The 144179-nt window shown below is 37.9% G+C and overlaps 3 protein-coding genes and 1 long non-coding RNA gene across 5 annotated transcripts in view; all 4 read left to right on the top strand.

Annotated features, from left to right (window-relative positions):
- LOC101673814 overlaps positions 1–17988 on the top strand; it is an 18450-nt gene extending 462 nt beyond the window's left edge. Inside the window, exons 2-3 of the long non-coding RNA XR_198902.3 lie at positions 8589–8698; positions 17848–17988. This is a non-coding gene — a long non-coding RNA (uncharacterized LOC101673814). The remainder of the gene's footprint in view (positions 1–8588; positions 8699–17847) is intronic.
- Positions 17989–29186: 11198 nt separating this feature from the next.
- Positions 29187–108641, top strand: SPINK5 (serine peptidase inhibitor Kazal type 5). Of its 2 annotated transcripts, XM_004744661.3 has the most exons (33): positions 29187–29308; positions 31033–31058; positions 34225–34352; positions 36042–36114; positions 54487–54614; positions 56400–56463; positions 57376–57503; positions 59192–59258; positions 62902–63029; positions 64557–64644; positions 66690–66817; positions 68070–68151; positions 69539–69666; positions 71922–72003; positions 72330–72457; positions 74545–74593; positions 76952–77079; positions 79068–79161; positions 81716–81843; positions 82448–82514; positions 83546–83673; positions 85332–85431; positions 87141–87268; positions 90196–90268; positions 91287–91414; positions 91571–91649; positions 95267–95394; positions 96153–96225; positions 97285–97412; positions 98278–98374; positions 101898–102028; positions 104658–104748; positions 108345–108641. In XM_004744661.3, exons 1-33 carry the CDS (start codon positions 29254–29256, stop codon positions 108351–108353), a joined length of 3192 nt encoding a protein of 1063 aa, XP_004744718.2. In that variant the 5' UTR covers positions 29187–29253; the 3' UTR covers positions 108354–108641. The 2 variants fall into 2 exon arrangements, with proteins under 2 accessions (XP_004744718.2, XP_044931261.1); XM_045075326.1 differs by lacking the exons at positions 66690–66817; positions 68070–68151.
- Positions 108642–123078: 14437 nt separating this feature from the next.
- On the top strand, positions 123079–128362 carry LOC101672856 (double-headed protease inhibitor, submandibular gland). Its single transcript, XM_004744659.3, has 6 exons — positions 123079–123224; positions 124015–124040; positions 124784–124905; positions 126375–126417; positions 127621–127730; positions 128191–128362. Exons 1-6 carry the CDS (start codon positions 123095–123097, stop codon positions 128243–128245), a joined length of 486 nt encoding a protein of 161 aa, XP_004744716.3. The 5' UTR covers positions 123079–123094; the 3' UTR covers positions 128246–128362.
- Positions 128363–141684: 13322 nt separating this feature from the next.
- The window catches only part of SPINK14 (serine peptidase inhibitor Kazal type 14 (putative)), a 4244-nt gene continuing 1749 nt past the window's right edge, over positions 141685–144179 (top strand). Inside the window, exons 1-2 of the mRNA XM_045075653.1 lie at positions 141685–141754; positions 142804–142840. Coding sequence (XP_044931588.1) covers positions 141685–141754; positions 142804–142840 — 107 coding nt within the window. The remainder of the gene's footprint in view (positions 141755–142803; positions 142841–144179) is intronic.

Here is a 144179-nt window from a genome sequence, read left to right as displayed (position 1 = left end):
GGAAAACTTAACCATACTGAGTAAGTAATTGTGCAAGGTATTGGCTTAGTGATACCATGTTCTTTAAAATTATTTCTACTACTTGTGTACTCGCTTAATGTTCTGGCCCCATTGTTTAACTGATTTTTCTGTCATATATGGCCAAGTAGGCTATATGTCTGTCAAGTATAGTGCCAGTAAATGCAAGGAGTCCTCAGAATCCTGAGAAATGTCTCTATTCTTTGGTACTTCAACTGAGCTGCCCTTCCACCATGTTGGGTAAGCTCTTCCCTTCTTCAGAGAACTACTTGGGAAATTCCCACTTGCATTCCACCTGAAGGTTCTAGCTGCTTCCCACCCACTCAGTATTTTTAATAGCTCCCAAAATAGCTTCTGTCATCTATTTTTTCTGTCTTCCTCCTGATACAATTCCTCAAGTAATAAAAGCAATAATAAATACATATGGTACAGTTTTCAAAATGCTTCCATAGGCACATCTTTGTCTTCACTCCCAAGAATGAGAGAAAGCTCGAATTATTTTCACTTTACTGACTGTTGAGAGATGTCAAATGATTGCCCAAGGTTGTTTCCTCCAGTAAATAAAGATGACCAGTGTGAAAACCTAAGTCTTCTGAAGTCACCTCTCATCCCGAGAGCTTCATTCCTTTAAAGAAATATGAAGTTTAGAGTTTGAAGGAAAAGGTTTTAGAAACCATCACTTGGAACCTTCCACTTACTGCTGATATCCCATCCTCAGTATCCTTGCAGGGGAGCTTTTGGCTCTTCTAGGCCCTTTACATTTTCATATGTAATATAAATTCAGCTACTCGCTTTCTACAAATTGTCTTACTATAACTTTGAATGCTGTTGAGTTGACTTTGTACATTAAATTTTGGAACATTTGAAATTTTTATAATTTTGAGTCTTTGTATCATGAATATGTTGTATTTATCCATTTATTTCAGTGTTCTTTTCTTTTCAAGTATTGTTTCATAGTTTTCATAGAGCTTTTGCACATCTTTCATTATGTTTATTCCTAAAATTTTTGTTTCTGATGCTATTGTAAAAGACATTTTCATTTTTTATTTAAAAAAATTCTTTCTAAACAATTTTTAGATTTATGTTTTAAGTAAAGAATAGTTGCTGTATATTAGTTTCAGGTGTACAGCAGAGAGATCTGACAATTCTATGCATTACCTAAAGCTCACCTAGGGTAATCACCATCTGTCACCATACAAAGTTATTACATTATTGACTATATTCTCTATGCTATACATTTCACCCATGTGACATCTTTATTTTATAACTGGAAGCTTGTACCTCTTAATTCCTTTCAGTTATTTCTCCTATCCCTGTATCTCTCTTCCTTGTGACAACCACTAGCTTGTTCTCTGTATCTATGAGTCCATTTCTTTGTTGTTTGTTTGTTCATTATTTTAGATTCATATAGGTGAAATCATATGGTATTTATCTTTCTCTGACTTGTTTCACATAGCACAATATCTTCTAGGTCCAACATATGTTGTGGCAAAGGGCAAAATTTCATTCCTTTATTATGGCTGAGTAATATTCCTGTGTGTGTGTGTGTGTGTGTTTCTTTTTTATCTATTCATCCATTTATGGACACTTACATTGCTTCCATATCTTGACTATTGCAAATAATGCTGCAATAAACATAGGAGTGTATATGTCTTCTCAAATAAGTGTTTCTGTTTTATTAATAATTGAGAATTGATATTGATTAGATTTGGATCTACCATCTTACTGTATATTTTACAAGTTTTCCCTCCTGGGATTTGTTCCCTTTTTCTCATTTTCCTGCTGTTTTTGCATTGAGTATTTTTTTTTAAAAAGATTTTATTTATTTATTTATTTCACAGACAGTGATTACAAGTAGGCAGAGAGGCAGGCAGAGAGAGGAGGAAACAGGCTCCCTGCTGAGCAGACAGCCCAGGACCCTGGGATCATGGGCCTGAGCCGAAGGCAGAGGCTTTAACCCACTGAGCCACCCAGGCGCCCCAGCATTGAATATTTTTTATGATTTCACTTTTGCTCCACTGTTATACCTTTTTTAAAAATTTTAAATATACATTTTGTTTTTGCAGTCTATGACTAAATATTATGCCAACGATTCATCATGTAATAATCTTATAATAATATGTTTTCATTTCCTCTCTCCAGTTATTCATGCCATTGTGGTGATGTTTAATTTCTTCATATATAATAAACCCACAAATATATTTAACTTTAGGGTATCACATCATTTATTTATTTTTATTTTTGTAGAGATTTAAAAAATTTTTTTTGAGGATTTTATTTATTTGAAAGAGAGAGAGTGCAGGAGCAGAGGGGAGGGACAAAGGGAGAGGGAGAAGCAGACTCCCTACTAGCAGGGAGCCCTCTCAGGACTTGATCCCAGGATGCTGGGACTATGACCTGAGCTGAAGGTAGATGCCCAACAGACTGAGCCACCCGGGTGCCCCAGGGCATCATATCTTTTATTAAAGTTACTAATTTTTAAAAATGTTCAAATTTGGGTTTGGGAGTTAGTAGAAGTGAAATCTCATCTCATTTATTTTTGTTCCAGATATCATGGACTAAGTTTGACATTTTTCCTCATGCTTTAAAAAGATAGGACTTTTCCCTTCTATAATACATTTTTGTTTTGTGAGATGTTAATATTCTAATCTAATGATAATTTAGTGGTTAAATGATTTTAGAAAATGCTATATATCTAGTTTTTCTCTAGGCATTCCACATGTACATTAGCACTTGAAAGATATCCTGCAGCTAAGCACAGCTATTTAATTTGTTTAAATCAAGATTGTCAAACCACATTTGACTCTAAAAAGCTTTTATCTACTTGGTCTTGTATGGAATATACTTTGAAGATCAATGCTTTAGAATATATAAAAGATTTTTAATTTTATTGTTCCTAAATCCAGAGGTTAAATTATTGATCATATTTCATTCAATCATCCTTTCTCACTCCCCCCTTACAAATAAACTGAGTGTCTACCATGTATAATTTATACAAATAAGGGTGAAGTTGATCTTTAAATACAAATTATCTGCCTTCAAACTCAATACCCTTTCTTTTTTGTTGTTGTTGTTTTTTAAATTTAATTTTTTTCAGTGATCCATAATTAATTGTTTAGGCACCACATCCAGTGCTCCATGCAATATGTGCCCTCCTTAATACCCACCACCAGGTTCACCAAACCCTCCACCCCCTCCCTCCCAAAGCTCTCTGAAAAACAAAAGTTTGCTTCTCAGAGTCCACAGTCTCTCACGGTTTGTCTCCCCCTCCAGTTTTCTCCAACTCACTTCTCCTCTCCATCTCCCAGTGTCCCCCATGTTATTCCTTATGCTCCACAAGTAAGTGAAATCATATGATAATTGACTCTCTCTGCTTAACTTATTTCACTCAGCATAATCTCTTCCAGTCCTGTCCATGTTGATACAAAAGTTGGGTATTCATCCCAATGTGGCATAACATTGTGGCATAACACTCCATTGTAGATATGGACCATATCTCAACAGGACAGTACACAACAAGTGTTGGAGAGGATGTGGAGAAAGGGGAACCCTCTTACACTGTTGGTGGGAATGAAGTAAATGAAGTTGGTGCAGCCACCAACTGGAAAACAGTTGGAAACTGTTTGGAAAACAGTTCCACCACTTTGGAAAACAGTGGAGATTCCTTAAGAAATTAAAAATAGAGCTTCCCTATGACCCTGCAATTGCACTACTGGGTATTTACCCCAAAGATACAGATGTAGTGAAAAGAAGGGCCATCTCTACCCCAGTGTTCATAGGAGCAGTGGTCATAGTTGCCAAACTGTGGAAAGAAACAAGATGCCCTCCAATGAACGAATGGATCAAGAAAATATGGTCAACACCTTTCTACTGCGCTTTCCCATAGTATGACAAGGGCCTCCATCAAAACTTCTCTACAATTCCAGGTATTTCCAAGCCATGATGGCATGAAAAGTAAAATCCAAAACTAGCTTTTTCATTATTCCATGATCTTGGGTAAGTTTCTTTCTTGTTCGACAGAGCGATTTTCCACATTTTCGATCCTAAATGTACTTCACAACATACAACAAAATGGTCTCTGAATATTATTCAGTAAAAGATGAGATTCCCACAGGCCTCTTAGTATATAAACAGTTATTTTCTTTTTTCATTTTCTTTTTAGATAGTTTTATACACTAAAATTTGTAAGTCTTAAGTATACAGTTTGATGCATTTTTATGGATGCATAGATCAGTATAGAAATTGCCTTAAAGGTTTCTTTGTGCCTCTTTATGGCCAATGCCCCCTCTCCCCATTCCTGCCCTCCCAACCACAGAGGTTTGAACTTCGGTCATCACAGAACGGTTTCATTTGTCTGGAACTTTATGTAAAAGGAATTACATACTACATAGTCTTTTTTCTTTTTTTCTAAACAGGCTTAACCCACTCTACTCTTCTTGTATAAAAACATTACATGGTAACTATGTGGTCTTTTGTATCTGGCTTCTTTCACTCCACATGTCTTTGAGATTCATCCAAGTTGTTACCTTGTGTTTTAATGTCAATAGGGCTTCAGTCTCTTAATGCAATGAAAGAGGTTGGGCTAGATGGACTCTAAGGGCTCCTTGAGTTCTGACAGTAAGTGAGACACTCTTTCCACTGTTAGGCAAGAATTAAAATGCAGGAATTCTGACCTGAATCAGTTGCCGTGACACTGTAACAACATTAGGAATGACACCTTTGAATGTGTAATCCAATGAGAGTTTTCATGTTGCATGTCTGGGCTGGAAACATTTTATGCACCTGTGTTATGTAAGGACAGAAACCATAGTCTATCTCAGGATGCCCTCACTGACTTCTGGGTCCTCCCCTATTCAGCTTTTTTTATGTGTGACTTACTAAGTTGAATTGCCCATATTACACTTTTAAAATTGTTGATAAACAGTGAATTGCCCATATTACACTTTTAAAATTGTTGATAAACAGGCTTAGAATAAAACTCTAGTGAAAAGCTCCCTCCTAATTTCACTTAGAAATCTGTATGTGTAGTGTTGAAGAATTTAAGGGGTGCCTGGGTGTCTCAGTTGGTTTAGCATCCAACTCTTGGTTTCAGCTCAGGTCACAATCATCTCAGGATCCTGAGGTCAAGTCCCACATGGGACTCGGTGCTACAAGCCTGCTTGAGATTCTCTCCCTCTTCCTTTCTTGCTGGACCTCCCTCCTCTCTGCCCCTCCCCTTGCTCGCTCACATGCTCTCTCGCTCGCTCGCTCACTCTCTCTCAAATAAATAAATACAGTCTTTTTTTAAAAAAGTGTTTAAGAGTCATCCATGGTGTTAGGATAATTCATATTCAAATTCTGAAACTTTATTTCTACCTGTGTGACCTTGGGCAAGTCTTAAACTCTCTGAGTCTGTGTTTCCTTACCTGGAAACAGAGATGAGGCTAGCTCCCTTACAGGGTTGTTGTGAAGAGCCAAATAAGAGAACATAGGCAGAGTGTTCATGGTGCCTGGCACACAGGCAGAGCTGCGTCTGGGATGCCTGTTAGCCTTGACGGACTGCAGGGTCACCTGCATCCACACTGTTTCACTGAACTTCCTTTGTACACCACTCCCATTTGTTCACGTTTGCTGGGACAAAGGTGGGCATAAGTAGTGGGTAAGGAACAACCACAGAATTGTTCACCAATCCTATGAAGGGGAAAATGTCCAATAGAGAATGGATTGGGACAGGTAAATGAGAAGATCAAGCACTGGTCTACGGGATGAGAAACAGGTTCTAACAACTTGTCTGGTCATAAAACATTTCAGTCTTGACTGAAGCATTGAATATCGTTGGGGGTAGCAAAATAGTTGAATGGTTTAGTCTGTGTTTTTTTCATTCAAACCCTGTTCTGCCACTTATTCTCAAATTGCACAAACTCTTCAAAAGGAAATTTTTGTCATATGTGAAAGCGATATAATATAGAAGTTGAAAAATGAGGCTGGACTCAGACAAATTGGCTTTGAGTCCCAATGTTGTCATTAACAATAGCTGTACAGAATCATACCAGTTAGTTAATTTCTCTTCTCCTTGGCTTCCTGACCTATAAAATGTTAGTTGTCATGAAGATTGATTAACATAAGAAGAACACTTTTAACAGTGCCTGGTATGGAATGATCAGTCAACAAATGTTAGCTGTTGTTCCTGAAATGGGCCTGATGATACCCAGCCCTTCAGGTTATTGAGGGCATTTAAATGAGACACCAGAGATGAGATGACTGACACAGATACAAATGATACTTTGAGTCCTATTGCTATGAAAAAAGTACAATGCATAAAAAGAGATCTGGTAATGTGATCAAGGATGAGAAGATTTAAGGAAAAATAAACATCATCAGTACCAAATTAATGGGTTTACTATTTTTTTAAAAATGGGAGCATAAGAAAAAATGAATGAAAGAAATTGTGGTTTGTGTGATCTATGTAATGAAATGCTCTTACTTTTGCTCTGAAATAGGGAAACCAAGTGGAAATTCTCAAGTCACACAATAAATAATAATAATAATGACAGTGATAATACCATTAACAATAATCATGAAATACATCCTCAAGGAGTAAAATCTGAGAAAGAGTTTTTTCTCAGGGAATGTTCTATCTTTATGGAGCCTATATTCTAGTGGAAAAGACAAATAGTAAAGAAGTAAACATTAATAATAAGAGGATTCCAGTTAGTGATTATTCTACAAAGAAAATAAACTGTCATGAAAATGACCCATATTGAGAATGCAGTAGATGGAGGGTCTGTTTAAATTTGGTTACAAAGAAAGGTCTGTCGGAAAAAATATATATTTAAGTTGACTCTCATGTGGTAGTCAACCTCTCACAATTTAGGGGATGAGCTTTCCAGGCAGAAGGTTAAGCTCATATGAGATTCTAAGGTAGCAGTAAGCTTGCATGTTGGAGAAACAGGAAAAGGGCTGATGGTAATAGATTCTAATAAGTGAGAAGAAACAATAGTACAAGTTGACATTGGAAAGATTCATTTAGAATTTTTTAGGTCAAAGTCTGGATCTAATTCCAGTGTGAGGTCTTATAGAAAACAGAAGCTCTGAGAAGGTGGTTTAATTGATCTGATTTGTATTTTTAAAAAAGATATCTCAGACTACTGTGTGGAAAATTGACTAGCATGGGGGCCAAAATGGAAGCAAGGAAACTGATGAGGACGCTGGGAGCATCAGTCTTCATGAGAGATGGTTCGGGTCAGGCCACAATATAGAGACAGGTATGCTATAGAAGAAAACTTGACTGGATTTAACTGGAAGATTAGGCTGAAAGGAGTCAGATAAGAATCATAGGTTTTCGGCTTAAGAAATATATTTACTGAGATAGGCTCAGGATAGGTAGGATAGGTAACAGAGTACAGTTATGGTTGAAAGGTCGATGAACTCAAGCCTTAGCAGCTGAACTCTGTGGCTTATTTCACCATTTTCCGTTTGGTGTACATTTAAGTTGTTATTTGCTTGTATTTAGAGATACACAACTATCAGACTTATATGTTTAGGTTAGTGAATTTGATCTGTTGTGTCACTGGCATAAAGAAGTTAGAATACAGATTAAGATATGCATTTAAAATCCTTGTGCGTTCTCTATATTGCTTTGCAGAATGGCTGTATGGGTTTCCACAAACTCCTCCCCTGTTGTCAGTGTCTTTCTTTTTAAGCCTTGTGAATTGAAATTACATCCTTTTTCAAGTCATTAAATATTCAGGACCCTCTCTGTGGCCAGCTAATGCTAAATATTTGGGGAGGTTGCTGGTGAGAAGGTTATCAGAGAGAGCAAAGAATGAAATAATAACAACAAATACTGAGAACTTATGATTGCCAGGAATCATTCTAAGTACTTTATACATGTGCTAACTTATTTAATTTTAGTTATTTACTTAAGAGATAGCTGTTATTATTATCCAGAATTTCCATATGAGCAAAGGGAGGCAAGGAGAGATAAAGTAACTTGTCCAAGCTTACACAGTTAGTGGCCGATGTAAATCCAGGCAATTTACTTCCGGAATCCATCCTTCTAATCATTACATTCTGTTGGCATCTGTAAGACACCTGATTGGTGAATGTTTTATATATATAAAGACAACAACGTGAGACAGAATCTGTGGCTCAAATGTCAGTCTGTATAGTAGTTAGGGAAAAATACGTGTGGGTTGAATAAGTCAATATTGATTTAGTTAAAACTCAAAGTATTGAAAGAGAAAAATTTTTTTCTACTCTCTGCATCTCAGCTCAGTGGCCAGAAAATCATCTTCCTCATTTATCACCATAACTGCCAACTACTGAGTGCCTACCATGTACTAGGCCCCGAGTTATAAACCATATCCTTGCATTACCATCACCTTTTCATAGATGGAGCTAGATTAAGTGAAATCCATAAGATCCTAGAGGTATGAAGGGGTAGAGCCTGTATTCAATCTCAGTTAACTGTAACTACCTTTAGAATCTTTAATCTTTCTACAGTGACAAACGGAGGGACAAAAAGATGTATTCAAAAGCTAGGTTGTCAAGGTCGAAGAATTCACACAGATTCCCATGTATTCCAACAGGTAAATGACACACAAATTATTTGGTCTTTAAAAAGCAAAGATGAATAGGAAGATCTTGATTCTGAGGCTGGGAGGAGTCCCTGGAAGGTTTTTGTGGATGAAATCATAAGGTAAGATTTAAAAGTTAAGACTTTATATTAAATTTTTTTTAATTTTTAATTTTTTTTTAAGATTTTGTTTATTTATTTGACAGACAGAGATCATAATTAGGCAGAGAGGCAGGCAGAGAGAGAGAGGAAGGGAAGCAGGCTCCCTGATGAGCAGAGAGCCCGATGCGGGGCTCGATCTCAGGACCCTAAGATCATGACCTGAGCCGAAGGCAGAGGCTTTAACCCACTGAGCCACCCAGGTGCCCTAAGACTTTATTTTTTAGAGCAGTTTTAGGTTCACAGCGAAGTTAAGGGAAAGGTACAGAGATTTCTCATATATCCCCTGCCAACCTGCCTACACAGAGCTCCCCACCAGAGTGGAACATTTGTTACAGTTGATGAGCCCAAGATATCATCACTGAAAATCTATAGTTTACATTAGGGTTCACTCTTTATATTGTTCATCCTATGAGTTTTCAGAAATGTGTGATGACATGTGTCCATCATTATGGGGTCATGCAAAGTATATTCACTGTCCTAAAAATCTTCTGTGTACTAATTATTCATCCCCAAACCCACTCCTAACCCCAGGGAACCACCGATTTTTTTTACTGTATCCATACTTTTACCTTTTCCACAATTTCATACAGTTGTAATCTGACAGTACCTACCCTTTTCAGACTGACTGCTTTCATTTAATAATATGTATTTAAAGTTCCTCAGTATCTATTCATAGCTTTTTCTTTTTAAAAGCTAATTTCTTTCTTGCCTGAATAATATTCTGTTTTCTGGGTATACCAATTTATTTATCCATTCACCTGAAGGGTATCTTGATGGCTTTCAAATTTTAGCAATTACGAATGAAGCTGCTATAAATATGCATGTGCATGTTTTTGTGTAAATGTAAGTTTTCAGCTCTGTTGGGTAAACACGAACGCACGGTATTGCTGGATTGTATGGTAAGAGTGTGTTTAGTTTTGTATGAAACTGCTAAACCATCTTCCAAAGTGGCTGTGACATTTTGCACTCCCATCAGCAATGAATGAGAGTTTTAATTGCTTATATCCTAGCCAGCATTTGGTGTTGTGTTAGTATTCTAGATTTTAGCCATACTAATCGTTACATTTTAGTATCTTTCATGTTTTAATTTACATTTCTGTGATGAAATATGATATGGAGCATCTTTTCATATGTTTTTTATCTATAGGTGTCTGTCTTTGGCCCATTTTAAAATCAGATTGTTTCTTTTTTCAAATATTTTATTTATTTACTTATTTGAGAGAGAGGAAGTGTGCTTGTGGGGAAGAGAGGCAGAGGGAGAGAGAGAATCCCAAGCAGACTCTGCATTGAGCATAGAGCCTGATATGGGGCTTGATCTCGAGACCCTGAGATCATGACCTGTGCTGAAATCAAGAGGCAGATACCCAGCTGACTGAGCCACCCATGTGCCCCTCCAGCACCATTTATTTGAAAGATTATATTTGCTTCCTTGTATGGCTATTGCCCCTTTGTCAAAGATCCATTCCCATATTTATATCAGTCTATTTCTGGGCTCTCTGTTCTGTTCCATAGATCTATTTGTCTGTTCTTTCACCAATACTACATTGTCTTGATTATTGTAGCTTGATAGTAAGTGTTGAAGTCAGGTAGCATCACTCCTCCAACTTGTTTTTTTCACTTTGCTTTACTCCTTCAACACTGAATTGGCAATTCTGCATCTTCTGCTTCTTCATATAAACTTTGAATCAGTTTGTTAATATTCACAAATAACTTACTAGAATTTTTATTTTGAAAATATGCATTGAATTTTTATTTTGAAAATATGCATTGAATCTATAGATCAGGTTGGAAAGAACTGACATCTTGATAATACTGAGTCTTTCTATTCATGAACATGAGCTATCTCTTTATTTAGTTCTTTGCTTTCATTCACCATATTTTGTAATTTTCCTCATATAGGTCTCTAACATATTTTGTTATATTTAGACCTAAGTATTTCATTTCTCTGTGTGTTAATGTAAATCATGTTGTTTTTAATTTTAAATTCTATTTATTCATAGCTAATATAGAAAAGTGATTGACTTGTGGATATTAAGCTTGTATCCTACAACTCTGTCATAATCACTTATTAGTTCCAAGAGGTTTTTTTTGTTTATTTGTTTGGATTTTCTACATAGACAGTCATATCTGTGAAAAGACAATTATATGTTTTTCTTCCTAATCTATATAAATTAATATTTTGAGGAATGAATAGTAGTTACCATTTACTGAGTACCTGCTAAAGCCTAGAAATTTTTAGATATTATCAAATCAGTCATCATGATAACTATAGAATAGTTTAATCTCAGCAAGACTCAGAAATTTCAATAATTTTTTTTTGCTTTCATGGCTGGTAATTATAGATTCAGGACCAAGAAACTGATTTAATTTCAAAGCCCTTGTTTTCACTTGCCATTCTTCTCCGTCTTTAATTGATATAGGAACATAGATCAGTAGTAGAATGTATAACATTGTGCAAGATTTGAGACTGTAGGAGGCATCAAACTTAATAATTAAAGTGAAAAGGTTTTACAATGTCTGGGACCAATGTTAATGACGGAAATTATTTTGCGTGAACCAGAAAACATGTAATTGTCGACACATTCAAGGTATTTAAAATTTTAAATCTGAGAGAACACAAAAAAAGTTTCCCTTACCAGCATGTTTAGATACTCTATCAGATATTGTGGTTATGAACCTGTGTAAGGCTCTGTTTACTATGTGTCTTCTCTGTTAACTACACCTATGAAAACAAAAACCAACTCATAATTTAATCACTAAAATTGTGTGTCAAATGGGTGATCAAATCAATAGGCTAGAGGAGGTCAGTGGAGGGAGTGTTCCCAGGTGGAGAGGAAGTCTTGTTGTAGCAACTGGAACTACCTCTATTTTAAGGTAGCTGCTGGACTCCCTGATTGATCTTCTGCTCCCATGATAATATTGCATCATAAACGTTGAGAGAAAAATGAAAAATCAACTAATCCTACTCCCTCAGTTCACCGAAGTGGAAACTGAGACTCAGAGAGGGCAATTTTAATGAAATCTAGCTTTTTGGATGATGAAATTATCCTCAATTCTGAATTATTCTGCTTTCAGATTAGCATGTCTTTCCTTTTCTACAGGGTGTTTTTAAGTTGGGAGACCACTGAAAGGATGAGTTTTCTCATGTTTATGTCACTGTTTATATCCTGGCAATTTGATTTAAGTTGAGTTGTCTGCCTTAAATGCTTTGTAGAACAAGGTGGGATGGAAATAAATAAGCAAGTGAGCAGAAATAGACATGAAAGTCCTGGATAAAAATGACACCTTTAAATCTAAGGAAGTCCTATATGATGAATCATACTTCATACATTTCACATGATAATTTTACCTCGGAGAGTTTGATAGATATTAAACACAGTGTGATTTGATTCTTAAAAAGACAATGGGTGGGGGGCGCCTGGGTGGCTCAGTGGGTTAAAGCTTCTGCCTTCAGATTGGGTCATGATCCCAGTGTCCTGGGATAGAGCCCCACGTCGGGCTGTTTGCTCCGCGGAGAGCCTGCTTCCTCCTCTCTCTCCCTGCCTCTCTGCCTACTTGTGATCTCTGTCTGTCAAATAAATAAGTAAAATAAACAAAATCTTAAAAAAAAAAAAAGACAATGGGTGGGAGCAGGAATGGAAAAAAGAAGAGAAAAATAGTCTATTGGACATCTTTTATTTGCCAGTTATAGAGCTAGATTTCATGTAATGTTAATCCTAACATTATTCTATGAGATCAATGTCATTGTTGATATAGAATTCCCTATTACGTTTGAAGGCAGTCTATGCCACTGTCTAATTGTGTAGTTTGGGATAAGATTCTGAGCCTCAGTTTCTAATTTTAAAATGGAGATAATAATACCTCATAGGTTTTTGAAGAACATTAAGTCAGATAACAGGTGGAAAAAATTGTATTAGTTAATTCTCTAAGTTCCAAGGAGAAGAGGTTTTACCCAAGCTACTTAGTAACATGAATGTATTGTGAGGATAACATATGACAATATGAAAGAAGGATCCCAGAGGGAGAATGTGGCATATACATGCAATGGAATTATTTCATCAAGAAGGAAATCCTGGGGCGCCTGGGTGGCTCAGTGGGTTAAGCCGCTGCCTTCGGCTCAGGTCATGATCTCAGGGCCCTGGGATCAAGTCCTGCATCGGGCTCTCCGCTCAGCAGGGAGCCTGCTTCCTTCTCTCTCTCTCTGCCTGCCTCTCTGCCTACTTGTGATTTTTCTCTGTCAAATAAATAAATAAAATCTTTAAAAAAAAATAAGAAGGAAATCCTGTCACATTCTACAACATAAGTGAAACTTGGAAGACATTATGCTAAGTGAAACAAGCCAGTCACAGAAAGATAAAATACTGCATCATTCCACTTACAGGAGGCATATAAGGTAGTCAAACTCACAGAAACAGGAAGTAGAATGATGGGTGCCAGGGTCTGATGGGTAGGGGAAACGGGGATTTAGTTGTTCAGTGGATATAAAGTTTTAGTCATGCAAGATGAAAAAGTCCTAGAGATCTGCTATACAACATTGTGCTTATAGTGAACAATATTGACATACAATACAAGACATTTAAAATGTCTTAAAAGGGTAAAACCTCATGTTATATAGTTTCTAGCAAATAAGAAAAGGAAAGAAAAAGAAAGAAGGACCCTGGAAGGGCTTTGGTTCACAACCAAAATCAGTTCAAATAAAGGATCCTCTCCACCTTTGTCCACTTCTCTCCACTTTAGTAGTCATGCCTCTCCATTCTGAAGAACATCCTAGAATTTCTTTTTCTTCAAAGAAATTGGATGGGGCAATTTTTCGTAGACAGGTCTGACATCATGGAAGACAAAATTACTATTATTGTCATTATTTGAAACTAGAAGATTTTGGTCTATTCTCAGTATGGCATAAATGGATAATCTCTTTTCCAAGAGGAAAATACAGTTTGTCCAAGGCCAAATGACATAATTAATAGCCACGATTGTAGTTTTGGTCTCTAGATTTCCACTTCAATGTTTCTCCTATACAAGATATTATCATTGTGGTATCAGCAGTGGTTTATTTTTAAATTTTTTATTTCTTTTCAGTGTTCCAGAATTCATTGTTTATGCACCACACCCAGTGCTCCATGCAGTACGTGCCCTCCATAATTCCCACCACTAGGCTCACCCAACCCACCACCCTCCTCCCCTCCGAAAACCTCAGTTTGTTTCTCAGAGTCCACAGTCTCTTATGGTTTGTGTCCCCTTCTGGTTTCCCCCAACTCACTTCTCCTCTCCATCTTGCATTGTCCTCCATGTTATTCCTTATGCTCCACAAGTAAGTGAAACCATATGATAATTGACTCTCTCTGCTTGACTTATTTCACTTAGCATAATCTCTTCCAGTCCTGTCCATGTTGATACAAAAGTTGGATATTCATCCTTTCTGATGGAGGCATAATACACCACAGTATATATGGACCATATCTTCTTTATCCATTCGTCCATTGAAGGGCATCTTGGTTCTTTCCACAGTTTGGTGACTGTGGCCATTGCTGCTATGAACATTGGGGTACAGATGGCCCTTCTTTTCACTACATCTGTATCTTTGGGGTAAATACCCAGTAGTGCAATTGCAGGGTCATAGGGAAGCTCTACTTTTAATTTCTTAAGGAGTCTCCACACTGTTTTCCAAAGTGGCTACACCAACTTGCATTCCCACCAACAGTGTAAGAGGGTTCCCCTTTCTCCACATCCTCTCCAACACTTGTTGCTTACTGTCTTGTTAATTTTGGCCATTCTAACTGGTGAAAGGTGGTATCTCAATGTGGTTTTGATTTGAATCTCCCTGATGGCTAATGATGATGTGTCTGTTAGGCATTTGTATGTCTTCTTGTGTCTGTTCATGTCTTCTGCTCATTTTTTGATGTGCTTATCTGTTTTGTGTGTTGAGTTTGAGTTCTTTATAGATCTTGGATATCAGCCCTTTGTCTGTAATATCATTTGCGAATATCTTCTCCCATTCCGTCAGTTGCCTCTTTGTTTTTTGACTATTTCCTTTGCTGTGCAGAAGCTTTTGATCTTGATGAAGTCCTGAAAGTTCATTTTTGCTTTTGTTTCCTATGCCTTTGGAGACTTATCTTGAAAGATGTTGCTGTGGCTGATGTAGAAGAGGTTACTGCCTGTGTTCTCCTCTAGGATTTTGATAGATTCCTGCCTCATGTTGAGGTCTTTAATCCATTTCAAGTTTATCTTTGTGTGTGGTGTAAGAGAATGGTCGAGTTTCATTCTTCTATACATAGCTGTCCAGTTTTCCCAGCAGCATTTATTGAAGAGACTGTCTTTTTTCCATTGTATATTTTTCCTGCTAAGGAAGTGTTGAAAAAGAAAAACAAAACTGGGGCATCATGTTGCTTGATTTTAAGCTTTACTACAAAGCTGTGATCACCAAGACAGCATGGTACTGGCACAAAAACAGACACATAGACCAGTGGAACAGAGTAGAGAGCCCAAATATGGACCCTCAACTTTATAGTTAAATAATCTTCAACCAAGCAGGAAAAAATACACAATGAGAAAAAGTCAGCATTGTTTTTTTTTAAAATACTTTATTTACTTATTTGAATAAGAGAGGAGGAGGGGAGGTAGGGGAGCAGAGGGAGAAGCAGACTACTCTCTCTGCTGAGCAGGGAGCCTGACACAGGGATCCAGATAGAGCTTGATCCCCGGACCCTGAAATCATGACCTGAGCTGAAGGCAGATGCTTGACTGACTGACACCCAGGCACCCCTGATATCAGCACTGTTAAAGAAAACTAGCACATGGCAACTTTTTCTTAGCAGTACAAATCTGTTATTGTATTCGTCATAGTAGATGTTATCACCACTGAATGTCTGGATAGATAGTGACAGGTACCACTCGATACAGATATATAAATATGTGGGTACATTTAAAACCACAAACTTAAAGTGTTCTTTTTAAATAACTGATAATTTTTCATTTTACTTTTTTCAAAATATTATTCATAAAGCTTGCCTCATTTTCAGTAAAATCGTTTAGCCAGTTTCATTTGTAAATGTCATTTGTGTTAACTTTGGCCAAGTTTTTTTTTTTTTTAGATTTTATTTATTTATTTGAGAAGTAGCACTCACAGGGGGTATTGGGAGGGGCAGGGGGAAAGGGTGAAGCAGATTCCCTTCTGAACAGGGAGGCCATTGTGGGGTTCAGTCCCCAGGTCCTGGGATCATGACCCCAGCCAAAGACAGATGCTTAACCAACTGAGCCATTCAGGCACCCCATCTTTGGCCAAGTTTTTAATATTTCCTTCCTGATTATATGTACATGATAACCATTCCCACTGATTATATTCTCTGACTAATAGAGCTATATTAAATTGCTGTTCAGTTTGCATGTCAATGTTGGTGTATACTCTGCAAATATTCAGAGCAGAATTGTTAATCAAGATGTTTATTTTAATAGAAGATTAATCCAGCCACAGAGTTCCTATAAAGAAAATATTTTCTATTTAAAAATACCAGGTAGAGGGGCACCAGGTGGCTCAGTGGGTTAAGCCTCTGCCTTAGGGTTGTGTTATGATCTCAGGGACCTGGAATCGAGCCCCGCATTGGACTCCCTGCTCAGCAGGGAGCCTGCTTACCCCTCTGTCTCTGCCTGCCTCTCTGCCTACTTGTGATTTCTCTCTGTCAAATAAATAAATAAAATCTTAAAAAAAAATACCAGGTACAAAAAGCCATGAGAAATAAAGCAGAACGAACTCAAGATTTGGGTATTGTGCCTTTTATTTATTTTTTTTTAAAAGATTTTATTTATTTATTTGTCAGAGAGAGAGGGAGAGAGAGCGAGTACAGGCGGACAGAATGGCAGGCAGAGGCAGAGGGAGAAGCAGGCTCCCTGCCAAGCAAGGAGCCCGATGCAGGACTTGATCCCAGGACGCTGGGATCATGACCTGAGCCGAAGGCAGCTGCTTAACCAACTGAGCCACCCAGGCGTCCCTGTGCCTTTTATAATCTGGTTCCAATATCCTATTCTAATTGTATCATTATTTTCATTCAGCTTTTATTACATCCTAATTAAAATCTACAATATCACTTTTCCTCCACATATACTTCTGCACTCGGGGAAAGATAAAATTTTTAAAAATCAGAAATGAGAAACTGGTTAATATAGTAAGTCACGAATAAATAAATATTACTTGGCTTTTCTGACGGTACCCTTATACCCTCTGTGTGTCACAGCAGAATCCCTTGTTCCAGAACCAACTGTCTAATCACTAAGATACTTAATAAAACTTTGAAACTAATACTGGTTAAGAAGTATAGAGCAGGGTTTCTGAACATCTCTATGGCGTTTTGGACTGGATAATTCTTTGCTGGGAGTGGGAGGTGCTGTCCTGTGCATTGCAGTATATTTAACAGCATCCCTGGCCACTATCCATTAGTGCCTTAGAATATCCTTAATTGTAACAACTAAAAATGTCTCCAGACATTGCTGAATGTCCCCTGGTTCGGAGACAAGGGGAGACAAAATTGCCTCCAGTTAAGATAGAGTAAACCTAATAAAAATGTAACCTGGAGTTCAAATCCATTACACAAAATTGCATATGAGATGAGTCTCAGCTTATTCCCAAAATACAGGGTGATGAAGAGTCAATCCCCAAATAAAGCACGAGAAGGTGATTGAAAAAGTGGTGTGGGAGAAAGCACATGAGGCTGGAGGTCAGGACATGTGGAATGAGTTTTAACTCCGCCACTCTCTGTCTGTCCTTGAATCTAGCTTCGCCCATCGGCCTTAATGATAAAATGAAGATATTTGAATATACTGGAATACACTAAGACCCATTCCCAATCAAAGACTATGATTAGTTTGTGACCATTCATAAATATTCACCTGATTCTTTAGATACTGAATTCTCTCAAGGACTGTACATTCAAGAGGGCTGAGTATTTTCTTGTCAAGCCAAACCTAACAGGTTTCCCCTCTTTCTTTTTTTCTTTTCTAACAATGCTCATTGCTATAGCTACCTTCACTATTTAATTGTATAAGAAATGGAAGGGAGAAGTGTGTTCTGCCAAAGGCATCTGTTTTGCCTTACAATATTCATTTTATTTTCATCCTAGAGAGGAGGCCTAGGGCTAAGCACTTTTGGTTATACAAGCAAGTGGGCAAAGAATCAAGAGTGAACTTCCATGGGAATTATGGCGCCCAGTTCTCTCCATTTGCCTCTCTTCCCAGAAAACAAACGTTGGAGGATATTCTGCATTTCCGCCGTAAGTAGGCTGCCATTTTCCATTGCATCACAACTTTAAGATGAGAGATTACTGTGACTCCGAAGAGTTGTTTTCAGAACACACCAGTTAATTAGGTGACGGACAGCTGGGTGGAGTGATACTTTATTATTCTAGATGTCTCCACACCCACAGTGGATTTGGCCTGGTGCCACTGCCAGGCACCCTCAGAGCAGTGGCATCTTACTATACAACCACACCCAGATGACAACAAATTATATTTTTTAAGAACTAGCTTTAGTTAAAATTGCATATATTAATTAATCTAAGGGCAAAAAAAAAAAAAAAGCTCTTCCTTTCCTTATTCCCTACTCCCCCTTTTTAAAAGATTTTAGATGTAATGAGTTAGCCTTGTAAATGAATATGATCGAGACAAGGGTTGAGGCAGCTTGAGGTGCACAATACCAGTATGGATCATGAAGAGCAGCGAGCTGCTTAGCTCTTCAGAGTTTATGGACTACTTCCACTCTTATTAATTTTATCTTCATGACAAAACTAATCTGTAAATAGCAATATTATTTGTATGGTTTTATTTTTAAGATTTTATTTATTTATTTGATAGATAGAGGTCACATATAGGCAGAGAGAGAGAGAGAGAGGAGGAAGCAGGCTCCCCGCTGAGTGGAAAGCCCGACACGGGGCTCGATCCCAGGACCCTGGGATCACGACCCGAGCGGAAGGCAGAGGCTTTAACCTGCTGAGCCACCCAGGCGCCCCTATTTGTATGTTTTAAATGAGAAAATGGGCTCAGTGATAGAAATAAACTTGTTTAAAATCACACAGATAAGTTATGGGACCTAGTTTTTTTATTCCAAATCTTGTGCTTTTTTCACGGTGGTTCTCTAAGTCACTTAATGATAGAATTTTTTTTTTTAAAGATTGTATTTATTTATTTGACAGAGAGAGACACAGCAAGAGAGGGAACACAGCAGGAGGAGTGGGAGAGGGAGAAGCAGGCTTCCCGCCGAGCAGGAAGCCCAATGTGGGGCTCGATCCCAGGACCCCAGGATCATGACCTGAGCCGAAGGCAGACACTTAACGACTGAGCCACCCAGGTGCCCCAATGATAGAATGTTTTAATCAAAAGGGTCATCAGTTACTTCACTATCTACTGAATGCTGTTAACATTCCAGGTTATGCTGACTTTGAAGACAATATTTTTAAAAAATTTTTATTTATTAGACTTTATTTTTTAGAGATGTTTTAGATTCAGAGCAAAACTAATGGAAGTACAAAGGTTTCCATATTCCTCCTGTCCTCACACATGCATGGCCTCCCCTGTTACGAACATCCTCACCAGAGTGATGCATTCATTACAATTGATGAACCTGTCCTGACATATCATTATTACCCAGAGTCCATAGTTTATTTTAAGGTTCACCATTTTTATTAAAGATTTATTTATTTATTTGGAGAGAGAGCATGGGTAGGGGGAGAAGCAGGGAGAAGAGGGAGAGAGAATCCCAAGCAGGCTTCCCAATGAACACAGAACCTGAAGAAGGGCTCAATGCCAGGGCCCTGAAATCATGAACTGAGCCAAAATCAAAAGTCAGATGCTTAACTGACTGAGCCACCCAGGTGCCCCACTTTAGGGTTCACTCTTGGTGGTGTAGATTGTGTGGTTTTGGACTAAAATGTAATAACATGTATCCACTCTTACAGTATCTTTACAGAGTAGTTTCACAATCTTAAAAATGCTCTGTGTGAAGGCAGTATTTTTATTACATTTGTTGATTCACTTGATTAGTAAAAATTAACTGGTCTACCCTCTTTTTGCCCCCATTGTCTATTTTCCATTGTGCTTCACACCTCATCAGTAATTTAGGAAATTAATCCATGTTCACAGTCTTTCTTCAGCTAAAGTGAGGACTGGAATTAAAATGCAAACTTCCTAATTCTTCATTAGATACTATTTGACTATATTCATGAACTTGCTAATGAGTTAGAGGTCTAAGAGGGACTCCCAACAGTAGGAAAAGGCAGTTCCCCAACCCCCATTTTCAGGTAGGTGAAGAGACATTTCCTCTCTTTTAAAGGGGGGAAAATATTTGAAAATTGAAGAGGTTAGAATGAGCCATTTGGTTTTCTGACCTATTTGAAAAGGAGTCACTTTTTCATGTCTCAAATAACCTGTCAATCCATCTAGCCACGTATGGCTATTGTTCATAGAGGATGACCCAGTTCCTTCCAAAGGCCTCACCACCTGGAGTGCAATCAGCTGTCCAAAGGAAGGGGTGCTGATAAGGAAATGACTCTTCTACCCTGGACATTGTTAATTTGTGCCCCTAAAATTAGACACTGGTTTTTGACACTTCCAATACAACATTCAATACTTTGAAAGACCCAGAATTGGATTTCACCACTGTGATCCCTAATTCAATATTGTCAAAAGGCTAATAATAAGACATTTCTAATAACATCTAACACTGCACTCTCCATATATGAGGTATCATTTTAAGTCTTTACTATGAATTACTTCCTGTAATCCTCATGGCAGTTACTGTTAAAATTCTCAGTTTAGTGGTAAAGAAATTGAGACAGAGTTGAGGTAAATTGTCACTGGTCACACATCCAAAAAGCCAATTTTTGAACCCAAGTAGTATCACTGCAAAGCTGAACACTTAACTTCAAATTTTATGTCCTTCGGGCTCTCAGGTAGTCTTCACAATATGATTTGCACTGTTCCCAGTATAATAGTTGCTTTAGGTTTTTCACATAATCGTCTCAGTCTGCTCAACAATGCTGTCAAATGGATGATACTCTTATCATTGTTTGCTGAGGCCTAAATGCCCTAAGTCTCATATTTCAAAAAAAAATCACTAGTCTATGGTACATTTTGGAGAACTGATCTTCTCTATCCAGACATTGGCTCCACCTGTAGATGGCTTGGGAAAATCCTGAAACATTTTACTTCATTTTGTCTGGAATCCTTTGTACTCTGGGTGTTTTTTCCCTTCTTTTCTTTTTTTTTTTTTAATTTTTTAAAATTTTTAAAAATAATCTCTGTGCTCAACGTGCAGCTCGAACTCATGACCCCAAGATTAAGAATCACATGCTCTACTGACAGAGCCAGTCAGGCACCCCTCTCCTTCTTTTCTAACCCTTGAGTAACAAACAATAGAGAGGCATATATTCAGAAAGAAGTAAAGGGAACAGAAGGACACCAAATGCATGGAAAGAGAGAAATAAATATCATTTAAAAACAAAATAAGATTTATGCTTCTGGTTACAACAGAGTAACAAGGAAAAGATATTTCCTCCTACCTGAAACAATGAAAAAAACACAGAGAAATGACATAGTTTTCTGACATGGGACATCAAATAGTGCAGGTCAGTGATCCCTGGGAGAGGGAAAAAATAACAAGTAAGCTACACATAGGGAGAAAACACAGGTGGAGACTACCAGTCTCCCTGAGATGCAGATACATAGCTTAGAGTTGGGGAGACCAAGGGAGCTAAAGAAACATAAGTAGCATTTTCTATGTGTGAGGAAAAAAATAACCCCTACCTTATACTGTAGACTAAAGCTAGTTATTGCATTTTCCAAGGTTGCTTATGTGGTTGACAAGTAAAGTCCACAGTAAAATTACTTGAAATAGTAAAATTACTTTTTATTTTATGTTTTAAAAGATTGTATTTATTTATTTGACAGACAGAGATCACAAGTAGGCAGAGAGGCAGGCAGAAAGAGGGGGGGCAGATGCCCCGATTAGCAGAGAGCCCGATGCGGGGCTCAATCCCAGGACCCCGAGATCATGACCTGAGCCAAAGGCAGAGGTTTTAACCCACTGAGCCACCCAGGTGCCCTAAGTAGTAAAATTACTCTTAAGGGAAAATATTTTCTTAACTAAATCAGTTTTTTAGTAAGGATTTGGAATGTATTCATGTCATGTTGGAGATATCACTCAAAATAAAACAAAAACCCACCAAATTCAAAATCATTCCCATATTCAATTTTAATTTCAACTCCTGCCTCTGTGTGAGATAACTAACCAGAGATATAGTTAAAACTGAAAATGTCAGAAGAAATTACTAGATCAAAACTTTGATTCTCATAATTATTAAAGGAATGATTCATTCTGATTAACTGAATTTTTCAGATAGGTGAGCTTATATATCTTTTTAATCCCAGTTCATTTTTTTAAATTGAGCCTGATTTCATCAGGAAATCCCCCTCCAGAGTTTAAAACCTGTGTTATATGTTAGCTTTACTCCATGGATAGCTTTTTAAAAAATACTTTCACACTGGGGCATCTGGGTGGCTCAGTCAGTTGAGCTGACTTGTTTCAGCTCAGGTCATGATCTCGTGGTCATGAGATTGGGCTCTGCATCAGGTTCCACACTCAGCACAGAGTCTGCGTTAGATTCTCTCTCCCTCTCTCTTTCCCTTCCCCTCTGCTTTCCCCCTACTCATCCTTTCTCTCTCTCTAAAATAAATAAAATCTTTAATAAATACAAAATAAAAACAATTTCACAGATCTGACTGAACAATGATTTGTATGATCATTTTCCACCTCTTCCACTAGATTGTAATCTCTTAAACATTCATGTCTTTTTTTATATGTATATATAATATATATATTTTTATAATCTCTTAAAGATTCATCATGTCTTTTTTATTCACAAATTTAGCATGAGGCTCTCAAACAGTGCCAGCAAATGTAGGCATTTAGTCAGTATTCATTGTATTCATGTGGGGAGTATTATGGAATCTGTTGGAATACCGTAACACCTCACTTTGGACTTACATTTTCAACTTTTTAAGTCACATTTTAGGAATTTGGCCCCATACTTGAGAACTATATGGTTTCTATTCATTCCTTTCTTGCCTTTTCCTGTCTAATGAATCAAGATTGTGGCACGATACAATCATTATGTTACATGATTAAATGAAATTTAAATCTTAAGACCTAGGTAGGAATCTCAGCTTAACCACCTACAAGCCAGGTGGTTTGGTGTAAGTCACTGTGCAGACACCTCACTGGTATTTCTCTGTGTGTTCAAATTTCTTCTTCTTATAAGGACACCAGTCAGTTTGGGGCAGGGCCCAACCCTAATGGCCTTATTTTAATGTAATCACCCCTTTAAAGGACCTATCTCCAAATCACCTCTTTAAAGGACCTATTCTGAGGTACTGGGTGTTAAGACTTCAAAATATGAATTTTGGAAGGACACAATTGAGACCATAACAGTGGAGTGTCTGAGCTGAGTTAATTACAGATGTAGGTAATGTGGTCTCTGCAGTGTGTGGTATTTAAGGGCATGGGCTTTGGAGTTTGCCTTTATTTGTATGATGGTTATCAGTTGCAAAGACTATTACTTACAGGCTGTATGACCTTGGAAAAGTTAAAGTATTTCACAAAACCTCAACTTCTTTGCCTGTAAAACAGAATGAAATAGTTACCCTTTAGTTTTATTGTTATACCTATCAATAAGTGCATAATAAATGCCAGCAAATTTTTTATTTCTTTGCAAATGGTTTTATAAAGATATATAACTCAAAAGCACATAAATTATCTTTTCCATATTTTGCTTATAAATATAACAATTTTATTCTTGCTTACTGTATACACAAACATATAAATATTTCACACATAAAATATGCAGTATTCTTTCATCAAAATTGCTCATACTAACTACTTCAAAGTTAATTCACTGTGATTTTTTTTCAAGGACTGTAGCTCCACAAACTTCTGTTTTCTGTACTCAGAGTGAATCCTAGGAGACTTTGGAATATACTGAATTTCCAGGTGATGGGCAGTGTGAAGTCACAGAACAGAGTTCCTGTAGCATAACATGTAAGGATATTGTATTTAAGAACCAAATATAAACCAAAACATAAAACTTAATGCAATTTAAAATTAGGTATTGGAACTTTTTTGTTTTTTTTAATCCTAATCTAATAAAAGCAACAATTATATCTATAAATAGCAGGGTCTGTGATCCAACAGTGCCCATCCCATTTTGTTCTTCGATAAAAAGAGATGCTTATCTCTGTAGTTTCTTAGCTTTTGCAGACAAACAAAAAGGAATTCTCAGAGAGGGAATAAAGTTGGCTGTTAACAGAACAGTGCAAAATAGGAAGGTGTGTAAAGGCTGTTTTCCAGTTAGTGTCTTTCAAAAAAAGAAAAAAAGAATACAGACACGCTAAATTATTGGGGGAGCATAAAGAATTATAGGAAAGGAAATTAAGAGTTAAGAAAATAAATTATTTTATCTTCTAAGATCTGTTAGGACATACACTTTTCAGTCACGATCACAACACATTTCTTTTTGCCTTAGTCATTATGGGTATATGGGTGTGTGTGTGTGTGTGTGTGTGCGTGCATTTGTATGAACATGAGACAGAAGGAATTAGGAGAACAAACTACATTAGCAGTAGCATGCTCTCCCTAATTTATAGCACCATAATGTCTGGATTCTCTCTGAACCCCCTGAAAGGCTCTGGGTTAGCCACATTGGGTGTACAAGGTGAGAGAGTGACAAGGGTGGGATTACTTTCTACACTAGTACCTGCTCTGTATCTCATTTGTGGTACCATTTGGGGCAGGTAAGAAAAGGATAATACCTACTTTGCTACCTCACATTATTGCATAGGCAGATAAGAGAGCTAATAATGGCAGATTGTTTTGAAAGATGCAGAAGGTGATCTTAAACTTTAAGTTTAAACTTCTTTGATCATGAAGGATATCTCTACATAGAAAAAGAGAAGATTTGAACAATAGTCTGGTAACTTCGGATTTTGGGAATAACCTTTGTGTTCAGTAATGCTACTGGTCTACAAAACCTTGTTTACTTTTATAGTTTCTCATCTCTTCCCTCGGTGTCAGTATGCTTGATATGAGTTCAGATTCTGGGTCACTTGATACATGTTCTGAATCATAAAGTTTGTACTTCTTATAATCTAACTCCATTTGTGGTAAAGCAAGAAGAGCAGAGCAAGTCCAAAAATGAGGGAAAATCACTATGTGAGAACAAGCCAAAATCCCAGGCAAAGCCTGGAAGCCAGCAGTGGGCTGCAGAGAAGCACCTGGCTGGAGATTACATGCTGAGGAACACAAAAAGAAAAAAGGACAGGGGTACCCCTTGATTTCTCCAAGGACTGCAGGACGACTTATAGGAAAGGCACTTGGGATACAAAAGTACTGATTGGAGGGGACACAGCAGCATTACCAACAATAGCCAAATAATGGAAACAGCCTAATTGTTAATCACCTGATGAATGGATAAAGAAGATGTGGAATGGGGTGCCTAGTTGGCTCAGTTGGCTAAGCCACTGCCTTTAGTGCAGATCATGATTCCAGGGTCCTGGGACAGAGCCCCTCTATGCTCAGTGAGGAACCTGCTTCTTTATCTCTCTCTGCCTACTGCTCCCCATGCTTGTGCATGTGCTCTCTCTCTCTGTCTCTCTCTCGCTCTCTCTCTGTGTCAAATAAATAAATATAATCGTAAAAAAAAAAAAGATATGGTGTACATAATGGAATATTACTCAGCCATCAAAAAGAATGAACTCTTGCCATTTGCAATGACATGGATGGAACTAGTGTGTATTATGCTAAGTGAAATAAGGCACTCAGAGAAAGAAAACTACCATATAATTGCACTCATACATTGGATTTAAGATACAAAACAGATGAACATAGGGGAGAGGGGAAAAGTAAGCGGGACGCAAACAATAAGAGACTCTTAACTTCTTAACTATAGAGAATAAACTCAGGGTTACAAGAGGGGAGGTTAGCAGGGGTGGGCTAAATGGGTGATGGGCATTAAGGAGGGCACTTGTTGGGATGAGCACTGGGTGTTGTATGTAAATGATAAATCACTGAATCTTACTCCTGACACTGATATTACACTATATGTTAACTAACTAGAATTCAAATAAAATCTTCAAACAGAAAAAAAAGGAAGGGCACTTGTGCAGTGAGGAGATGAAAGAATGTGGAGATATGTCAAAAGCTCACAAAGAGCTAAGGAAAAAAACAGAAAATGGGTAGTTTACATTGGATATAATAAAATGTACAAGATCCATTCTCCTTTCAAGGTGCAACAGCTGTCAGGGGAGGCAGGAGTGGAGGCAGGTGCCAAAGGGGCTTACATGATATCCCATATCTTTAATGCCTTTGACATTCAACTCTGATTTCTCTGATGAGAATATTGCTGACCCTGCTTTCCCTGACAGGCTTTTGCCAGGCTATGCGCTTTAACCTTAGGTGTCATTCTTATTACCAGCAACCTTTTGACCCAACCACAGTGTTCTCAATCAGTAGAATTGTTTTCGGTCATGTACATGGAAGAGAAAGTCATGCAATATTGTAAAATAACAATAAAGAAGAAACATTTTTCAGAACCACACACAAAAAGCACTCTGATGACCCAAACCCCAATTTTCTAAAATCTCAATCCCATTCACTTGAGTTGCATTTTGTGGTTTTCAGAAACATGGAGTGATTAACAGAGTATGCAATGAATCACCTCTGGATTTAAAACATTCCTGAAATGAAATGGAGAAAGAGTCATGATGCCAATGGGTAGCTGAGTATCCTTCTACTATTGTGGGTGCTCCTTGAATCTTCTTTTGGCTCCCTCTCCTCATAGAAGAGGCTCTCAGTTCCAAACCTCTTATTCATCATTTCAGGATGTCCTGGGTGGCAGTGAGGAGCACTTTTCCAGTAAGAAGGAAACCAACTCCTCAGCCTTTCCTCATAGCAGAGATTCTTCAGAGCTACAGTAATCTCTAGGTTCTTTTGTTCTACCCTCATACCACTTCCACTCCTGGGAATTATATCCATTTGGGCTAGATTTGAGGTTCATCAGAGCACGTTACATAGTCACCAGTCTACTGTGAGGTGCTAAATTTTCTTACGATCAGTGATAGAGTGTATTGTCGGGACTCATTTCATATGATCTGACAGATCAGATAAAAAATAAAAAATTAATACTAGTAAGTCAATATTTAGAAGATACTTTTTACAGAAAAAGCTGAGAAATCAATGCTGGCTGAAATCTTGCAATGACTTTGACAGGTTTTAAAAAGCAAATGCTTTGTCTACAGCCATACCACCCTGAACGCACTCAATCTCGTCTGACCTCGGAAAAAGCAAATGCTTTGATTTGTTTTAGGTATTGCGGTTTAGAACATAAAAAAATTAGAAAGAAGACTTATGTCTTGACTTTTTAATTTCACTTCATAATGTGTTGGGGGTCTCATTATATCCTGAGTAAGCTTAAAATCTTTTGATAAGGACAATGTCCTTTTGACAATATCAAAAGTATCCAAAGATACTTTTCTTGTATCTTTGAAATTATCTAATAATACAACTACATCATTGTAATAACATAAGAATTCAGGACCAGCTGTCATTAACTATAAAACTTATCACTAAACTCAAAATTGTCCTAAGCCTCACACACACACACACACACACACACACACACATGAATTACCTCTAACTCTTACAACAATTGTACAGTGTAATTTTATTACCCCTGTTTTGCATATTAGGAAGCCAAGGCAGAGAGAAAATAAATGACTTGCCCAAGGCAACATAGCTAGTAACTGGTAAGTCAAGATTTGAACCCACGTCTACATTATGTCAAAGCCATGTTCATTTCCATTACACTGTGTAGTTGCAAGGACAGGAATAGAAACAAATTTCCTGACTCCCTGTTCCATTCTCTTTCTATTAAGCTATGATGGATTCAATTTTCTAATCTGTAACAATAATGTAGTTTGAGCTTGCTTTCCATAGACACTCATTTTACTAAACTATTGAAAAGAAACGAAGTACAGACTTTGAAACCAATGATTACACTTTAAGAGGAAATAAGTTATTTCGTTTAAAAAAAGGGAAAGGAAATACTCTGGCTTTGATGGTATTCAGAATATTGACATCATCCTCAAATTGGCTAGCCTTAGATCAGTTTTCTGGAAGAATCTTTAAAAGGGCTTTGATCTCATAGAGTCCCAAACTTCCACTGTGAATGTGGAGACCCTTTGGAGTACTAGAATCAAACTGTTTGTCTCTGTCTTAAGTCATTTTTGTGTAATTTTTCAGGTGCTTTCTTGAACTATTAGACTAGAATAAGCTGGTAGACAAAAGGCATTACTTGTAAAGTGGAAGAAGGAACCAAGGAAAAGATACTTTCTCTGGAAAAATGTTACAATGATATATTTTTGAGTATTTAATTCTTTCTTTTCTTCCTGGGAGAGTAAATAAAGAGTTGATATTGTAGTAAACTTAATTTGGGGGGAAATTGATTTAGCCACATTTTTTCAAACAGTAATTTGGGGAGTGATGGGCTATGGGAAGTTAAAGTTTGAGCTTCTAATGTTTATGAATACAACATTTGGTTAGACAAAAAGATAAGGCTTTAGAATAGAAAATGTCCTTCAGATTGAGAATTTCTGGAAGTAATTATGTGCAAGCCATGATTTCACATAGTTTCTGCCTTTATCAGTGTGTGATAGAAGCATTGTATGGAGTTTTAAAAAAAAGTGTTGAATTTGCATGGTCTTCCTCAAGTACCACCTCTGCCTCTTCCATCTAAACTATATGCTCTTGTGAAAGTCATTGTCCCTTTCCTGAATTTTGCCTTCACCATGTACTCAGTGTTAAAATCTTGCAGGGTTATCTCTTTGGGTTGTTCACTCTAACTTGTACATGAGCCCATGGCACTGAATTGAGACCCTTCAAAACACCTGCAGATGGAAACAACAGAAATTCTAGCTTCTCTTAGTCTCAGCAACTTTCTCCAGATGTGGGACTCTGTAAGTCTCTACCTGACTAGTAGGATAACCCATCTGTCGTCTTTCCTTCCCTCCCACTTATGAAGGGAGCCCAGTTAAAGATATGTTTATCTGCAGAGTTGTATGTCTGGTCTTGGTGAAGAATTCAGTTCTTACATAGGAGAATGGAGCATTTAACTTTAATAGGGTTCTTGGACTGAGTCTATTGCCTTTTGGGGGAGGTATCATGAAAACATATTAGAATTGTGGAAATAGACATTATCTGTTCAGATCTGCCACCTTGACAGGATGCTAAAGGATGGAAACTAAATTGATGTGGTATAGTAAGTCTAGCATGACCTAGAACAACTGGTTTTGTAATGTTGGTTGTTAATTGTGGGTGTTCACCGAGCATATAAATGTGAGCTGCATCTCCATGGGTTCAGTCTTAGAGCACCAGCTGGTGAGCAATGCTCGAAGCTGACTTGTAATCAACTTACATCATCTTCAATATGAAGATAGCCAAAGTGCCACTGCTTCTGACCCTGGCCCTTTGCCTCATACAAGGTGAGCAATTTGCATGTAATCTAAGCCTCTTGCCACACATGGCAAAGCCCTAGGCAGGGACTTGTCTCCCTCCCCCTGCTCCTCAAATGTATATATGTATGTATGTATGTTTGTGTGATTATATGTATTTGTGTATGTTTACTCTTGAAATATCTTGCCAGACACAGAGTTTTGAAAAATTATATATGTGGCCTAATAACTATTTTGTTAACTTTAGAAATGGCAAATAGTTTGACATAGTCTGAATTTTCATCCTTGAGAAATCCTTCTGTTAATTCTATAATAGTTCTAAAAAGCTAATAGATACTTCCTCATCTTCCTCTCGCCAAGCATATTAATTCATACTGTTAGGAATTATATATATTGTGCGTATATATGATACTAAGCATACCAATTCATACTGATAGGAATTATGTATATAATATTTAAAACTTAGATGTATATTTTATAAATAATAATGCTATATTTATAAACTATTAAAATTTAATCATCTATTCTTATTTTAAAGTAGTAGTGCCTTCTAGCACATTTTATTTCTGTGTTCTGCAATCCTAAGTTGATTAAAAGCATTTCCCCTGGGTACCTGGGTGGCTCAGTGGGTTAAAGCCTTTGCCTTCGGCTCAGGTCATGATCTCAGGGTCCTGGGATCAAGTCCCGCATTGGGCTCTCTGCTCAGGAGGGAGCCTGCTTCCTCCTCTCTCTGCCTGCCTCTCTGCCTACTTGTGATCTGTCTCTGTCAAAGAAATAAATAAAATTTTAAAAATTTTTTAAAAAAAGCATTTTCCCTAAAAGGTAAGATACTTTTGTGGGAAGTAGAAGGTAACTTTTTGTATTTGTTATTTGAATTTGAAGGGAACATTAATTTCCTAGACTCAGTCTTGCTCTGAAGCATTTGTATTTTTTTAGAAGATTTTTCAAATTTATTTAACAGAGAGAGGGACAGTGAGAGAAGGAACACAAGCAGGGAGACTGGGAGAAGGAGAAGCAGGCCCCCCACCAAGCAGGGAGCCTGATGTGGGAGTTGATCCCGGGACTCTGAGATCATGACCTGAGCTGAAGGCAGATGGCTAACCAACTGAGCCACCCAGGCTCCCTGAAGCATTTGTATTTTTAAAAGAAAATCTCAGAGATGGAGTGTCATGAGATCATTATACATAAATGATGCCCACTTTCCTAAAATAAGTATATAAGTACAAAAGGGAGTCTGTTAATGAGAGAGTATAATAGCCTATGATTTTAATTATTCTTAATGTTTGTCAGATCTCTAAGTTTTGTAGCTGTAATGAGGAGAGAGGGTTGTAAGAATTCAGAAACTTTCATTTTATGTACATATCTGATATAAACTTTATGCTACATTATACTTTTAAATTATAATTGACATGATACATTTATTGTATTATAATTTTAAAAGAGTTCTACCATACTTTGCTGTGAAAGGATCTCTTTGAAATTAGATATTTTGAAGAGGGTAAGAAAGTACCTGACTACTATTTTCCAAAGTAATTAGACTTTTATGAGTGACTAGACCTCTGTGAGTACATGTACTGATTTCCTGGTGAAGTGCCCTCATTTTATTTCCATGGTAAATTTTAACATGTTCAAAAGCAATTTGTGGTTTTATAACATGTAGTCATTAAAATAAGCAAGGCACATCACTGAGTGAATCGTTTATTTGTTGAATAGTTTACATTCCCTTAACTTTGGTTTCTGTATTTTTGTCCCAGATGCCGCCAGTGAGGATGAAAATCAGGTTAGTCCTGCTTTTTCTGTTCATTGAAACCATTCCAAAATCTCTAAAGAAAAACGGCCTGTGGCCAACACCTTCACATTAATAATACAGACATATTATACTGATAGGCACTAGTAGCTTTTGTTAAAAACACAGAAACAGGTCTTTATGAAGGAAGACATGAATCACACACAGACACACAAACACACATATACATCAATGTATTAATGATGATGGATGTCTGCAAGATGCAATCTACCATGTTAAAGGAGTGCTTTCAAATTCCATAAACAAACCAGTGAATTAGTATTGTTTGACTTAATAGCTGAAAAAGTCATGACAGACATAGAAAGCAAAAATAAATGTCCTTGTGGTCGTTGTGTATAAAGGGGTTGTCTGTACCTTGTATATAGTCAGTGTATATATATCATTCAGTAAACATTTACTAAGCATCTATCATTTGTCAGACCCTGTGTGAGTTGTCAAGGATATTGGAAAATAAAGATAAATAGGCAAGAATTCTCCCCTTGTGGAGCTTACATATTAGTGAAGGGAAACAGATAAGTTAGTAAGTAAATTAGTAAAATATATAGAACATTAAATGATGATTAATGTTAGGAGGAAAATGAACCAGAATGGAAGATAGGAATTTCTGGGGATGGAGGTGGTATCAATACTTTAGAATACTCAAGTACGTTTTCTCTGAAAAGATAGTATTAGACCAAGGATCTGAAGGTAAAAAGTCCTGCAGATTTTTGCAGGTGACAGCAGATCAGGGAGAAGAATTTGTAATGGCCGAGGCCTTGAGTCAGGAGGGTGTGTAGCCAACTATTAGAGGTCTTTTGTTTGAACAATAAAAGTATCATTTTCTTATAGAAGTTAATTTTTTTTTTTACCTATTTGGGAAAAAAAAAATAGACAGTGGGTTACATCCCAACCAGTATAGGAAAGAGTTTGGCCTTGGAGGGCTTTAGTTTTTCTGAAACCTGTGGAGAAAGCACAAACAGCAATAATAACAAAACAAAACAAAATGAAAACAAGCCAAAAGCTGGAAGGTGGAGTGCAAGTAAATACTTGCTGAAAAGCAATCTCCCCACCTCAGGATGCCTTTTTGGTGTATATCTGTTCTTGTTTCCTCAACCCTCTTTCATTTTTGGGTAATTGAGAGGACATTCCTTCTTTCTCAGGGAAAACCCTCCTCCTTTCAATTTGTATGGTCTTTTCCTGTTTTCCAAGAGAGTATGTTGGATTATTTCATAACTCAGAAAGCAGCATTGAGTTCTACCTTAACTAATTAAACTAATCTTGACCTTCTCTCTGGGTCTTGGTTGTCCATCTGTTAAAAAAAAAAAAAACAGGTCTTGGGGCGCCTGGGTGGCTCAGTGGGTTAAGCCGCTGCCTTCGGCTCAGGTCATGATCTCGGAGTCCTGGGATCGAGTCCCACATCGGGCTCTCTGCTCAGCAGGGAGCCTGCTTCCTCCTCTCTGCCTGCCTCTCTGCCTGCTTGTGATCTCTCTCTGTCAAATAAATAAATAAAATCTTTAAAAAAAAAAAAAAAACAGGTCTTTCTAGGAATTAGCCATTCATCTCATTGTGATACTGGAGAAGTCTGTCCAGTTCAGGAGTTATCCTGATTGGTAATGTTCTTTTTCAACGGACCACTAAAAACTATTAAAACCTTCATTCTAGTGTTCAGTGAATCTTTGTTTTCAATACTTTCTGAAGACCTGCCTCACAAGGGATATAATTCTATCATAAAAAACACCAGGTTCTTCTCTGATTGTATGACAAATTTTTATCTAGACTATATAGAATCAGTTACATCTGGCAAGCTAAGCAGTAACTTGCAATGTGGCATTAGATACTGTAGAGTCAAGAGACTAGACAGATCTCAAGAGGCCCAGTCGTCAGTCTGTTGCCAGAAATTATTGCTGTGCTACTCAGATAAGATCACTGGGTGGTGATAATAATTTTAGAGATATTTTAGTAGGTCGCCATTGGCAAAATTTCCCAGGGCTGGTCTCTGATATTATTTATTTGGTCTCTGATATTATTTATTTATTCTTCTTCACCATTAATCATTCTGCAAGTGCTACCAACTGCCTCCCATGTTTAAGGGGCTAGGTGAAGTACATCGTTACCCATTTGACGGTAAGCACGGTTTAGGTGAGGATGCTTCTGCCTTATTGCTGTATCCATGAACCTAGGCATATCCGTGTCACCTAGCAAAGTAAATTAATATCATAATGAGTTTTTGTTGACAGACTTAATGATTGTTATAAAGATACAGGGGGCTGGATAGAATACTTTTCTTTTTAAAATTCAATTAATTAACATACAATGTGTTATTACTTTCAGAGGTAAAGTTCAGTGATTCATCAATTGTATATAACACCCAGGACTCATTACATGACAAGTCCTCCTTAATGCCCTTCATGCTGTTACTTTTTTGTTTGTTTGTTTGTTTTGGCAAAATTGAAAAAAAAAAAAAAGGCTTGCTCTAAAGGCCCACTGGATTTTCTAATAGGGAGTATAACTTATTAAATCAGTACTTAGTGAGATACTGCAAATGCTCCATTTATTTTAAGAGTGACATATAGCAAGTCTTCCGTAAAATATATTGAATTAACTTGTTCAGCAATCTTTTTGTGTTCCTTTTGACAGTAATTACTGTTGACCTACTGTGTAATAGGTATTTTATATGTGTCATATTCCAGTAATAATAATCACAACAATAATAAAAAAAAAGAGGAAGAAGAGGGGAAGAGGATAATATAATTATTATCTACCATGTGTTGGGCACTTTGAAAGTTTTACATACTTATAATATTTAATCCTCACAACACATATGGAACATATGAAATAATATCCTCAGTTTTTATAGATAGGATAAATAAGCCATCAAGAAGTTAATTTGCTAAGACTATTGGGCTTGTAAATATCTACCCTGGAATATAAGGTCAGGTCTTTCCATTTCACTGTTTTAGAAGAAATCTTATTAAGTAGATTCGCAATCTCCAACGGACAGTCATTGTTTTTATTTGTGTTCTTCCTGTTGATGGAGTGAATGGCTTCTGTACAAAGCAGGTATTGGTATTTAAATAGTAGTGCTGAAGGAAGTTCTTAGAGGGTAAAGTCTTGCTTTGATGAGATTTTAGTAAACACACTTTTTTCATCTTTTCCTTAGGAAACATGTGATGAGTATCGGACACTGATGAAAAATGGAAAATTATTTTGTTCCCAAGATAAAGAACTTTTTCAAAGCCCTGATGGAAGAGCCTTCATCAGCAGATGTGCCATGTGCAAAATAATACTGTGAGTAAACTTCCTCTGTAAGTGTTTGGGTTACCTGCTATTCTCTGGACTAGTGAGTGTATTTTTGTGTTCTGTCAAATACATTTTTCTAACTTGCAAAGTTTAAATAAAAATGCTTAGCAGATCACTCTGACCCCTCTTCAGGTGGAGCTGGATAAGTGCCACCTACCTGATAAGATTTTAACAATCACACAAATGGTATTCCAAAGCATTCAAGAGCATCCAGGGCTAATACCTTATGTGGTACTTAATAGTCTTTTGAAGAAGCAGTCCCAATTTGAGTTTTCTGGCTCTGCGACAAAAAAGAATTCTTGGGTGGTGTGTTAAGCCCTGACTCTGTTGTATGCTTGGGACTGAGGAAAGACCCCTGGGAGTGATGCCGAATTCTCCTTATGGCAGCCAGCCAGTAGAAAAACAAGCGGGACAAACCCTAATCCTGTGAGTTGCCAGTGTTTTTAAACATTTCGGATTATGCTAGAAAAACATAGTCTAAAGAACTGATTTTAGATTCCACCTCCCAGGAGCTCAGGAAGGGTCAGTTTCCTGGGGGTTTACTGACATCTATGCAATGCTCCTTAGCTTGATTTCCTTCTCTTTAATGACACCTAAAGGTGGAAGAAGGCTTGTTATCCATTGAAAAATCCTCAAATCAAAGTGTTCTCATTGGTTTTCGAAAGGAGGTCCTCTTTAATGTCTGACCACCATCAAAACTTCAGCACTGATATCAAGCCTATACTAAGCTTATCCACATTATAATAATTAGCATTTTAAATGCCAGGCGGTATGTCTCAGGGGATTTAATTTGACATAGTCAGTAATATTGGGATAATGAAGCTGTGATCACATATGCTGCTCCTAGTGAAGAAATTGTGGAAGATAGAGAAAGAAAGGAAAGATTTAAAGGGTGGGGTTGGGGGGAGACCCAGGGCAAGCTGGTCTCTTGGAAGCTGAATGTAAACCAGCAGATGTATTATTTACTATAAAGCTTCCTTCTTGTTATAGGATGTCTTCCTAGGAGACTGAAACTATGAAATATAGTACATTTTGAAAAATAATTTGAAACAAAAATAAAATACCTTGAGATATACAAGGCAGGCTATTTATCTCTTTGAAGTCACTCACTCAGTTATTGTTTCTGTCACCTATTTAAATTATGTTGGAATAAACTTGGTTTCTTAAACTGAAAAGGAGATATACAAGGCATAAAAGCTCTTAAATTTCTGAATTTGCCCTGTGGGACCTTACAGTTTAGAACGAAAAGAAGCAGATAGATTTTGGTTCAGTGCGAATATGGTATTTCAAAGAGACTATTCCAATGATGGCAGAGATGGCTTTTAGAGTTGGTGAACACCTGGATGTTGTAAGCATGAAAGGGGTCGGGGAGCATAGTCTGTTGGTTGTGCTGTTAAAGGTAGAGATTCTTGCCTCCTGTAGAACCATGTCTGAGATATTTTTCAGCACTGAAGTAGAATCAGTAGAATCATTTTCAGCACTGAAGTAGTCTGAGATATTTTTCAACACTGAGGAGAGATTTATGGTCCCTTAGCTAATTTCTGCACATACCTATCTCCACATCTGATATACTAGATTGAACTGAGAAGAAGAATCAAAATTAAGGTTGGCATATATGCCATTATCTCCCAAGTTGGGAAAGCATTCTAAGCTATGCTACTCCCTGCTCTCTTCCAGGGAAAAAGAAGCAAAATCCCAGAAAAGGGCCAGCTATTTAACAAGAGCCTCTCAGACCACTGCCCCAGAAAAGGTGAGATTATTTGAAGTCAACTTGTCATTATTGCTTTCAAGATTGTGTTCGATTCTATTTAGAGCTACTTGTGTATTTCCTAATTACTAGGTCATACCTGTTGTGAGGCCAACTCCTTAGGAAGCTGTTGATGAAGCTGGGGGTTATCACTAGGAATTCTGACAAGTATTCGTATCACTCCAGGTCTCCTGGATAGTTTCTTCTCCAGTATCTTCTTGCTGTTCCTTCTTTCTGTCCCTCACACATAATTAAAACAATCAGTCAAGGGAGATGCACCCAAATTACTGTAACACCCCTGGTCTAACCAAGCTAAAATTTTCCCCATCAATGTTACTTAGGAATGTCTGAGATCCTTAGCCTTCACAGTAAATCTACTTAACCACAATCTTTGCTTGAACCTAACTGGTCTCACTTTTAAAACAATAACACAGTCACCCCTCAAGTGGTCAATCACCGCAAATCCTTTATCTGAGCAAAAGTGAGCAGCTTCTGTGCTCTAAAAACATCCCTGGAGATCAGAAAAGTTTCCTGGAAAGTTCCAGTTCTGCCTTTAGTTGTCACATTTAGAGAGAGGCTCATTCAGTATGATCTATTCTCCTTCTTCACCCTCTCCTCCCATCTTTTTCCTTCATGAGAAACTATTCAGTGATGTTTTAAGATAGAAAACACAGCAAATGACAAACAAACAAACAAAAAAAGAAATACACATACATACCAATTCTAACAAAACTATTTTGAAATATTTCTAATCGTACATTTACTGAATTTTAATCAAATAAGATTTTTAAGAAATAAAATTTTGGAATTCTAAGACAAGATCCTTTTCTATTATCATTTTATGCCTGAGTTATAATTTTTAACCTCTTAAGTCCTTATGATTACTTGCCTTGCTACCTAGGAACATACTTAACTTACAAATTAAGGTAGTCCATATTTGACTGCAGGCCCTTGAGGTAAAATTACCTGTTTAGATTTTTACTTGTTTGTTTTTGAATGGTTTCATGTAATTACACTGGTTTTGCTGTTACTTTCCCCCATAAGAGAGAAAAATCTACCTATTTTCTCTGCTTAGATTCCTCACATGAAAAATCAACCTGATGTTCACTTTCAGAATAAGGTGCTCTACCTATTCAAGAATTTTCCTCCTACATGGGGCTCCTGGGTGGCTCAGTGGGTTAAAGCCTCTGCCTTCAGCTCAGGTCATGATCCCAGGGTCCTGAAATCGAGCCTCACATCACGCTCTCTGCTCAGTGGGGAGCATGCTTCCTCCTCTTTCTCTGCCTGCCTCTCTGCCTACTTGTGATCTCTCTCTGTCAAATAAATAAATAAAATCTTGGGGGGGAAAATTTTTTTTTCTCCTACAGACAGCCTTTCTCACTTGCAACATCAATTTCTTCTTCACTAGTATGTCATCTTTTCACTTTCTGGCACTAATATCCAATCCATCTACAACTCTCATTGGTATTGTCTCCAAAGTCTATCCCAAATATGACCTCTTTTCACCATTTTCATTTCTATCATCTGTAGTCCAATTTCTCATAATCTTTAATGTGTTTGGTCCATTTAAAGACTTTTACTTTTTTTTTTAACAGCTCTTTTCCTCTCTTTTTTAAAATTTTTTTTAAATTTATTTTTTATTTTCAGCATAACAGTATTCATTATTTTTGCACCACACCCAGTGCTCTATGCAATCTGTGCCCTCTATAATACCCACCACCTGGTACCCCGACCTCCCACCCCCTGCCCCTTCAAAACCCTCAGATTGTTTTTCAGAGCCCATAGTCTCTCATGGTTCACCTCCCCTTCCAATTTCCCCCAACTCCCTTCTCCTCTCTATCTCCCCATGTCCTCTGTGTTATTCCTTATGTTCCACAAATAAGTGAAACCATATGATAATTGGCTCTCTTTGCTTGACTTATTTCACTCAGCATAATCTCTTCCAGTCCCGTCCATGTTGCTACAAAAGTTGGGTATTCATACTTTCTGATGGAGGCATAATACTCCATAGTGTATATGGACCACATCTTCCTTATCCATTCATCCATTGAAGGGCATCTTGGTTCTTTCCACAGTTTGGTGACTGTGTCCATTGCTGCTATGAACATTGGGGTACAGATGGCCCTTCTTTTCACTACATCTGTATCTTTGGGGTAAATACCCAGTAGTGCAATTGAAGGGTCATAGGAAGCTCTATTTTTAATTTCTTGAGGAATCTCCACACTGTTCTCCAAAGAGGCTGCACAAACTTGCATTCCCACCAACAGTGTAAGAGGGTTCCCCTTTCTCCACATCACCTCCAAAACATATTGTTTCCTGTCTTGCTAATTTTGGCCATTCTAACTGGTGTAAGGTGATATCTCAATGTGGTTTTAATTTAAATATCCCTGATGGCTAGTGATGATGAACATTTTTTCATGTGTCTGATAGCCATTTGTATGTCTTCATTGGAGAAGTGTCTGTTCATATCTTCTGCCCATTTTTTGATATGATTGTCTGTTTTGTGTATGTTGAGTTTGAGGAGTTCATTATAGATCCTGGATATCAACCTTTTGTCTGTACTGTCATTTGTCAATATCTTCTCCCATTCTGTGGGTTGCCTCTTTGTTTTGTTGACTGTTTCCTTTGCTGTGCAGAAGCTTTTGATTTTGATGAAGTCCCAAAAGTTCATTTTCGCTTTTGTTTCCTTTGCCTTTGGACATAACTTGAAAGAAGTTGCTGTGGCTGTTATCGAAGAGATTACTGCCTATGTTCTCCTCTAGGATTCTGATGGATTCCTGTCTCACGTTGAGGTCTTTTATCCATTTTGAGTTTATCTTTGTGTACAGTGTAAGAGAATGGTCGAGTTTCATTCTTCTACATATAGCTGCCCAGTTTTCCTGGCACCATTTATTGAAGAGACTGTTTTTTTTCCACTGTATATTTTTTCCTGTTTTGTTGAAGATTATTTGACCATAGAGTTGAGGGTCCATCTCTGGGCTTTCTACTCTGTTCCACTGGTCTATGTGTCTGATTTTATGCCAGTACCATGCTGTCTTGGTGTTCACAGCTTTGTAGTAAAGCTTGAAATCAGGTAATGTGATGCCCCCCGTTTTATTTTTGTTTTTCAACATTTCCTTAGCGATTCGGGGTCTCTTCTGATTCCATATAAATTTTAGGATTATTTGCTCCAGCTCTTTGAAGAATACTGGTGGAATTTTGATCGGAATAGCATTAAAAGTATAGATTGCTCTAGGCAGTATAGACTGCTCTAGGCAGTATAGACATTTTAACAATGTTTATTCTTCCGATCCAAGAGCATGGAATGGTCTTCCATCTTTTTGTGTCTTTTACTTTTTAAACTGATTGATTCACTCATCAATGTTTCTCATTGATGTAGATTGCCAACTATGTAGGATATCAAGTCCATATGCGTGTATCTGTGTGTTTCTGAGTTCCCTATTCTGTTCAGATGAGCTCGTTGCTTCAGTAACTAATAAGGCAGGTCCCTTTTCTTAATTCATCTTTTTCCAAGTTCACTTACTTTATGCATAGACACACTTTTTTCCATATACTAGAAATAAAAAGTTTATTGAGTTTATGTAAAATCCAACATGAGTTTGGGAACAAAGTGATCAGGGATACCAAGAATTTAATAATTTGAGTTAAATTGACTTTTTGTAATATGAGCCTATCCAACTCAAGAGGACAGAATACCTTATCATTAATTCATAATCATTTCTGTCTGCTTTATGAAATCTATTAAGTATTCTCAACAGATTTTTATAATTTTTGCTAATACCTAGGTAATTTGTCATTTTACTGATATTTTGTTTGGTATTTTATTGTTTATGGTATTTCTATCTGGTTATTGTTCTGTTGATTTCTACAGGTTAATCTTATATCGAACAGCTTTATGATATCTTGTGTTAATTCTGATAGTTTTTTGAGTCTGTCATTTTTTTCTTGGTAGTTGATCACATTATCTGCATAATAGGAGATAATAGGTGTTTTATAACTCCCTTTTCCATTTGATCATTCCTTTATTTCTTTTTCTTTTCTTATATGATTGTCTAGGATCTAGAATTCCTTAAACAGTAGTGATGATAATGAACATCAGCTTGCCCTGTCATCATATATTAAAAGGAATATATCTAGAGTTTCTCCATAACTATACTTACTGTAGGTGTTTTATAAATAAACTTTAGCAAGCTTAGAAAATTCCTTTCTGTTCTTAATCTCCTGAATCTGTTTTGATCATTACCAAATGTCTTTTCTACAACTGTTGAAATAATTTTCTGATTTTTCTCTTTCAGTCTATTAATATAATAAATTTCTTGATAAATTTGCTTATGTTAAACTATTAATGTTTTCTTAAGGTAAATCATACTTAACCATACACATTTTTAATACACTGTTGAATTTGGATAGTATTTCATTTAGGAAATTTGAAACTTTTCGTAAGTAAAATGAAAACACTTCATTTTTCATTTTACTGGAGATCTCATTTCATTTAGGTTTACTCACTTCATTTAAGGAGGTTAGCAAATCCTCTATCCAAAAAACAAAAAAACAGCTCTTTCTGCTTACAGGTCCTGTTCCTGTACTTTAATAAAACCACCTTTTTTGCACCAGAAAAAAAAAAGAGAGAAAGAAAAAGAAAACACAGTGAAAAAAATCCCAGTGGAAACCAAATGCTGGGGTAGATGTAACTATATCCTGAAATTTGAATGCCCTCCCCGGTACATACAGGCCTATCTGCAAACAGTGGAAGCCTTATTAGCCTGAGGTGTTTGAGCCCAAACTGTGTCTGATCATTGGCCAACCACTAAGTTATAGAGATAAATAAAGAAAAACCTAGAGAGACAGTCTTAAAAAAATAAAAACCATAAACATTTCCATGGGAGACACATCAACAGCTGTACACTATAGAACAGCAAGAAATCAGAGAGTTAGCCCAGCCAAAGATGCAAATAAGCAATAAGACAGCAAAAAGAATCTTTACAGTGAAATCATTATTCAAAATGTCCGATCTTCAACAAAAATTGTGAAATATGCAAAGTAACTGGAATGTATGACCCATACTCAGGGAAAGAAAAGCCAATGGAAACTATCTGAGTGTCCCTGAATGTTAGATTTCACAAAGACTTGAAGCAGCTATTTTAAAAATGTTCAAATACTAAAGAAAACTATAGGTGGATTATTAAAGGAAAGTATAATGACAATGAATAAACAAATAGAAATTTTCAGGAGATAGAGATGGAGATAGACAATGGTATATATCTCAAATAGAAATTCTGGAGTTGACAAGCATAAGTCAAAAAATTGAGTAGAGAGGTTCAAAAGCAGCATTGAGGTTGCATAAGAAAGAATTACTAAACTTGTAGAAAGATCAATAAAAGTTAACAATAGAAATAGAGAAAAATATTGATGAAAAATGGAGCAACAGAGTCTCTGAGGTAGCAGGCATGCCAAAACATGTGCAATAGAAATATCAAAAATAAAAAAGAGATAAAATAGAACAATTATTTCAAGAAATAATGGCCTGGGGCGCCTGGGTGGCTCAGTGGGTTAAAGCCTCTGCCTTCAGCTCAGGTCACGATCCTGGGTCCTGGGATCGAGCCCCACATCGGGCTCTCTCTGTTCAGTGGGGAGCCTGCTTCCCCCTCTCTCTCTGCCTGACTCTCTGCCTACTTGTGATCTCTCTCTCTGTCAAATACATAAATAAAATCTTAAAAAAAGAAAGAAAGAAATAATGGCCTAAAGTGTATCACACTATATTTTTTAAAAATTACTCATTACATTCAAGAATTTCAACAAGTCCCAAATAGGATAAATATAAAGCGATTGGAACTTAGGCCATCATGATCAAAATGTTGAAATCAAGAGAAAATGTTTGAAGTGGCAACAGAAAAATGACACATTCTTTATACTGGTTACAATTGATGACTCATCTAAAATAATGAAGGCCTAAAGACAATGGAATGGCGTGCTCAAAGTTCTTAAAAAAAAAAAAGTTTATCAATATTCTATATCCAGAGAGTTAATCTATAAAAATTAAATCAAATAAAGAAATTTCCGAATCAGTGAAATCTGGGAAAATTTGTTGCCTTCAGACCTGTCTTACAAGTAATAATAAAAGTAGTGCATTAGCTGAAGGGAAATGACTCCTGGATGGTAACTTGGACTTACAGAAAGAAATGAAAAGCACCAGAATGATAAATATATATATTAATATGAACTACTTTATAAATATATTTCCCTTATTTTCATCGTTTCTTTTATTTATTTTTCATGTAATCTCTGCATCCAATGTGGGGCTTGAATTCACCAAGATCAAGAGTCCCATGCTCAAAAAAAAGAGTCCCATGCTCTACTGACAGGGACAGCCAGGTGCATCTCACTCAGTTCCTTTTAAAGATACAACATACAAAGCAGTAATCACAGTGCTGTTTTATTGGGTGTATTGATAATTTTTTAAATTAATTAATTATTTTTTTAAATAAACGTATAATGTATTTTTATCCCCAGGGGTACAGGTCTGTGAATTGCGAGGTTTACACACTTCACAGCACTCACCATAGCACATACCCTCCCCAATGTCCATAACCCCACCCCCCTCTCCCAAGCCCCCTCCCCCCAGCAACCCTCAGTTTGTTTTGTGAGATTACAAGTCACTTATGGTTTGTATCCCTCCCAATCCCATCTTGTTTCATTTATTCTTCTCCTACCCCCTTACCTCCCCCCACATTGCATCTCCACTTCCTCATATCAGGGAGTTCATATGATGGTTGTCTCTCTCCAGTTGACTTATTTCACTAAGCATGATACCCTCTAGTTCCATCTACGTCATCACAAATGGCAAGATTTCTTTTTTTGATGGCTGCATAGTATTCCATTGTGTATATATACCACATCTTCTTTATCCATTCATCTGTTGATGGACATCTAGGTTCTTTCCATAGTTTGGCTATTGTAGACATTGCTGCTATAAACATTCAGGTGCACATGCCCCTTCGGATCGCTGCATTTCTGTCTTAAGGGTAAATACCCAGTAGTGCAATTGCTGGGCCATAGGGTAGTTCTATTTTCAACATTTTGAGGAACCTCCATGCTGTTTTGCAGAGTGGTTGCACCAGCTTGCATTTGTATGGATAAAATATTTAAGATAACTATAGTACAAAGGGGAATAAAAGAGCTGTACTGGGACAAAGTTTCTATATTTTACCAGAATTAAATATTAATCTTTAATAGATTGTGATAAACTAGGAGGTATACTGCAATTACTAGAGTAACCAGCAAGAAAATGACAAATATAATAAATAAATAAAATGAACACAATAGTTAAAAAGACACCCTAGAAATATTTAACCAAAAAGAAGGCAGTAGAGGAGGACTAAAGAAGTAAAAAAGCACAAAATCATATTGAAAACAAATAGAAACATAGCAAATAAAAATATATTAATAATTATACTAAATTTAAATAATTTAAATATTCCAGTCAAAAAGTGGAGATTTTTGTCTGATTTTAAAAAACAGCTATAAATTATCTCCATTAGGTATTCCTTAAATCCAAAGACAGAAGAAGTGTGAAATGATGAGTGATAGCAGGCCAAATATAACATGAGAGAGCAAGATTTGCTACATTACCATCTGATAAAATAGACATTAAAAAAGGCATTTTTATTTTATTTTATTTATTTGTCAGAGAGAGAGAGAGGAGTGAGAGCAAGCACAGGCAAACAGAGTGGCAGCAGAGGCAGAGGGAGAAGCAGGCTCCCTGCTGAGCAAGGAGCCCAATGTGGGACTCGTCCCAGGACGCCGGGACCATGACCTGAGCCGAAGGCAGCCGCTTAACGAACTGAGCCACCCAGGTGTCCCTAAAATAGACATTAAGACAAATAATATTATTGGAGACAAACAGGGATATTTTGTAATACAAAAGTATTAACACACCAGGAGATATAACAATTATAAATGTATATGCTACTACTCACAGAAGTTCAAAATGTATAAAACCAGATATTCTTTCATTAAATGAAAAAATAGACAATTCAGCAATAATAATTTGAAATTTTAATACTCTACTGTTAAAAATGGATGGATCTAGACAAAATATCAATGATATAGAATACTTGAACAACACTAGGAACTAACTGAAATATACAGAGTGTTTCCCCAATGACTACAGAAGGTACATTCTTTTCAAGGAACAATGAAACAGTCTACAAAATAGATTAAATGCTAGGATATAAAATGTATCTCATTAAATTTAAAATAATTAAAATCATACAAAATATGTTTTCTGAAAAACAGAATTGAATAGAAAACCAGCAAGAGCAAGAAATTGGAGAAATCCCCAAATATTTGGACAGTAAGAAGCAGCATACTTCTAAATAACTGATGGATAAAAGAAACAATCTTGAGAGAAATCAGAATATAATTTGAACTGAAGAAATATAAAAATTCAATTCAAGACTTAAGAGCTTAGCTAAAGCATTGTATAGAGCTTTAAAAATACCTAAATCAGAGAAGAAAAAAGGTCACAAATTAATAATCTTAACTTCTACATTAAGAAACTTAGAAAAAGAAGAGCAAACTAAACCTCAGTCAAGCAGAAGGAGGGACATACTAAAGAATAGAGCAGAAATCAATAAAATATAAAACCTTAAATTAATAGGAAGTTAATGGACCAGATGTTGGTTCTTTGAGAAGATTAACAAAGCTGGTATACCTTTAGACAAAATGCCCTAACAAAAAAGAAAAAAAGTGAAAGAAAACAAAATTACCAAATTCAGGAATGAAATATGAAATATCATTATATACCCTAGAGAAACTACAAGGATTATAGTAGAATGTTATGAACAAATGTGTGCCCCAAAAGTAGACAACTGACATGAAATAGACAAATTCCTAGAAATACATGAATTACTAAAAACTGACCCAAGAAGAAATAAAAAATCAAAATAGATGTACAGCAAGTAAACAAGTTGAATCCATGATTAAGTGAAAGAAAAGTTCAGATTTTGTTGGTGACCCCCACCAAATAGTGAAAGAAGAAATATTAATCTTGTATAGACTCATTCAGGAAATAGAAGAAGTAACACTTTTTAGCCAGTATTATTTTGATATGAAATCCAAAGGAAGATATCACAACTACAGAAGACTACTGACAAATATTTCTAATAAATGTACATAGAAAAATATTTAACAAAATATTAGCAAACAGAATCCACAACAACAACAACAAAAGATAAAACCATAACCAAAGGAAATTATTCTAGTAAAGAAAGGTTGGTTTAACAACAGAAAATCTAGTATACCATATTGATAAAGGACAAAAATACCTCATTATTTCAATAGAGGCAGAAAAGGCATTTAACAAAATCTAACAGTCATTCAAGATTAAAAAAAAAAAAAAACACTCTTCTGTCTCTCTTTCAAACATGAAAACACACAAACTCACATGCACAAAACTACTGATAGATAAAAACTTCCTCCGCTGATAAATGATAAAGCTTTAACTTACATCTACTTAAGGGTTAGGGAGTGAATACTTTTACTTTAAAGACTAGAAGAAAGTGCAGATGATTGCTCTTACCACTTTTATTCAACACACCACTTCTTTTCAACATTGAGCTGGTGGATATAGCCAATATGATAAGGCAAAATTTCTTTTCTTTTTTTTTTAACAGATTTTATTTATTTATTTATAATTTATTTATTTCACAGAGAGACAGCGAGAGAGGGAACACAAGCAGGGGGAGTGGGAGAGGGAGAAGCAGGCTTCCTGCAGAGCAGGGAGCCCAATGAGGGGCTTATCCCAGGACCGGGGGATTATGAGCTGAGTTGAAGGCAGATGCTTAAGTGCTTAACGACTGAGCCACCCAGGCACCCCAAGGCAAAATTTCTTAATTAATTAAGATATTCTGCTTGGAACGAAAGTAATTTTTTTTCATTGTAGGTACATGATACTGTATATAGAAAATCCTAAGCATCCATAAAAAGAAGCTAGAGAATAAGTTTAGCAAGAAACTAATAAAAGAGTTTAGCAAGATTTCAGTATACAAATCAGTAATGCAAACTGCATTGTATTTCTGTATACTAGCAATGAACAATCCAAAAATTATTATCAAGATGGCAATTCTACCAAAATTGATCTATAAATTCTACATATCCCCTACAAAGTCCTAGCTGACTTTTTTTTTTGGTAGAAATCAATAAATTAATTTTAATATTTATATAGAAATGTTGGGACACCCAAGAGTAACTGACTTCAAAATGTATTATAAAATGAAAGTGAACAAAACAGTGTGTTATTGGTTTAAGGGCAGGCATAAAGATCAGTGCAGTGGAATGGAATTTATATTCTTTCCATTTATGGTCAGATATTTGACTGACTTGTCAAGATAAAACAAATGCTTGGAAAATTTAATATCCATAAAAATAAATTTAGACTCTTACCTTACATCATCCATAAAAATTAACTCAAAATGGATTAGAGTCTCAAATTTAAGAGTCGCAACTTAAATCATTTCTGGGCTAAAACGTAACAGAAGAAATTCATGAACTTGGGTTAGACAGAGTTTTTAAATATGAAACCAGAACCATGCTCCATAAATACAAAATTAGTAAGTTGGACTTCATCAAAATTACAGGCATACTTCATTTTATTGCACTTGCTTTATTATGTGTCTCAGATGTTTTTACAAATTGAAGGTTTATGACAATCTTGCATCAAACAAGCCTATTGATACCGTCTTCCCAATAGCAGTTGCTCATTTCATGTCTCTGTGTCACATCTTGGTAATTCTCCTAATATTTCAAAACTTCATTATTATAAATTTTTATGGTTATCTGTGATCAGCGATCTTCAGTGGAGAAGAACAATGAAATTAATGTTGTTTTCATGACTGCTAATGCAACATTCATTCTGCAGCCCATAGATCAAGGAGTAATTTTGACTTTTAAGTCTTATTGTTTAAGAAATATATTTTGTTAGGCTCTAGCTGCCATAGATAATAATTTCTCTAATGGCTTTGGGCAAAGTAAATTGAAAACCTCTAGAAAGGATTCACTATTCTAGATGCCATTATGAACATTTTGATTCATGGGAAGAGGACAAAATACAGTCTCAACATTAACAGGAGTTTAGAAGTTGATTCCAACTTTCACAAATGACTTTGAGGGATTTAGAACTTCAGTGGAGGGAGCAACTGCAGATGTAGCAGGAATAGCAAGTATTCTCCAGAAGTGCAGGCTGAGTGTGGCTGAATTACCACAATCTCGTCATGAAACTTGAACCTATGAGCAGTCACCTTTTTTTTTTTTTTAAGATTTTTATTCATTTAGGGATGCCTTGGTGGCTCAGTTGGTTAAGCAGCTGCCTTCGGCTCAGGTCATGATCCCAGCGTCCTGGGATCGAGTCCCACATCGGGCTCCTTGCCCTGCAGGGAGCCTGCCTCTCCCTCTGACTCTGCCTGCCACTCTGCCTGTGCTCTCTCTCTCTCTCTCTCTCTCTCTGACAAATAAATAAATAATAATAAAAAAACTTTAAAAAAAAGATTTTTATTCATTTATTTGAGGGGAGGCACTGGGGAGATGCGGTGGTAAAGAGAGAATCTCAAGCAAACTCCTTACTGAGTACACAGGCCTACATGAGGCTCCATCCCATGAGCCTGAGAGCATGACCTGAGCCAGAATGAAGAATCAGGTGCTTAACCAACTGAGCCATCCAGGTGCCCCCAAGGAGTCACTTATATAGTTTCTTGAGCTGGAATCTACTCCTGGTGAAGATGCTGTGAGGATTGTTGAAATGACAATAAAAGATTTAGAATATTCTGTAAACTTAGTCGATAAAGCAGGGTTTGATAAGATTGACTCCTAGTTTTGAAAGGTGTTCTGCCGTGGGTAAAATGCAGTCAAAACGGCGTCACATGCCACAGAGAAATCATTCACAAAAGGGAGAGTTCATTGGTGTGACACACTTCATTGTTGCCTTATTTTAAGACATTGCAACAGCCATGCCAGCCTTCAGCCACCACCATCCTGATCTGTGAACCAAGACCCTCAACTAGCAAAAAGGGGAAGACTCACTGAAAGCTCAGATGATGATGATAATTTCTTAGCCAAAAAAGTATCTTTTAATTAAGGTGTGGACATTGTGTTTTTTAGACATAACACTATTGCACCCCTAAAAGACTACAGGATAGTATAAACATAACTTCTGCATATACTGGAAAACAAAAAATAATGCGTTTGACTTGCCTTACTGCGATATTTGGCTTTTGCGGTGGTCTGGAACCAAACCTGCATTGTCTCCAAAGTATGCCTGTACAAACATTTGGGCTTCAAATAAAATCACCGAGACAATAGAAAAACAAGTATGGACTGAGAGAAATACTCATATATAGGGTAAAAGACTTTTATCTACAATATGTAAAGAACTCTTTACAACTCAATTATAAGAAGGCAGCTCAATTAGAAATAGCCATCACACTAAAAATGTAATGGCTAATGAGCACTTAAAAAGATGTTTTACATTATTATTATGTAGGGACATGCACATTAAAACTTCAGTAAGGTGCTATTATACACCCACAAGAATGGCTATAAATCCTTAAAATGGAAAATACAGAATGTTGTTAAGATTGTGGACAAACTGGAACACTTAAGAGGTGGCAGGAAAGAGTATTCAAGAGTGCAACTACATGGGAGGACAGTCTGGCAGCTTCTTAAGAAGTGAAACATAAATTTGCCATAAGACCTAATAAATTTGGTCCAAGGAATCTGCCCCATTGAAGTGAAGACATATGTCCACATGAAGCCATGCATGTGAATATTCATAACAGTATTCTTTTTAATAATCCAAAACTGGAAACAATCTAAATGTCTGCAGGTCTGCTGGTGACAGATAAATAAAATGAGCTACATTTATAGAGTGGAATTTTATTCAGAAATAAAAGGAAAGTACCCCTGATAATGTTATGACATGGATGAACCTAAGAAACATTATGCAAAATGAAAGAAGCTGGAATCAAACAATTGCATATTTATGATTCTATTTATAAGAAATATCCAGAAAAGGTAAATTTTAACCAGAAAAATCTGTGGCTGCCTAAAGCTAGAGCTGGGAACTGGGATTAACTGTAAATGGGCACAGGGAAACTCTTAGGGTGACAGAAGTATTCTAAAACTGAGGTGATGGCTAAACACCCCCATAAATTTACCAAAATTCATGCATTTTACAGTATGTAAGTAAAACTTCAATAAAGCTGTCTACAATTATTTTTCAGTTAACATACCTTCTCAATTTTTGGAACAACTTTTAAATTATTATTACTCAGTACAAGTTTTCACTTTTTCTTAACAATTTAGAAAGTGGATTTTATAAAGCTATTAGTACTTGGGCATTTGGAGGAGGGAGTATCTCAGACCAGTTTATCTGGATTAATGCTATTGGTCTGTTCCACTTCTCCTATCAAACCACTGTAGGTATTCTACACTTTTTTGGTAGCACTGTCTCTATTTCGGTTTTGCATATAGATACTGATAATATGTTTTTGCTGTATATATGTGTCAATTTTTATATAGTTACTTAAAATGATGATTGCAAGTGTTTTTAATTCTGTCTTCTCTATCTCTTACCAACTGTCATAGGAATTTAAGTATCAGCTTTTTGGTTAATCTCTATTCTTTTTGTTATCTGTGTCACTTGTTCTTATTTCTTTATGTTTTCTCTGGTGCATGTTTTGTAATGGATTGAGCATTAAAATTTTTAATTTTAAGATTCCATGACAAGGGTATGTAAAGATACTAATGATCATCTATCTCAAGATTTTTTTTAAATTTATTTTTTATTTATTTTCGCCGTAACAGTATTCATTATTTTTTCGCCACACCCCGTGCTCCATGCAACCGTGCCCTCTATAATACCCACCACCTGGTGCCCCAACCTCCCACCCACCCGTCAATTCAAACCCCTCAGATTGTTTTTTAGAGTCCATAGTCTCTCATGGTTCACCTCCCCTTCCAACTTCCCCCAACTCCCTTCTCCTCTCTATCTCAAGATTTGTGCTTGAAGTGCTTCCGTTTGTCACTCTTTGCCAAATATTTCTTGGGCAGAGAACATAGACCATATGACATTGATTCTTTGAATTTCCTAAGACTTTCTGAGTGGCCTAGTAAATACTCAACTTTTATAAATGTTTTCTATGTCTTGGAAAAAATGTTTATTTGCTGTTTCCTGGATATAGTTTTCTATAAAAATCTAATGGCATAAGCATCTTAATTTTTTCCCTTGATCTATCAGTTTCTGAGAAGTGTATTCTAAAATCCATAAATTTAGTTACTGATTTATCTTATTCTATCAAAATTTTTTGGTTGCAGTCTGACGGAGGTAGAGCCTATATTATTAAGTGAACGAATGCTCAGTAACTATTATACCCTTATGTTCTGTTTTCCCTTTTACTTTACATAGTGTCTTTTGTTACTTACGATGCATTTTGGGCTGAATTCTATATTTTTAGTATTAATATTACTGCATCTGCTCTCTTCTTATTTATTTTCACCTCATATCTTTTGTCTTATTGTTTCAGTATCTGTGTGCTCTTTACTTTTAATTTTCTTTTATCATCCATACCTGCTCAATCCTGTTATTCATTTTTTTAAAATTTCTTTAAAGTACTTTATTTATTTGACACGGAGAAATCACAAGTAGGCAGAGAAGCAGGCAGAGAGAGAGGAGGAAGCAGGTTCCCTGCTGAGCAGGGAGCATAATGCGGGGCTCGATCCCAGGACCCTGAGACCATGACCTGAGTCGAAGGCAGAGGCTTAACCCACTGAGCCACCCAGGTGCCCCTAATCCTGTTTTTTAAATCCAATTACAAATTGTATTTTAATTTGTGTGCTTAGCTCATTTATAGTTTGTTATTTCTGTTGTACTAGGACTTGGTTCTCCTAATTTTTCATATTTTCAGTTATCAGACTTAAAAAATTATTTTAAAAGTAGTTTTTTCCTTTCAGTTTTCTTTGATGATGAGTTAAAGGTTGCATATCTATTTTGACTCTTACTATGCCTCCCCTTAACCAAATACCCATATTTATAATTATTTATCATCACTATTACTAATGTCACTGTTTATTGTTAAATCCGTATCTTCTCCCCTAACATATCTTAGTTTGCTTTTATTTGGTTAAAGAGCCCTAAACTTCAGGCACCTGGATGGCTCTGTGGGTTAAGCCTCTGCTTTCAGCTCAGGTCATGATCTCAGGTTCCTGGAATCGAGGCCCACATTGGACTCTGCTCAGCAAGGAGCCTGCTTCCTCCCTCTTTTTCTGCCTGCCTCTCTGCCTACTTGTGACCTACGACTCTTTCTCTGTCAAACACATAAATAAAATCTTTAAAAAAAAAAAAAGCCCTAAACTTCTCTAATTTGTTATTGACTAGATTCCGTCTTTGAGTTGCTATGGCTGTTTCTCTGTTTCTCTTGTTTTTGTTTTTCATTTTTCATTGATTCTGGAAATGTTCCCTATTTCTTCAAATATTTTTCCTATATATGGTTGCCTCATTTGGGGACTTCTAATTCTATTCCCCATGTTGTTTAGATTTTCTCTTCTATTTTAAATTCATTTTCCTTTATGATTGCTTCTCTGAGAGTTTCTTGATCTAATCTTCTAATCTTCTAATTCATTAGGTACTTGTACCTAATGTTATGGTTTTTTTTTTTTAAAGATTTTATTTATTTATTTGACAGAGAGAGATCACAAGTAGGCAGAGAGGCAGGCAGAGAGAGAGAGAGGAGGAAGCAGGCTCCCTGCTGAGCAGAGAGCAGGACTCCGGACACGATCCCAGGACCCTGAGATCATGACCTGAGCCGAAGGCAGCGGCTTAACCCACTGAGCCACCCAGGCGCCCCCTAATGTTATGTTTTGTTCCTCACATATACAGGTATTCTAAGATTCCATAATAGCTTTAGTTATTTTTTTCTGCTACACTGAGTGAGATGGTGTTCAAGGCTATGCTCTGTCTCTGCCTCTCTGGTGAGTGTAAGGATAGGAAAAGGGATAAAGCCTAGATCAGAAGGTTGTGGAACTAGCGTTACCCCTCCAGTCTGTTGCCAGTCCACCAGGTTGAGAATCCATCTGTAAGTTCTCAGAAACTGTTAGCAATAGGAAGATGTGTTCTTTCTAGGTTGTGACCTACCAGCCCTTGGAGTTTGGAGGGGGAGGAGGAGGTGGAGTAATAAATACCCACACCTGTTCTCATCGCCTCACAGCTGGGCTTTTTATCTGCCCTATCATCACCCTTCCAACACCTGTGACCTAGTATGCTGCTCTTGCTTTTGCTGAAGAGGGAGAGCAGTGATTGTCCCAAGTTAATAAAATCAATCCATGCCACCCATGCTTCAGTGGTTTCTTCAGAAATGACCTTAGAGAGAAAACCAGCAGCTCTCCTGCTTTTTCCTTATACTTCAGACACATTTCTTTGTGCCCCTTAAACAGGACAGTCTAGTTCCTATCACAGATCCTTTGCACTTGCAGTTCTCTAGGCCTGGAATGTCCTTCCCTCAGATCTCTAATGGCTGGTTTCTCCCCATTTATCCCATTTCACCTCGAATGTTACCTTTACAGAGAAATCTTTCTTGACACTCTGTTTAAAATAACCACCATTCTAGTTATTGTTCCAGTTATTTTAAATAGCATTTATTTTAATTTAAAATTAAATTTATGGTCTTTAACTTCTCATCAGAATATAAGTTCCTTAGAACATACATTTCAATTTTTTTTTTTTTTTTTTGCAGTGTCTTAGTCTGGTAGAAACTCAGAGCCTAGCAAATTTTGAGGAACAAATGAACAACCGAATAAATGCAATAATACATATAGCCATTATTTATCTTTACTCTATTTTAACTTCTTCCCAAACAGATGACATGAATAGTGGGTTATTTCCATAGCTTTTTTTTTTCCCCTAATTAAAATTCTTTTTCCAGGTCACCTGGGTGGCTCAGTTGGTTAAGTGACTGCCTTCTGCTTAGGCCATGTACCTGGAGTCCCAGGATAGTGTCCCACATTGGGCTCCCTGCTCCAGCAGGGACTTTGCTTTTCCTGGTGCCCGCCCCTCCCCCTTCTCATGCTCTCTCTCTCTCTCAAATAAATAAATAAATTCTTAATAAATAAATAAATAAAGTAAAATTCTTTTTCCTTTTTTATTGTCTTTTCGAAGTATTCCTCAATGTAACATTTTGGTTCACAAATTCTCTATGTATTTGTATCCATTATTCTTTTATTTTTTTCTATTGCGTAACTTGCTAGGTCACAGGTCTATATTCTAAGTGTTCCATATCTATATTTAAAATATTTGTGTTATGACAATAACATCAAAAGTTTATTTTGCATGCAATATAATAACTGAAAAATTCTCCAATGTCCTTCTTTGCTTTTAGATAGAAATTAAATTCAAGTTAAGTCTAGGTTTTCTTTAGTTAGCTCATGTCACAGTAGTATTGCCAAATAAGGTTTCCTAGGTATTTATTTGATGCTCAGCACAAATCTGTAGTACAGGTGTGAATTTCCATTTGTCAGATAAGAAAAGTAAGGTTCATAGAGGTGGAGTGAGTGGGTGGCGGAGGTGAGAATCAGATCCTAGTTTCCAGTTACCACCTAGTGTAGTTGTTTTTCTCACCATATGGGTATGTCCCGAAGTATGTGTCATATTATTTGAGCTGAGATTGGGGATTTCTTCCATCATCCCAAAAACATATTTCATGATTGGCTTGATTGTCAGTGTAGAAAATGTTCAAAATAACAACAGTAGGTGTTTGACATGCTATGCGCCATTGTAAATGCTGTACACTGAAAACCGTTTAAAATGTTGAGAGGTTGGTACTATTGTATTTTGCAAATAAGGACACTAAAGCACAGGGGGATTAAGTAACTCCCACATCACACAGCAGTATGTGGCAGAATTTGAATTATGAGCCCAGCAATCTGGCTCCTGATCAGTACCCTGATCTATAATAATAAAAACTTTATTGCAGCTTAGAGTTTACAGAGAGCTTTCCTATACATTATCTATTAGACTTCATTGCCACTCTGCAGAGAAGGAGGGCAGGATTTGATAAACAGTATATACAAAGTTTCAAAGAGGAGACTTAGCCTACCTCACCAGATGGCAAGTGGCTGAGATCAAACAGCAATTCTTTGTCCTGAAATCTAATTACATCTCTGTTCTTGGGCCATGTTCTATTATCCATAATGTTATCCATGCAATCTGTTTTGCTCTTCAGTTAAGTTATATTGTAGTGGGTTTAAAATGTTAACCTATTTATGTATCTATGTATCTAACAAATATTTTATCTCTTCTATTTTGATGTTCCTTGACAATGTCTCTTGCAGTTGAATTGTGATGATTTCAGGAAAGAAGAGAGAAATGGGGATTTTATTTGTACCTTTGACAACGCAGCCGTTTGTGGCACAGATGGGAAAACCTACAGCAACAAATGCGCGCTGTGTGCTGAGAACGCGTGAGTATCTGCGGCAGGCTTTCTCCCTAAAGTATGCTCTCCATATAAGTACATGACACAGTTTTTTCTTCCAGTCTTTAAAATATCAATTCATTTTGTGAGAGTTAGCCAGCCATAAATTATTAGCACCACTCCTTTTACTATTCTTACGGAAAAAAATATGTAGCGCGACACTTTATATTTTACAAAGCACCTTTGTGTGCAGTTTATCAGATAGTTATCAGTATCTCTGTGAAGTAGACAGACATCTGATAGATCTAAATCTGTGTATCTACCTGTGTGTGCACATATAAGCACACATATATGTACATATACTTACACGTAACAGACATATTTCCATTTCTATCTATCTAGGAGTATATCTTTATTCACAGAGAATTATTTAATTATCAAGTGATTTTTTTCATTTAGTGCTCAGTAATTTATAATAGTAGATAGAGAATTAGAATTTTTAATATTGAACTTCTCCCCATTGATTCGACCTTTGTCACATAGCTAACGCATCTTGCTGTACAACATTTTGTCCCCATTTCGTGCTTTGTGTACCCTCAGTGCTAAGTTTGGTTGTCAGTTGTCTTCAGTCAGCAAGATGGCACAGGACCCAGCTTCACAGGTTCTAGCCTGTGGCCTCAGTCTTGAATTGTCTGCTCTTCAGTTTTTGTAAATATAAAGCAACCAGTGCTTTGAAGCCAATAAAGGGTATGATAAACATTCAGTCTTCAGGATTGTGCAAGAGTTATCCCTTCTTGTCATAAGTATCTTTACCAAAATACAACTGAATCAAATCACTCTGATCCTTTGCATTTTTACATTTTCAGAGATGCAGTCTGAAATTAATGTCTTCACCTCTTATGAGTGGTCAACATAAATGGAAAATACAGACATACATACAGAGAACAGACAGGTTTTATTAGATATGTGTTTTGTAATACTATTATGAGCACACTGTACATTTAACTACTATTGTGTTTTATATGGAGGGTCCTGTGATAGAATGTTTAAATCTCATCCCGGTATGCTTCCTACATTATATAGTGAGAGTCAAACTGCTCATTGGGTTTCTTCCTTAGCTTTGTTTACTAGGAGACTCTGCAATAACATTGGAATTCGATTTTTTTGTTTGTTTGTTTCCCTCAGAGGTTATCTTTTGATATAACTTTTTTCTTATCACTTTTAATAGCTTCATTTTTCTCCTTATATTGTTTTTCATTGTTATATACAGGCTGTGGTTTTAAGCTGTCTTACCTTTTTAAAAAGTAGGGAGTATATTTTACATTTATGGTTCTGTTTTCAGATAGCATTAAAGCTCTATTAGACTGAATCAACCTAATTCTTTAGGTACTTTCCATGACAACCAAAGTGTGAGTCAACATAAGCCAAACAAAGAATAATTTAGTAGGATGTTAGATCTATGAACTTGAATTCATATATTCAAAACAACATCATCAACAACAGCATAGTTCTTTGGGGACATCTACTATCTAGTTATAAGGTGTACTTTTTCCTTCTCTTCTGATATGGATTCTCTTTAGACATAGGAAAGAAAATTCTAGAAATAATATTTGTAGATCTGACTCTTATTAGCCCTCCAACATAATTCTGTTTCTTCAACTCTAAGCTGTAAACATAAGCTCTCATTAGAAAGAGCAAGTGAGGAAAAGAATGCAATGTGACATCTGTTTTCAAGTACAAAGGAGAATCATAATACAGTGACAATAAGTTATTTTTGAATGGTAAGAAGTTCTGTGATACTAAACTTCTGTGTCTCCTGACTTTCAATTTCAGTAAAACCAGGTCCCAAGTTGGCATAAAAAGCGAAGGGGAATGTGAGACCAGTAAACCAGAGCAGGTGAGGACAAGTGTCGAATGGTGGGAAATCTTGGGAGGCTGACTTTAGAGAGAAAGAAGATGCTCTCCTCTTCTTTCTTTGGTGTGGGGTGTTAGGAAGAGAGCAATTCTTGCTTTACATAAGATCGGCACTGCCTGTTTAGATGAAAAGCAGTTGATTCCTACAACTGGAGCAGGTGACGCTGGTAGTTAGAATGTTCAGCTCTATTTCTGCTTTCTATGAAAAAACAAAACAAAACAAAACAAAAACCAATCACTCCATCCATCCATCCATCCATCCATCCATCCATCAAAAGGAAACTACACTTGTAGTAGAAAGGGCATTATGAATCGGTCAATCTGAACTGAAACCGTAGCACTGTTACTTGCTGTCAGGAGACCTTGGACAAATTACTTACCACACTGTACCAGTGTTGCCATATCAAAAAATGAGATTTTGATTAAATAGCTTTTCTCTTTGCTAACATTCTGTGCACTTGTGATGACAGAAGAAAGAAATGAGTATCTCAGACATGTCACACTTGACTTTTTCTAGCTGAATGTATTTCCTAAGTCAAGATTTGGTGCCCTTTCTATGATCCTAGAGCACCTACTAGGACAGTTAGTGCATCATATTTTAAATGTCTCTTTGTGTCATCCAGGAGATTGTGAGCAAGTTGAGTGCAAGGACTGTGTTCCACCTTAATTCTAGCACTTACTAGGGTATCTGTGTTCACTAATAAATGAATAAGTAAATGAGCACCATATGTAACCTCATGAATTATGCAACACTTACTAAGCTACTTCTAAGCATTGCTCTAGGTGGCTAGGATACATTGGGCAGAAAAACCCTGAGTACTATACGATTTCTGAAAACCGTGGAAGGCATTACAATCAGGATGGTGAATGTTAAGTTCTTTTCCCTGTTCTTCAGGATGTATGTAGTGCTTTTCGGCCTTATGTGAAGGACGGAAGACTTGGATGCACGAGGGAAAATGATCCAGTCCTTGGCCCTGATGGCAAAACACATGGCAATAAGTGTGCCATGTGTGCTGAGCTTTTGTAAGTATCATCATCCCCACTCTGAGTAGGTGGACTTAAAGAGGACACACTTGGTTGCCTTCCTGACAGTCACTCCAGAATCACTTTTTTTCTCACTCTTTTTCAGAGAGATACAGTCCTTTTCATGAAGCATATGATTCTTTGTCTTTGTAAGGTGAAATAATCCTTGCTCTCTGAATGGCTTCTTTTCTTTTTAATTCATATCATCTGCTAGAGTTTCTTAAAAGGCATGGGTAAGGTAATTATGTTAGTTCTTAAATTCAAGACTCTTCCTTTGCTTAATTATAGTGATAGGACAATGCACAGTATTTTATAAGGCACAATATTTTATAATTTAGGAAACACTTTCCTGGAATAAACTAGGTCAGTCCTTTGACAGGCATTGCTTCATTTGAATATGTACAGAGACTCTTACTAGAAGTGACAGTCTGGGGGCGCCTGGGTGGCTCAGTGGGTTGAGCCTCTGCCTTCAGCTCAGGTCATGATCTCAGGGTCCTGGGATCGAGCCCCACATCGGGCTCTCTGCTCGGCAAGGGGCCTGCTTCTCCCTTCTCTCTGCCTGCCTCTCTGTCTACTTGTGATCTCTCTCTGTCAAATAAATAAATAAATAAAAATTTAAAAAAAAAAAGAAGTGACAGTCTAATTTAAGATAATAACAGTAATGTCATGGGGCTGCCTTCTTATTACTGTAGAAGGTGGAACTTTAGTAAAGGAAAGGATAGGGTTAACTTTCTCTGAGTGCCTAACAACTGTGAGTACTAAGGCTGAGAAGTAAAGATCCAATGAGTCTTTAATATTCTGATGGTTAAACAAGATATAGACTTTCTATATGTCAGCAGGCTTTTAAGTGCTCCATTTACATCCATGGATCTTTAAAATCAGGACAGAGAAAGATCTAACAGATTAATAAATTTCACACCTGCCTATGAAAATTACAGTGTGCTGCCAGAGAATTCAAGGGCACGTCCTATCAGGTTTACAAAACAGTGATTATCTGGTTTCCAGACAGGAAATAAGCCTAATTTCTACATTTTTTTTTTTAATTTCTACATTCTTATCTAGGAGACATGTGCATTTAGTTTTCCAACCCACCCCAATTCTGTGACTTTCTGTTTTCATGCACTAGCTAAAAAAGAAAATTTGACCTCCCTAACTCCTGGTTTCTTCCTCTGTGGAACTAATAATACTGCCTGTCTCTGGATGGCATTGTAATTAGGTAACAGATACAAGAGGACTCAGAAGCTCAATGTCACTTTTTTTTCACTGTGGTGATTTTACATGAAGGCAAACAAATACTTTACAAGGTATAGAAAAGGTTTACATAAGGGTGTGGACTGCAGTACTTCAAATGCTCAGTTTGGTCTCACCCTTGTCACAGCATTGTGTTAAAAAGCTCTTGGTTTTGCCAGTTAAAGGGTATTTTCCCCAACTATCTCCTTTTGTCAATCAAGGAGTCACACCCACCTGCTTTTACAGAACAAAGCCTTTAATTGACTGTCAGTGAGTCAGTTTCACACTCTTCCTTATCTTTGGCAATTTTCTGGCTCCAATTGGAGACAGGGAAAAGCTTGTCTCTTGTAAGTGGATCTGTTTAACAAGATATGACCAAGGATATGAAAGTGCCTAGCACAGAACTGGACCCTGAAAATATGAGTCAGAAACTGACCAACTGTTCTCTTTCTTAACAGCTTAAAAGAAGCTCAGGAAAATGCCAAGAGAGAAGGTGAAACCAGAATTCGACGAAGTGTCGAAAAGGTAAATTCCCCACCACATAATTTGATCTTGTGGCCAAAGTATTAATAAAGTTAGGATTGACTCTTTGAGGTAGGTCAGTAATGTCATTGTCTTTAATTTTTACAATAAATTGTTTCCCTTAATTCCCAACTTCCACAAGTTGACTATTTCAAGTATATTAATCATTAGATTCAGATTTAAAATTTCATTTTCCTACCCGAAGTTCACAATATGCTATTTTTAAGAAAAAAGGGAAAGAAAGAATATAAGCCAGAAAATATGCAAATTAAATTCCACTGAATTTCCACCATCCGTCTCCCTGGCTTAGATTAATTTTGCTTTGAATAAAATTTTTTAATACGACATAATATAAATTAGACAGGAATAACTTTAAAATAGTTCTAAGTCTTTTAAACAGTGTATCCATTGGTGTATTTTATGAATCATCCCACTGATACAAACTGGAGTTATTTGTTATGGTTATTACAGTGAGACCTACATTTATATAGGTCTTGCTTCTGTTTAAACAAAAATATCAGACAAATATTGTGTTTTTTAAAGAGGCCTTAAAGTTAAGTTTTTTCAAATTATTATGTGGTTTAATTGTTTAGTATAAAAATTTATTCCTTTTAGTAATTGAGTAAGCATTATAGGTCATACAGCTTGGATTTCCTAAATCACCAAGTTTATTAAACCCTACTTTCACTATAACTGATAGCAGTTACTTTGCTAAATGACTAACTTTCTGTTGAGAAGTCAGAACAATTTAGTTTTATCCATAGTTTTGTTAGGTTCTTGCTGTATGAAACTGACCAAGTCTTCTCTTCTCTCTGGGCCTCAGTTTCTTTGTTCCAAATTAAGAGTTTGGATAAATGACCTCAATTTTACTTTCTTGTTGTAATGTGATTCCACACCCTGTACTCTTCTGTGCTAATACAAGTGTAGAGGCATCTTTTAGGCCAGAGGCTTGAACAATGGAAATTTGATCAAGGCAAAAGGTGCCACAGTGATCCCCTGGCTGAATCCAAATAAGCCCATCAAGTGACGGGCTTGAAATATATATCAGCCCTAACTAACCAATGGGCTACTTACACCCAGATATAGGTACCAAAAAAGGAAAATTCCATATATTCCCATACCTCCTCTCCTTCCCCTTTAAATACAGCCCTTACCCACTACCACATGCAAGAGTCTTTCCTTTGCTGCCCTTCCCCCTTCCTTGTGGGGTATCCAACATACTTTTATCTCTTTTGTTCCGCTTTGGGTAGATTCTTTTACTACCTGTGCCACCTGCCCCAACTCCATCAGGATGCCCCACATTTGGGGGCCCCCATCTGATTGGGAGAGATGGCACAACAAATACACCATTTTTGTGGATGATGGGCATGTGTTTTCCTAAGGATAGATACAAGTCTAGTTTTTGGTACTTCTACTTCATGATATTATTCACTCAAACAAATTTCCCACCCTAATAGGGTGTTCAACAGAGTTTCAGTGAAGGAATATGGAGGAGTCAGTCTTTGTTTAATACTAACTGAGGTTTGAAAAGCAATTCTTTTGGTTGTTAAATTTCAGTCAAAAACTTCGGGTCATCTTGTAATATTAAACATTTTACTCCTCCGTAAACACAGACAGTTCTTTTCCATTATCTATCCTCAGGTCTTGTTTATTTTTCCCTCTTTTCCTCTGTGGCTGGGGTCGTTGTTTTGGTGGGGTCACCGGACGTGATCGTGTTGAATGCGACTCCTTTACAGTGATGGCTCAATATCTGCTGCATAATTAGCCTGTCAGTGGGTTGTTCACAAAAGCATTTCTTCAGAATCTCCTTGGATGAATCACAACTTATAAACTGAAATTATCATTGTTTCTCTTATGGGAACCATTGAACAGTAATTTTCCTACCATGCTATGATTATCAAATAGATGATTGTCTTCTGTGTCTTTATTCCTGGATTGTTACACAAGGAAGTTGGGAGCACACCCATTGCTCCTCCAAAAACAAATATCTTCTTATTAGGAGTCAATTAGGATTTTTTTTTTTTTTTTAAGATTTTATTTATTTGTTTGGCAGACAGATATCACAAGTAGGCAGAGAGGCAGGCAAAGAGAGAGAGCAGGGGAAGCAGGCTCCCTGCTGAAGCAGAGAGCCTGATGTGGGACTCGATCCCAGATCTCTGGGATCACGACCTGAGCTGAAAGCAGAGGCTTTAGCCCACTGAGCCACCCAGGCACCCTTAGGATTCTTTTTTTAAAGTGTCCTGATGAAATATGAGTTATTTTTTTTAAATTTAGAAAATTACATAATAGAAAGGGCCTTCAAGAACATTATTCCAAAAACCTCATTGTGTAGTTGGTAAGATAGAGTTGTCTCTGGTGTCTATGCCCATGCCCATGCCTTGCTGTGATTTCCAGAAATTTCACAGAGGCACAATCTAGCTGCTTAGGTCTTCCAACTTCAAACCACACTCTTTATGCTCATGTTTTCTTGGCTGAAATGGGAAGATGAGGGTGCATAGTTGAAAAAGGCTTAGAGAAGCATATTTTTATAGATTGTGTTTTGTAGATTATATAGTAATACAGGCCATTACAAAACATCTTTATTGACCTGGAGATTCCTAAATTTAGAGTAATTTGGGGTAGATAGAGATATAAATATAGCTGTAAATATAAAGTTTAGCCTTCAACTCAGATAATAGAATTTTCAAAACAGAGAAAAACCGAAAAGTCCTATACCAAAGCATTGGGAAATCTGGAACAAACCTTTCTTGGGTTATTTGGGGGAAGTCACAGCCTTTTAAATTAAATTTAAATTTTAGTCTTGGTGTTTTACCTCTCTCCAGTGGGGAATGAAGGAAAATTAGATTCACTCTCTCTGTTTTCCACCTACTGTGTTAGAAATGGATATCAATAAAGGAGGCAGAGCACATTAAAGTGAACATCAGTAAAGGAGGCCACAGATTCACAGAGAGGACAATGGATGCCACCTTATTCATTTTCCTTGCAAACCAGACCAGACTGTTCTTGATTTGATCCATATTAAATAGTGTTTAAGCATCTCATCTTACAGATTCTCTATTCTGCTTGTTGACATATTTTTCTTTTGTCTTGGCAGCTGCATTTTATGTCTTTCGTGGAATTCATTGAAAGATCTTTTTTTTTTGTAATCCTTTTCTCATAGACTTAAAAGTTAGTAAGAGTCATCTAGTTTTATGAGATGTTTGCTCAGCCTTATTCTTTATAAGACTCTTTGACATTTTTAAAAATTTATTTATTTATTTTAGAGAGAGAGTGCGTGTGCAAGTTGGGAAAGGGGTAGAGGGAGAGGGGGGAGAAGCAGTCTCTCTGCTGAGTGTGGAGCCCAAGGGGAACTGAATCTGAAGACCCTGAGATCATGACCTGAGCCAAACTAGGAGTTGGTCACTTAACCAACTGAGCCACCCAGGCACCATACAGTTCTTCTATCTTTTAATAAATATACACATAGTAAATGCAGGTACCTAGTAATTTCATAACATAATTATTATTTCTTATTAATCTTCATTAATATGTTATACATTTACCAACACCTTCTAGGCCTGACATTCTTTGACTGTAAATCCATGATACACATTTTCTGTGTTAAGGAGTAGAAAAGTGCTAAATGTAATTACTCACCTTTTTGCAGGAATTTTGTAAAGAATATGAAACCCAAGTGAGGAATGGAAGACTTTATTGTACACGAGAGAGTGACCCAATTCGTGGCCCTGATGGCAGGATGCATGGCAACAAATGTGCTCTGTGTGCTGAAATTTTGTGAGTCCAGATGTGGGTTCTTTAGAGGGACGGGATGGGTAAAGTGGAGATTGGTGGGAATGGTGAGTAAGAACAATGTTGAGGTGTAGCTTTGTTGTTGAAAATTTTTGAGTTTTCTGTCTTCTGCAAATCATATCACCTAGTAAGTAGATCCTAATGATATATGTCTGTTTCCAAATACAAATGGATTCTGTTTTCCAGTTAGAGGGCTGGATTACAAAATACTTCTTATTGTTTCCTCCCACCACCTTTGTAAGCCTTTTTATAAGATAGTCATAATAGAGAATGAGGGCAAAACGTACCAAGACTTTTCGCTGTTTTCCTTTAGTAATTATCCTGAGTGAAAGAACAGATGTTGTCTCCCAGGAAAACTTCATGTTTATATGTGACTTGGATTAACTTTATCTTTTCATATCGGGCATCTGACCTGGGGGGAAGTGCAAATCCTGCAATAATTACAGCATTTATGAAGATGTCTCAGACCAGGTCTTGTCACTGTTTCAGATCCTTGAACCCTCGAAGCTCTCTCGTTTATGTTGTCCTACTGCCGTTGTCTCAGTCTTGGCTACCCAGTGTCTCTTCTGTGGATCACATTTCAAGATTATCCTTCTTTGGATAAGACTTCCTGAAATTCTTAATTGAAATCAGTCTTTATAACTCTTAATAATTTTATTTCATAACAATCAATACAGCTGGCAATTCTGTAATTACTTCTGTGACCATTTGTTGACCGGGTTCTAAGTTCCAAGAACAAGACCGGCTATGTGTCTATTTTATATATAGCACCAGGTTAGCGCTTGACAAAAAATAGTTGCTAGCCAAATGTTGAGTGAACATATGAATAAAGATCCCTGCTCTCAAGAAGCTTAAAGTTAAATAGCAGAAAAAGCCATGGACACACGGACACACATACACACACACGTTGCAAGACAGAGTAAGAACTATGCCATAAGAGAATATTCAGCTATGAAAATACAATGGCAGATATACAGTTTATTTTCACTGTGAGGTCTGCTCTGTCTTCTTAAAGAAGGCAGAATTTAAGCTGAGAAGATCTAAAAGAAGGCAAGATGACAAAAACAGTCATTGCAATGGAAAGAAATATCATACTTAGAGCAAAATAAAAGAGATTCTTTGGAGAAAGAATGAAGATTTCAATCAGGAGCCCCAAGATGAATGGAAGATGTTTTTTCTAGAACTCATGAACACGTGGCTATTTTCCACCTGCACCTAAATGACTATTTTATTTTTGTTAAAGATTTTATTTATTTATTTATTTGAGAGGGAGAGTGAGAAAGAGAGAAAGTACAAGCAAAGGGGGAGGGGCAGGGGAAGAGTGAGAAGCCAACTCCCTGCTGAGCAGGGAGCCCTAAGCTGGGCTCAGTCCCAGGACCCTGAGATCATGACCTGAGCTGAAGGCAAATGCTTAACTGACTGTGCCACCCAGGAGCCCCCTAAATGACTATTTTATAACATGAGGATTTGAAGCATCTGTACTCATTTATTTATTTTTGTTTTTTTCTCCAGCAAACAGCGTTTTTCAGAAGAAAAAAATAAAGCACAAGAAAACCTGAAGAAGACTGAGGAAAAAGTCAAAGTTAAGAGAGAAATTGAGGTGAGGATTAGTTTGATCAATTTAATGATGACTTTTGTGGGCTGTGTGTATTTTACTCTAGAACGCATTTTCAATATTGGTTCATTTTCCTCCACTACTGATGGATTCTCTGGAAAGTAGTTTATAGTTAGTATTTCATAAGCTTTAGAAGAATAATTCAGCATTACACTTTTTAGCTCTATTTGGAGGAAATTAATCAAGTCATATTAGTAGAATGGTTCCTAAACGAAGGTACTATATCAAAGCATTAACTGAATCCAAATTTTGATATGTGTGATATCACACATATATTTGGAGGTCTTCTATATAACATTTTAATATTCTCTCTTTAAAATCATACCACATTCTACTTTCTAAACATCTCTTAGCTAGCTATTTGTTCTTTTTTCTCCTGCTACCAACTTAGCTCATACATCTAATAGATTTCCTTTGTGTTGATGCATTAGCATTTTGGCTGGTCTCTATGCTTCTTACCAACAACTTCCTCAATCCTCAATATTCAGTTCATCTTCCACATTGTTTTTATAGAGTGGGAAATATTTCCACGACTCAGTGACCTTATGAAAAGCTAACATTTGAGGGTATCTTAGAGGATATTTGGACCATTTCACTCCTATTTAACTTACTTTTAACAGTGAGTTACCCCCGCTTCTGTAGTGTGTGGTTCGCAGTTTCATAAAACAGCCTACTTCATTAGTTCCCCTTCTGACTTCATGTAATTCCAGAATATTGTCTAGGCCTCACTTTCAACTGATTTCTTCCCCTCAATCCTTTAATTTTATTTCTCGAATCAAGACATGCCTTTTATCATTCATTCTGGTTTCTTCCTTCCTCTTTGTCTTCCTTGTTCTTTTTCCTTCCTTTCTTCCACCCTCCTCCCTCCTTTTCTTTCCTTATTTTCTTCTATAGCTTCTCCAACTTTAGTCTCCAGTTACTCAAATCCTCACACATCCAGCTGGGTGGTCCTTCTAAAACAGATTTGCTTATGTTCTTCTCTTCTATAAAAATTCATCATTTTCCACTTTCCTAAGAATAAAGTCCAAATTCCCTTCAAGGTTCAGTGATCTAGTTTTGACTTACCATGAAGGTCTCCTTTTTGACCCCTTCCCAAACTTTCCTCTCTTTATCCAGCTAATAGTTTATTCCTGACAATAATAGATTATCTCAAGATACTATGGTCTTATATGCTGCTCTGTCTTTGCATATATGTCATAATTCCTCTTAGAGAACCTTTTGCCACACTATTTACCTGGACACATCCTAAAGATATAGAACTCAGCTATAAACTCTTCTCTGTACTTCCATGAATTATTCTTCCCTTTGTGCTTGTTCAGATTTAACGCAGACCTTTGTCATATCTCTCAGCTTTTTATATTGCAATTCTTTACTCCTGTCTACTTGAGTGATAAAAGAGCTAAATCACATTTATATTTATATCCCCTTATTATATTTGTTGACTTAAATGGGTATCTATTACATGGAGAGAAATACCACAAAATTTTGTGATGACCCTAAATCCTGTAAGTTTTATTTTTTATCCTTAGTTCCTTTTCTCTGATATCTTTAATTAACAGCATCTAAAATATATAAACAGAGGGCATGAGGGTAGCTCAGTTGGGTAAGCAATTGACACTTGATTTTGGCTCAGGTCTTGATCTCAGGGTCATGAGATCGAGCCCCACATTGGGCTCCATGCTCAGCATGGAATTTGCTTGAGATTCTCTTCCTCCCTCTCCCTCTGATTCCCCCCACCAACTCATTCTCACACTCTTTCTCAAATAAATAAATAAAGTCTTAAAAAAAAATGTGCAGTGGGTACCTGGGTGGCTCAGTTGGTTAAGCATCTGCCTTCATGGATCAAGCCCCATGTTGGGCTCCCTACTCAGTAGGGAGTTTGCTTCTCCCTCTACTGCCTGCTCTTGTTATCTCTCACTATCTCAGTCTCTCTCTCTCTCTCTTAAATAAATAAATAAAATCTTTTATAAAATAAAATGTATAAACAGAATAGGGAGCTGTATGTAAACTCTCTCATTTTCATTATTTAGAAACTCTGCAGTGAATATCAGGATCATGCAAAGAATGGAATACTTTTCTGTACCAGAGAAAATGATCCTGTTCGTGGTCCAGATGGGAAAATGCATGGAAACTTGTGTTCCATGTGTCAAGCCTTCTAGTGAGTATAGAATGCCAGAGTGTCTAAAGAATGCCAGAGAGAGTAGGGACTTAACAGAGAGTCTAATAGAATTAGATACTTTTGTAAATGGGGAAACTGTGGCCCAAAATAGGGAGGGGAGTTGAATAAGCAGAACACTTACACTGAGAATGTTGGTGGTAGAGCTGGGAGAAGAACCTACATCTATCTACTCCAATATGTCTACTTCCCTGACACTCATTCTCTTACCACTAGAACATCCTAGCAGCCCTGAGCTTGTGCAAATACCACATACTCCCTGCACTGAAGCTTCACATGTGAATCTATTGTACAAGTTTATAGGCAGCTCATCTTCCAGAGAGGCTGTGGTCCAAAGCAAGCACTGAATACAGATATTGATGATTAGAGTTAATGTTGCCTATCAAGCAATCATGAGCCCTTACAAAATTAAATATTACTTTATATAATGTGACATTTCTCAGTAAGTTAGAATTGGAAGTTAGCTTTCAAAATTTGGAACTGCTCCCAGTTTATCTGATTGAACTAAGATTAAGTAGTTGATTTCTATTTTGATTCTATGTTCTTTTGTTTTGATTGACAGCCTTGTGTGGTGAAGTAGCATTAGTTAACCATACATTCTATGCACTTTTATTGTGCAAAGCAAATATAGGCTCATTTGATTTATCAATGTATGGAAATTATTGGCCTTTTTCTACCTCTACTGTATATTGTCTTTAGATAATGCAACTATGAATAAGAAATACATTTAAGGTGAATTAATAAAGCTAGGGTGTGCATGATGTGATAGAGAGACTATAGACTTGAGAGACCTTGGATGATTATAGCACTGTCCTAAAAGTATAGCCAAAGCTTTCTCTGCCTCAGCTCCTCTCTGTGAAACAAGGGAACCAGTCATTGTCCTTCTTAAAGGCCACTTTCAGCCTTCAGGTATAGCGTCACAATGGTACTAGTTTTGGTATCTCCTTAATGGACCTTGATGGTATTTCTTTTTTGACCACAGGCAAGAAGGGTATTTTATAGAAATCAAGCTTTCTAGATCCACAGTCACTGTCTTTCTTTCAGTCTTAAGCCAAAAGTATGAAGAAGTTATGGTATCATACCATACTAAAGGCTGTTTTGTTTCTTCTCATTGGTATGTAGTGATAAAAAGACAAAATTATTCTTCCTAAGGAGGGAGGACAGAGTAGCAATGCAAATAATTGCCTGTACTTGGTCCAGTGGATTCTTCTCATTTTTTTCCCCTCTAATTTAGCCAAGCAGAAGCTGAAGAAAAGAAAAAGGCTGAAGTAGAAGCAAGAAATAAAAGAGAATCTGAAAAAACACCCTCATATACAGTGAGTGGAATCCACCCATTGAGTCCTACTTGGCATTCTAATTTAAACATATTTCAGAGTCTAAAGGGTAGGGTATCATCCACTAAAAATTGCCAGGAAATCATAACCCTTTAATATGGAGATGACATTGAGATTAATGCTATGGGAACTTCATCAATTCTTGCTGCTTCCAAGACTAACCCTGTGAAGTAAAAATTATTTGAGGTCTGAAAAAACTGGGTTCTAACACTGGTTTCATCACTTACAGACTGTGTTAGTTTTTGCAGACCACTTCCCAGAGACTATACGTGTATACTTTCTACATATGAATTTTTGAAATTTCACATATGAATTGAGATAAAATACCTTCATTCTGCACGCAGAAAGCCCGATTTTTACTTCTAAAATTACAGTACTCATTTCCATAGCCTTCTATAAGTTGTTACTGCTTATTATTTAGAAGATGAGGTCTTTCTAGATTCTAGTCTTTCTAGATTCTAGTCTTTCCCTTGTCCAGCTGTCCTCCCCAACTAAGCTAGAATAAAGCTTCACGATATTCATCAGATTGCAGTACTGTTCTGCTTAAATGCTACAGGTGGCTCATCATCAACTATAGGATGTACCTCAATCTCTTCTCTCCCCCTTCTTATTTGGTTTACCTTCATTCAGAGATTCATGCTCTGCTACATGCTCCTGTAGTTTCCTACTTTGTTTCCCAACTTAAGAGTCTTGTAAGCATATTCCCCAATCCCGTTCTTACCCACAAAAATGCTGTTTACTCTTCAGTCTCACCCAAATTATTCTTGTTATATGACATCTTTCCCAGTTTTCACAATCAGATCTCATGGCTCCAACCTCTGTGTTCTCAGATTTCCTTGTACCTGTATGTTTACACTTATTGTATTACACAAAATTTTTTTTATGATTTTGCTTATTTACGAGAGAGAGGGAGAGCATGGGAGAGAAAAAGCATGAGTGGGGGAGGGGCCAAGCAGAGGGAGGGGCAGGGCAGGGGGAAGGGCAGAGCAGGAGGAAGGACAGAAGGAGAGCGAAAACCAGACTCCCCACCAAGCCAGGAGCCTGACCTGGGGCTCCATCCCAGAACCCTGGGATCATGACCTGAGCCAAAGGCAGACACTTAACTGACTGAGCCACCCTGGCTCCGCTACCCATATTTTAATGTGTTTAGATTATAGTGGAGTTTACTTGTCTACCTCTTTTATTATATTGTGACATCCCATTATGTCTTGTTTCCATCTTTTAGTTACATTTTACATTTGAGAGAAACACAACTAAAGTCCTGGTGTCAAAGAAGCATAACATTAGTTTCTGCCAATGTTGATGTTCCAGTCTTCTTCTTAGAATAGGAATAAAATGTATCCCCAGCTTGCTTTCTCTATCTTGGCAGGAGCTGTGCAGTGAATACCGCAAGCTTGTAAGGAACGGAAAACTCCCCTGCACACGAGAGAATGACCCCATCCAGGGCCCAGATGGGAAAATGTATGGCAACACCTGCTCCATGTGTGAGGTGTTCTTGTGAGTAGCACTGTACCTGGGAAAATGAGGGAGAGTTTTGTCCTCTCTGCTTTGTTTTTGTTTCTTTCTTTGTTTTTTAAAGATTTTATTTATTTATCTGACAGACAGAGATCACAAGCAGGCAGAGAGGGAGGCAGAGAGAGAGAGAGAGAGAGAGAGAGGGAAAGGGAAGCAGGCTCCCTGCTGAGCAGAGAGCCCAACGTGGCCTTGATCCCAGGACCCTGGGATCACAACCCGAGCCGAAGGCAGAGGCTTTAACCCACTGAGCCACCCAGGCGCCCCTCTGCTTTGTTTTTTGTTTTTTAATTTTAACTTTTTATGTTTTATTTCTTAAGTAGTGTTTGTTTCCTGTCAATGGCATTTTTTCACAGTGTCATCATTATCAAAGAGTAATTTCTGCTCTGTGCTGCGGCGGGGCAATGAGGTCCACATGTAGCTGCTGCTTATACCCTTCTAATGCAGTCTGGCTTGGTCTCTGAGGTGCAATGCATACTTCAAGCTCGTCTTTGTGTTCTAGGATTCTCAGTCATGTCTTAAATAGAGGTTGGTTGTTCTGGTGAGGGGAGGGGAAGTTAACAACCACCTATGTTGCCATCATGGTGATGTCACTCCTAACCAACTCCAAAGAATCATTCTTGCTTGTCAATCACTAATTGGGTTCCTGTGGAAATATACAGGATGTAAAACAAGGATCTACCCTTGCAGAGAGGGCTATGAAGTCATCTGAAATCACACAACACATCACAAAGCAAACATACCAATATGTGAAACGGTACATTAGTTCAAAAACAGGATCTGGAGGAATGACTTGGAATAACTCTGGTGGAGTTAGCCCCTCCCAGGTGTCTCATCAGCTTGAACAGCCATGGTAAAGCCTACTCTACATCCCTAACCCCACACTTTCTCCTTCATGGTAATCAGGACTTTGCTTCATAGCACTAAACATGGTCAGTAGCTATAAATTGATATGTGTGACTATATATTCAACATCTCTCTCTTCTACTAGACAAATGTTGTTATGGAAGGGACTCTAGAAAATGTAAGCAGTGAGTTCAGATTAACTTTCTGCTTCATTTTTGTGTTCCATTATGAGAGGACCACTACAGCAGGAAAGCAAAAACAAATTTAGAAGAAATGTATAACATGGAAGACATGGGGAGATGGAAAGGAGAAGGGAGTTGGGGGAAAATGGAGGGGGAGACAAACCATGAGACTCTGAGGAACTAACTGAAGGTCTTGGAGGGGAAGGGCGTTGGAGGTTGGGTGAGCCTGGTGGTGGGTATTAAGGAGGGCATGTATTGCATGGAGCACTGGGTGCATAAACTTTATGTTTATGCACTGTGGTGCATAAACAATAAATTCTGGAACACTGAAAAGAAATTTAAAAAATAAATAAAAATTTTAAAAAAAGAAGAAGGAGAAATTAATAAAACAGTGTCCTTCAAGGACTCTTAAGCCTCAGTACATTTAGCAAAGAGGGAGTCATGGTCTTGAAATTTCCAAGTAGCTTTTGTTTTATTAACATTAGTTCTTGGTTGTCTCTGTGCATAAAAGTGGGAACACTGAGTGAAAGTTCTGGAAGGGGTCTGGCTCAATGCCAGGAGCAACTTCCTAACAGTCTGAGGACTTAGGGGTAGAATGACCTCTATGGGGTTTCAAGGATGATATAAGTAGAGAATTTCCTAGCAGATTAAAGAAAAGCTAGACAGTAATCAGACCTACTGAGTATTAGAAGTCTTGAGTAGTGGAAGATCAAAAAACTTCCTCTGAATTAGGGTTTAAATCTATAGTGTACATTTGTTAGTTCTCTGTCCTTGGAAAATTGATCATTCTGTCAGTTTTCTCATTTGTAAATGGGGTTATAGTAGTAGTTTTATAACATACAGTTTGGAAGATTTCATGGAATGAGCGCCAGGTCAGGCACATAGTAAGAATTTAGTAAGCTTTTTTTGTTGTTGTTTTTTGGGGGTTTTGTTTGTTTGTTAGTTTTTATTTTTTTAAAAAGAGAGCACAAGCAGGGGAGGAAGGTGGTGAGATGGAGAGGGAGAGGGAGCAGGGAGCCCAATGCAGGGCTTGGTCCCAGGACCCCAGGATCATGGCCTGAGCCAAAGGAAGATGCTTAACTGACTGAGCCACCCAGGGGCCCCAGAATTTAATAAGTATTAACTGTAATAATTAAGTGATATTTGAGGTCACTTTCAACCTGGACATTCTATGATCCTTACTGATGTCTTTTTTAATCATTCTTTTTTTAGCCAAACAGAGGAAGAAGAAAAGAAAAAGAAGGAAAGTGAGTCAAGAAATAAAAGAGAATCTGAGAACACAGCTCCCTTTGAGGTGAGGGGAACTTCAAAAGTCAGAGGACCTGGACTCCATTGAGAGCATCCATGAAACTCATAAATCCCCTGAAACTGTAGGAAACATTTGTACAGTTCGTATTTGTTTATATGTGAGCATATACCCATGTGCATGTGTGACTATTTCCAGATCAAGGGTGTGTAACTTTTATCATTTAAAAATAGTCATGTCTTCCCAGGTAAGAACTATTCTAAAATAAGCCAATTACCGATCCCCCACTTAAGAAAAAAAGTCTAAACTTCAGCTCTTTCCAACTTGACCCAACCTGTGTTCAAAACCTCAAACTTCCTTCCTCAATTTCACAGGAATTGTGCAGTGAATACCGCAAATTAAGGAAGAATGGACAGCTTGTCTGCACACGAGAGAACGACCCCATCAGGGGCCCCGATGGGAAAATGCATGGCAACACGTGCTCCATGTGTGAGGCTTTCTTGTGAGTAGAGCCCAGTACTTCGGAAGGAGAAAGGGAAAGAACTGAGGGAAGTTTTCAAACAATTGTGAATAATGCGTTTTTCTCTTCAGGGCAGTGGTCATTCTTAGGTGTCATATATGAATGAACTTAAATTAAAAAAAAAAAAAACCCACACACAAGAAAACACAAAAATAAGAAGTGGAGAGCTCAGATAATGATTATTGTGATCTAAAGAGAACGTAATTATTTCTTTTAGGATATTTTCAAGGTAACTCAAGATCTTTTATTCAGAGAAAAGACTGCTTTATGATTCAGTCTTCCCTGGTGAAGAGCATTATATATAACCCCGAAGATTGGTCCTTTAGTGTTTGGGCATGAAAGCACTAAAAACCGAATCATCATAACCAACATTTATTGAATGCATGTAATTGGCATATACTTGCTAAAAGCTTTGATACCTAATCCCATTTAAGCTTCACAAAAACATATGAAGTGGGTCTTTCTTGCATTATCCTAAGTTATAGATAACAACATAAAGGCCCAGAGATGTTGGGAATGATAGAAATATCAGTGCAGGGGAAAAAATGAAGAAAATTATGTTTTCCACTGTATGCTGTAGACATAATATAATCATTTAGCAATGCCTTTATAACTTCTGTATTATAACTTCTGTATTTCCCTGTAATTAGGCTTCTTTCAGTCTGTTTTTCTTTACCTGGACATTCATCTTTCAGTGACAAGGAAGTAATTCTGCCACCTAGTGATTAGCTTTGCTGCGTCCTCTGATAATTTCCCAGAATGGAAAGAAAATGCTTCTTAAATCTTTTAGTCAACTTAGACTCATGATAAAGTTTAGATCACCTTCCATATAAAAAAGTATGAGACACATCACAGTTTTGGGCCTATTTTAGTAATTTTCTCCCATCACTGTAAAACTTCCTTACCAAAAAGAAATAAAGATTTACTATGTCATATTTTGTGGGTATGTTAGCAAAGGCTCTTGGCTTTTTTGAGAATCATTTTCCCTCTATGGTCTTTTCTTGCACACGTTCATACCATATACAAACTGTCTTTTCACCCTTTTTTTTTTTTTTAAGATTTTATTTATCCATTTGAGAGAGAGAGCATGAGCCAGAAAAGGGGCAGAGGGAGAGAGAAGCAGACTCCCTGCTGAGGCCTAATCTCAAGACCCTGGGATCATAATCTGAGCTGAAGTCAAATGCTTAACTGACTGAGCCACCCAGGCACCCTATCTTTGTGCCTTTTAAAAAGGTTTTAATTTGATAAATGAAAAAGTCTTATCTTGATTGAACCATAACATTTTTACATATTATTTACACATTCTTATATCTTAAAATGAAAACTTTTTTACATATTTAACAGGATTAAATTGTTTAGATTATAGATCCAGTTGTGCTAAACTTGATTTGCAATGCCATTAGTTATCAAAAATGGTTAAGAGCTATCACTCTTACCTCATTTCCATCATATGCCTTTTTTGGGAGGGTTCACTCTTGATAATAATTACAGTGATGATGATTGTGATCATTTATATCACTTTTGTCAGTCATTTCATTATGTACCAGATACTTCTCTAGTGGTTTTATAATATCAATTCACTTAATGCTCACAACAATCCTGTGAGAAGAATGTGGTTACTCCTCCTCCTGTCCCTCCCTTCTTCCACATTTAAAGATGAGGAAGGCACAGAGAAGTTCAGACATCTCTTGTGTTCTTATAGCTCCGGGATCTGTCCTCTTAACCACCATGCTATACTGCCTCCTAGAAGCCAGATATTACACTTTATCGAGAGCTATTATAGATGCAAAAGAATCAGCCAATAGGAAAGTATTACTGCTGTGTCCTTGCTGAGGACCTGAATGGGTTTCTCATTAAGGGACTTTTTCTTGTACACTGTTCTCTTGAGGTGAAATGAATCATTTCAGTTTATCACCCATAAAATTACAAATTGCTGTGAGTGGATCTTTAGTGGTGCTTGAGAATTGTCAAAGCAACAGATTATCAATGTGTAAATGTTAAGAATCTACTCTACTGTATTAAGACCCATTTATTCTTTTGCTCTCTTTTTCTTCTCCTGATCCTTATAGTCAGCAAGAAGAAAGAGCAAGAACGAAGGCTAAACGAGAAGCTGCAAAGGTAATTTTTCTCAGGACTGTGAATGCTGTGCCTTGACATTTGTTTCCTCCTTAAGGTATTCTAGGTATCTCATTAGCAGAAAGGTTTTCCTTTTCCTTTTCAATTGCAATTCAATTCAATTCAATTTCAATTCTGAAATGAACAATAACAACAAAAAAGCTTTCACCTATAAAAAGTGGTCTCAAGTAGAAGTTTGTAGAGTACCAATTTTTTTGCATGATAACTCAAATTTTGAGTTTCATTTTATAAGAAGGAAAGGGTTAACTTACTCTGTAGGGTGTATTCTCCATATTTGGCTTTTCTTAGATTTCTGTACAAGTAGCACAAGAAATCTATCTGTATGTGATATTGGATTACTCTTACATAATGGCCATAAACAAGATTTACCTTTATGGATTTTATTACCTAATAAATGCAGAGTATAAGCCCAATATTTATTTGGGGAAAGTTGACACAGTTTAAAAGTCCATATTTAAACTGACTCACTTTCTCATGAACTTTCTTTCTGTTAGTTGAAGCCATCTTTTTATTGGTAATTTAGAATTGAACACTTGTTTTATCCATAATATCTGATCAGCTGCTAAATCACCTTAGATTTTCCAGTCGGTCTTTTTTTTTTTTTTTAATTAAATTTATTTATTTTCAGCATAACAGTATTCATTATTTTTTTACCACACCCAGTGCTCCATGCAATCCGTGCCCTCTATAATACCTACCACCTGGTACCCCAACCTCCCACCCCCCCACCACTTCAAACCCCTCAGATTGTTTTTCAGAGTCCATAGTCTCTCATGGTTCACCTCCCCTCCCAATTTCCCCCAACTCCCTTCTCCTCTCTAACTCCCTATGTCCTCCATGCTATTTGTTATGCCCCACAAATAAATGAAACCATATGATAATTGACTCTCTCTGCTTGACTTATTTCACTCAGCATAATCTCTTCCAGTCCCATCCATGTTGCTACAAAAGTTGGGTATTCGTCCTTTCTGATGGAGGCATAATACTCCATAGTGTATATGGACCACATTTTCCTTATCCATTCATCCATTGAAGGGCATCTTGGTTCTTAACATAGTTTGGCGACCGTGGCCATTGCTGCTATAAACATTGGGGTACAAATGCCCCTTCTTTTCATTACATCTGTATCTTTGGGGTAAATACCCAGGAGTGCAATTGCAGGGTCTCCAGTCAGTCTTAACACTTTTCTTCTTCCCTCTGCTCCTATTGTACCTCTCCTCTTTGAAATCTGCATCCCCTATCCCTCTACTTTATCAAGGAGCTCCCAGGAAGGTGTCAGTTTCTCCAAGGACTCACACTTGCCCCCTCCTCCATATCTTTATTTCAAATATATCTTTATTTTTTAGTTTGTGCATGTCTTTTTTTCTTTCTCAGCCTTCTAAAGACAAATCAAGACCTACCTTTTTTTGCTCATTCTTCTCATTTTAGCTTTTCTAGCTTTATTGAGATATAATTGACATATGACATTGTAAACGTTTAACATTGTGTATATTATCTTGATTTGGTCCACTCATATATTATAAAATGATACTCTTATAGCATTACCTAAAACTTCCATCATATCACTTTATGACATAAATACATTTCTTTTTTGTGGTGAGAACATTTAAGATCTACTCTCTTAGCAACTTTCAGTTCTACTGCATAGTATACTGTTGTATTGCTAACTATAATTACCATGTTCTAAAGCAGATCTCCAGAACGTAATTTATCTTATAACTGAAAATGTCCACCATTTGACCAGTGACTCCCTATTTCCCCCACCCTCCCAGCCCTTGGCAAATACCACTCTACTTTCTGTTTCTTTGAGGTCAGCCTTTTCAGATTCCACATACGAGTAAGGTCGCACTATATATTTTTTTTCTGTCTCATTTATTTCACATAGCAGTGTCCTCTGGTTTCACCCAAGTAGTTGCAAATGGCAAGATGCCCTTCATTCTCATGAAGGCTTAGCAGTATTCTTCCAGGAAGTTTCTGGAAACTTTCAAGAGCCTCCTCCTCTTGGTCCATTGAACTCTTGCCCCTTTGATCTTTCATAGCTTTCAGAGAGTGTTATATGTAACATAACACAAACATGTGTATTGTTCTCTGCCAATTTTGTCAGCCTTTTTCTGTACCTAGAGTGTAAGCAGTCTTGGGAGAATGATGACGACAACTTTTTCCAGATCCACTCTAGTGCAAGTACAGTTCTGAGTCCACGATGGAAGCTTTGTAAATACTTATCAATTTACTGCTCCCTGTCATCCATTTTTGTTTTTCTTCTATTCTGTATCATTTATTCCTCAGAAGAGACAAAGGTACAGGAAAGGCAGAGAGTCATTCTGAGAAAATATTTTCCAGGAGCTCTGCAGTGAATTTCGGAACCAAGTGAGGAATGGAGTGCTTATATGCACCAGGGAGAATGACCCTGTCCGCGGCCCCGATGGCAAAATGCATGGAAACAAGTGTGCCATGTGTGCAAGCCTATTGTGAGTACCTACCCTCATCTGTCCCACTGAATCTCTTCGTCATCGATCATGTCTGAGTCTCAGTTTCCCCAGAAATGTGTAGAATATATACCGTGGTGTGTATGCAGTGTAAGTTTAAAAGCACATGGACAAGACATGAAGTAATAATGGATCACAGTGACAGTGTGATTCTCCATCCAGTTATCTGTCTATCCTCTAGTTAAGCCATGGGCAAGTCTTAATTTATATTTTGAACACTTGATAATCATCATTCATAACAGAGCAGAAGTTTCATGATCTGGATGCAGTGATATCTTTGTCTCTCTCTCTCTCCTGACATTTTATGATTCTGTGAATATATTCAGCTATTGGCTAAGGGAAAACCAGTTGGACAGAAGTTAGGAAGCCAGTAGGAAAGAGGTGTTAAAATAACCCAAATGAGAAATTGAATGGATTGCATTTATCCTTTCAGGAACATTACTGTGTATAGCTGAAGTAAACACTTTGATAAGTGGTTTAGTATAGAGAATAAAGCCTCTAAGAGACAAGCCCATACAATAGATGTTTACTGAAATATCTTCTTGTGAGCCAAGTCCAGGGACTTTTAGGCCATTTTTTTGGTGAGTGAGACCAAAGCTCCATTGGGTGAGACAGTACAGGAGAAATGGATTATTCCCTCCTCAGGTTCTCCTCCTTCATAGACTCCTAATCCTAAGGTAAATGTTGAGGAAAATATTTAAATAATATCTGTTTAATGGATAAGGAAAATGTGGTCCATATACACTATGGAGTATTATGCCTCCATCAGAAAGGACGAATACCCAACTTTTGTAGCAACATGGATGGGACTGGAAGAGATTATGCTGAGTGAAATAAGTCAAGCAGAGAGAGTCAATTATCATATGGTTTCACTTATTTGTGGAGCATAACAAATAGCATGGAGGACATGGGGAGTTAGAGAGGAGAAGGGAGTTGGGGGAAATTGGGAGGGGAGGTGAACCATGAGAGACTATGGACTCTGAAAAACAACCTGAGGGTTTTGAAGGGGCGGGGGGTGGGAGGTTGGGGTACCAGGTGGTGGGTATTATAGAGGGCATGGATTGCATGGAGCACTGGGTGTGGTGCAAAAATAGTACTGTTATGCTGAAAATAAATAAAAAATAAATTAAAAAGAAAAAAGAAAAGGTGCAAGGTTAATTTTGTCCCTTAACTTTCACATGTCCTTGTCCAATTTCAGGTATATGCACATAGTTCCTTAAAGGAGAGATGACAGACTAGGCCAGTCTACACAGTAGACTACACAGTAGCCTGACATTCAGGAAATCAAGACTCTTTTCTCGCTTGATCCATTTGTCCATGCTGTGGTGATGACTAGTTGGGAATGTGATCAGATTTTCCAGCTTTGATAAGCTGTGTATCAATAGAAAGTGGCAAGAAAGCCAGAAGCTTAGGCTCATGATCAACCTAACATATTAATTATTGAATCTTTTTGGATTTGGATAATTATTCTATAACTTGAACTTCAACTTAAATATTTATTACCTTAAAATAATATCTAAAATTTTAATTTCATAGTGAAACACAGTTTATTTTGACTATGGGCTCATCATCTGACTTGGCATCACCTCTGGCTTTCATCACCGATATGGTTGTTATTTACATAGGGAAAGTTGCACAATTTTTAAAAATCAAGGTAGCTGTGGCCTCTTTCAGATCATTGAAGTCACTGATGGGATAAGACTGATGGAATCAGGACTACTTGAGGATCTCATATTGATAAAAGATCATGCTAGGTTTTTTTTTTTAAAGCGGATTATATTTTATTATTATTTTGCTTATTATCTGCATTATTGGGCACAGTGATAATGATAGCATTTCTTAGACTGGATAAATTTTTACTGAAGAGTGAATCTGACCATGTCTGAAAGGTCCTCATCCCTTTTTAAAATGCGTTATCATAGAAATGGGAAATTGTACTTAGCTTGTATCTTCTTTGTTTTTAATTGCAGCAAACTTGAAGAAGAAGAAAAAGAGAAGAAAAATAATGGCAAGGAAGGAAAGGACAAAGCAAAGCCTGAGAAAGTGAAAAGAGAAGCAGCACAGGTAGCTGTTTTAGATATTAGAATCACATAAATATTCCATTCCCCTAGACAAGCCTCCCAACTCCCACCCACCTCCTCATTCCAGTGTCCTTAGTGACTTCACAGAATGAGATCATGTATTTGGATCCTTGTATATAACAAGATCCCTTCTTCCCATTCACACCAAGTATGATTTAGTTGCTTGTGCATTTGAGAAGAGGTCAGTCATCATTTTTTCCACTGACCATGTGAATAGTATTATCCCAAAAAAAGAAGTGCATACAGATGGCTGTCTTGTTGTCTGAATACAAACCAATAGAGGCAGATTTCAGATTTTTCTCTGTTATCTTTTTATGTAGGGATGGTTAGTTCTAAATAAGCAAAACAAAAACAAACCCTGTTTTTAAAACAATTTTTTATTTTTTAATAAACATATAATGTATTATTAGCCCCAATGGTACAGGTCTGTGAATCGCCAGGTTTACACACTGCACAGCACTCACCATAGCACATATCCTCCCCAATGTCCATAACCCCACCACCCTCCTCAGACCCCCCTCCCCCCTGCAACCCTCAGTTTGTTTTGTGAGATTAAGAGTATCTTATGACAAGCCCTAAATTTTAATCCCAGTTAATTTTCTGTGAGATTTGGGGGAAATTGCTTAATGGTATTTTTGAGCCTTGGGTTTCCATTCTCATATGATGATGATGATGGTGATGGCTGTTAATTATTTAGTTGCTGCTATATGCCATATAGTATAGCAATTTTAGGACTGATCTTTGTAGTAACCATTAATGTATGTATTGTTGTCTGTATTTTATAGATGAGGACTCAGAGGCTCAGATAAGAAGTTAGAAAATACATATAGTTAATAATTTGAGAGCTAGCAATTGGTCCACAAGTTCTGGCTATAATGTCCATGATATACCTTAGATTTTGCACCCTGTCACCATTTGTAAGAGTCCTAAAGGGTACGGTCAGCTCTTCATTTCTCCTCTCCTCTATCCTTTTATAATTTGGAAGACCTGATTTCTTACTGTTCTCCCTGCTCTCACCTTTGTTCCCAACAATCTACCCTCAACTCAGAAACCAAAGTAATTATTTAAAAACAGAAGGCAGCTTATGCCACCCAGTGGCTATTCATCTCACTCCAAGTAAGAACCAGGCCACTAGAAGGTGGTTTACTAGGTTTACAAGGCCTTGCATGATCTGCCCTCTGCTACCTCTCAGACCTCATTTCCTACTTTCTACCCATTGTCACAGTGGCCACCTTGTTGCTTCTTGGACATGCCAAGCATTAACTCAAGGTAGTCCATCTTATGGACTCAGTCACATACGGTTAAAAACCTGAACTCTGGACTCACACTGCCAGGGCTCAAATACTGGCTGTGTCTCCCTCCCAGTAAGGCAAATAGTTTGTGTATTATTTTCTTCACTTATAAAATATTATTATGTACATTTTTTTTGTGAAGTCCTAGGAAACTTATACATGTATAAGTCTTCAGGATTATACATGAAATGAACTTTACTTTCTGTATGGCCCCTTCATACTCAGACAGGACTATCCTTTTCTTCTGTCAAAATTCTGGCTATTTTTCATGTTTCAGAATAAGTATTAGCTTCTCTGCAAAGATTTTCCCCATTTAAACAATATACTTATTAGCTCTGTCATCTATTATGCCAGCAATTTTTTTTAATTTCTCAATTATATCATTTGTTTTATTCTAACTACAGATGCTTCTGTGCACTTTCTCCAAAGGCTCTAAATACTCTGTATTTGGTTTTTGCGGTTGCTCTAACAGATTACCACAAATCTGGTGGCCTACAGCAACCCAAACTTATCATCTTTGGTTTTTACATTAAAAGTCCGACCTCGGTCTCAGTGAACTAAGTCAAAGCGTTGGTAGGGCTGTGCTTCTTTCTGGAATCTATAGAGGAGAATTTGTCTCTTTGCTTTCTCTCACTTCTAGAAGCCATCGTGCTCCTTACCTCCTAGACCCCTTCCATCATCTTCAAAGCCAACAGCATCATGTCTCTGACTGTTCCTCTGCAGTTAACTCCTTTCAGTCTCTCCTGTCTCACTCTTCCAATTGTAGGAACTGACCCCTGCATTTACATTGGGGACACTAGGATAATCCAGGAGAATCTCCCCATCTCAGCATTCTTAACTTGATTATATTCACAAAGTCCCTTTTGCCCTGTAAGGTAATATTTTCACAGGATTTGAATATTAGGGCTTGGACAAATTTTGGGGGTAAGAAATACTGTTCTGCCGATCACAAATTTTTTATGAAAGGAACAATAGATGATTCTTCATCTGTCTCACAGTACCTAGCCCAGAATAATATTTGAGTTGAATTGAAGGTTTTCTAATGAGATCAGTAACATAATCTTATTTTCCAGATAATGTGTGACCTAGACCCCTGTTAAGTATCTTGGTAACATTGACCTTCTACATCACTGTTTTGATGTATCCACTATTTGGGAGCATTCTGTCACAGTTTTCAAAGGGGTAATGTGGAGGAGTTCTCCAGTATTTAGTTACCCAATTCTTAAATCCACCCTCATTTGGTAGGAGTTGTGCAGTGAATACCGTAACTATGTGAGAAACGGACGACTCCCCTGCACTAGAGAGAATGACCCCATTGAAGGCCCAGATGGGAAAATACATGGCAACACGTGCTCCATGTGTGAAGCCTTCTTGTGAGTAGAGCCACATCCACTGCTGCTGAGTGTGGGAGAAAGATAGGCCTGGGGCAGGCAACAGTGGTCACACCTAAGGTTTTCTCTAGTAAGTAGATCTGGAAGCTATCTTTGCATGGACTTGAAGCATTTACACTGAGGTATTCTCAGTGTTCTAAAGTGTTCTTGGACCATGTGCTCACAGCAGATTCCTCCAGAGTTAATGGCATCCGAGGACTGGGATACCTGTTCTCTGCGTACATACTACCATGAATAATCCAAAGATGTGATCATTAGGTGCTACCAAATTGAACGTTTGCTAAGATCTAGTAAATATTTTCAAGCGTCCTCCTTGCTTTCTGAGAAGAAGGACAAGATCTTTATATTTCCAGAAGAATGTAGTGCTAAAAATTTGTTGGCTGGTTTCCTGTGATGCATGTGTCTTATTCTTTAAGCAACATTAAAAACAAAAAACAATATGGAGAGCTGGGCATTTACCTTCCTACTCCCATGCTCAGTTGGTAGAGTATGGAAATAATAGGATATTTCTGTCTAGCGAGATTTTCCCATTAGGATAATAGGTACTGGGTGCCAGGAATGATTCTCCCTTCTCCCCCTCCTACAGCCAGCAAGAAGCACAAGAAAAAGAAGAAGCTGAATCCAGAACAAAAGCTAAGAGAGAAGCTAAAAAGGTAGTTATCCTGGAAGGTTATTACCATAGTGAAGGATGAGGTTTTGCAGTTTCTGTTAAAAACAAACAAACAAACAAACAAACAAAACAAAACAAAACAAAAACATAGAATTACTGAAAACCAAAGTAAGAGAACTCAAGGGTCATCTAGTCCAGGAATTGATAGAATTTTCTTCAAGGACCAGAGTAGACATTTTAGATCGTGGCCATTCAGTCTCTGTTCCAACTCTGCTGTCACAGCATAAAGCAGCTGTAGGTAATATGCAGGTAAATGGGCATAGATGTGTTCCAAAGAGACTTTATTTACAAAACTAGGTGGTGGGTCAGATTTTGCTTATAGGTCATAGTTTGCAAACATTGGTTTTAACTCATTCCTGAATTTTTAAATGAAGATTTGAAATCCAGAGAGAAGGAAGAAATTGCAGTGGCACCATTGACGTCAGATTCCACATGTTCATATTTTCAAGTTCTCGTAGTTGAAAAATGGAAACAAAGGAGTTCAAACTTAGATCTCCAGACACCAAACCTAGCATTATTCCTAGCCCACTATGTCGGTTGGATGACCACATTGGGTCACATCAGTTGTGTTCCTCACTTTAATTATTTCTGGTGCCAGCATTTTGGGGAAAATAAAAATAATACATCAGGCACATTAGAATAATCTGGAATAATATTTTCTTGGTTTCAAAAAGGTTGATTCCAAGTAGATTTTTTTTCAGGTTTGTGGTCATTTGCTTGCTCCCATCAAAGATGAGTGGCCAGTTCTCAAATAAGCCAGGTTATTAAGGGATTCTTTCTTATGTGTGGGTGTAGATTCAGTCTGGATTTGGGGACTAAATCTCAAGGGAAAAGAAAAGGAAACTTCTTATTAAGTCATCCATGTTTGGTAGGAATTGAATGGAAACAACTGCCAGGAAGAAAAATACCCAGAGGTCATTTTCTGTACCTGTTTTACTAGAAATCTCTTGGAAGGAACCCAACAAAGTAATTTATATGAAAATATCCATGGCTCTTGCCTTTCTCCTCCTTTAGGATACATGCAGTGAATTTCGGAGCCTTTTGCAAAATGGAAATCTTTTCTGTACACGGGAAAATGATCCTGTGCGTGGCCCAGATGGCAAGACTCACGGCAACAAGTGTGCCATGTGCAAAGCTGTGTTGTGAGTGCTCAAATGATGGGGTGGGCAGAGTTGGGGAGCCAGAGAGCCAGGAAGATAATGTCTATTGTGTTTCTCCTTTCTTTACATATCAAGGAAATAAATGATTCTCTGCAGAATGTTTTCAGGCAAATCTTATAAAGGCCAATATTAGAACCAGGTAATATATGACTAGGGTACTACATTCTCTGTAATTTCTGGAGTCAAGCCTACCTACTAATAGATCACAACAGGGTAAAATTTGAAGTCCTTTGCTGTCTGATGTATCCCTTTTCTACATTATCTTTTAAATACCTCTGGGAAAGTAATAAATATATTTTACTATCAGTCTAGCTTTTCTACCTATGTTTTTTTAAAATATCACATTTTTCACAAAAAAGAAAAAAAATCTTTACACAAAGCTCAGAAGTACACATAAAATATTTCAGTCATCCAATAGCCATTTACTGAACATCTACAGTATACAGTGCGAATAATAATTGTACATAGATGGATGCAATAGACATGGGTACAAGTTCATATAATAGGAAGGAGAATAGGCACCTGGGTGACTCAGTTAAGCATCTGCCTTTGGCTCAGGTCATGATCTCAGAGTACTGGGATCCAGCCCCACATTGGGCTCCGCCATCAGTGGGGAGTCTGCTTCTCTCCCTCTCCCTCTGCCCCTTCCCCTGCTCTCTTTCTAAAATAAATAAATCTTTAAAAAAATATGAAGGAGGAATTGCTGAATGATAAATGATATATTTGATGTGTTCTAGTACTTCGGGAAAGGGAGAGTTAATAAGAAGTTTTATGGGGGAGTAAACCTGGACCTTATAATTTGGATAAGACACAACAGTCCAGGCAGGAATGAGAGAAGGGAAAAACATAGGTAAATCTCTTAAATTAAGGAAACCGTATGAACAGTAAAGAGCAAGTCACTTAGTTTGTTAGAACTAAGCCATTTGCTGGGTTTGAATGTCAGTTCAAGGATTTTGAAGTCAACTCTCTATATAATGGGAAACTGCTAATATAACATTTTCAGGTAGGAGAGTAAGTGGGATAAATATGGTTCCTTTGGGAAGATTCATTTATATCAGCAGTGGAAAGGGAAAAAAGAGAAGGAAGGGACCGAGATTTGGAATGCAGCTGGTGGTGGAAGTGGTTTGCCGGAATCCAGGAGCAGTAACTAGTGTGAGAGAAACAGGAGAGAAGATGAGATGTGAAATCAGTGCCATGCTGGCAACAGCTGTGGGAGCTGAGAGGTGAGAGCAGAGATAGGTCCAGGGTTTTGTTTTTCCCGAAAGAGAATCCAGGAGCAAGAGCACATTTGGTGGAAAAGATAATTATTGTTGGACCTCTTGGCTCAGAGGCATTTGAGAAGAATCCAGCTGAGAGTCACAGTGAGCATGTATGAAGGGCTAGTAAATTGCTCACATGGACTTGCTTATGCTTATGTACATGTTGGTTTCCCTCTACAGCAGGGAGAGCTCCTCCAGGCAGAAGGACTGCACGTAATTTGTCTTTCTGTTTTCAGAGAAGGGCCTGCAGCATGGTAGATGTTCAGTAAATGCTGGTGACTTTCTATACAGATTTAATCTGGTGACAGGAAGAGGAACTCACGGACATGCACTCCACTCTGTTAATCTATTCTTCCCTACCTCCCTCTTTCTAATTTCCAGCCAGAAAGAAGATGAAGAAAGAAAGAGAAAAGAAGAGGAAGATCAGAGAAATGCTGCGGGGCATAGTTCCCATGGTGGCGGTGGAGGAGGCAAAGCTCAGGTGGGAGGACCTCTAATTCCCACAGGCAGGGTGGACACAAGTCATTGACAAGGGCACCGTGGCCAAGCCCGTGGTAAAGGGGAATGGAGGCCATGCAGGGTGTGAAAGCATCCTGGGAAGGACAGGGGACTTTCCCCCTTGAAATTGCAGGGTAATATCTCAGCAATTTTTCATCTCCTTTGGGTGTGTTTTAACTTCCTTAAACCTGGAATAATTAACATGATGACGTCATCTGTGTCTCCTGACCCCTTTTTACATAATGTCACTCTCAGGCCAGTAACTGATCCCAGGAGAGATAGTGGAGCTGTTCCCTGTTAGCATTTCATGCTCTTCCTCTTCTCTAAAGTACTCTCTCTTTCCCTCAGTGAAGCCATATGTGAGAGGGAGACTTTCTGTTGATCCATGCAGCGTATTAGGTGAAACAGCAGGGTTTTTCAGAGCCAGATAGTTTGGAGTATGACTCTGCCCCTGCCACACAGGACTTGTCCAGTGTGGAATAAATGACTTCATCTTGCTAAACTCTAGTTTCCCTTATTCAGCAGTGCTCTTTTTTTTAGTATATTTGCTGCTGAAGCGAGCACTTTAGCAGTGCTCTTACAGAGGATAAAATAAAATAATTTAGGCAAGTTTTTAGCACATTTCCTGAGACATTTTGAAGGGTCAGAAAGACAGTAACTGCCTATAAACCCCTCCTTGGGCATGTGAACAGCACTGCGTAAGATGAGAGCTGCTTGGTCTCTCTTCTTACGACCTTGGGCTATCAAGACCATCTCTTTGCTTCCAGATCCAACATAGGCTCAGCATAAAACAGTCTTTGATAAATTCTGGCTATTCTGTTTTTCCATCTCTCCTTAAGGAGGCTATATCCTCACTTTCAAGGGGAAAACCTGGTAAGGCCCTTTGTCTCTCTACTCCATAGTTCGCTTGAGCCTGTCTTCTTGGCATTTTGCATAACTTTGTATTTTCCTCCAGCATTTCTTTCTCCCTACGATCTACACCAGAGGTCATCAACTTTTTTTTCTGTAACGGCCAGATAGCAAGTATTTTAGGTGTTCTGAGTTGTTATAGTCACTGTTGCTTTTTCTTTTTTTTTTTTTTTAAAGATTTTATTTATTTATTTGACAGAGAGAGATCACAAGTAGGCAGAGAGGCAGGCAGAGAGAGAGGAGGAAGCAGGCTCCCTGCTTTGAGCAGAGAGCCCGATGTGGGACTCGATCCCAGGAGCCTGAGATCATGACCTGAGCCGAAGGCAGCGGCTTAACCCACTGAGCCACCCAGGCGCCCGTCACTGTTGCTTCTATTTAGTTCTGCCACTGTTGTCGGAAAGCAGCCATAAATATACCTGAATGAGTGAGGGTATGTTTCAACTTTTATTTATAAAACCCCATATATAAAAACAGACAGCAGGACAGATCAGTCCTGTAGGCTCTAGTTTGATGACCTTTCATCCATGCTATTAAATCCCAGCAAGTTTGATGATTTCCCTGTATAGAATCTCAAAAGCAGTATTATTATCCATGACAACTGGCGTCTTAGGATATTGGTGATTCCAGTCCTCCCTTTCTCTGTAGCCATGCTAGATGTTACATATAAGAGGAGGTAAATCAGAACTTTTCTTAACTCAAATTGTTTTGAATTGAATTTTTTAAACTTAACAGCAATACAATAGATCAGGTAATCTGGAGGCCTACTCTCCTTTTCTTCCTCAGGACCAATGTGCAGAGTTCCGGGACAAAATGCAAAATGGAAAACTCAGCTGTACTCGGGAGCGTGATCCCGTACGTGATGCTGATGGCAAGTCGTACAACAATAAGTGTATCATGTGTAAAGAGATACTGTAAGTACTTCTTTCCTCCAGCAGTCCAAAACATAGTCACCGTTTCCCCCTGAATGACTGGCTCTTTCTCATTTACTTACAACTCCCTCCAGGAAAATTACTGTTTTTGTTAATTCCCAAATAGTATCTCTTTCCCATATATTGCCTGAGGAACCACAAGCCCTACCAATGGCAGCTAATCAGTGTCTGCTTCCTGCTCTATTTTTTCTATCATAATTCTGTGACCTATAAGTGCCATCCCAGTAGATAATTGTGCTTTTGAACATACGATGCCTAAATCCTGTGGAGGGTCTGTGAACATCGTTTGGGATAACTCACCGGCATAGTTTAAGAGGCCTGTTTCTTGTATGCATACAACACATTTATTGTATAATCCGGGGTGTGCTGCTTCTGTTTTCCCATGGTCAACGGTACTGAATTGGAGTGCTTGATTATCCAACTCAGCCACACTTGATTTGTGTTCCCGAGGCAAGTTAACAACATAACCACTGCTGTATATTAAGATAGTTTTCTAGGTGACCTTGATGGGTACTCATAGTTCTAAAATTGGATGCCTGTAGCACAATTCTATTAGTTATGTCATGTAATTGATGCGTAATTAGTAAGTAATGCTTCTCCACAGATACACCTTTTTCACCTTTCTCTTTGAAAAGAAATGACAATCTTGTGATAGTATAGGCCACGTGAGAAAATCTAATTAGTATAAATGTTGGGTTTCACAGATGAGAAAACCTGAATTTTTTTTTTAAGTTCAAGGTTTCATGGGGGAGTGAACTTTGGAGCTGAAACCAGAATTCAGTTCCTCTGGATACCAGTCTAATATTTATTCACATTACAAAAAGTCTTTAATAGAAGCAGGGCAGTAGAGTAGAGCAGTGCTGGGGTTTTAGCATCAGATGATTTGAGCTTCATGTTCCAGGACAGGTTATTTCACCCCCCAGTATTCTGTCTGCTTGTATTTATAATGCGGGTAGAGGCAGCAGTAATCATCAGAGCCACATAATGTTTCTTATGAACGTTAAATGAGCAGAACTATGTAAAAACTCCTAATACGGTGTCTTGTACAAAGTAGGCGTGGGATAAATGTGTCCAGTAAATAATACATAACAGCATAATCACTGATTTTATGATCTCTCACACTATCCTATTACCCTTTTGTCCAACTTTAACTTTGCAAATACAACTAACACAATCAAGATAGCTTTTCACTTATGACTTTGTTTCTTTTGTGTCACAAAGTAATAGGACATAATTTGGTTAAGGAACAAAGAATTCTGAGATGCAGAAAGTTATGAGATAAAATTTTGCCATTGTGACCAGTATCATCTATGTTAGAAGATACTTACGTGGAGTATTTTTTAAAAACACAACACAAATAGAATATTTCTTGTGATCTTTGGAAATCGTTAATCTGACAATAAATGGTTTTTGACTCTCTGCTATGTAATAGGCCCTCCTCATGGACAAGCATTCTTGATGTGAACAATGCAAAGTTCCTGCCATGGAACTATAATATAGAAAAGACAGATTATAAATAAATAAGGAAATAACTACATAGCACAAGGCCAGGTAGCAATGGGAAAGTAAAATAGAAGGCAACAGAAAAGGATTGCAGTTGATGCTTTGTTTATGGTATTCAGGGAAGGCCTGACATGTGAGGGATACTGGTAAAAAGTGAGTGAAGTGAACCATCTGGACATCTGGAGGAAGCAAGTTTCAGGCAGAGCAAGAACCAATGCAAACTTCTGAAGAAGAAAAATTACCAAGCTCAAGAAACAGAAAGGAGGTCTTCATGTCTCAAAATTATTGCATGGAAAATTGCAGGAAAAATGAGTTTGGAGAGATCAGATAAGTTTTTTTTTAGACCAAGAGAAGGATGTTGGATTTTATTCTATGTGTGATCAAAGGTCACTGGAGGCTTTTGATCAGCGCCATGATTATCACGAGAATTCCACTAAACTGAATCATTACAGTACTCTCTTTTTCCAATAGAACTTGATTAAAATATCATGACTTCATATATGCTTGAATCTCTAGGATATATTTTATTGCCACTTTATTACACAAGGAACTCCCTCAAAAGAATATATACATATTCAGGTTTTATATATTCATACACATGTTTGTTTTGTGAACAAAACCAAACAAAACTTTGAAAGAGATAAAAGTGTTTTAGAGTTTTGCAGTATTTGGATCTTGAGCCAACTGCATTGGAATGACTTGGCTTGTTAAAAGTTAGGCTAGAATCCTAGTCTAGATCTTGCCAGTAAACCTGTTGGGATGGTCAGTGAATCTGAACTTTTAAAAATTTCAGTGTTTCTTAATGCACATGAAAACTTAGGGGGCCACTGACATCAGTATTTTATCAGAAAAATAAGAGATTAAAAAACAAACAAACAAACAAACATGATCCCAAGGTACTTTCTAGATTACTTGTCTTTTTTCTGTCTTGGACTCCATTCTTTAAGAAATAATATTCTAATGGGTTGCCTTACTTGTCAAGGCACTAGGATGATGAGTTGGTGGTGAATTAAAAACCACAACTTATGATGGAAAGATGAGGAAACTGGGCTTAAGACCTGAAAATTGGCTCTAAATATCTGATGGGTTAACATCCAGAAGAGGTCATGGATTCAGCAAACCTGTTCTTGTTGTCCTGGGACTGTGAAGTAAGGTTGAAGGACAAAAGTTAGAGATAAATCTAGACACAAATAAAGGAGACTTTGAAATTACTTGAGTTGTTCTACCTATAATATCTACCTTATATACCCTGTGATAAGAAGATTCCTAGTAACAGAGCTGGCTGTCCGCCTCAAGGATGCACAGACATTCTCTGTGAAGGAGGTGGTTTAGGATATCCGAACTGTAAAGTTACTTCCAAAGCTGAGTTTGGGTTAACATGATGACTATTGACTTTTCTACTCCAGGGAAAAAGAAGCAGAGGAACAAAATAAGCCTTCTGGCTACAGATCAAATGGGACTGAATCAGCACCAGAAAAGGTGAGTCGTTAACTAGATTTTGACAAGAATGGTCTTTCTGTAGGTCAGCACTTGGCAACCAAATAGGGAAAGAAGGGACACCTTTGTGGCTCAGTCGGTTAAGCGGTTAAGGGTCTGCCTTCGGCCCATGTCATGATCCCAGGGTCCTGGGAACATGTCCAGCTCCCTGCTCAGAAGGGAGTCTGCTTCTCCCTCTACCTGCCACTCCCCCTGCTTGTGCTTTCTCTGTCTCTCTCTCTGACAAATAAATAAAATCTTTAAAAAAAAAAAAAAAAGGGAAAGAGAATGTCAGTGTTTCCACCCAAGATCTTTGCCCTAAGATCAGAAGCCATCATACATGTCAGTATTGCTAGTAACTTGTTCAATGTAGATATTTAATACCAAATGGAAATCTTTCAGTCTAACATATTACAAAGCACTTTTACAAATAGTAGTTTACTTCATTGTCTGAATAGCCTGGTCAAACACCTTTTTTAACTTTACTTTATAGATGGGGAGAATGAGGCTTTAGTACTGTCACAAATTACTATCAAAAATGGCTTATCACAACACAAATTCTCTTTGTGGAGGCTCTAGGGAAGACCTGTTTCGTAGCCTTTTCTAACTTCTAGAGGCTGCCTGCATTCCTTGGCTCATGGCCACCTTTAAAGTCGGCAGTGGCCAGTTGAATTGTTTTCGTGCTGTCTTACTCTGATACTGACTTTCCTGCCTCCCTCTTTTACTCATGAGAACCTTTCTGATTACACTGGGCCACCCAGTAAACTCAGGATAATCTCTTCATGGTAAGGGCAGCTAATTAGCAATCTTAATTCTATCTTCATCCTTAGTTTGTCCTTACCGAGTCAACCTACATATTTACAGGTCCCAGGAATTAGAATATGAACGTGTTTAGGTCATTATGCCACCTCCCAGCAGGGTTAAGTGGCTCTCTGACTCTCAAATCAAAATCTTGGATTTTCAAGCTCAGTCAAATACTATGTGAAAACAACCATTTCCAAAATACTTTCCTTCTCTTCAGGACACATGTGATGAATTTAGAAGCCAAATGAAAAATGGAAAACTTATCTGCACTCGAGAAAGTGACCCTGTGCGGGGTCCAGATGGCAAAACACATGGCAATAAGTGTGCTATGTGTAAGGACAAACTGTGAGTATTTTAAAAAATGTGACTTTAATTGCGAATATTGAAGTATGATAATCATTTCTTATCAGTTTGAAAAATAACTTCTTTTCAAAAACATCTAATTATTAATGAGGTGCTTTTCATTTCAGCTGAAATGTTTTTTTCCATTTTTTCTTCAAGGGAAAGGGAAGCAGCTGAAGGAAAAAAGAAAGAACAGGACAGCTTGAGAAACACAGGAGAAAAGAACAATGAAAACCAGGTAGTGTGTGTTAAGATGTATTAATACCTAAAGCTGGAAGCTTGGGGGTAAGGTTAATTCATTCAACAACTATTTATGAAATGTCTGTCCCACTCTGTCCCACTTACTCTGTATATAATGATGAACAGGAAAGCGTGGCCAGGCCTTGCAAAGAAATAGCATGCTATTCAATGCCCTGAAAGCAACCCTGATGCAATTACCATCTATTTGCAGGACCAATGACAATCATCAAGCTACTGTTATTATCAAGTGGATTTCTTCTCTGAAGTTTTATTTTTTTTTAAAGATTTATTTATTTGAAAGAAAGAAAGAGCATGCGCCTGTGGGTGGGGAGGAGGGGCAGAGGAAGAGAATCTCCAGCCCACTGAGCACAGAGCCCAACATGGGGCTCTATCTCATGACCCATGAGATCTCCACCTGAGCCAAAACCAAGAGTCAGATAATTAACTGACGGGGCCACTCAGGCACCCCTCTTCTCTGAAGTTTTAAAACAAATAATCAAGCAAATAGATAGCAAAATTATAAACAAAAAAGCAAATATCCAAAACTTGGAGCTCCAGAGGGTAAATTCTTGACTTGGCGTTCTTGTGCCATCTTGTATTCAATAAGGGCTTTAAAAATAATGTTCGGTGCTTTACAACACTAACACATAGAATATGACACAGCACAATCTCTTCTGATCCATCCATGGACTCCAAATAGAAAAGAGAAAATAAGAAGTTTTCTTTCCTCAAAACAGGAAAATTTTCCTATTAATGAATATTAATGAGGGAGCTTTTCATTTGGAATATACTGACTTATAAAATGAACCATTAGTAGTAATTTTCATTTTTTAAAAGATTATTTATTTATTTATTTAACAGACAGAGAGATCACAAGTAGGCAGAGAGGCAGGCAGAGAAAGAGGAGGAAGCAGGCTCCCCACCAAGGAGAGAGCACGATGCGGGCTTGATCCCAGAACTCTGGGATCATGACCTGAGCCGAAGGCAGAGGCTTCAACCCACTGAGCCACCCAGGAGCACCAGTAATTTTCATTTTTAAAAAATATGTTGGTAATATCTGTTACTTATTTTGGTAATTGAATGGCCTTGAGGTAAGATTGTGTCATACAACTTCAATCATTTCTAATAGCTGTCTATTCTATTTATAATCTTGGGCAATATTTTTCTTTTTTTAATACCTGCTTTAGAAATTTCAAACAAAAAATATATATTCATATATTAAAATTGTCCAGACATTTTCTGTGTTTGTGTGGCAAAGAGACCTGTTGCTCTGAACAGAAGATGCATAACAGCTATGTTTCAGTTTCAAAAAGGAAAGAGAAGTTTATTATTATTATAGAAACCTAATAGGAACAGAAGAAAAAAGGAATCTACATAGATGAAAGTATTGTAGGCAATAAATGAGAATTAGGCAAGGTTACATCAAATCAGGTACTCGAAACATCTGACCTCATTAGATGGGGAAGCCCATGAGAATAGCCTGACTGGAGTCTCAGCTGGAGACCTGGACTGAGCATCCTCCCCTCAGGTGAGACTTCAATCGACCCTCCCCATAAGAGCCTTTTTTATAGGGTAAATAATAGGGTTTGAAATTAAACATTTTCCACCTACCTGCAGTTTGCAGTGAGCTGTATTTCTGTGTTAACCATGTTTCTAGATTTTCAAGGCGCCTGGGCTTGAAAGTCTAGTTACCGTTTGCCTCCTCTCCCAGATTACAATCCAGGGGGCCAGCCCAGCCTTGAGCAGGAGAGGGTGTGAGACAAGATTTGTAGTGCCTGGCACTCAGAACAGAAGGGCCATCTGGAGGCCAGATAATATATATCAAACCACCAGGCTCACAGGATTATTCACATAACATGAGTCTCACAAATTTCTTAGCCTGCCTGTGTACATGCAGATCCAGGTGGTTGTCTCTGCAGGACAAATCATAATAACATTTATCCATATGGACATGTGCCCAGGACAAGCTTCTAGTTCTAGAATAAATGTCAGGAAGCTATAATGTACACATGAAGAATACAGTCAGTAACATCGTAGTAACTCTGTATGGTAACAGACGGTAACTAGACTTACTGGGGTGACCATTTTGCAAAGTATGCAAATGTCAAATCACTATGTTTATCTGAAACTAATATAATCAATTATACATCAATAAAAAATTAATAAGTCTTCCCAAAATCTGTGCAGCAGGTGGTATTGTTCTAGAGTTTTAGTTGAGAAAAGCTCAGATAATAACTACATGCAGATAATAAGAGAAGAGCTGGAGATTGCATCCATAAAGCAAAGATGGACGCACAGGCAGATGGGTACTATCATAAACATATACGTATGTGGGATTTTGTGTAGCTGGAAATGGAAATAAATTCTAGCAGCTTCCAAAAATGATCGCTGTGAGACATTTAATATTTTGATCAAGTATTCCAGAGAACTTTTTTAATACTGCAGATAAAAGTAGGTCTGGAGTTTTTCATGGATATCACAGTTTAAAGAAAGAAGGGTAGGAGCAACTGGCTGGCTCAGTCAGTTGAGAGTCTGACTCTTGATTTTGGCTCAGGTCATAATCTCAGGGTCATGGGATCCAGCCCCACGTTGGGCTCCCTGCTCAGCACAGAGTCTGCTTGTCTCTCTCCCTCTGCTCCTCCCTCAACTCACACACACTCTCTCTCTAAAATAAATAGATACCATCTCTTGAAAGAAAGAGAGAGGGAAAGAAAAGAAGGGAGGGAGGAAGGAAGGGTGACTGCCATCCATGTTACTAGCAGTATTTTTCTAAGTAATTTTCCCATATCTTTCCTTTGGCTCTTTGAGCTTTCGTGTAATTTTATGACAGATTTCTGTAGATGTTCAAAAAGTTCATCAGAGGCCAGATCCTGTGGATTCATTTTCACTGTCTTCTTTTTAAGGTTCTTATTTTTCATTAGATATAAAATGCAGCTTTATCTGTTTACAAATGTTTAGGGGTTTTATTCTCAGCCACGTAAAAGCACAGAAAATAACAAAGATCAATACAGATTTCTGATCACAATTCCAGCACTGACTTTACTTAATCTCTGAGACTTATTTTCTCATCTATAACATGAGGATGATGAGTGCTTATCATCTATAAAATGGGGATAATGAGTGTTTATCCTGTGTGCTCTTAAGTCCATTAGAGCACACAACAAAATGCCTGGCATATAATAAAAAAATTTATTTTATAATAAAATAAAATAAAATTGTTCTTGAGGAACAGAGCTAAATGTCTTGCCAAAGAGCATCTATCAGTTCATTCTGGGGCTTACTTATGTGTGGAGTGATGAGTATGCTGCAAGGAAACAGGTTTGGGGCTCAGCCCGCTAAAAATTGCATTAACACAGTACAGGCGCCTGAGGTAGGAATGAAATTCCATGAGGACGAGGTCATTGTTTGAGAGGGATGCTATGGAGAGAATTCTAACTTCCTACACAGATACTGAATAAAGAGCATCTGAAACATATTCCATCTCGAAAATTTTGTTTAGAATCTAGATTTTTTCTTTCCCCTCTCAAGTATTATGAGCTTATGTCTCACAAATTATGTTTTAAATTTTAGAGATCAGACTATTGTGGTAGCATCTATTTTCTGTTCTCTTGGCAGGATCAGTGCCACGAATTCCGGAGTATGGTGAGAGAGGGGAAGCTTATCTGCACCAGAGAAAATAACCCTGTACGAGGTCCAGATGGCAAGATGCACGTCAACAAGTGTGCTATGTGTCAGAGCATTTTGTACGTGAAGAGGATTATCAATCAGTTTGATGGGTGGTTCTTATTTGCAAGGACATGGTTCTTTTTAATTTAAAACCTAAGGCCCTGGGCATTGTACATGAAAAATCTACTAGGCCTTCACTTTAGAAGAGGAGAGTGAGCTTCTAGAACACGATCACAAGATATGTTTATTTTGATGATCACAATCATACTTGGAGCATCTGGGACAGGGAGACAGCTGTTGTTTGGAGCCCAAATCCTGGCTTTCAGAGAGGAAGTACATCAGCTGAGTAAAGGGCCATATACTTCCTCTTATATAAAGGAAACAATTTCTATATAATAGACTTTTCGTAAGAATTCAAGGAGATAATTTTTTCAGACATTTGTAAACTTGAAAGCAATATAACTTCGTGAAGAAAATCAATATTGGAGAGTTCAGTTCTAATTTAATATGAAAAAGAAAAAGAGAAATGAAGCAACTCTCCATGAGAGCCATATAAATACTTTACTAAGGAAAAAAATACAATGGACTTTTAGGAGCATAGCATTCTGAATGACAGTGTAGTAATTGAATTTCTGAAAGTTCATAGCATTGCCACAAATGCACTATGAAAATTCGAACAGTTAAGACTCGTTAGTGAAAAAACAAGTATTTTAGATATTTTTTAGATATGAGAAAATAGTGTTAGATTTGCTAAAGTTTAGAACTAGAGAAGAATTTTAAAAACAGTAAAAAAAAAACAAAAAATCTCAGTAAGAACCCTTTTTTTATTCTGCAGCGAGCGAGAAGCTAGTGAAAGAAAAAAGAATGATGAAGAAAAATCAAGAGCCAAGCCCTCAGATGATGCAAAGGTCATTTCTTAAAAGATGCAAAGATAACTGTTTCACCTTTCATCCTCAGAATCTGACATTCTCCTCCAGTTTTTTGGATAATCGGAATGCCAATGTTTTGCTTCAAAGAAAATAGGTTTTGCTAATATTTCATTTTGGTTGTAACAGTATTTTCGTCTGACTTTAAGGTTTAATATTTTTCTCAGTTTTATAAAGAATTTGCCCATCATGTGAATCAAATATTGCTTTCCTCTTTGGGAGAAATATGGATTGAAAAAATAGAGTGTAAGATTCTTTACCACCACCACAACATGCTTTCCTCTGACACTAAATGTGAAATGAGGCTTCAGGTAGCTTGTTGACATTGATTTTTACAATTCAGGTAACATACACTAATATCAAAGCCTCCCCTTTAGCTTCTCTCCTTGATGTCTTTTTTTTTTTTTTTCTGTTTCAGCATCAACAAATCAATAGTGTGTATGCGCAATGCTGCCTTTTCTTTTTTACTTTTCAAGCTTGCAGAAAAGACATCTTCAGTCAGTTCTCTGCAGTGATAATCACATTTGTGGCATTAGATCCCTGTGATACTGTCCTTTGCTCAAAAGTACAGCTCATGTGAAATGCTGGGGTGGCTCAGTTGGTTAAGTGTCTGCCTTTGGCTCAGGTCATGATCCCAAGGTCTTAGGATCAAGTCCCACAGTGGGTCCCTTGCTTAATGGGGAGCCTGCTTCTCTATCTGCTGTTCCCCCTGTTGTGTGCAGTTGTCTCTCTCTGATGAATGAATTTTTAAAAATATCTTAAAAAAAAAAAAGAGTGCAGCTTACGTGGAAAATGAGGGGAAGGAAGGAAGGAATCTGGGAAGAAAAAGGTGAGGGAGACATGATCTATCAGGTGTTCACCCAGCATTTCTAGGACCAGGCGGAGAGTTTCAGAATGAAGTGTTTAAAGTCTGGGCATTCCTTGGCTTCCATTGCCAAGATAAGGGCAGTGAGTCTGAACTCAGAGCTAAGAAAAAACTTAGCTAAAATCAAGTTTTGAAAGGGGAAAAATCCTGTTCACTTCCCCTTTCTCATTTTCTAGGATGAGTGCAGTAACTTTCGGCAGTACGTGAGGAATGATCGGCTCACATGTACTCGAGAGAATGACCCTGTGCGTGGTACTGATGGAAGATTATACAAAAACAAGTGCTATATGTGCAGAATGATCATGTGAGTAGGAGGATCCTGTTCCCACTCCAGCTATTGGGGGGGTTGCCTTTTTATTTTTTAATTTTAATTTTTTGGTGTAAAGGTGTCTTTACTAAAGCATAGGGACAGGACCCATGGGAAATGCATCTTTAGAAGTTTGCCGATTAAGTAAATGTGTGCTCATGAATCCATGGCATCCTTAGAATAAGTTTTTAGATTCAATGCTCTTAGGTTAAGAACACCTGATATGGGAGACAGGAAATCCAGATGTGAATTCTAATCAGAATATTTACTAGCTGTGTCACTGGAGGAAATTTTTTTCAATTCTCAGGATTGTAGCTACAAGAAATTCATCCAAGTCTTTGTTCCACAACTAGATCAGATTCAACATGGAAGTCTTTGTTGAGAAATACAGATATTTTACCCCCAAAAATGTATTTGGCAGAAAATTCAGGGCTAAGGAATTTGTTGTTTAGAAGGGATTTCTAGGTTATTTCAGTGAACAACCATATTTGGGCATGATTGATACTGATTATGATGATTATGGAAACACTGTGAAACTGTGAACATAATTATAATAATTAGTATCTTTTTTAAGCTCTTTGTAGTATGTTCCTGGAAACAGGAATTACCAATACCACCTCTTTTTATGTTCTAGAAATCTAAGCTCAAGGGATTTAGGCAGCTTGTCCAAGGTCATACATCTATTAAATGATGAGTGCTCTAAACCAGTTCCCCATTACATACTTTTCTTTACATCATCCTCTGGTTGAATGTTCTGTGGTTCTGTCATATTTTATTTAGTATTGCATAGCTTCCCACTGGAAGTTATAGGTTCTAGTCTTTATGGCTATAACTTTAAATTACTTTTTGTCTTCTTCTGTAGTCAAAAAGAAGTTTTGGAAAGGGCAAGAATTCGGGAGAAATCATTCCACATTAGATCTACAGAGGAAAACAGCCCAACTGCCTCCAGTTCTAGTCTGGTAAGAATGACTACTCCTGAAAAGCTACTTATTAAGTTAATGCCTTAAGTCTGTTGCCACTTCTCCTCCATGAACTCATTTCCAAAGAGAAGCCTTGGAAAGGGGAATTCAGTGTAGCTCCAAACCCTTTGTGTGTAGTTCCAAGCTCAGTGAGAGTTCTGGGATGACTCATCAATGCATTATTCTGTGCTCTTTTAGATTATTAGCCCTGTTCCAAGCCAATTTAGTACATTATTGAAATTTTAAAATGTGGGTGTGCCGTGAATGTGACTTACTGCACATATGGTCACATATGTGAGCCTCAATTCTGTAATTTCAGCAGGCCAAAAAGACTCCTCATCCAGCTTTTTCTCTATCCCTCTCCTCAAATCAACCCTCTTTCCAATAGCCTAGAGAGGTGTGCAGAGCATTTTCACACTTGTGAAATTCCACTAATCAGCGATTCACAGTGACTAGAACTTGTTTATCCAAAATATAAGTTGATGGCCATCAGTAACATGTACCCTAGTGTAAAGTAGCCTAAGAGGTTTGCTTTTTAGGGCTTTGTCAAAGTCAGGAATAGAAAGAAGGAAAGGGAATAAGAGCATATTCATGAAGTAGCATATCAAATTGGCCTCTAAAAGTGAAACTTTAGCATCTAGTCTGATGACCCAGAAAAAAAAGAAAAAGTATCAAACATGAATTTAATCTTATTATTTACCCAATTTAAGTAAGATAGTAGATGAGTTACACTAGTGAAATATATACTAATTACAGATTTCTAGTAAATTAGATGCTACCCTAGGAATCCCATAAGCATGGAGAGAAACTATTCACAGAATCTCTTCTTTTTTTCCCCTAGCTTTATTGAGATATAATTGACATAACACTGTAAACTTAAGATGTACAGTGTGTGATTTAGTGCCTTTTTAAGTTGCAAAGTGATACCACCCTAGGGTTAGCGAACACTACCATCACCTCACATAATTACTATTTGTGTGCCTGTGGTGAGAACATTTAAGATTTATTCACTTGCCAACTTTCAAGTATAAAATACAGTGTGATTAGCTATAATTACCATGCTGTACATTACACCCCCAAACTTACTCATCTCATAAGTGAAAGTTTGTACCCTTTGACCAATGTCTCCCATTACCCCAGTCCCCTCCCTCCACCATTCTTCACTATGTTTCCGAGATTGCATTTTTAGATTCCACATATAACTGATACCATACAGCATTTGCCTTTCTCTGACTTATCTCAGCGTAACACCTTAAAGATTTCATCTAAGTTGTCATAAATAACAAGATTTCTTTCTTTCTCGTGGCTGAATTATATTCCAGTGCTTTCTCGGTGTGTGTGTGTGTGTGTGTGTGTGTGTGTAACACGTATTCTTTATCCACTTACCTACTGATGGACATTGAGATTGTTTTCATGTCTTGGCTATTGCGAATAAGAAAAAAAAGCATTTTACTGAAGTATAATAGTCGTATAGAAGAAGTGTGCTTATCAGAGTGTACAGCTAAATGCAGTATTGCACAGCTAAATGCAGTATTGCAAAGTGACCACAGCTGTGATATTTGCACCTACATCAAGAAATGAGAAACTGCCAGGGCACCTGGGTGGCTCAGTGGGTTAAGCCTCTGCCTTCAGCTCAGGTCATGATCCCAGGATCCTAGGATCAAGCCCTGCATCGGGCTTTCTGCTCAGCGGGGAGCCTGCTTCCCCTTCTCTCTCTACCTGCCTCTCTGCCTACTTGTGATCTCTCTCTCTCTCAAATAAATTAAAAAAAAAAATCTTTAAAAAATAAAAGAGAAATGAGACACTGCCAGACACCAGAAGCCTCACGGTTCTTCCTAATGTACAATCTGGTTTTGAGCTGAGCTTTCTCTTGGAGAAGAGAACCAAATTTATTATTCATTTTGCCATCCATTCATTCATTTTACAAATGTTTACCGAACTCCTACTATTTTCCACACATTATTCATGTGTATGAGAACAATAGTCATAAGCAAAGCAGACAACTCTACATTCATGGAGTTTATGTTTGAAGAATATAGATAGTAGATAATGTGAATAAATAAAATGTAACTCCAAAGGGAAAATAAAATAAAATAATGATATAATAAATACTAGGATCAGGGTCAGGGTGGGGGGAGTACAGTTTTTAAGTAGCCTGTACAGGAAGGCACTCTGAGGTGACATTTATACTGCAGCCTAAATGGATTGATATCATACATGTTAAGTTAGAGAACAGCATTCCAAGAAAAGAATAGCAGATCCCCAAGGAAGGGGTCAAAGGACAGCAAGGAGTCCAGGATAGTTGAAATAGAGGGACCTCAGAGAGATCCATAGAAGGGGAAGTCATTACAGTAATAGGAGGCCATATTATAAAGGATTTTATAGACCATATTAAAGATATTGACTATTATTCTGAATGAAGATTTTCCAAAAAAGGACTGATCTGGTTTGTTTTTTAAAAGACTAATTCTGGGGGCGCCTGGGTGGCTCAGTTGGTTAAGGGACTGTCCTCGGCTCAGGTCATAATCCTGGAGTCCTGGGATCGAGTCCCACATCAGGCTCCCTGATCAGCAGAGAGTCTGCTTCTTCCACTGACATCTCTCCTCTCATTCTCTCTCTCTCTTTCTCCCTCTCAAATAAATAAATAAAATCTTAAAAAAAAAAAAAAGACTAACTCTGCCTGGTATAATGAAAATACATTACAGGGAGGCAAGAGCAAAATCTGGACAGCTGGTTAGTCATAGCAGTAGTCAATGGAAGAGATGACACTAGTTCATGCCATGGCAGTAGTGGTAGAAGTCATGAGAGGTGCTTTGATCCTGGGTCTGCTCTGAAGGTGGAATCAACCACAGTTGGTTCAGAGTTGATGTATTATGTAAGAAAACAGAGAAGCAGCCTGTCATTGCTTCTCTGTAATGATTTATCCTAATGGTTTTGAATCTTGTAGTGGCAGATACCTGAAATAATACTAAGGATATATCTGGTTCATTCCTACCTTTGCCAGTGATTCATTTGAAGGTGCTTGTCTAAATTCTCCCTGAGTATCTATCAATATGGAGCTCAACATAATCTAAAGCAGTTCATGGGATGTTTTAAATTTTATTTTAGAGAGAGAGAGAGAGAGAGATCTTTACCCTTTTCTTACATAGTCTGTCAACTCTGAACCAATTATGGTTAAATCTTAAAACTTTCGTCTTTGCCAATCATGTATTTAGTTAAAACTTTCCCTCAAATCACTGCTTTAGCTGCGGTAATTTGGTAGTTTATATTTTTTTTGGTAGTTTATATTTTTATTATCAGTCCGTTTAAAACACTTCTACATCCCATTATGATTACCTTCAGTCATGAGTTACTTTTATAAGTAAGTGTGTTGGTTGATTTTTAAATACTGAGTTTCTATGACCTATGTTGCTGTTCCTTTACTAATGTTTTAATCAGATGCGATTGAGGAAATCAAAATATTTTTCCAAGCCCAACCCTCTTGAGTGCCATTGAGTAAATATGATTTGTTTTACTCCTTCAGGATTCTGAGATGTGCAAACACTACCGAGTATTGCCCAAGATGGGTTACCTTTGCCCAAAGAATTTACAGCCTGTCTGTGGTGATGATGGCCAGACATACAACAATCCCTGCATGCTCTGTCATGAAAACCTGTAAGTATACAAGTGACAAGTGACACTATCATATCTTTGAGTGTAGAGGTTCTTGACTATGGTGTTGATCCACAGGCCTGCACTCTATCAACTTGAGGTGTGTTACACCAGTTTACTAATCATAGCAGTTAAAATTCAAATTTTGTGGATGATCTTATTCAAATATAAAATAGGATTGGAGGTTATCTTTTTGATTAAGTTGCTTATATATTTTACTGAGTGGAAGAGAAGGAAAAAGTGGTGGGGTTACAACAATTAGAGAAAGTCGCTATGACTTACTCCATGTACAGTCATGGCAATGTGAACATCGTCCTTGTGTTGTATAAAAAGAAAAAAAAATTGAGAATCATTACTGTGTTGAGTCTGTCCAGCCAATAATTACTACTGGGCCCTCTGACTACCTGATGGTCACATATTTCCATTCTCTCCAAGTCTTCTTCTTGGAGCAGAAGTGGTATCGTTCAGGAGAAAGCCCTCTGGAGCAAATGGTGGGCTTGGTGTGGGCTCGGATTTATTACTGCCTGTGCATCTGTGGGCATATTATCTCATCATTCTCAGATTCACTTTTTCCACTGCGGAAATGCAGATCACTGCAGAAGTGCAGAAGTTCTCTGAGCCAGCTGGCTTCACTGAGTTTTTAAGATAATCTCACAAAAGAATTGCCATTTTTATTTAAAATTCAGAATGAGGGATTTGTTTTAATACTGTCATTATGGATTTTAGCTTTTTATTTCTCTGTTCAAATACTATCTTACCCTCACCTCCAGTCACATGCCTCATGTTTGACTACCTGTCTGTGAAAGCGTGACGACAAATATTAACTCTTCTATCCCACCCCAAGCCCACCCCAGACTTACACTGTAGTCCATATATGTTCTTGCCTTCTGGGGACACCATAGGCAAAGCTCAGAATGTGAGGATTGGACACTCTACAGTTTATACATTTAGAATCATATCTGAATGTGAGTGCTTTATGTGTACTGACATCTGTAGGTAAGACACTCACACATTCACTCTCTCACTGAATCATCACTACATGCTGTGAGTGCTATTATCTTCACTGTACACAGGGTGAATCTGAGGTTCAGAGAGTCCAGGTAATTTGTTTAAAGTCACAAAGCTAGGAAGTAGATTGGACAGGATTTTAACCTTGTTGGTTTGGGTCTAAATACAGTTCCTTTTTTTACCACACTTCTTTTATATCCAAGGCAGTAGTTCTTTAAACATTTGGGGTTCAAAAGTTCCTTTGATGACATAGAGAAAGTTACCTCTTTCTAGACAAGAAAAGAAAATGAAGCAACATTAACAATTTGTATGCATAGTATTTATGGGCGCATGAATCTCTTGAAATCCAGAAGCACCTAGGTGGCTCAGTCCATTAAGGGTCTGCTCTTGGCTCAGGTCATGATCCCAGGGACCTGGAATTGAGCCCCCACGTTGGGCTCTCTGCTGAACAGGAGCCTGCTTCTCCCTCTCCCTGGTGCTCCCCCTGCTTATACTATCTGTCAAATAAATAAATAATTTTTTGAAAAAAATTCATTCATGAATATTACAGATTTTTAGGAATCAAGAAATCTCCATTTAAGAAATGAATGCAACCAGGGAGCCTGCTTCTCCTTCGGCCACTCTGTCTGCCTGTGGTCTCACTCTCTCTCTCTGACAAATAAATAAATAAAATCTTAAAAAAAAAAAATGAATGCAACCATTCAGGAACTTGTTACAATACATACCTTATCTTCAGCCCAGAAATTCTTCAACTTCCCTTTATTGTAAATGTCAGGGTCTAAATTACCCTCCCAGTGTTCTTTAAGCATTCCATTAACTGTTACAAACCCATAACAAATGATACTCTAGTCAAGGGAACTTTAGAATCCAGAAACTTTGATGTTACAAATATTAATAAGGCATGCCTCCGGATGGATTGTTTAGCAAAGGAACTGGTAGTATATATTATAGAGAGAAGATCCAGGCTATCCCAGGCAAGAGGAAATGGTATTGGTTTCTGTAGTCTTAGAGGGAAGCCATTTCAACTTGAGCAATGTCCAAGGACAAGTCAAACTGCCTTAATAGATAGTGAATTTCCCATCACCAGAGGCAAGCAAGCAGTTGTTTGATATGCAATATTTCTGAAAAGAGAGGCATTAAAATTCATACCTTTTAAGATTTTTCCAGCTATTAAATATAAACTGTATGATTACATATTTTGTGTTTTATAAAATCTATATTCTCTATATATTTTATATATTTTTATCTTATATATATATATATTGTATTTTGTAATCACACATTATAGGTATTCAGTAAAATGAGGCTTCTCTGTGGGATCCAGTTTTCCCATCTGTAAAATAATGGCTTTTGGAATAGATGGTCTCCAAGTGTATTTCTAACATTGAACAATTTCATGAGTATATAGGTGAATGAAAGGTGATGGAATGAATCCAGGCCTGGGGAATGAATCTGCAGCTAAATCCTGGTGATACTGGGAGGTAGTTGAAGTCAGATCCTGGGTCTTACCTGTAATTTCAGTTCTGGTTTGATGCCGGGATGTCATCCACATTGATCTTTGTTTGTTTTCTTTTCTTATCCTGTCAGTTTCTCCATCTTTTTAATTTCCTCTGCTTTGTTTTAGAATACGCCAAACTAATACACACATACGCAGTGAAGGGAAGTGTGAAGAGAACAGCATCCCAGAAACAACCCCTCTCGACTTGCCAGCATCCGTAAGTACACTGGGTTCGCAATTACTGGGCCAGAGCCAATTGGTTCTGCTTCGTGTCTGCCACTGACCGATGGACATTTCTCTGCCAAGGGCAGTGATCCTGGGTTATATAATCCCAGAACTGGTCACATCTTCATTGTGACGATAAATATGCAATCACTAAAATATGCAGGGATAGTAATAATAGTTCATATTTTAAGTGTTTACTATTAACTGGGATCATTAATAGATTATTTGTAAGCAATATCCCTCACATAACACTTTTGCAAAGTAGGCTTTATTTCCTGTGATTTACTATAAAGAGAGAAGAAAAGATTAGGAGAGGATGTGATGGAACACACATAGTGATGGAACTGAATTTCAGCCATTTCAGAGTAACCCCCCATGTTCTTGCACTTCCCATTGTTTCCCACTTCACATTGAACTGTTTCCCAACATGAAAAGCTGGGCTTGTCATTTAAATCGCTGCAACAACTTTTTTATTATTATGCTCAGTTAGCCAACATAAAATACATCATTAGTTTTTGATGTAGTGTTCAGTGATTCATTAGTTGTGTATACCACCCACCGCCCATAACCACACGTGCTCTCCTTAATACCCATCACCCAGTTACCCCACCCTCCAACACCCCTCCCTTCTGTAAGTCTCAGTTTGGTTCCCAGCTTCCAAAGACATGGTAATGTCCTCAAATACAGTCACCAGGGAGAATAGCAAACTCGATAATGTCTGTCAGAACATCCTTGTAACCTGCAAAATTGACAGACTTTGTAGAGTTTGCCATTTTCCCTGGTGACTGCATTTGAGGATGCTCTTCCACAGGCAAGATGGTATGTAACTTGGGGGGGAAGTGTAGGAATTTTGTTGTAGGAAATTTAGGAATGCTTGTTACTAGGTAAATATGGGTTTAAATTCTGCTTTTTTATGTTCCTTATATATGAGACCTTTGGCAAGTCAAAGATCTAAACCAAAGATCTCACCAGGTTGTTGAAAATACTCAATAAATACTGACTTTTAAGCATTTAGCACAGTGTCTACCAACTAATGGCATTGATTATTATTATCACTGTTATTATTATGCCAAAGAGACCAAAGTATGAACTTACACTAAGAGAAGAGTTCGTAGTGTAAACTTAGAGAAAGAGATCCTGGTACAGTGCTTATGTATGTTTAATAATTACAATGGATTATAGTTTAATAACATATTTGATATTAAAAATATACTTACATTTAATAAAAATGAAATAGTGTAATAAATTACATTGATGAAATAAAAATTTATTATTATTCAGAACTGGTTTCACTTCCACTGCCACCAAAAGCTCTGGCAATAATGGAATTGGAGAATACTTGGCGAAATTTGGGGCTCCTGAGGAATAGTAGATGAGAGCACATTCATAAGAACTACTCAGGGGCACCTGGGTGGTTCAGTGGGTTAAAGCTTCTGCCTTCAGCTCAGGTCATGATCCCAGGTCTTGGGATCAAGCAGGGAGCCTGCTTCCCTTACTCTTTCTCTGCCTGCCTACTTGTGATCTCTGTCTGTCAAATAAATAAATAAAATCTTAAAAAAAAAAAAAGAACTACTCAGTGAATCTTGATATGGGACACTGAAAAAACAAGAGATAGAAACTCAGTGGTTTGGGTTTCCCATTAACAGCTGGAAGGTTGGGTAGAGTAGGTGGAGTATTGGGGTGAAGCCAGAAGACCTTCATCTTTCCTCCCGTGGGCCTGACAGGCATCGGTGTATTTGAGGTCTTTACACATCCATAAAGAGATGGTATAATCTTTTGTTCTAGTCCCCACATTGTGTTTGCTGTCTTACTACATATAAATTCGTAGTGGTTTGCTCCTTATTTTATTAACAGAATATAGTATCCTTCCCACCTCACAAATATACCTGATTACATGTAACTCAGGACTGTAGGTAAAAATAATCTTTATGTGAATCTTAAAGATCACTTTAGACCACATCTTGCTGTACTCTCATGTAGACAAATTGACAAAAACTACTTTATGAGAAATTTGCCATAGGATTACTAATAAGGTGTATTTATTTAAATATGGAAGAATCTTGACAGGGTTAAGCGTAAAAGGTTTTGTAAGAGAGTTTCTTTTCCTTTTTCAGTGTTTTCTTTCCACTAGAATGACACAACACATTATTAATGACAGGACTTATTTGTGGTATTAGATGATGGAATAAATCATTAGAACAGAAGGCGTCATGAATATGGGTTCAGTTCCCTCTGTATGATTCAGGGGTATGATCTTGGATACACTAAGGTGCTACAAGTGGGTCATGGCCCAGCATTGCTCTGACAGCTATGACGCATGCATGTCCTGGAAATTGAAAGCGATTGCCTGAACTATATAGAAAGATTCTCTGAGAGAGTCTGGAATCTGAAGAATGAATGAAAGGCCAGGCAGTCACAACTCTCCTAGAAAAAGAGACTGAAGATTCTACAATGCGTACTCATGCTTAGTATCTAAGAATTATTTTCTATTATACAAAAACTCCCAAGATTTACGTAACTCAGAGTTTTATGTGCTCTTTCTTGTGCACATCCTCACAGTAGGCCTGTGATTAGGCAGGGATTTTTATCTTTCCCATTTTACCAAAAATCAGCCTGGGAGAGATACTGTAATTATCAGAGTTATTCAACATTCTATGTTGCATCTGGTATAGATCTTCTGGCTTCATGGCTTCTGCACTGCCACCTTCCCTTAGTTGTCAGGAAATTCTGAAAACCAGGGGCTCTAGAAAAGGAATTATATATCTCAATTAAATAAAAATTAGCTACCTTGAAAGGACATTTCTCTGTTAAGGAAAATACCAATACTATTTTGTGAGTTGAATAAATGACTATTCTCAGTTCCATGGTAAAGCTTTTCAGGATATCACAAGACCATAGATTGCCAACCTCAAACCAAAGGAAATCTCCTGGGGTGGATGTGAGAACTAAAATGGAGGTCTGGGTATGGAATGATAGTGCTACTGGCTGACACTGCATGGTTATGTGGGGGAAAAAAAAAAAAAAAAAACTTCCTGAGACCCTTGCTTTCTTTTGAAAAAATGTTTAGGTGTTGATTTGATATTTTAAATGTCCATTTCAAGAGCATATGAATATTGGATGGGTCAGGCAAGGAAGTTAGCTGATGAAATCCGTATGGCCTTAAACAACTTGTAATAGTAAAGCATTAGTGTTGGAGGAATTGGATTTAAGTTCTGACCCAGTGTGAGACCTTGGCAAGTCACTAACCTTCCCTGGAGTTCTGTTCCCTCCTCTGTGAAATGATGTTATGCACACCTACCTCTTTTCATTGCCAGGGTCTGGTCACACATGATCACACACGATGAGGGTCACAGATGACCAAGGGTAGAGTTAGTATTTATATCTACTGCTGCAGGTAGTGTGCACTAGGTGCCTGGTACTCACTGAACCAATTGAATAAAATGTGAAAGTGATCATAAATGGTGAGCTCCTGGCAGACTGCAAGGCTGTATGGGTTTCTTTGTCTTACAATACACCTTAAATGTATAACCCACATTTCTATAATATCTCTTAGTTTCTAGCACCTAACCTATTCATCTTCTCTTCCAGGACAAATGATGGAAGAATTGGTGAAAGCCATGAGGAAAAATATATGCCCCAATTCTGAATCACCTAACCCTCACCATCTGTACAGAGAAAGACTTCTTCAGAGCTTGTCTTATTTACTACAGAAAACCATACAGAGCTATTGGGGGAATGAACTCACTGACCTTCAGTCTTTCCCATCTCTTTCCTCCTAGATTCTGTGATCTGAGGGCACAGAGACACCTCCATCTGTCTGTGCTTAAAAACTTCCTGATCACAATGCTGTCTAATACTTGTTCAATAAAAGTAAACCCAGCAGAACACCCTTTCCTGGGATTCCTTATCACTGCCTGGATAGTAGGAATGTCTTGTTTGTTTGTGTGTATGTATGTGTGTGTGTGTTTTTTAACAGAAGCTGAAACTCTACCGCTTGGCTTGTTAAGCTATTGGTGGACACAGAATGCTCACTTTTTTCCAGATTCAAATTGCTTTCATAGTTGGGAAGACATGTCTAGAAGAGAGATAGGGAGCTATGAGGTCCCTGGCTTTCAAGAGCTGTATAAGACCAAACCAGCTATGAATCACCTCAGTACCTGTTACCTTACCAGCTCTCCTCCTTACCTTCTGTACTTCCACAGAGCGTAACTACCACTGTTAGCCAGATAGCATCCAAAGTCACAAACCAATAGTTTCTCATATTCTGTCATGTTGCCTCTCGACTATTTCCTCTCAGGGCCTTGGACCCATGGTCTGGGGCAAGACTAAGGAAATGAGAACTACTAGTGTGTCACATGTCTCTAGAACAGCACTGTCCATTAGAAATAGAATTCAAGTCACATGTAATCTCCAATTTTTCTAGTAGATACAAAAGAAATGGGTAATATTGACTTTAATGATATATTTTAAGTAGCCTAATATGTCAAAACTATCATCATTTCAAAATATAACCAATATAAACTTTCATTTTAACCAGGTCTCTGATATTAGTATAGGTATTTTGTATTTCCAGCATATCTGTTTGGACCAACCACATTTCAAATGCTTAACAGCTACATATAGCTAGAGGCCGCTAAACCAGACAGTGAGCTCATGCACCTGAGAAATCAACCAGGGAATACAGGCAGTAGGTAAGAGTGAGATGGAACAGCTTATAAGCTCCTGCCTCAGTGCTGAAACTTTGTCATGCTCCCCATCATGATACTGATGTCCTGTGACCGTACCATATCTAGTTAACATTGTTTGCTTATAGATAGTGGGCTGGACCTGAATACATCCTAGAGGAAGAAAGCTATGCGGAATCCATCATGGTTGAACTTGTTCTCAGCTATAAAGGAACTATGCACAGAATGGCAGGTCTACTTGGATTTGGGAAGTTAATCTTGTATTTTTCACCTCTGCCCTTTTATTTTAGATAAGTAGTCCCTAGGGCAATTATAGTAGGATTTTGTGATCTTTGTCCTTTGTAACTGTGTGAGAAATCAATTCCACGCTAGTTTTTTTTTTCCTGTGTTGTCATTAAGAAAACAGAAAAAAAAGAAGGCTTTGAAAAAAAAAAGTGAGAAAACAATGTTGCTATTTTCTTTGGCAATTCCAGGATGTGAGGGAAGAGTTTAGGGAGTCTGTAACATGGAATTATGGCTCTCCTTCCTGTGTAGTTTAGGAAATCTAGAAACTCTGGATGACTAGGGTGTCCATGGCTAAGACATGTAATTTTTTGAGAAGTAGCTGAATTTTGTTATGTCATTTTGAACATTTTATTGAGCTATAAACAATAAACCCTTTACCTTCTTTCATTAGTACTTTTTTTGTATTGCATTTTTAATATAAAGAATCCTGAACTCTTATATATGCAGAATAACATATCCTTTTTACTTATTAAATACTTATTTACATACTATTAGTTATTTCACTTATTTTTCTACTTGCTATAATTTCAGGATTTTGCTAGTGAGTATTTAGTAAGGCAGCATTTTTTAAAATTTTTTATTTTTTATAAACATATATTTTTATCCCCAGGGGTACAGGTCTGTGAATCACCAGGTTTACACACTCCACAGCACTCACCAAAGCACATACCCTCCCCAATGTCCATAATCCCACCCCCTTCTCCCAAACCCCCTCCCCCAGCAACCCTCAGTTTGTTTTGTGGAATTAAGAGTCACTTATAGTTTGTCTCCCTCCCAATACCATCTTGTTTCATTAATTCTTCTCCTACCCACTTAAGCCTCCATGTTGCATCACCACTTCCTCATATCAGGGAGATCATATGATAGTTGTCTTTCTCTGCTTGACTTATTTAGCTAAGCATGATACGCTCTAGTTCCATCCATGTTGTCGCAAATGGCAAGATTTCATTTCTTTTGATGGCTGCATAGTATTCCATTGTGTATATATACCACATCTTCTTGATCCATTCATCTGTTGATGGGCATCTAGGTTCTTTCCATAGTTTGGCTATTGTGGACATTGCTGCTATAAACATTCGGGTGCACGTGCCCCTTTGGATCACTACGTTTGTATCTTTAGGGTAAATACCCTATAGTGCTTTTTATGATGACTGTGATTATTAGGTAATGTGCACAGAAGACTGTTATCACACACTTAAGACTTAACCAATCCTGTAAGGAATATGTGGTCCATATATTCAATGGAATATTACTCAACCATCAGAAACAATGAATACCCAACATTTGCATCAACATGGATGGGACTGGAGGAGATTATGCTGAGAAATAAGTCAAACAGAAAGTCAATTATCATATAGTTTCAGTTGTTTGTGGAACGTAAGAAATAGCATGGAGGACACTAGGAGAAAAGACGGGAAAAATGAAGGGGGAGGGAATCAGAGCGGGAGATGAACCATAAGAGACTATGGACTTTGAGAAATGAACTGAGGGTTTTAGAGGGGAGGGGGGTGGAAGGTTGGGTGAGCCCAGTGATGGGTATTAAGGAGGGTATGTATTACATGGAGCACTGGGTGTTATACACAAGGAATCACAGAATACTACATCAAAAACTAATGATGTACTGTATGGTGACTGACTATATATATCAAGGATTGGTGTATATATATATATATATACACACACACACACACATACCAATAATTCTGAGCACCAGGGAAATTGTGGCTTAGGAATTGTGTAGGATGGAGGATAGGATGGTCTGGAATGGATGAGACATGGGGATGGGGAAATGCCCAGGGGCTCAGGGAAGGTCAAGGGTAAAGTGAAGAGTGCAGATGTCAGGAATGGGGTGGGATCCAAGAAAGACAATGGACTGAAGTGCAGGGATTGGGGTTGAATGTGAAGATGTTGAACACAAAACTTGAGGTTTTAAAAAAGCTGAAAGTTGATTTTTTTTTTTTGGCAAACACAAACTAGAGGTGAATGCAAAATGTCTTCAGTGTCAAAATGTTCACAACAAAATAGGTGCATTAAATATCAAGTAAACTAATTTTTTTCAAGTGAACTAATTTTTGAGTTTTCTTGAGTTATGGCTCAATGGATGGGAGGCAAATGAAAACAGACCAGTGTCACTGAGATTTCACAAACCAGCCCTAAAATTCTAGCCCAGGAAGTAACAAATGATCCTAAGTTGGAACTGAAAAAGCGGTATCACCTCAACTTGGTCACTATCACAAACTTAACACATTTTCTATAACTGATGCTATTTTGGATTCTGTTTTCAGAATATGGGTTTTCAGAGATCTAACACTATCAAACTCCTTATTTTCTCATGTAAGGAACTGAACAGAATTTCTCCTCTTTCTCAAGGCTTCAAAAACACCCAAGGAGAGCATTTGTCTAGGCTATGGGTAGGCAAACTTTTTCTGTAAACAGCCAGATAGTATTTTGGGCTTTGTAGGGCATATAGTCTCTGTCACAACCACTCAATGATGCTGTTGTGTAAGGAAATGAATTTACCTTCATTAATAAATATACCTGGTTGTGTTCCAATATAAGTATTTATAAAATCAGGTGGTGGGCCAGGTTTGACCTATGGGCTGTAACTCAGTAGTGGGTAAGAATCTGACTCTTGTCCTTCTCTGTGACTTAATGGTCTTCTCTTTGCCCTCTTCTATACTTTTAGTAAAAACCAACCACACTTCTCACTCCATGATAATAGAGAATAAAAATAGGAATAGAATAGTTGAATAGAATTATATATGTTGCCATTTCTAAACATTTAATATGTGCTTGAAACTGAGAAAAGCCCATGGCAATACTCAGATTTGTACCCCAATCCCATATTCTTTGTAAACTTCGTGGTGACTTTGACCAAGGCCAGTGTCATATATTATACAGAGAGATAATAGTAAATAAAGTGAATATGTCCTGTGCCCTTTAAAATACAAGGGCTATTTACCTCCTGGAAAAAAGCATAACAAGACATTCTTGTTTTTTCTTTGATGCCATTATGGCACACAAGTGCCTTTTTCTTTCCAGTATGGAAATTAAAGTTCTATCTAAATAACATGTAACTATAAATCACTCTTTGGGAATGAGGAAAGAACAGAGAGGACTTTGTTAAATGAGGATTAGTCCCAGTAAAACAGTCAAACAAAATATTTGTCATCCTTGATGGAAATTTCATATGACCTTAGAGCTCCTTCCAGATTATGTTGAGGAATGATGTGCTCTCTTCCTCAAGGTAACTGTGCCATTAACTAGTTTTCCTTGTTTCTTTCCTTGCCATCTATCACAAAGCAATCAGAAAACTGTGTGTACTTTTGCCGTTCTAATCTGTTGCAGTCCTTGTAATATGTTTTTTATGAATGTAGACCCTCTTTTTTTCCCCAGTTGACTTTTCTCATGGCCTTTGAGCTGACTTGCTAGTCTCTATCCTTTACAGCTCTCTCTTTTCAAAAAACAATTCTCAATGAGCTCTTCAAAACACTGATCTTTTCAATTGCCCAGTTTAAATTGTCAAAAATGGCTACTAAGCCCCCACACTGTGCTAGAACAAAGCAAAATGAGACAAACCTGAAGTCCAAGCATTGGTTTCTGTCTACCCTCCATCCTAGAGTCAGTTACCACCAATAAACCATCATGATTGCTTCATGATCATCTCTTATAAATGATCTCTTTGCTTCAGTCTTCTCCCTTCCACTGCATTCTTCACTGTAGGCAGAATAATGCTCTGAAGTCCAGATCTGATAACATTACTCTTAAAACCTGTAAGTGGCTTCTCTAGCCCAAGATGAAGTCCAAACTCTTCCTGACATGCAAGGCCTCTGTTCACCTCTCTAGCCTCCACATTCATGTTACCGTATTTCCCTTGAATGATTTTCTTTAACTTCTTCCTGCGTGTCCCCTCCTAACATACTCTTTTTACCCACCCCCATGGGCCTTCTCCCAGTTTTTCTTCCATCTCCCAAGGTCCATCCCTCCAAACTCTATTATTGCTCATTGAAGTTACAGCTTTTTTCTGGAAACCTTCCATGACCTCTTTCCCCTTAGAATATGATTTAGTTGGGGCAGCTGGCTGGCTAAGTCAGTAAAACATCTGATTCAGGATACTGGCTCAGGTCATGATCTCAAGGTTGTGAGACTGAGTCCCATGACTCTGTGCTGGGTGTGGAACCTACTTAAGTTTCTTTCTCTCTCCTTCTCCTCTCCTCTGCACCTGGCTTGTGCATTCTCTCTCTCTAAAAATAAATAAAATTTTTTAAATTTTATTATTTATTTATTTTTATTATTTTGTATTATGTTAGTCACCATACAGTATGTCATTAGTTTTTGATATAGTGTTCCAAGATTCATTTTCTTAAAGATTTTATTTATTTATTTGACACAGAGAGAGATCACAAGCAGGCAGAGAGGCAGGCAGAGAGAGAGCAGGAAGCAGGTTCCCTGCTGAGCAGAGAGCCCGGCGCAGGGCTTGATCCCAGGACCTGAGATGGTGACCTGAGCCGAAGGCAGAGGCTTTAACTCACTGAGCCACCCAGGTGCCCCGCAAGATTCACTGTTTACATTTTATTTTATTTTATTTTATTTTATTTTTATTTTCAGCATAACAGTATTCATTGTTTTTGCATCACACCCAGTGCTCCATGCAATCCGTGCCCTCTCCAATACCCACCACCTAGTTCCCCCAACCTCCCACTGCTTCAAACCCCTTAGATTGTTTTTTAGAGTCCATAGTCTCTCATGGCTCACCTCCCCTTCCAATTTCCCCCAACTCCCTTCTCCTCTCTAACTTGCCTTGTCCTCCATGCTATTTGTTATGCTCCACAAATAAGTGAAACCATATGATAATTGACTCTCTCTGCTTGACTTATTTCACTCAGCATAATCTCTTCCAGTCCCGTCCATGTTGCTACAAAAGTTGGGTATTCATCCTTTCTGATGGAGGCATAATACTCCATAGTGTATATGGACCACATCTTTCTTATCCATTCGTCTATTGAAGAGCATCTTGGTTCTTCACACCGTTTGGCGACCGTGGCCATTGCTGCTATAAACGTTGGGGGTACAGATGGCCCTTCTTTTCACTACATCTGTATCTTTGGTGTAAATACCCAGTAGTGCAATTGCAGGGTTATAGGGAAGCTCTATTTTTAATTTCTTGAGGAATCTCCACACTGTTCTCCAAAGAGGCTGCACCAACTTGCATTCCCACCAACAGTGGAAGAGGGTTCCCCTTTCTCCACATTTCCTCCAACACATATTGTTTCCTGTCTTGCTAATTTTGGCCATTCTAACTGGTGTAAGGTGATATCTCAATGTGGTTTTAATTTGAATCTCCCTGATGGCTAGTGATGATGAACGTTTTTTTATGTGTCTGATAGCCATTTGTATGTCTTCATTGGAGAAGTGTCTGTTCATATCTTCTGCCCATTTTTTGATATGATTGTCTGTTTTGTGTGTGTTGAGTTTGAGGAGTTCTTCATAGATGCTGGATATCAACCTTTTGTCTATACTGTCATTTGCCAATATCTTCTCCCATTCCATGGGTTGCCTCTTTGTTTTCTTGACTATTTCCTTTGCTGTGCAGAAGCTTTTGATTTTGATGAAGTCCCAAAAGTTCATTTTCGCTTTTGTTTCCTTTGCCTTTGGAGACATATCTTGAAAGAAGTTGCTGTGGCTGATACCAAAGAGATTACTGCCTATGTTCTCCTCTAGAATTCTGATAGGTTCCTGTTTCGTGTTGAGATCTTTTATCCATTTTGAGTTTATCTTTGTGTATGGTGTAAGAGAATGGTCGAGTTTCATTCTTCTACATATAGCTGTCCAGTTTTCACAGCACCATTTATTGAAGAGGCTGTCTTTTTTCCACTGTATATTTTTTCCTGTTTTGTCGAAGATTATTTGACCGTAGAGTTGAGGGTCCATCTCTGGGCTCTCTACTCTGTTCCACTGGTCTATGTGTCTGTTTTTATGCCAGTACCATGCTGTCTTGGTGATCACAGCTTTGTAGTAAAGCTTGAAATCAGGTAATGTGATGCCCCCAGTTTTATTTTTGTTTTTCAACATTTCCTTAGCAATTCGGGGTCTCTTCTGATTCCATACAAATTTTAGGATTATTTGCTCCAGCTCTTTGAAAAATCCGGTGGAATTTTGATTGGAATGGCATTAAAAGTACAGATTGCTCTAGGAAGTATAGACATTTTAACAATGTTTATTCTTCCGATCCAAGAGCATGGAATGGTCTTCCATCTTTTTGTGTCTTCTTCAATTTCTATGTCCTGTGTTATTCCTTATGTTTGACAAGTAAGTAAAACCATATGATAATTGACTTTCTCTACTTGATTTATTTTTCTTAGCATAATCTCCTCCAGTCCCATCCACGTTGATGAAAATGTTAGGTATTCATCCTTTCTGATAGCTGAGTAATATTCCATTGTGTATATTGACCATGTCTTCATTATCCATTTGTCTGTTGAAGGGCATCTTGGCTCTTTCCACAGTTCGACTATTGTGGACAGTGCTGCTATGAACATTGGGGTACATATGGCCCTTATTTTCACTACTGCTGTATCATTGGGATAAATACCCATTAATGCAATTTCTGGGTCATAGGGTAGCTCTCCTTAATAAATGTTTTTAAAAGACTATGAATTAGTTATTCCTTTCATATGCTCCCATAATATCCTCTCCTTACACCTGCATGGCCAACTGTCACTGTTGGGTACTTGCTTATTTAGAAGTCTATCTCTCTCACTAGACTGTGACTTTTTTAATAGAGGAGATCATTTAATATTCATGTTTAAATCCCCTGTGCCTGGTAAAATGCCTGGCATGGAGTGATTGCTTATTAAAAGTTGTTGAGTAAAAGAAGACCCTTGAGAGAAGAATTTTAAAAGGGAATATAGGACAGAAACTCTCAGTTCTGGTCAATGACATAAAGTCTACAAATGATAGGGGAGGACCATTATTTTTCAAGGAACTTGAAGAAGGAACTGCATTTCCTTCCTGGTACAAATAAAAAAGTGCTGATGCTAATAGCTGGAAACAAACTAGTTACCTGAAAATATGAACTTATAAAATGTATATCCCCTCCTCCTCCCTGCCCCAGAAGGCTAGATTCATGAGGTATTTCTCAGAAATAACTAGCAAAACCTGTAGCTAAGAGGAATGCAAAGAGTAGCATGATCCCAGAAAACTATGCTGTGAAGTGTACTGTTGTAATTGGCATTGTACTTTGAATTGGTTTTTAATCAGCTAAATACATACTTACAAGTTCACAATCAGGAAAAGATCATTTTATTTCAGGTTGCTAATATTCCAGGTTGACAGGGCTAGAGAAAAATTAGAGACGATTTATCCAGGATGTTTCACATCTAGGAATCCTGAAACTTGGAAAGAGAAAGTGATTTTCTGAGCTTACACAAGTGGGTCTAAATCAGAAATACAATTCAGGTAAGTGTATTTAATCTCATGTTCCTTACACCACTCCCTCTGGCTTCATGAATCTCAGTGCCATGTTCTTCATACAAATAATATTATCTATCTCATTATGTTTACAGACAAAAGAAATGGATTTTGCATCTAGTGATCCTGAAAATTGCTCATGACCTACAGAAATGGTCACTTCTGTTTATTCATGGAATAATTCAATTCCAAATCTATGGGACATGTGGCAGTAGAGAGTATGACATGCTGGATTTTTTTTTTTTGCATATAGGAATGAGATTAATAATGCAAAGTGAATTCCAATGGCTTGACTTACATGGAAGAAGTCCTAGGAGCAGAAATAAAATGGGAATTTTTCAACTATTATATTCTTACCTCTGGATCCATTTTGCTCCTGAAATTTTAAGTCAGAAATTTGCCAGAACTCTTGTTGCCAAGGTCTCTAAAAATGAGTTATGGACAAGTTGTGTTCACAGGGAATATTTGCTTAAGTCTCATCCTTTGGTCATAGGACAGATATGGCTACGTCAAGCAGGGAATGTCACATCCTTCTCCACCCAGAGGCTGTTCCTATGTGCTCAAAAAGGAGTAGGTAGTTGAATGGGTTCCAGTTATAAGTTTCTGCAGAAGGATTGCTGGTGGAGCTGCATAACCCCGGATTAGCACTTACCTAGAAACACAAAATAATCTAAAGAAGAATGGAATGTTGATAGTCATTTTAATGTCAATATGTCAAACATGAAATAACACAATATCCAATAAAAGCAATAGTTAAAAGCTATTAACTACTCTTCCCTGTATCTTTCCTTCCCATCTATCACAAATCTATAAAATAGTGTGTGCGTTTGCCTTAGAAGATATTTGAGTTAAACCGGACAAAAATATAAATAATGGACAAGAAATTAATCTTAGTGGCTCATGTGCTTTGGAAAGTAACCAAAGGAGAAGCAGTAAAATTTTCAAGAGAAATGAAAAGGACCAAGTTCTAACACTGACTAACGCTGCTGTTTGGCAGCAATCTCGAAAGGCAAAAGACTGCTTAGTGTATGACTATAAAAGGTGTCTGCCAAACCCAGGATTCAAGAGTTCTCAATCTCAAAAGTCACCACGTCGCATAGGTGGCACAGAATCAAGGAACTGCCTCAGGGAAGGGAACCATTTACAGCTGGCTTGGACCTTCAGGATGCAGGCAATAGCCATGACTATCCAGGGATTAGAGGGCCCCTCCTCATTTTCTTGTGCACTCCTTAACTGTCTCAGATCTTCATTAATCTGCATAATGAATGACACCACATGTCCCCAAAGCCCACAGAAGACTTGGAATCAGACATAATTTTATTTAGAGAAAAGGAGGTAATAGATAATTTCTACATTTATTTTTTTTAATTTTCTAATTTATTTTCAGCATAACAGTATTCATTGTTTTTGCACCACACCCAGTGCTCCATGCAATCAGTACCCTCTTCAATACTCACCACCTGGTTCCCCCAACCTCCCACCCCTCCACTCTTCAAAACCCTCAGACTATTTTTCAGGGTCCATAGTCTCTCATGGTTCACCTCTCCTTCCAATGTCCCTCAACTCCCTTCTCCTCTCTAACTCCCCTTGTCACCTACTATGTGGGGGATCATACTGGGGGTAGCTAAGAATTCATGTGCAGTACACATCCACCTTGAGCGCTGGCTGCCCTAAAATCACAGCCCATCAATTCTTTCTGAGATAAAACCTTACGTCTGTTAAGGAACTGGTAAAAGAAATGAGAATGGACTTGAAGTTCCTTTGAAGTAACTTTTGATCTAGGCAATGTGTTGTGATTGTATTGAGTTTACATAATCATACTGTTTTTAGTTTTTAGTTTTATTTAAATTCAATTTAATTAACATATAGTGTATTATAAGTTTCAGAGGTAGAATTCAGTGATTTATCAGTTGCATATAACACCCATTGCTCATTCCATCAAGTGCCCTCTTTAATGTCCACTTCCTAGTTGCCATCCCCCACCCATCCCCCCTAGCAACCCTCAGTAGTTTTCCCTGTGGTTAAGAGTCTCTTAAGGTTTGCATCCCTCTCTGTTTTCTATGTTCATCTGTTTTGTTTTTTATATTCCACGTATGAGTGAAATCATATGGTATTTGTGTTTCTCTGACTGACTTATTTTGCTTAGCATAATAATCTCTAGTCTTATCCATGTTTCAAATGGCAAGATTTCATTCTTTTTGATGGCTGAGTAATGTATTCTGTTGTGTATATATATCACATCTTTGTCCACTCATCTCTTGATGGACACAGGGCTCTTTCCATTCTTTGGCTATTTTAGACATTGCAATAAACATTGGGGTGCATGTGTCCCTTTGAATCACTATGTATCCTTCGGACAAATATCTAGTAGTGCAGTTGCTAGGTCACAGGATAGCTCTATTTTTAACTTTTTGAGGACCCTCCATACTGTCTTGCAGAGCAGGTGCACCAGCTTGCATTCCCACCAACAGTGTAAGAGAGTTCCCTTTTCTCCACATCATTGCCAACATCTGTTGTTTCCTGAGTTGTTAAATTTAGCCATTCTGACCAGTGTGAGGTGGTATTTTATTGTGGTTTTGATTTGTAGTTCCCTGAGGCCAAGTGATGTTGAGTGTTAAGTCTTTAGATAGTTACTGAGTAGTGGCAAGAGGAAGAAAGAAAAATGCAGTCTTAGTAGAATTTGTTTTTTTATTATGTTAGTCACCATACAGTACATCATTAGTTTTTGATGTAGTGTTTTATGATTCATTGTTTGTGTATAATACCCAGTGCTCCCTGCAATACATACCCTCCTTAATTCCCATCACTGGGCTAACCCATCCTCCCACCCCAAACTCCTCTAAAGCTCTGATTCCCAGGGTCCATAGTCTCTCATGGTTCGTTTCCCCCTCTGATTACCCGCCTCTTCATTTTTCCCTTCCTTCTAATGTCCTCCATATTATTCCTTATGTTCACAAATAAGTGAAACCATATGAAAATTGTCTTTCTCTGCTTGACTTATTTCACCCTGCATAATCTCCTCCAGTTCCACCCAAGTTGATGCAAACGTTGGGTATTCATCCTTTCTGATGGCTGAGTAATATTCCATTGTGTATATGGACCATATCTTCTTTATCCATTCATCTGTTGAAGGGCATCTTGGCTCCTTCCACAGTTTGGCTATTGTGGACATTGCTGCTATGAACATTGGGGTACATGTGGCCCTTCTTTTCACTATATCTGTATTTTTGGAGGAGATGCTCACCTAGTGCAATTGCTAAGCCATAGTGTAGCTCTATTTTTAGCTTTTTGAGGAGCCTCCACACTGTTTTCCAAAGTGGCTGCACCAACTTACATTCCCACCGATAGTGTTAAGAGGATTTCCCTTTCTCCACAACCTCTCCAACATTTGTTGTTTCTTGCCTTGCCAATTTTTGCCATTCTAACTAGTGTAAGGCGGTATCTCAATGTGGTTTTGATTTGAATTTCCCTGATGGCTAATGATGTTGAACAGTTTTTCATGTATCCGTTAGTCATTTGTATGTCTTTTTGGAGAAGTGTCTGTTCGTGTCTTCTGCACATTTCTTGACAGGGTTATGGGAATTTCCTATGGGAATTTCCAAAAGAAGGAACAACACACTATGGAAATTTCCTATGGGAATTTCCAAAAGAAGGAACAACACACTAATATTCTTGAACTCTAAATTTAAAACAACAACAACAACAACAAAATACACTTACATTCTTCCCAAAAGGAAGGTACACACTCAAATTAAAACCTAGTTGGTGAGAGATAGGGTGTTAGTGTGAAAATCAGAAAAGAAACTTAAGATTCCTAAATTTTCCTGGATTGGGTTGCCACTGATAAATATTAACAAAGTGAAACTGGAGAGAAGCCACTAAAAATGAGATTTAGCAACAAGGTCTTCTAGGAACATGTTGAACTGGAAGATCCTTTGGGATGTCCGAAAGGTGATACCCAATAAACAGTAGAGAATTGAGTCTAGGACCCAGGTGGCAGATACTTTCTCACGTTCTCTGGGAAAGGAAGTAGGGGTGGAAATCCCATGTTGACATGGGGCTGTGTAACGTGTGAGAAGGTATGGCAGAGCAGAACAAATCTTGTACTAAAATCTGGGGATCCGTTTCACTGTGTGATCTTAGACAAGATGCTCTCCCTTCCAGGGCCTCACTTCCTTTTGCATGATAACTTTGGTATGTGGTGGAAATGAAGGTACTCTTGAATCCTGTCTTGCTTCTATTTAAGGGACTGCCTTTTTAAAATCTGTTTCATTTCATGCTTGCCTCATAAAATTACATTCAGGGAGGGAGACAATACCATTTCTTAATTAAATAACAATAATGAAAAGTTTGAAAGCCAAAGACCCAGGTGCTTGCTCCTGACCTCACCAGCTCTACCATCATTGAGCCATTTTTCTCATTTCTGTCATATAGAACTTGGTTACTCTAATCAGATGCTCCACTATGACTTAGAAAGATCATTTATCTCATTAAGAAAAGTTTCTGGATTTTCAATGTAGTATATATGATTTCTGAATGCTAAAGAAGCACTGAAATATAGGTGAGGTGTAAGTATTCAAATTTCACAATAGCATACACCAAAATTATAGAATTATCTCTGAGAAAAAGAGGTGGTATTAGAGAATGAAAAGTATGAATGAGAGAGGCATACCTTAAAAAATTAGAAATAAATGCAACTAGTTACTGGGAGATCATAAGTTCTGAAATTGAAAGATCTGGCTTGAGTCAAGATTCTGTCATTCATTAGATATCTGCTTTGGGCAATTTGCTTAACTCCTCCAATCTTAGAGTTTGTCCTTTGGGAATTATCGTTAGCTTAACTCCATATTAACTCTATCTTCTGGAGAGCTGATGTCTTCATCAGCTTCATTATGTTCACAGTTCACAGTTCCGTATTGGAGGAGCACAAAAAATGTAGGATTGATCAAACCACACTGTTAGAAACCATGTTGTGTACTACTGTACATTTTCAAGAAATGTCCTCTCTTTTAAGATTGTGAAGTCCACATGGGCCAAAATCTGCTTGGTTTCTAACAGTGTGGAGAGACTAGAGAAGGGAGTTGAGGTGAAAGTGCTAAGTAATTGGAAATCATTAGGGCTGTATTATTGAAAGAACGTTGGTTATGTGGATGGACAGAACATATACAGATATGGGTGCAGGAGAATGTGTCAAACAGAATATCATGGTTATAATCTAAAGAAGTGTGAGGCACTATGCTAAAATCTGGACATTCAATATAAATATTGGTTATTGTTATTGAAGTAGCATATCTTATTTAAAAAAGCGTAGAAGAGAAGTATAGGTCAAGAATTCTAGAGAACTGGATTTTTCAACTGTTACTCTGTGACTAAATAGAGGCCACTTAATCTTTCTGTGTTCGTTGTCCCATCTGCTAAGGGGCATAACACTAGTCTGAATATTTCACAAGTTTCTTTTAGTCACTTAACAAGCCTTCATAAAACACTGTAAATAATCTTCGAACTCTAGAAAAGGTATTGCAATGCTAAGTACTCATGTTGTGTACTATTGTACATTTTCAAGAAATGTTCTCATTGCTCCTGTTTTCTATTTCAACTCTCCTGCATTTCATATAATCTTGAAACCCTTTATATGTGTCATTTTGTTTATTTCTCTTTACTATACCTATGATTGTATTTGTTCTCAAATATAGCCATGCTGTTACATTTGCTAATAAACCAGAGGATTATTATGCAAGACAGTTCTGGTAGGTGAGTTTCAGGGTGTAACTATTCCAGCTGCCTATAAATCAAGGGAGTAAGGAAGCTTTCCCTGACCAATGAAATTAACATCCTAGCTTAGGTTAACAACCAATCATCAGTGAAAAGGTCAATATTGAGGAAGGTGGACCCTGCCTTATGCATGTGTGTATATATACGTGTATGTGTGCCTCAGAAAAGCCACGCTCACTCATGATCACTATGGAGAGCATCACTGTTTTTGCCATCTTTGCTCTTGTAGCCACCGCATGGGCTGCCCCTCCACCTGGTGAGTTAGGACTCCTTTGAATTGCGATGGCTTTATGTTAACTGCAGTTTGTTCAACCTTCAGTAAAGATGGAATGGAAAGTCAGAAGAAAAATTGAGATGTTAATTATTTGGGTTGGCCTAATTAGCAAGAGGGGGTAGGGGTCAGACCTTCTAGAAGAGGAAGAGAGACTGAGAAGAGGGATAAAAATTGTCATGGAAATAAAAGGTGCAACATAGGGAATATAGTCAGAGTACCATACTACTGCATGGTGATAGATGGGAGCTATAGCCTGATGTGGGGAGCACAAGATACTATGTAGACTTAGTGGGTTTCTATGTTGTACACCCGAAACTAATGAAACATACTGCCTCAGCTATACTTCAATTAAAAAAGAAAGAAAGAAAAGAAAAGAAATGGGCTGTGGGCGACCTGCTCAGTTCCTGATCAACAGGTCAGGCTTCTGACTTGCCTCCCAGAAAAAACTTACGCAGCTTTGAGAACTTCACCCAACCCTACCCTGGCCTTGCTCAGAGGAATTCCTGGATACCTGTGACAGCCCTTTGTCCCAGGACCAGGGATTTCCTTCCCCCATGTTGTGGTGGTTTTTAATCAAAATCACATACATTTCTGGCTTCATCCTAAATTGACCCTGAGTAAAGAAGTAACCTGTCAGGGCTGGCCTGGGTGAGGGATGGCAGAAATGGGCTTTCGTTACTGTGGATGAATTCAACCTTGCATCTCTGACTGCGGAATTTGCTCTTTTTCTGATTCTTTCTGTTCAAATGCATCTCACGCCACTCTCTTCCAGTCGGTGATCAAGCAGGGGGAAGAAAGGTGAGTGTAGCTTTTTCTATGGGGTCTTGGTAAAAATGAAATCAGAGCTGATGTGTTAACGGAACTGTGAACATAATGAAGCTGGCTCACTGTGGATAGAAATAATTCCTGGGGAGCTAAAATAATTCCTACTCTCCTTCTCCTGGTGGTGGTTCTTTCTTTAAAAGTCACAAAAGGAATCTCTTTGCAAAAGAACAACAGATAAAGTAAACTGTTACCTTTAGGTGACATTTTAGACTTATCTGAGTATTTTTCACTTTCATTATTCCAGTGTACTCACACTGTAACTTAAAAAGGAGAGACTAGAGAAGGGAGTTGAGGGAAATTGGAAGGGGAGGTGAACCATGAGAGACTATGGACTCTGAAAAACAATCTGAGGGTTTTGAAGGGACGGGGAGTGGGAGGTTGGGGGATCCAGGTGGTGGGTATTGGAGAGGGCACAGATTGCATGGAGCACTGGGTGTGATGCAAAAACAATGAATACTGTTACGCTGAAAAAAAAAAAAAAAGAGAGACTAACATTTCCTTCATAAACAGCTAACTCCAGTTTTACTTATGGAATGTTTCATGTCTGACTTAAGCGCAGTTCCTGATCCACATAGGGTCTTCTAGACATGTTTTCTGAAAAGTTGAAGAGGCTAGGACTCTTTCTACTCTCTTTTCTGTCTTACCAACTTAATACAGGAAAGACTACGGAACTGAAGAAAGACAATGTAGGCCATTCTTTTTTGTTCCAATTATAGGTGGACTGTTTCAAATACAACTCAAAAGGCTCTGCGTTTGCATGCCCAAGGCACCTGAACCCAGTATGTGGCACAGATCATCGCACTTACAGTAACGAATGTATGCTTTGCATGCTAACTCAGTAAGTATCATACTCAGTTGAATCCTCTCTCTCTCTCTCTTTCTCTTTTAAGATTGTGAAGTCCACATGGGCCAAAATCTGCTTGGTTTCTAACAGTGTGGTTTGATCAATCCTACATTTTTTGTGCTCCTCCAATACCCTTTCGACATTGCTTTGTTCAAAAAAAGTACATAAATACATTTACCTGTATCTCTAAGGAGATACGTATTTCTTTGCTATTCAGCCAAATTCTCTTTCACATTATACACTATTGCTCAGGCATTAGCTGTTTTCTACAGACATTTTTATTCCCACATTACACTTGCGGAAGCTGAGTCTTAGGCAGAAAATATATCTTGGTCAAAGTTCCATAATCTTCTGTTGTGTCTTTCTTATGAATAATGAGAGCTCACAAGAATGCTCTATGGAGGCTCTTTGCCAAGGGGCTATTACAAGACTTTGATCTATTCTCCCTACCCCAGAGAAAATCCATGTTGCTGGAGAAGTCTAGGGAGGAGATTATCTGGAGAAGTCTAGGGAGGAGATTGAAAGTAAAGATGGGATTTGGGACCCCCACCACCAGTACCCCACAAATTACACGAGTTCCTCACTGTAAACATCTCAGCTTCTTGAAGAATGAAAGAATGATTATTACCAGCCATTCCAGGAATTGGAAATTCACTACTTTGTGATTAGTGATTAAAATCACGGGCTTTGGTGTCACACATCTGCATTAGAATCCAGACTGTGCTTAGGAGATGTGTGACATTAGGCAGATACACAATCCACCTCATGCTTCAGTATTCTCATCTGTAAGATAGAAATTAGAGTAGTGTTTAGGATCCACAGTGACAAAACCCATCAAATCTTAGCTATGCAGCTAATACAGACTGAATACCTACAGAAATGAGCTCTTCTTCCTCAACATTTTCTCCTTTTCTAACTCTTCTGAAAGTGTATAGTCAAGTGTAATAACAAGTGCTATTCAGAATAAAGTCTCTCAGGATATGCAAACCAATGTATTAACAAAAACACAAGAGACTAAAGATGAGATTTGACTGATTTTTATCATCTCATAGACTCCTTTTAGAAGAGAGATATCTTATAGAAAGAAGTGACTGTAACAAAAACTACACAGACTATAAGTTCCAGAAATGGATTTGAGCATACTTTCTTTTTCTTAACTCCAAAAATATTTTCACACTATATGATGCTTGATTTTCATCTGAGTATTCATGGACTAATTTTTTTGAGTGCCCAATCCCCTCTTAGTGTTGATCTTATTTTCTTGAATTTTATTTGTTTACAAAATGATCCTCCATCAAAGGTGTTTATGGTCAGTATTAACCAACCTGGGTAGAATATTAACGAGAGCTCCTCATTCTAAGTACAGGACAGAGAATACAGAATGACGTATGACTGTATTTTACCCTGTGGATTGTGAAATGTCAAATAACATATTACCCATTCAATAAAATCTTCTCTTTCAGAAACAAAGGATTTCCAGTCAGAATACTTCAAGATAATGAATGTGTAAGTATACACAAATTTTATTTATTCTTAATATAAAATGTTACAGTAATTCCTCACTTTATGAAAGTTTTAAAATGGACATTCTAGAAACTGTCCACAAGTATGTGTAGTCATAGATAAGTCATGTGGCCAGCCTAAACAGAAGACCTGAGCATAGTTAATTTACTTCTCCAGAGGAAAGCTCCACAAATTCTACTCATAGTCCTTAATTGGAGCAGATTGGTATACATGTGATTGTTTTCTAATTAGCAGGTTAAATAGAGGACATTAGGGACTCAAGGACACTCTCATAAAAATAAAGGAAGTTACTTTTTTTTAAATTCAAGAACAAATGTAAGACAATTCAAGAGTAAAGAGCTATGTGAGTGGATGTCAATAATTTTAATAGAGTTTGAAATGTGACAAGAGAAATAAAAACATGGGGTCATGGGGTTGTGGTAGTAAAGATAGGTCATCTTAAGGAGTGACATCTGACCCAATTTGAAGAAGAGAAATGCGGTCATCAAACGGTTACAAAAAGAGTTAAACTGATTTCTAAGGAGGACTCAGAGTCTTAGGAGTTGTTCTAATGGGTACAGAGGCCAGGTAGGACAGAAAGACAACCTAAGCAAAGGCACAAACATGTATAGGAGCAGGAAACACTCTGGGAATTCCGTCAAGTTTAGCTGGAGTTAGAGGCAGAGCAGATGAGAGAAATAAGCGCAACTCGTGAGGGGACTTTCTGTAGATGGGGAATCTGTTAACTAATCAAAAAACAAGAACTGATTTGGTTTTTAAAAGATCACTCTGACATCAGTGTGGAGGGTGACTGAAATCTTAGCTAAGCATGGACGCTGGGCAGCAAACTGGCAGATACCTGCAACTATGCAGGCAAGACATCCAGAGGGCCTGAATAAAGTAGGTAAGTGTGTGGTGAGGAGAGGACTGGTTCGGAAATTAAGCACAAGATAGGACCCACTAGATGTACTCTGCTCACCAGAGTAAGTGAGAGGGAAGCCCTAACCTCAAGCTAAGCTATCTCTTTCTGTAATGAGATTGCCACCATGGTTGGGTCAGATTTGTAAATTGAAGAGGCTATGTCTTTTTGCATGTGGGGTTGAGGGCTAAATGACCTCTCAAGGCCTTAAAAAAAAAAAAAAGTCCATTTTCTATAATTTAACAACTTGAAGTTGTTCTTTCTTTTTTTCTTTTTTTGGACTGCAGGATATTGAGTGCCTCCAATATTCTGAAATGTGTACCATGGAATACATACCTCTCTGTGGATCTGATGGAAAGAATTATAGCAACAAATGTTTGTTTTGCAATGCTGTTATGTAAGTGCTGAATTTAATGTGTTATTTGTAGAAACAGCCTTTTCCACAAAGCCAGAAAACACGATAGCTACCTATTAGCAAGATGCTCCTATAAAGCATAAAAGTAAAGTGATACGCTGAAAATTATATTTTACAAAAAGAAGTAAAAAGGAGGGGGGCAAGAGAAAGAAAGAAAGTGGATAGTGGGAAGAAACTGAAGCTGGAAAAGGGAATTTGGTCAACATCATAATATTACTAAGTGAGAGATAACAGAGATATTTATAGATTTTTTTTATGGCTCGTAACACTGGCTTTGACTAGTACATTGAATTACTTTTTCTATGATGCTGGAACTCAGTTACTAATTACTTACCTTTCATGCTATGTGCTCATTTGGCTGGCTTGATCTAAGAATATTAAAGGTCCAATTTAAGATCTCTAATGCCTTCTCTTAAAAAAAAAAAAATGATTTCTCTTGTAGGAGGAGCCGTGGTGCACTTTTTTTGGCAAAGCATGGAGAGTGCCAGTCTCCCTGATGCTCAAGAGCACCAAGTTCCCTTTGGCAGATTCCACATAGAGAACCAATCCCTCTTGGATGGCTATGGGAGCAAATGCATGAATCTGATCCTTCAATAAAAGATTCTCAGCAGAAAGCTTTCAGGTTTGTCTCTGATGTGACTGTTTTTTAACAAGAATGTCTATGGCCATTTCCCTCAATAGGTCACATGGAAAGATTTCCTCTATTTCTACTCAAGTTAAGAGCTGAGAGGTTGTATACACACTAGTGAGAGAAGAATCTGCTCTTAGCATTCCATTTTTTTTTTAAACTCACAATTTTTAAGTAAACATACATCAAGGGGTAGATCTGACCACAAGTCTAACATTAGTACTTTTAGCCACAATAATGAAAGGTGGAAAATTCAGCTTTAGAGAAAGACTAAAGTAAGAATCCATAATACTGTCAACTAATCAGACCAGGAATAATATTAGATGTTAGATATCAATTTAAAGAGGACTCAGGGGGCGCCTGGGTGGCTCAGTGGGTTAAAGCCTCTGCCTTCAGCTCAGATCATGATCTCAGGGTCCTGGGATCGAGCCCCACGCCGGGCTCTCTACTCAGTGGGGAGCCTGCTTCCTCCTCTCTCTCTGCCTGCCTCTCTGCCTACTTATGGTCTCTGTCTGTCAAATAAATAAATAAAAATCTTTAAAAAAAAAAGAAAAAAAGAGGACTCAGTCACAACTGGCATCCACAAAGGAAGACATTTTGTTGATGATGCTGGGAAGAGAATAAAAACAATATAATCTGATTAAATTGTTGAAGTCACTAAAAGGCCCAAGGAAAGTTCAAGGTAACTGGGAAAGATGAGGGCATATGCAGGAGTATCGTAAAATAGAGAGATCAGAACTTTGTCATTTCTGGGACCCCACAGAGAGGAGTCATGTCATTAATGTAACATGCATAGATAGATATTTTGCCTTGGTAAAGAGAAGAATTTTCTAATGGTAAATCTTTAAATAGGAACAAAGCTATGCCCTATAAGTTCATCTGTCCAAAGCACAATGCTTTTTTTTTTTTTTTTAAGATTTATTTATTCATTTGAGAAAGAGAGAGAACGTGCACATGCAGGAAGGGAGGCGCAGAGGGAGAAGGAGAGAGAACTTCAAATAGACTACCTGCTGAGCATGGAGCCCACTGCTGGGCTCAATCTCATGACCTTGAGATCATGACATGAGTTGAAATCAAGAGTTGGTTGTTAACTGACTGATCCACCAAGGTACCCCAGCACAATGCTCTTTTAGTGAAGACTAATCAAATACTTGCCAGCTATTTTGTAGAGATTTGTGTGTTTTTTCTAACAACACACATAGAAAGATTATTATAGGTCAAGCAATCTGTTGTGTAGGGAAAAGCAATACAAATGGGCAAAGAATCCATACCATTAAGAAGTTTGTACACTAGTCAGAGACATGCTTTTGAGTTGATTACTATAGAATGTAAAAAAAAACTATAATCAAGAATTTTTTTTCAGTTATTTATTTATTTATTTTTAATTAATTTTTTATTTTTTATAAACATATATTTTTATCCCCAGGGGTACAGGTCTGTGAATCACCAGGTTTACACACTTCACAGCACTCACCCAAGCACATACCATCCCCAATGTCCATAATCCCACCCCCTTCTCCCAAACCCCCTCCCCCCAGTAACCCTCAGTTTGTTTTGTGAGATTAAGAGTCACTTATGGTTTGTCTCCCTCCCAATCCCATCTTGTTTCATTGATTCTTCTCGTACCCACTTAAGCCCCCATGTTGCATCACCACTTCCTCATATCAGGGAGATCATATGATAGTTGTCTTTCTCTGCTTGACTTATTTCGCTAAGCATGATACGCTCTAGTTCCATCCATGTTGTCGCAAATCTATAAAGAACTTAGCAAACTCAACACCCAGAGAACAAATAATCCAATCAAGAAATGGGCAGAGGACATGAGCAGACATTTCTGCAAAGAAGACATCCAGATGGCCAACAGACACATGAAAAAGTGCTCCATATCACTCGGCATCAGGGAAATACAAATCAAAACCACAATGCGATATCACCTCACATCAGTCAGAATGGCTAAAATCAACAAGTCAGGAAATGACAGATGCTGGCGAGGATGCGGAGAAAGGGGAACCCTCCTACACTGTTGGTGGGAATGCAAGCTGGTGCAGCCACTCTGGAAAACAACATGGAGGTTCCTCAAAATGTTGAAAATAGAACTGCCCTATGACCCAGCAATTGCACTATTGGGTATTTACCCTAAAGATACAAACGTACTGATCCAAAGGGGCACGTGCACCCGAATGTTTATAACAGCAATGTCCACAATAGCCAAACTATGGAAAGAACCTAGATGTCCATCAACAGATGAATGGATCAAGAAGAGGTGGTATATATACACAATGGAATACTATGCAGCCATCAAAAGAAATGAAATCTTGCCATTTGCGACAACATGGATGGAACTAATCAAGAATTATTAGGGACACCTACGTGGCTTAATGGGTTAAAGCCTCTGCCTTCGGCTCAGGTCATGATCCCAGAGTCCTGGGATAGAGCTTTGAATGGGGCTCTCTGCTCGGTGGGGAGCCTCCTTCCCTTCCTCTCTCTCTGCCTGCCTCTCTGCCTACTTGTGATCTCTTTCTGTCAAATAAATAAATAAAATTCTTTAAAAAAAAAAAAGAATTATTAAAGGTTCAATAAAAACGGAAAGGAAGACCTCACCCTTATAACCTCATTTAACCTTAATTACTTCCTAAGCCCTATGTCCAAATACAGTCACAATGGAAATTAGTGTTTTCACATTTGTATTTGTAAGGGACACAGTTCTGTCCATAGCAGCTAGGTTGCCAGAACTTTGTTTTTATTTGTCGTATTTGAAAATAATATGCATGACAACACAATGATAGAAGAAAAAAATGAAACAGTTCTATTATATGATTCTCTGCTAAGTTAAAGGGTATAATTTCACTTAAAGGTGCACTGTAAGAAGCTAAGAATGTATACTATAAATCCTAAAGCAACAGTAAATAAGTTACAAAGGAAATAAGATGGAATGATGAAAAAAGTCCTATATTTGTGTATGTAAAAGAAGACAAAGGAGGTAGAGGGGAAAACAGATTGCACTAATAGAAAGAAAGTAGCAAGGTGATAGACTCAATGTAATTGCATTAGTTAGGATTCTTCAGAAAAACAAAATTAATTGTGTATGCATGTTTGTGTGAAGAGAGAGCGAGCGAGTGAGAGAGAGGGAGAGAGAGATAAAAGAAAAAGATTTATTTTGAGTAATTGGCTCATGTGATTATGGGGCCTGAGAAGTGGGTCAGCACTTCCCTAGAGACCCAGGAGAGTGTTCATGTTGCAGCTCAAGTCTGAAGGCAGTTGAGAGGCAGAATTCTTCCTGGAGAGATCTTAGGCTTTTCTCTTAGGGTCTTCAACTGATTGCAGGAGGCCCACCCACATTATGGAAAATACTACGCCTTACTCAGAGTCTACTGATTTAGACACCTCACCAAAGAGGAAATCCCGAAGGCTAAAATATCTTTTTTAGGGAGGCATATATAGGTAGTAAAACTATAAAAATGCCTGTGAGTGATTAACATAGAAGTCAAAATAGAGTCTGTGAGAGGAAGCTGTGGTTAGGCAGTGTCTTGGTCTGTTTGGGCTGCTATAACCCAAAAAACATAAACTGGGAGGCTTAAACAGCAAATATTTATTTCTTAAAGTTCTGGAGTCTGGCAAGTCCAAGATCGAGGTGCCAGAAAATTCAGTATCTGGTGAGAACTGTCTTCTTGCTGTGTTCTCACATGGCAGAAAGGGCAAGGGAGTGCTCTAGACTATGCTTTTATGACCTAATCACCACCCAAAAGTCCTATCTCCTAATATCAACACATTGGGAATTAGGCTTCAACATACAAATTGATAGAGACTCAAATATTCAGAGTATAGCAGGCAACAATGTGGGGGAGGTTCTTAGGATAAAAGGCATTCTATATCATCACTAGAGTGGTGGGTACATGGGTGTTGACCTTATAATAATAAACAATTTAACTACAAACAATGATGATACCAACAAGATCTCCTGACTTAAATGTTGATTATACCTGAAAAATATCTTCACAGTTACATCTCAGCTGGTGTCTGATCAAATATCTGGGCACTATGCCCTAGCCAACTTGACATATAAAATTAACCATTACAGTATATCAGTTATCATATTAAATATGAATGGTCTAAACACTACAAATGAAGGAAGAGATTACAAGACTAGATTTAAAAAAAAAAAAAAACAAGTGTGCTTATAGGAAAAACACTTTAAAAATAAAAGCACACAGGCACCCAGCTGGCTCAGCAAGTAGAGTATACAACTGTTTATTTTGGGGTTGTGAGTTCAAACCCCTTGATGGGTATAGAGATTACTTAAAAATTAAATATTGAGTAAGTAAGCAAATGACTAAGTAAGTAAAAGCACAAATAGGATACAAATAAAAGGATAAAATAACCATGTTAACATTAGTCAAAAGAAACCTGGAGTGGCAATGTTAATATGAGCAAAATCAGTTTTTGAGCAAAGAATTATTGAAAGGATAAGAATTCATTTTATAATGATAAAGCTGTCGATTAATTAAGGAGATATACAAATCTTAAATGTTTATGAACCTTAGAACTTCAAGATTCGCTATTCAAAAATGAATCCAAGGGGTGCTTGGGTGGCTCAGTCAATTAAGCATCTACCTTTGGCTCCAGTCATCATCTCAGGGTCTTGGGATCTAGCCTCACATCAGATTCTCAGCTCAGCGGGGAGCCTGCTTTCCCCTCTCTCTCTGCCTGCATCTCTGCCTATTTGTGATCTCTCTTTCTGTGTCAAAGAAATAAATAAAATCTTTTAAAAAATGAATCCAAGTGCAAGGAAAAATAAATCCATGATCATAGTCAGAGATTTCAATATCCATCTGTCAAAAATTAATAAAACAAGCATATTAGCAATCATGTAGCAGAGTTGAACAATACTATCAACCACATGACCTGAGAACGACCCCCCCAAAAACAGCAGTGTAAACAATCTTCTCAAGTACACATGAAATATTTACCAAGATAGACCACTTTCTTGGCCATAAAACAAGTATCAATAAATTTACAAGAATTCAAGTTACATGACATATGTCCTCTGAGCACAACTGATTTGAATGAGAAAACAAAACAAAAATCTCTGGAAAATCCCCAGTATTTAGAAAGTGTATATCATAGTAATAAATAAACCCTTAGTCAAAGAAGAAATCAAATGAGAAACAAAGTATTTCGAGTTGAATAAAAAGAAGAGAGTAACATAATTTCTGGAATCCCCCTAATGCAGTACTTAGGGTAAAATTTATATAGCTGTATATCAATATTAGGGGAAGAAATTAACAAGAAGGAGCATATCCTATGCCTTAAAACAAGTATAAATACATTTATCCAGCATTAATAATGCTAGTACTTGTATGAAGTACTTGTATCAAGTACAATGAAAACCCATTTCCCTGGCACATTTTGAATTACAATTTCTCATCTGCCTTGATCCTCTGTGCTAACTCCACTAGACTATACAACACCTGAGGGTTCAGGCTATTCATAACATCAGTGTGTCCTTTGAAACACTTCACTTTTTTCAAATGTTGGTACAAGTTAGATTGATTTTGGAGGATAGTATGGTATGTTGCAACTAGAGAAAGTTTTCATTCAGTCCTTCAAGAAACAAGCTTATTATGTGCCTATGATGTTCCAGTAATTATGAAAGGGAAGACAGAAGGGTTCCAAGTAGGGACATAAGAAATGCTTATTGAATTTCTAAGAACAAAGCACTATATCATGCTTTTGGCCAAAAAACATGAATAAAAACTTATTTTCTCCTTGCAAGATTTACCAAGCTTGCAGATAGCAAATATTTGTTTCCCTACCTATAGGTTTATTCTAAGTGTCTTGAAGCTTCATTGAATGTGACTTGCAGTGGGGGGGGGGGAATTGTATTTTACCTCACCACCTAGAAACACACACACTAATAAAGTTATGCTATAATTTTTATGTTATTCTACTCTATTCACTCCGTTTTGCTATACTTTATTTTAATTGGTTTTTTTTAAGATTTTATTTATTTATTTGACAGAGAGAGATCACAAGTAAGCAGAAAGGCAGGCAGAGAGGAGGGGGGAAGCAGGCTCCCCACTGAACAGAGAGCCCTATGTGGGGCTTGATATCAGGACCCTGAGATCATGATCTGAGCCAAAGGCAGAGGTTTTAACCCACTGAGCCACCCAGGTGCCCCTGCTATACTTTATTTTAAAGTAGTGGGGGTAAAATGAATTTCACAACCTGCCAAAGGGTCACAATATAGAATTTGAAAACTTGTACTGTACGATCTGAGACTTAATGCTTAATTTTGGTGAGCAGAAGTATGTGTCTGTGTATGTGTGCTCATACCTCTGTGTCAGGTGCAACCCCAAAAAGAAACTGGGATGTCTTTAATTCACACTGATCAGAGAACATTGCAAAGGAGAGTTAACTCAAAGTGCCCACACTTTACTTGGGCCCTCACGATTTAGATGGTCAGAGCCTCTCCTCCAGACATCCCATAAGGGATTGTGGGCAGATTTGCGACAACATGGTTGGAACTAGAGCGTATCATGCTTAGTGAAATAAGTCAAGCAGAGAAAGACAACTATCATATGATCTCCCTGATATGAGGAAGTGGTGATGCAACATGGGGTCTTAAGTGGGTAGAAGAAGAATCAATGAAACAAGATGGAATTGGGAGGGAGACAAGCCATAAGTGACTCTTAATCTCACAAAACAAACTGAGGGTTGCTGGGGGGAGGGGGTTTGGGAGAAAGGGGGTGGGATTATGGACATTGGGGAGGGTATGTGCTTTGGTGAGTGCTGTGAAGTGTGTAAACCTGGTGATTCACAGACCTGTACCCCTGGGGATAAAAATATATGTTTGTAAAAAATAAAAAATTTAAAAAAAACCAAAAAAACAATGAATACTGTTATGCTGAAAATAAATTTAAAAATGATTTTAAAAAAAAGAGAGAGATTGTGGGCAGGATTTGCTGCCCCAAAGTGAAACAGAGAAAAGCAAATCCATCTTTGAAAAGAAACAGAAGCCTGAGGGAAGAGGAATCAGATCAGACACCATGTGAGCTCAGTGTCTGGACCTTGCCTTAAGGATTTCTTATTTTCCTTCTTCTCTTTGATGAACCTCATCTCTAGCTTACCAGCTTTTTACCTTCTCCCCATTCTCAGTAATTCCATTTAAATATTTCTCTTTCTCCACCCTTTTAGTTAAAAAATTTCATGTATATCTGTATATCCAGGGATAGGAGTTTTAGGGAGAACAAAGAATGAAGATAGTAAAAGGGAAGCACAACATGTTTCAGTTCCACCTCTTGGTTAATCCTTGGGTACAGGTAATAGCAGCCAGAAGTTACCAACAGGGACCAGAAGACCAGTGAGTGCATAATACAGGGAAGACCTCTGAATGTCAGAGGGGAGTAACAAATGGAAATTAAGGAAAGAAGTAGGGTTAACAAGAAATAAGTGCTTCCATTTTATGCTGGAACTGCACGTCAGCAAGATAGGAAGGCCAACACTTGAATTACACAAGCTTGAATGTTGGTGTTGAAAAGAAATATAGGAAATAGGAACAAAACAGTGTTTTCTGTCCAAAGAAAAGAGACAAGAAAACTTGTCTTATTGGGCATATGGGATGCACCTGTCAAAATGAAAATTACATCAGGTAGAATTAAATGGATAAAGAAGAGTTACCCAATGCTAATGGGTAAGAGAAGCCAGAGTTCAGAATGAGCTTAATGCTGCTGAAAAAAAAAAGTGGAAGAAGATTTTTTTTAAATTAATTAATTAATTAATTTATTTATTTTTATAATATATTTTTATCTCCAGGGGTACAGGTTTGTGAATCGCCAGGTTTACACACTTCACAGCACTCACTTTAGTGCATACCCTCCCCAATGTCCATAACCCAACCCCCCTTCTCCCAACCCCCCTCCCCCCAGCAACCCTCAGTTTGTTTCGTGAGATTGAGTCACTTATAGTTTGTCTCCCTCCCAATCCCATCTTGTTTCATTTATTCTTCTCCTACCCCCTTAACCCCCCATGTTGCATCTCCACTTCCTCATATCAGGGAGATCATATGATAGTTGTCTTTCTCCACTTGACTTATTTCGCTAAGCATGATAACCCTCTAGTTCCATCCACATCATTGCAAATGGCAAGATTTCCTTTCTTTTGATGGCTGCATAGTATTCCATTGTGTGTGTATATACCACCTCTTCTTTATCCATTCATCTGTTGATGGGCATCTAGGTTCTTTCCATAGTTTGGCTATTGTGGACATTGCTGCTATAAACATTCGGGTGCACGTGCCCCTTCGGATCACTACATTTGTATCTTTAGGGTAAATACCCAGTAGTGCAATTGCTGGGCCATAAGGTAGTTCTATTTCCAACATTTTGAGGAACCTCCAAGCTGTTTTCCAGAGTGGTTGCACCAGCTTGCATTCCCACCAACAGTGTAGGAGGGTTCCCCTTTCTCCACATCCTCGCCAGCATCTGTCATTTCCTGACTTGTTAATTTTAGCCATTCTGACTGGTGTGAGGTGATATCTCATTGTGGTTTTGATTTGTATTTCCCTGATGCCGAGTGATATGGAGCACTTTTTCATGTGTCTGTTGGCCATTTGGATATCTTCTTTGCAGAAATGTCTGTTCATGTCCTCTGCCCATTTCTTGATTGGATTATTTGTTCTTTGGGTGTTGTGGAACAGACTTTTAAAAGTCCTGATTTTGTGCTCCCTTCCTCCGCTGCTTGCCAGGAGCCGGCCCCTCCCCCGGCAGTCTATCTTCCCATGGCTTTGGATTCACTTCTCCGCCAGTTCTACCTTTCAGAAAGTGGTTGATTTTCTGTTTCTAGAATTGCTCTTCTTCTTCTCTTCGATCTCCCATTGGATTTGTGGGTGTTTGCAATCTTTAGGTAAGCTATCTAGCTGATCTCCTGCTACCTGAAGTAGTCTCAGCCTGCTACCTCTCTACCATCTTGACTCCTCCTCCTAGAAGAAGATTTTTAAGGTCTGGGTGAGCTAGTGAGAAAGTACTAGAGGAGGTGAGAGGAAAATCATAGGCCACTTGGCCTATAGCTTTATCTAAGGAAATATAAACTTGGCTTTATGTAAGGAAATATAAACATCTCATACCTTTATGACAGGAGGTAGTTTTGCAACTTAGAGCATGGTGTCCATGAAAAGTTGGACTCTTGCCCTTCCCCAGAGACTAGAGATAGCCTGTACGGGCTTTCCTGAGTGCTACATTTCAAAGGGACTCCTCCCGGGTCATTGAGAAAGACATTTCTGGGTTTTGAAACTAGTGAGAGGCTTTCAAAGAGAATTAAGTCTCAAGGCAACAGAGAAGGAATTTAGTTATAACATTTCTAAAGTAAATGTTCTAAGATAAGGGAGGTCAGGTGCCCGGAGTCAGGTAAAATCCTGTCTATATTTTTGTCAAGCTGTGGGGAACTGGAAGGCCATTAACGCCATTTCGGTCAGGAGAACAGGTCAGGAACTCTTACCCAAATCAGTACTCAAGACCAGAGTGGGAGATTATGCAAGTGTGGCTAATGCTGTTCTATGGCTTCTGTTAAATCTGTGAAAAGAAAAAGAAAAAGACTTTCTCTTATAGCCTGGGGTTGGAATGACATCTGTGTGGTGGCTATTCTGTGAGGGAAGGACATCTTGGGACGTAAAAGAAGGCAGCTCAGTGCTCTGGTGGGAATACAATTGGTTAATAGACAAGAGAGCTAGACAAGAGAGCTCTGTAATTTGGGCAGTGGAGCTGAAACTTTCCTTTCTGCAGAAAAACAGCAGAGCTGTAGGTTAAGTCTTGTAGAGGATTTTGGTATCCCTGAAAGGTGATAAGCACCTGCTTTGGACTCTAGAGTAAGGAGTTCATTTTTGGAAAATGTTGGTTTGAAGTGTCATGAAACATACAAATCAAATCATTTCATAGCTAGGAAGAGGAGCCTCCATCCAGGGACACAACCCCAAGTTATAGCTTTTAGCATTAAGCCATGGATATGCTCGAATGAGCAAGTCATACACTAAGGACTCTCTGAGGGAGATGTGATTCCTTAATCTTATTTATTCTCCTCACCCAATATTGTTAATTCAACTGGAATTTGGGGGAGTTTGGAAAAGCTATAGATACTTTAGCCTTATTTCTTTCCTATGATGTTTTACTTTTTCTTCTGTAATGCTTTCTATGCAATGGAATCCCTCTATCTCTCTGAGCTGGGGGACAAATGATTCACTTAGTAAGGTGGCACTGTGTTTTCAAAATGTCCCACCTTAGATTACAAGCATAGGGCCAACAAACTAGGTGAAAACTACCTCTTTAATATTCTAGATGACTCGGGTCCTTTCTGGAAGTGTCCAATAAGTTTGTTTTTAGGCATTTACAAAGTTAGTAAGAAATAAATTAACTGAGGGGATTAAAATTTGCTCATTCTAGCATTATTAATAATAATAATAATGAAAATTGGAATCAACCTAACTGAGCAACAGTGGAAGATTATTAATGTAATAAAATCCCATATATGTGACATAATATGACACCAAGTATCTCAATTCAGGTACTATATGACTGCATTTAAAGATCAAGAAAACATCACAGTACATTTCTAAGTGAAAAAGGCTGAAAACAATACACAGTACTACAAAAAATTTATTTTTGACTGGAACAATATAATTTAAGACATGTTTAACGGTTATCTCTGGAGATTTCACGTCTTTTTCTTTTTTTTAATTTCTATTTTCTATTCAATTCTATATTCTATTTTCTATTTCTATTCACATATTTCCTTGGTGTTAGAACAATTGTTCTTTACAGGCAGGAAAAACGGAGGCAGGAAGTTCAGATAATGGGAGGCAATTCAGGTATGACCACAGATTTTCAGGTCAAAAAGCTGCAAAGATGGGATTGGGAGGGAGACAAGCCATAAGTGACTCTTAATCTCACAAAACAAACTGAGGGAGAAGGGGGTGGTATTATGGACATTGGGGAGGGTATGTGTTTTGGTGAGTGCTGTGAAGTGTGTAAACCTGGTGATTCACAGACCTGTACCCCTGGGGATAAAATATATGTTTATAAGATCAACTAAAGATCAACATAAAATATATGTTTATAAGATCAACTAAAGATCAACATAAAATATATGTTTATAAGATCAACTAAATATAATCCCACTTTGCCAGATCCCCTCATTCCTAGCTTCTTTTATTTTTCTTTTTATGATTTTATTTATTTGACAGAGAGAGAGACAGTGAGATAAGGAACACAAACAGAGGGAGTGGGAGAGGTAGAATCAGGCTTCCTGCTGAGCAGGGAGCCCAATGTTGGGACCCCATCCCAGGACCCCAGGACCATGACCTGAGTGGAAGGCAGATGCTTAACTGACTGAGCCACTCAGAAGCCTCTTTAGAAACATAAGGACCCTGGGATCATGACCCAAGCTGAGGGCAGTGGCTTAACCGACTGAGCCACCCAGGTGTCCCACAATGAAAATATTCTTAACATCTGCCATCTGGGATCTTACAATTTAGGGTGGTTTTTTGTTGTTGTCATTATTTTGGTGGTTAATGTTCTTTGTATATTCTGTGTTCAGATTTAATGAGGAAAAAATAATGCATTTTTATTTTTATATGTTAATAAAATGTGTATGTGCTTGGTATGAAAAAAAAAAAAAGCTGCAAAGGCTCCAGATTGGCTGCACCCGCTACAAACGGTATCCGGAGACCTCATTCGGTGCCCACCTCCTTTCTTGCACGCTGGCTGGAGGTACTAATTCTTCTTGTAGAATATATTCTACTCTTTCTCCTGTGCTCTTTCTGACTGTGGTACGTTTCCTCAAGCCATTGCCTCTTTGGATTGCCTGCCAAGGGCTGTCCAGTGTCCAGTGATCCATTCCCACCTTCAAGTCTTCTAGGCAGCTCTGTGCTTCCTTCCCCAATGCCTCCTGCTGAGGTTTAACTTTGATTTACCCTGAACATGGGACCTCCAGGACCTGCTCCTCCCAGCAAACAATGCCTCAGTGCCTTTTCTGTCTTACATAGCTGTTCTACCCACTCCTGCAGCCCTAGTACCTGCTCCTTAAAGGAAGCACAAGCTGCGAAGGAGCATGTTACATCTCTCTTTCTTTTCTCCTCTTTCTGAGGTGGGTCGAAGGTGACCTATGTTGCAAGGGGAGTGGGTATCTGGCATCCTGCTTTTGTGCCACTGCTGCAGCTCTGATCCGAAGGAAGCCAGGGATGATGTCAGGAAGAGATGGGGTGTGCTGAGCAGAAACATGTCCTAGGATGTACCAGGAGCAGGCAGGGTGGGCAGCTAGGCAGCTCCAAACACTGTGCCAAGAACCTCCAGCCATCCCAGGGAATGGAGTACCCTGGAGACTTAACTGGGTCTAAGAGATCACATATCAATCACACCATAGCATCTGGGAAAGAGTACATGTCAGTTGCCTTGTCACATGTGCTACAGAGCGGAGAAGGCCAAAGCACATAGGGAGGATGAGGTCACTTTTACAGGGTTAAGAAGATAGGGTAGTTCAATGTGATCCTTCGGTAAGGCCTGGAACCTGCCTCTACCATTCTCTAGAATCAGAAAGGCTTCTACAAGAGAAGGCAATCCCACAGGAGGATTTGCACGCTGACTTCTCCCTTTCCGCGTGTCTGGATGAAAATAACTTTGGGGTACCCATGAGATATCATGGAGTGGTATTTCTCCCTATGTTCTCTCTCAGAATGCTCCAAGAAAGCTGAGCATTCCATGTCAGAAGATTCTCAGCACAGCCACGTATGCCTGAAATACTCCAATCTTTGTCTTACTGCAAAGAGCTATGCTCTGCTTCATGAGCAAGCACAGACCTGCTTCCTCTGTTGAGAAGGCCTTACTGTCCAGAAGCCTCTAGTGGCCTCATTATTTTCTTTGTATCCCCTATAAGAAAAAAAAATTGGGTGAATCCCCTGGTAAGGGATTGCCTTTTCAAGACATGTAAAATACCGCCACACTAAGATATTAGGATTCTGTCCAAAGAGTAACTTCTGATTTACTTCTCTCTTCTAAATAGTCACAGATCTGTCACTGAGTTCTGTACTTTATGACTAAGCAAGTTTAGGTTTTTCTGAACATTTGTTCTTAGTGAAGGATGAAATAATAGGCTTTCCAGATATGGCATACAGTGGTTACGGTGGGAAAGCGAGAGATGGATATTCATTTCAAAGATGGTTTTAATATCTTGATTATCTTGCTCTAGTGATTGTGCTAGAGGGGAACATCCCAAGGCAATATCTCAGAGCATCATTCTAAGGACACACACACACCGGGAAGAAAAATGGCCAAATATCTTCTAGTATGCTGCTCACTTTTGTTCTTCATCTTGATACATTGGGCGTTACCTGTTGGTGAGTAATTCTTTTTTAAGATTTTATTTATTTGAGAGAGAGAGAGAGAAAGAGAAAGGGAGAGAGAAAGAGAGCACAGCCAGGGGGAGGGGCAGAGGGAGAAGCTGACTCTCCGATGAACAGGAGCCAGATGTGGGGCTTGATCCCAAGACCCTGGGATCATGACTTGAGCTCAAAGGCAGATGCTTAGCTGACTGAGCCACCAAGGCGCATCTCTGGTGAGTGATTTGACTGGTTCTGGCAGTTAAGTAGATTTGATTCGTGAGCTCTGACATTGTAGTATGAAAGAATGCTTCGGAATTATTTTTGATTTATATATGTAAGGGTATCACTTTACTATATACATCTATATTTATAGAGAGAATGGCAATGCAGTGTGGTCACAAACAAAAGCTCCCAGCCAATGTGCAAGGGCCTTTGTTTCCCCAGCTATTAATGCAGATTATGAAACCTAACTCATGGAGACTCAGTCAGGTGTGACATTACAGTGGTGGGCAACATCTCAAAGACTCAAAGCTTTTGAATATGCTTTGCCATGAATTTGAGTGGGTGTTTGTCCTCTTTTAGAGAAGAGCCCTATAGGGAGTTTTAAAGAGACCTGGGTTCAAGGACTGAAGAGCTTGAATTTTCACCTATCTACCATGAATTTCAGGGCATCAGCAAGTGTCTTTCCCTCTCTGTAAAATACGGGGGTTGGGCTAACAGTCTCTTTAAAGCTGTAGCATTTCTTCATGTCTTTTATGTATTGGCTGCCAGTTCTGAACTGTCTCAAGTGCAGGCTAACTCCTAGTAATAAAAAACTTATTTGGTACACTGGACTGGCAACATTTACGAGAGCGGTGATTGCTTGCTCATTATCTATCAGGAGTAGAAGAACTAGTCCACATTTTTGAGGGGAAAATGAGTGCATGTATTAAAAAAAAAGAACGTTTTCATATTGCAAGCTTCCTCTGTAGCAAATTAGAATTCTTTAATTCTGCTAACAGGTTAAAGCAGGATTTACCAACTATCATAGTCTGCAACTATTCTCATGTATGTCTTAGTTTCAGGCCGTCGAGAGTGGTGGCCACCACATGGAGCTATTAAAGTAAACCTTCCACTCTGTGTCTCAGGACTGGCATTCTAATCTGAGTTTTCTCTGGAATTGTTGTGTTAGAACCTTACTTTAGGAATGTGATCTGTGGCGTTCTTCAGAATCCGCTCACAGGAACATGGCAGGTACACTACTGGTACAAGAGCCCTGAGCGGAGTGATCCAAACCGGGAACCAAGCTTAGATTTGGTCATCTGACAACCAGAGGACTCTCTCTCCCCAGTGCCTAGGAAGTGTTTATGAATACTGACAATTGCCAGGGGATTAGAGGATGTGGAGGGATTAATGGGGACAGACCTACAGGATGATGGGGCCTGGCCATGGTGGTGATGTGGGATAAGGAAAGAAGAAGAGTTTCTAAGCTCGGATAGGATCCCTCTTTCTCTAAATACTCAGCCAAAACCCTCTCCCCTGTTGTATTAGAGGCACATTATCAATCTATCTATGGCGCTCATAGAGCCCCTGAGACCACTTCCTTGAGTTCCAGGAACCCGAAGTCCCTGCTTCAGGCTGCCTCTCACCCCAGCCCTGTGAGGGGACATGGGTTCTCCTACCTGATGAGACATGTCCCTTCTTTTGTTTTTCATGTTCCCTACAAAGTCAGGGCATTATGCTAAAGGCTTTCACATTTCACAACTTCAAGAAAAGAGTTGACTTGGGGATTTTGAGAGTGGATAAACTATAGTATGTATTTTATTTTATTTTTTGATAACCTACAGAACTATGATTTATTAAAGCAATTACTTAACCCACTAACTGTTGGGGTGGTTTGTTACATAGTAATACATACGGCATGCGCACTCGAAGTTGACACTAGTTTCCCACCATCCATTTTTATTACACAACATGAATTCACACATTTATGTTATCTGTCTGCCTTCTGGATACATTTTGTTTCTGGGCCTGTGCTTATCTCACTGAAAATCTACTCTTTAAAGAAAGAACCACTATCTATTATGTCTTCATAAATACAGTGAGACACTGAGAGTACAAATATGAATACGTCTTTTTAATCCTCCTCAAGGCATCACTACCTAGTGGGTCAGGTAATTAATTATGTATGCAATTAGCATGGGGCAGGCATCAGTGCCTAAGATTACAAAGTCAGTCACATCAGCTAATAAAGTTCAGATCCCTACTTGGGACTTCAGCAGGCTATTCTGTCTGTCTTTATGGTTCTCTATTATTCCTATCCACAAGAATTCCAAGGTGCATGTACATGTTATGGTACATATTTTAAATCAAAGCATATGGGTTTCAGTAAAGCATCTTCTCCAATTACGGGCTTTCAGGGTTTGTTTTTTTTTCCCAGTTGGCATAGAAAATCTCTAAG

Source organism: Mustela putorius, unplaced genomic scaffold (assembly GCF_011764305.1).
Source record: "Mustela putorius furo isolate JIRA1106 unplaced genomic scaffold, ASM1176430v1.1 tig00000145_pilon_pilon_pilon, whole genome shotgun sequence".
Lineage (NCBI taxonomy): Eukaryota > Metazoa > Chordata > Mammalia > Carnivora > Mustelidae > Mustela > Mustela putorius.
The sequence above is the reverse complement of the archived record's forward strand: the minus strand, read 5'-3'. Positions and strand labels throughout refer to the sequence as shown.

Coding starts and splice junctions, on each gene's coding strand:
- SPINK5 (XM_004744661.3), top strand. CDS start 29,254: ATGAAGATAGCCAAAGTGCCACTGCTTCTGACCCTGGCCCTTTGCCTC. Junction 57,504..59,191: donor GCCATGTGTGCTGAGCTTTT/GTAAGTATCATC, acceptor CTTTCTTAACAG/CTTAAAAGAAGCTCAGGAAA. Junction 79,162..81,715: donor TGAAAAGAGAAGCAGCACAG/GTAGCTGTTTTA, acceptor CTCATTTGGTAG/GAGTTGTGCAGTGAATACCG.
- LOC101672856 (XM_004744659.3), top strand. CDS start 123,095: ATGCATGTGTGTATATATACGTGTATGTGTGCCTCAGAAAAGCCACGC. Junction 124,041..124,783: donor ATCAAGCAGGGGGAAGAAAG/GTGAGTGTAGCT, acceptor TTCCAATTATAG/GTGGACTGTTTCAAATACAA. Junction 124,906..126,374: donor ATGCTTTGCATGCTAACTCA/GTAAGTATCATA, acceptor CTTCTCTTTCAG/AAACAAAGGATTTCCAGTCA.